The following is a 141373-nucleotide window of genomic DNA, read 5'->3' on the forward strand; positions in this document are numbered from 1 at the left end:
GCAGGAGAGAATGTAATAAGGTTACGGATTGGGTTGTTAAGGCCCACCGCAACAAAAATTTGCCTTTCAACTGGGTTGCTTAATTATCTCCTACCTGTCTTCTAGAATTGCTGTACTTTGAAGGGTGTATCTTGTCCACTCATACTTTTACTTAATGAGAATGCAAATCCTTATTCGACCAAAAAAAAAAAAAAGTACTCTCTCTGCGTACATACATTGGTGAAGTATAGTGCAGGCCCTTTCTCTCGTTTAAAGTTCTTTATACTATTCTCAAGTGGACAAATGACAGCTCTACTTTCTCATAAGAAGCAAACAAGAAGATGAATGAAGAAAACAAGGAAAAAAAAAACAGGCAAAAATCCAGATATCAACACAATTTTCTCATCTTCATTTTCTTCCCAAAGGAATAAGGGTTAGATGTTAACCTTGTGCCTTTGTCCATTTTTCTCTGGTCTTTCCTCAAATTCATCCACAGGAAAAACGATGATTCTTATGTTCTTGTTTGAGCCACTTTAACACATAAAACCAATCAAGTATATAGCATTCTTAACAAATTATTGCCAACCCTCCTTTTAGTTCTTGATCACTGTCTCTCCATCGGTTTTGCTTCCCCCCGGTAATGGAGGGAGCCGAGTCGGGTTGGGGCAAGGTGACGTGCGGGTTGTGGATCCGACGACCCGAGAAGGCGAACTTGGTAGCGTTGGGCAAGCCGGGGAGCAACGACCGCCCTTCTTCGCCATCGTTGATACAGATTCTCTCTTTCGATCCCAAGACTACTTCTCTTGCCTCTCTCCCTCTGGTATCCCAAGATTTCTTCTCTTCAATCATCAAAACTTGTTGAATTTATGACTAGTTTTTGTGCATTATCATTTTGTACACATGTTCATCAGGCAACTCATGAGCTTGGGGCAAGTGAAGGCCATCCCTTGACCATCGCAGCGCACCCAAGCGGCGATGACATCGTGTTCTCCACAAGCTCTGCTGGATGCAAGTAAGTCGACTTCTCCTCCCTAATGTCCGAAAATTGCTTTGTTTCATCTCTAACTATGTGTTCAAGCACGTTGGTTTTATGTTTAAGGATACCATTTCTTCCCATGGTTTTCCTAGAATCTTGGAACTGTATGGTCGAGAATCGAATCTGAAGCTGATAGCCAGAAAGCCACCTCTTCTCCAGGACATTGGCCCTCAGCAATGCCTTGCCTTCAGTAGTGATGGATCCAGACTCGCAGCCGGTGGATTGGTAACTGATCAATCAATCAATCGTGTTTTTTCTCAAGATTTTGTGAGGTAGCATGTTTGTATTCCGATGGTTATTATCACGTGCGAAACTACAGGATGGTCATCTCAGGATCTTCAAGTGGCCGAGCCTCCGTGTCGTGTTGGATGAACCGGCCGAGCGCAGCTCCTATCGGGATCTCGATTTCAGGTTGATAGCAGGTCTATCTTTCCTTTGGAATTTTGGTTGGCCCCTGGGGAGACACATTTTGCGCGGTCTCTGCATAAGACTTACAGTGCTTCTCATTTTTTGCAGCCTAGACTCAGAATTGCTGGCCTCAACCTCCACTGATGGTTGGGTGAGAATATGGAGGGCTGAAGATGGCGTTCTCTTGGCTACCTTGGCTCGTTGTCCGGTAAGGCCAAGTGCAACCGAAACATCCTGGCGTAAGCATGACTTGGAGATTATTCAAGTTCTCATTAGCCATTTGAATTTTTATCCCTGGGCAGGACGAAAGATTTGAGCTCTGTCGATTCTCTCGGGACGGGGCGAGACCCTTCTTGTTCTGCACGGTTCAGAAAGGTTGGTTCATTCTTATGGCCTGCCCTTTCCTCGAAGCTGTGCATACTCGATTAGTTTGATCATTGCATCATCCGGTGCTTTCATATGTCGAATGTCAGGTGACAAGGCCTTGACAGGAGTTTGGAACATAAGCTCATGGGACAGAATCGGTCACAAGACATTGCTTGGGAAGCCGGCCTCAGCTATGTCCATCAGTTTCGATGGAAAATATCTCGCGCTGTAATCACTTGGAACTCGAATTCTCTCTTTCCGACAACAATTCTGTGTTTTTTCGCCTTTTCCTTCTATGCATAAAAGGGATTAATTGTCTGCAACCCTCCAACAACAACTTAGGGGAGGCAGAGATGGTGATTTCTGCGTGGTCGAGTTGAAGAAGATGGAGATATGCCATTGGAGTAAGAGGCTGCACTCCGGTACCAACATCTCGTCGCTGGAATTTTGTCCGACCGAGAGGTAACGACCATCGAGAGCTAGACTATCCTTAAACTTCATACCAATGAAAATTCCACGGACTGGCAATTAGTCCTAATGTTAAGATTCATCAAACTTTAGTATTGTCCACTTTGCCAAGAAACGTTGACAGAGCTTTTGATTTCTTTTGCAGGGTTATATTGAGTACTTCCAGCGAATGCGGAGCATCGGCGACGAAGCTAAATGTACCGGCCGAGTGGAAAGGTAGCTCTCTAAATCGGGCGCACGCGCACGCAAAGACCATTCACGTCACTTATTGTCGAAGCCACGATTTCTCACCATTCACCTTTGTATATGCAGATTGGCAACTCTATGGGATACTTCTAGGATTGTTTCTGGCATCAGCGGTCGCACACTACATATTCTATAAGAACTCTGATTCATTTTGGGACCTCCCCGAGGAGTGAACGACCAGCTAGGCAGGTGATTGAAGCCGTCATGCCCGATCCGTAGTCGAACGGATCGAAAAACAGACACGACATGTTGGAAGACTGCTAAGGATGTAGCAGCAGCTCGGGTTCAAGACGAGAATGTTCTTGTCTCTTCAGTTAGGACTATCGATCTCATTTGCATGAACAAATCTTCAGGAGTGGTCTCTATTTTTCTGCTCTTTTTTTCTTTTTTCCGGTTTCTGCTATTGAAATAAATAGTTTTTCAGTCATCAATTTCTTTTCCATTGTGGTGAAAATGAAATCATGGTAATTAACATTGAGTCTAGGAGGCTAGGACAGGGTTGAGCCCATCTTAATTTGGGCTTAAAAGTGATCTAGGCCCATTCATCTCCTGATCATCTTGTAATTACTGACCCAATATTGCTCTTTCTTCCATAGAGCTAGATAAGAATATACACATTTACATAAGCTCTTCAATTTGCTGATAGTAATCATCACCTAGACAAATCCAAATGGCTAGAATGCCAGCTCAGCAAATTTCTAAACCTATTCTGGGCAACTTAGTGTAACAAATCTAATTAAAGGAATCAAATGGCACTTACTAGATAATAGCGTAAAAGATCGTGTTTTTTGCTCCAATTACGATAGAAGGAATCTCCCTCCAATCAATTACTAATTGGCTGTCACAAACAAAAAAATATCGTTAAATCTCCAGTTCAAGTAAATTTACTCCGATCAATCTCCCGACAAACGAGTTACCGGTATGAACACCACGCACGTTCTCTTTTTATGGATGAAATACCGTATGATTAAGAATAACCTATCAATAAGACGTCTGGTGTGAGAAAGTTTCCCGTAATTAGGGATGGAGCGACATGGCCAAAAGAAATCCCTACAGATACGACGAGATTAGCTTAACTTTGATCAAAGATGGATGGCCACAAGTTGAATTACTACCACAGGAATATGTATGTCCAAATTGATCAAACATGTCTCGAAGTTCAATGGATGTTCCCAGGAGAAAGGAACGACCAAAGAAAGGTGGCCGAGACCAAACATTATAAGTGTGCAAAACCCGACCAGCAATGTGTTAGCTGTCTAGGAAACTCCTCACACAAATCTAAATTAAATTAATTAATTGTTTCGATTCTAACTATAATATTACCACTTTTCCGGAGAGAAAAGAATACAGTAAAATAACCCTAAGCTCCCCCAACATGGCCCCAGCACATGATCTGATCTTTCGCCCTTTACGTAAAGTGCCCTCAGGACACGAATCACGATAACTTGTGACGAAATCTACCTTCCCATCTTTGGATCTGGCAGCTTCCGTGCTGAAAATTAATCAATTATTTTATTAATTACTTGATTAACTAATGATTAATGTGACGTCTTAAGTTGGAAGATAGTAAAAAAAAAAAATTAATAGTCCAGAAGTTTGGACAAAAGGGTTACTGCCTCGACACAAGGAATAAAGTTGCTTTGGTTCGATACGAGATTTGAGGGGGTTTGGAATGTTGTGTGATTAGCTCACGGCCAAAGCATATGTCGACTTAATTTGTTAAGAGAAAAATAATGGTAGTCATGTGCTTAGTTTAATCAATATCCATTTACATAAGCGACTTTGAAATGCAAATATTTATTCGTCGACCAAATGAAAGCAATAGCTAAAAAGGCCAAAAAAATTTTGTAAATTATAAATTCCCTTCACCCGAAAAACCAAGAGCTGCAATTAATAAGCTACTTAATTAATGTAGGATCTCATTAAGCAATGCCATAACGGTATCGTTAAGAAATCAATTATAAACGATGTTTTGTTAACAAGTATCCCCGAGGCACTGATGAGCATACTTAATAAAGCTCCGAAACTAGGATTCTTGTCTCACATCAAGGTTTCCTCTTTCCTCAATGCAGTTCACAGTTTTTTTTTTTGTCGAACCAATTCACAGTTCAACAGGTATTTATTATGCAACAAAAAGCATACACTTAGACTCCGTTTGTTTTGTGAAAAATAACTTCCCGTAAAACGTTTTTCGGATTTTCCGACGTTTGGTTCGCGAAAAATAAACTAGTCTAGGAAAATAATTTCCTCCCATAAAAAAATCACATCAAAAGTGGGAAATTTTTTTTCCTCATCTCTTTCACATAATCTTTCTTTTTAATTATTTTTTCACTTTATTTTTATTTTCCATTCTTTTTGGCGGGTCACTAGCCATAGGCCAAGCCCGGCGTCATCGACATCGATTGAGGCCAAGCGAGCCGTCGTCCGCCTTGATCAAGGCTTGGCCAAGCGTCGCACGCCTAGATTGAGGCTCGGCTAGGCATCGCCGGCCAGCAGCGAGGCTTGAGCTCGCCGGACAAAGAAAAGAGAAAAAAAGGAAAAAGATAAAGATAAAATATTAAAATATTAAAAAATTCAATTTGAAAAAATAAAAATAGAAAAACAAAGAATTATTAAAAGGAGTAACAGAGAAAAATCAAATCCAATTTTTCATACCAAACAACAGAAAATACTTTCAAAATTTTCGTCATATTTTAGCCAAACACCCAAAAATATAATCATTTTCTTGAAAATTCACTTTTCGAAAAATATTTTTAAAAAATAACTTATTTTCTATTAAACAAACGAAACTCTAATGAAAATAAGTATTAATTGTCCATATCACGAGGGTAGCCGGTGCATCCACAAATGTAATTTTTTCCTTACAATTGACAACATATTCTGCTGAAAAAAAAAATGAGGCTCCACGTGTCGAAAGATGGGTGGGACCAGCATGGTAGTCACAAGTGCAAGTTAACGGTTAAAGTAAACATTCATTCCGGCAGGAGACGAGAGGAAAGAAGGTGGATAGACAGGGATCGCCACTTTTCTTGTCTCGTGTCGTCCCATGTACCGGCGGTGAAACCCATGCAAAGGTGGCAAGAACCAGACATTTCACGTGCAAAGATTCATATCTCCCATTTAATAATAATAACAATTATTATAATAATGATGATGACAATCGGGTTTGGTATTTGGTAAACCCGATCCGCACACACCCACTGAGATCTGCTCATTCATTAATTGATTCGCTAGGCGGATTCGGAGGCTCCGACATGGAATCCTATGCTAAAAGTGTTAATCCTCTCCATCTAAAGAGAGAGGGACAGAGATCTTGATCTCCATTTTTCTCATTAATTTGGTTAAAATCTAGTGTTTTCCTACTTCCGAACCTTCTGACGCGAAATAATCGGTCGAATAATTGACCCATTCCGGCTAAACGAAACCAGTTCCGATGTTGAGTTAATTTTGAAAACCCGCCTTTTTTTTTAAACGCAAGATCCAAGTTTAAGGTTCCGTTTGGAAGATATTTCCTTGAAAATGATCGCATGTATCATTCGAAATTAGTTAACTATTGAAAAATGTGTTCGCTTGTCGATAGTAATTGATGTCTAAACATCTTCTTAGATGTTGAAAACATTAGTCGTTTACTTGCTCTTTAAGCTATACAAGCGGTCATTGTTAGAGCAATATTTTTCAAACCATTAATTTACGGCAAAGCACACGGAGTCTTAAAAATGACAAACTGCGTCGAGCAAAGGTTAGTCAAGTAATTGAAGAACTCCGATCGCTCCATTGTTAACTTTACGTAACATTTTTGTGACGCTGTCGTCCGCCAACTAAAAGATTAAGAAATTGTATGAAAGCGCGACTTAGTATTTATACGAATTAACTACCAAGATGATTGGTTGTTGCCTACATCTAAAACATGTGAAGATCTTGCTTAGTGTATTGTCTCCCTCGCGGATCTTGTCACACTAATCTGTAGGAATAAAGACCTATGAAGAGAGTGGTTGAGAGGAAACGATTTGTTTTTTTTTTTTTCTAATTCATTAGAGGCCGTACCTACACCGCGCACATATGATCACTTCCCTCACCTAATCAACTGCCGTTGGATAAACTCACTGTGGATTTTCCACCCAAACTCGAGCGTAGCATCGGACGGTGGAGTAATTACCACAGAGACATCTAGATGTTACTATTAATGGGTAGGTTTTAGTTGGTACAGGTTAATAAAGAACGCATCTATATATTAATGGGTTGGTTTTAGTTGGTACAGGTTACCGCAGAGACATCTATATATAAGCTTCCTAAGAAGACGGGAGCTACGTGCAAAATAATTCGGAAAGTAAAGGTTTTTTTTTTTTTTAAGGCGCCATTTGTTTCGCAAAAAAAAAAAATGAATAATTTAAGAATCGTTTGTACCGTTTAAAATAAATGGTCAAGGAAAAATATTTTCTATTTTAACGATAATTTATGTCTAGACATTTTTGTAAAAGATGAAAATGTTTTTTATTCATTTATTTTTGCAAGTGATATAAGCCATCATTTGCGGGAAATGTTTTCCAAACTATTCATTTTTTGTGAGATAAACGAAGTATGAGGATCCAATTCATTATCAGGAAATAAAAAGTATATTTTCAATTTGAAAATTTTAGGGCATTCGATAGTTACAATTTTTTGCTTGTGAGGTATGATTTATCACAACCCTTCAACATTCATAAATGGTTAATTCATACGTATGCCATAAGCGCAGCTACGAACGGCAATTTGGTCTCTCTCTCTCTCTCTCTCTCTCTCTCTCTCTCTCTCTCTCTCTCTCTCTCTCTCTCTCTCTCTTCAACGAATGGAAGGTGCGAAATATCTTGTGACTCTATAAGGATAGTGAATAAGAATCATTATTACAATTGTGTAGGAAATTCATCACATAATTAATCCCTTGATCAACTTATTACTAAGATGTGTTGATAGTCGAATATATGCTACCTTTTTAGCAACATATATAAGCGCAATTCATTAATTAAACTAGTAATTAAGTGCCCAATGTGGTAATCAACTATTGTTGTAGCATTTCTACCTTGCATGGACCATTTAACCTATTTTAGCTTCATGCCAAGGATATTAAGCATAAACCCACAGCTGCCCAAAACCAATCTTCTCCTTTTGGTTTATTTTTTTTCCCTAGAAGCTTTTTGAACTAATTCTTAAATACCTTTAATTTTATATAGAGAAATGATTATGTGACAGTCCTTAATTTATTGCAAGAATAACAGTTTATTTTTTTCCAAAAAAAATAAATAATTAAAAAAATATTAAGGGGTCTACTCCTTCAAGAATTTATAATCCATAACATGATATTATTCTCACAGTTACCCAAAGCTTATTATGCTAGTAAAACCCTATTAATTATAACATAATAAATGTACGAGAGAGCTAATTCACCTTGTACCCAAATTTCTCTCTCGAAATTTTTACATGAATTCTCTCTCTCTCTCTCTCTCTCTAGATTATTAATTTCAATATTTCCTTACGAATCATATACACTTTGAATGTATAATGTCGATGGGTAAATGCAAATAAACGGAAAAGTGAAACTTAATACAATACCTCCTAGTTTTAATTTTCTTTTCTTTTCTTTTCTTTTCTTTTCAGCTGGTGAGTGAATTCCCAGGTTCCCGAAGCTAAAAAGGCTATAGAAAAACCATGTAACGTCAGATCGCAATCTCGTGATCACGGACGAACCCTAATTGGAAAGAAAATAAAGAAGCTCAAGGGAAAAAAGCTGGAAAGGAAATAAAACCTTTGTTGTATTTACAATTTTTTTTTAATAATAATTATTCTGATCTGAGGAGGTAAGTGAGGGAGGGAGTAGTGATGGTGCCTTAGCAGCAGCAAGCAACCTTCTTTAGGACAACAAATCCACGTCGTCGTCATCATCTCTCTCTCTCTAACCTTGTCCAGCAAGCCTCTCTCTCTCTCTCTAGGGGGAGACTTCTTTTTATACGCAACCTCAGGAATCAAGATCGCACAGTCTCTACCCATGAAGACGTCTCTCTCCCCACCTCCCTCCGCCATGCCTCTAGATCTGGAGCTGCCCAAGATCAGAGTACCCTCTTCCTCGGCCGCCGCCGACGAAGCGTCGTCGAACGGCTGTGACGCGGGTGTGGTCCAGATCGTCGCTGGCGAGGACGGCGCGTGCTGCCGGACCCCGACTTCGAGCGAGCACAGGATCCAGGCCGCCGCCAGCTGCCCGCCGGCGCCACGGAAGCCCCGAGCCGAGCCTTCGCGGCCGCGGAAGAGGAGGCGCGAGTTCTTCGACGCGGCGAACCGGGACGAGGTGGAGGGCTTCTTCCGGAGCTGCGAGCTGGCTCTGCGCTTGAGAGACGGGCCTCGCGGGGCGGCCGTGAAGAGGAGGTACCTGAGTAAGGGCGTTGTGGTCGCAATTCTCTGATCAACTCTTCTTCTTCTTCTTCTTCTTTTCCCCTTCTCTTTCTTTTTCTGTTTTTCTTGGGCAAATTGTCATTATCACTCGCGGATTCCAATTTATTTATACCGAATCATCAAACGTGTAATCTCGTGACCAGATGTTGCTGCATGTAAGTACATAGAGATCTCAATATTGCCAAAATGTTCTTGTTCTTTGCCTTGTTTGGTTCGTGCGATCTTGGTTTTCGCTGTGAAGTTCTGCTGCAGAATGAATCTCCATGCCGATCTTTGCTGCGCTTTTAAGTACGAATTCGCCATTGGCCTCGAGCAAGAAAATCTCACATTTCCAGCTTCATTCCCGCTGAATAACCGGGCTGAAAACAAACATGTACATCGACCGGGAGGAAGAACACGCAAGACAGTTCTTACGAGGCTGTTTTGTTCGAGTGTTCTGTGTTTTTTTTTTTATTTTTATACAGGGTCTATATGCGTACACCCAACAAATATTTTTTGAAATATTTTCTTGCGAGGGGGTTTATTCACAAGATTCATGATGCAAAACCCTAATCTAATCGACCGCACAACGTACCAAGAGCCCACGAAATGGCTTTCTGGAAGCTGCGTCTCACCCAGCTTTGAGATGCCGCAGTTTTCAAAGGCATGTAATTTATGGTGTTTTCACAGCACGGTTGCCACACAAGACACAGTTGCAATGCAGCTACATTTACTATCAAAACCGGACTACTCCAGCTTGAAAGCTTGATTAGGGGACCCAAACACCTAACGTTTTATTTCTGAAATTGACCTGACTCTCCTAAAACTTTTATGTTTGTACGATCACGTCTTAAATATTTGTCTTGACTGTGCAATAGCGAGTCCTTAACCCTTCAATCGGTGGAATCGAATTCTGAAGATCTATTTTTAAATGCAATCGAGTCTTAAATCCATACTAAAAATTACAATTTAAAGCCACAAGACATAGGAAATTTTATGGTGTCACATGGGCAATTTTCGATGCTATGTATATGTATGAACATTACTATTAATCGAGAGAACTTGATTTCACTTTTCTAAAGGGTTAGCAACTTGAATGCACCAATTAAAAAGGTTACAAGCTTAATCTTTTAGGGAAACTTTATCAAAAAAGTTTTAAACCTATTGTGCGGGTGCCAATTCAATCATAAACCTTTTAATTTGGCTAATTTAATCCTATACCTCTTGACTATTTGCCAATATAGTCATTCCAGCTAATTTTGGCCTGAAAATGATAATGTGGATGTCAAATGTCCTATGTGGTACGGCTAGCACCGATGTGGATAGTTATTTGCATTTTTTAAAAAAAAATTTGGGGTTTATAAATTTTTTCAATTTTTTCTTTCTTTTTTTTCCCTTCTTCCTCTACCAATCACGGGGCCTCGTTGATGGCCAAAGATCAGCCATACACGAGGACCGAGGAGGTCCAGCCTCGCCAAAAATTTCATAAAAAAATTTAAAAAATATAAAAAGTTGTCTATAGCACTAGTCGATATCCACGTTAGTGATTTCCGTCCAAAATTAACATAGATGATTTGCATTAGCAAATTATAAAAAGGTTTAGGACTGAATTGACCAATTCGAAAGACTTAAGACCGAAATTGCATCCTTACAATAGGTTTAAGACCTTTTTGGTAATTCTCTCATTTTTTAGACTCCATTTCTTTCAAGAAAAATAAATGATTTGGAAAATATTTTTCTAAAAACGATGATTTCTATTACTTACAAAAAATAAATGAATGGAAATAATTTTCACCGCCAACGAACATATTTGGATATAAATTGTCGTGTACGATAAAAACATTTTTCACCGACTAAGTATTTGAAAAAAAAAATTCTAAATCATTCAGTTTTCTATTGAAATAAATAGAACCTTTAAGTGCACCCATTTCATATTTTGAGACTGAGAGAAGACAAAGAGAGAAGGGAGGGGACCAAAGGTTCATATATCCTGTATCGTGAAAAACGTTTCAGCCTGTAAATTCGATAATCCCAAAACCCAAAATAAAATGGATTTTCTCATATGACTTGAGGACATACACATGAACAATTTACGTGTGAAAATGGCACGTGCGGAGTCATTTTCTTTGCTCCTGTATTGAACCCACCTAATGTTAGGGATACTAAAGACTTTTTTTACATGTTTACAAAAATGAATGACTCCAAATTTCAATTTGTTGTTTGATCGAGTCACTTGTCAAATACACGGGTCCCACTAATCGAAGACACCCAATCAAAACTTTGCACGTCATTTATCAAGCATGATGCATGATGAGAAATGTGAGTAAATCTAGCATTATTCATACATAAGAAGATCTCTAGTAGAGTTGACCTCTTTTACATGGGACTCGCATGGGTCGTAAACAAGAAAATATTGTACTTTCGAATTTCGAATCCTATCAATTCTTTCCCGGCGGTGAATTCAAGGAAAGAAAGAGAACAAAATTTAATATGTCAAAATTTGAAGAAAATAAAAGAAAATAAAATGAAAATGAAACCAAAAAAAAAGAGAGAAAGAAATTGAAATATGGAAGAACCATGACCGACGACCTTCCCTTCCTTTGCACGGCTCTCTCTCCATGTCAATTTCCACCACAAATAAATGTCATATCATCATCGCAACCCTTCCCTCCTGTTTCTTCATTCTCCGATCTCTTCTTCCACCCCTTCCCCCTCAAAATCATGTCCACCGATCTCCAAGCCCTCAACCACCAAACCCTAACCTTACCCTCGATCCACACTCAAAACCCTGATGAGCAATTCTCCGATCCGGTAGCTCGGCCGAGTGGGAACGGCGAGGATGGCAGCGGCGGCGAATTTTGCCGAACGCCGACATCCGAGAAGCACAGGATCCCCGCGGCCCTCCGCTGTCCTCCCGCGCCGAAGAAGCCGAGATTCTCTCGCTCCACCTCGTGCAGGCGGAAGCTGTCCGAGCTGGATTTCTTCGACGTCGTGAACCGCCGTGAGGTCGACACTTTCTTTGAGCTGGCTGCCGCTGCCGCTGCCGCCGGCAGAGTTTCGAAAAGGAGACGCCCCCTTGTGGAATGAAGGATGGCGGTTCGAAATACCGAAATTCATTGGTGAAATGTATCTATCAACGCACTCTGCAAATTTACACGTACCACATTACATAAACATATACGCAGCTCCCATCGCTTGATCCCAACATGTTCTTTCTTTGTTCATTACATCTTGGAAAGAGAAAGAAGGATCAAACATGGTGTGAAATTATTCATTTTTATTTTTATTTTATTTTATTTTATTTTTTGGGGGAGGTTGGAATAATAGATATGGTAGATGAAGTTGGTGGTGGGGAGATTAAGTGAAGAAGATTAAGAGAGTGGGGCTGGATTGCTGGGGAGGATCAATCAAATTATATTTTATTAGACGTTGGTTAAAGATGGTTTGATCTGTAGTCCTCCTTTGACAATTCTGTGTAGTTGAGTGTTAGACACGGCTTTGGGATTGATTCCCACACATTATTATTCTTTTTTAATAAAGTCATTATCAATTTTTATTTTTTATTTTTCCATGTTAGAGAGAGGAGAGAGAGAGAGAGAGAGAGAGAGAGAGACAGCCTTTGAATAAGCCCAAAATAGATGGAATGTGCAGCATCATGTGTACTGCTGGATGTTGTGGGCACGATTTGTCTTCTTCGACAAATTCTGACTTTTAATTATTGTCGCCACGTGGAGCATTACGTTTTTTTTTTTTTGGTCTGAATGTGGAACATTACTTATAAATAATATATATGTTGCAAATTAAATTTTTGACATGAAACCAATTAGACCTCTCCGATCCCCAGACCTTGATCTAATAAAAAAAAATAAGTTCTTCAGCCCACCATTCATTTTTCAGCCTCCAACTTAGTTTGCGGGACTCTACGTGATAATCACTCCACGTCAACGCTACCAAATAGGAAAATCAAAACAATTGTATTTGGACTCATTCCAACTTGTTTAATGCCTCAAGATCTAGAAATATCACATGTCCACCACGACTCACACCACACACAGCTATTTTTACGTCTAAAAAAGAAGCGGAAAAACAACTGAATCTCTCTACAATTATGGCGTGCATCGCGTACTTATACTTTAATCCACTTATTGACTTGAATTTTTGGATCGGATTTTCTAATGCTAAACATAAAAAATATACAAAAAAAAAATCACGAAAAACTTCAAACTGGTAAACATATGATAAATTTACCCACAAACTAAATTTTTTATCACAAAAAAAGAATTGAAAAAAGCTGAACTCTCTACAATTGTAGCGAGCATCGCAGACCTATATTCTCCATCTTAAGTTTTTGGATAGGATTTTCTAATGCCAAACGTAAAAAATACAGAAAAAAAAATTACCAAAAACTCTAAACTGACAAGAATGTGATAAATTTACCCAAAAACTAAATTTTTTACAACAAAAAATGAATCGAAAAAAACTGAATCTCTCTACAATTGTAGTGAGCATCGCATACTTATATTCTCCAACTTAAGTTTTTGGATTGGATTTTCTAATGCTAAACATTGAAAACATACACAAAAAAAATCACCCTCAACTAGTAAACATGTGAAAAATTTACCCCAAACTAATTTTTTACCTCCAAAAATCCCCAAAGCTGGTACTCATATGAAAAATTTGGCCCAATTAGTTTCCATTAATTGGGTTAATACCACAAAAAATTTAAAATTGGTATAACTTGTGACAAGCAGAGGGCAAAAACCCCAAACCGACACATCTGTCAACCGTCACGTGTCATTTAACATAATAATTTGATGGTAGAATTTAACGGAGGTTAAATTTATCCCAAGTTTACCAATTTGGATTTTTTTTTTGTGGCCAAAAAATTAGTTTTGAGTGAATTTATAATAGGTTTCCCAGTTTGGGATTTTTCGTCGTATTAACCCGAAAATAATAAAAAACAACTTGCCCTAAACTTCCATAAAACCCAATTCATATTCCGCAGACCGATGTATATATGCATGGAATTTCCTCTCCTTGTTGGACTAGAGAATAACGTGTACTAGCTTTGGCTTCAATTTCACGTATCTCATCTCTTTTTCAAGTCTTTTAGACCCCAATGGAGAAAGAAAAAAAAGGGGGAGTAGAGTAGCGAACAAGATGGGTTGTAGTAATTAAGCGCACTAAAATCATCGTCTAAGGACCGATTCAACTCTCACGAAAGAGAAGAATATTGAGGCGAGCTTAAGGAATACTCCTCTTAAGCGCATCTTAATTTTGACGGAATAAAGAGCATTCTCATCACCTTCTTCCTCATAAAGCTGTGACTTCCATTACAGTAGAGAGAGAGAGAGAGAGAGAGAATGATGCTTTTGCCGAGAGAGGAGTCATTGTCACGGAAAGCATCCAACATGAAGATCGACGAGATGCGGGTACGAGGAAAACTCCCTTCACACTCCACAAAAAAAGGAGATTAGGGTTCTCCCTTCTTACGTAAGTTATCTGTGGGAGCTTAACGAATACATCTCATTTAGTTTGGTCTTTTTTTTTTTTTTCCCTTCTCAAACTCTGTTAAATTTGCTTTTACATGTTCCTTTCTCCAGACCAGACCCGATCGACCGCTGGGCTGAGCCGGCGCTCGCGTCTAACATGGAATCCAAGCTCACCCGTCACGGAGGAGCGCGCGTTTCCAAGCTAACTTGGCCTTTGATTTAGTGCGTTTTATTTCCGAAACCTGTCTTTTTACCCTTTGTGTGAATGGCTAAGTAGCAATCACCGTATATTTCTTGAATCAACAGATCTCTTGTTCAAATTACAACATTTTTCCATATAGAGGAGGCTTAGGTGCCATGTGGTCCAAATTAAAACGTTTGCTTTCGGCCTAGTCATCCGGCGAGTGAAGTCTTGCTCGGTGCATGTGGACATTACATTTTGCATATCTTGTATTATAAAATAGATAGGAGATCTCAACTTGAGTATCTGCGAATAGAGATATTTTGTAATTTAAGTAACATGTCAGCTTACATCAATAAAGCACGACACACAACATATTCCATATCTTAGTTATTACAAGATATAAGAACACAAGGCCCATCCAAGTTGTAAAGTCGTACGCTATAAAAACGTTATTGGCCATTTTCTTGATTATCTTTAGGTTCCAAGAAAAACGGTATATCTTACAGAAAGGTACGTGGATCCCGCTCGACGCCGAGCCGACGAGTAGGGGTCTCAAAAGGCGGCGTCCCTAGACACAAAGGGCATTTATAGTTTGAGTCAATATTTTTTTCATTGGTAGTTTGGATTTGCGCTCATGAATAACTAATTCTATATATACACTTCTCCCCTTATAATTGAGTAATCTAACGTGTGAATAGCTAATTATAACGGAATCATCTACTGGACGTAGCCCTATTTTAAGGGTGGATCGGGATAAAAACTTGTTTCTCTATTTCTCTTTCTTGCTACGCTTTATTCGTTGTGATTGTGCACGGAATCATAACACAACGTACTACTAAAGCACAGATCGAGAGCTTGGATCCCGACATTATCTCTCATTTTCTTATTTTCGATATTCCTGTTATTCCGTTGCTCCCTCTGAATTTTCTTTTGCTCAATACTCCATCATTCTGTCCGTTTTTCTGTTCCACCGGTTGTCCCGTCAATAAGATCCCATCCCCAACCCCGTCTTCCGCATGCAAGGATCAGCTTGAATGCGAGAGGGAGCGAAAACATCATCGACCCGTTTTCCGGGCGATTTCGATTCTCGGAAAGAAGGAAAGAACCGTTCATCACCTGACGCAAGAGAACTGCGAAATGAAACCCCCTTTTGCCGCATTAGCTGAACAGAACAGATGCGTGACTCCGAGCATCTCTTATGGATCCAACCGTCTTCCCCCCACCCCCGCGGCCGGCGACGTGGCTGCCTGCTTTACTTGCCGAAAGAAACTGAAGAGAATCGAGGGGAAAGTGGGGAGGAGGGGAAAAGTGAAGTTGAAGCCTGTCTTGTCGAATCTGGACTTAGGAATGGATCTACTTTTTGTCTTGTGAAGGTAAGAAGACTGCAAAAAGGTGTTGGGGGGAGGGATCGAACTTCATGTTCCGCGCATTGTTAATGTTAAATACGTGGAAGTAGCCCCTTTTTCCCGTTTCTGATGTTTACATGCCTTAGGGAAAAAGCATGTGCCGCATTTCTGTCGTCTCGTCACTTTCTTGGTTTCCATATCAGCAAAGGAATCTTACAATGTTACTGTTCCACCGGTAAAATGGTTACTTGTCTTGGTTCTCGATGCTTTCCCCGACTTAATCTTCTGATTTTCTTGATTTGGTAATTCGCTTTTAGAGAAAATTCTAAATAAAGACATGAAGTGTCCTCGTTTTCTCAAATGAAAAAGGCCATAACAAATCTCATTTCTAATAAGAGGCCCAAGTGACTATAGTTATTTCAAATAAGGATCCCAACCCCTTTGGCCGCTAAAAAATAAAAAAAAAAAAAAAATTTTTTTTTATGTAATTTTAATTTTATTTAATCTAGATTGAATTTAAATTTTAAATTAAAAAGGAAAAAAAAAAAAAAAAAAACCCCCCCCCCCCTTTCCCCCCCCCCCCCAAAAAAAAAAAAAAAAAAAGGAAAAAAAAGCCGCAACCTTCAATGGGGGTGGTGACTATAGTTATTTCTTGGCAGGGCAAAGGCTGGCGGAGTTTTGCTTTTTTGTGTGTTTTTTCCAAGTTTCTGCCCTTTTTTTTTTTTTTTTTTTCAGCTTGTTTTTCTATGATTTTTTAACCTAATTTAATTAAGATTTGATGTAACGATTAGGATTCAGAACAAAATTGCATCATTTTAGAGCTTTAGTTGACCTGCAAGCTCTCTCCGGCTATTGGGGAGGCGAGGGTTGCCTCGCACAAGTCCTCGTTATCTCTTCCCTCTCTAGGCATCGTTGGAGGTTGGCCATCACCTAAGACTGGCCATCTCAAAAAAGAAAGAAAACAATTGAAAAAGGAAAAAAATAAAGTGAAAAATAAAAAAAGAAGTAAACGACGAAAATGCCATTAAATCTTGGTGCTTTCTTAGGCTCTTATTTCAAATAATGTTCATTTCAAGCCCTTATTTAAAAAAATGAAAGCACTTTTCGTCTTTATTTAGAGTTTTCCCTCGCTCTTGTATTGTTTTTGAGCTGTGCAATTGAATTCATCGGATAACGCGTCACGGCTGGCATGAGGATGAATTGACATGGGATGCTGGTGCAGCACTCGACATCGTCAAATCACAAGTTGCGAGAAATTTTCTGCATTTGGCTGATCCTGGTTTTAGCATGATCGGACAATTGTATTTAAGGCAAAAGCTAGTATATCGAAAATTAAGACATCCTCCAGATTGTTTGCTTAACAATGCCATTGGAGTACTCTCTAAAACCATCAAGGATTTTCGCATGTACAATCAAAATTAATCTCGTGGATGTCCTTTCCATCATGAATAATAATACTAGGAGGTGAAAAACTATGGTTTTGCCCAATTTGATTACGAAGTGAATCGTCAAAAACCGAATGGTATGCTTGGACCCATCCCACTTGTTTAACATTGATTAAGTACCATTCACTTCAGCAGCTAGCAATTGCTTCAACGGATTGAATACATGCTGATCCAGGGCAAAGAATGCAAATTCCGACCCGACAATCTGTTTTTGCGGCGACGACACCGGTTTGGTCAAACCATGAAACAAATCAATTGCCAAAGCAAAAGGTTTGTAAGGGTGAGGGAATTCACTAGCCATCACAGCGTCATAGTTTGCATTATGAACAATTGTATGAGTAAATAACTAACTCGAGATAATCCAGCAATCTCTGAACGAGTAGCTGACTGCCGACTGCAGATTCGTTGACAGAAGTAGCAATCACGGTGTATGATATTACATTTGGCGATACTGATGAGTGATAACTGAAGAGTCCACGCAAGACCGTCTGTTCCTATTCCTGGCAATGCCCTACGATGATTAAGGATCCAAATCTAGCTGCTTCGCTCCCAAATTGAAGGTTGGTCTCTAGAAACGACTTCTCCTCTCCAGTTCATTGCAAAACTGAGATGAGGCCATCGAGGTAATGAAGTCTCTGACCCATGCGACAGTCTCAACTTTGGATGTCCATGTGCAAGCAGGATTCTTTTGATGGCCAAGATGTCTCGAATGCGAATGCCCGAAAGATGATCTTCCTGTAGTCGACAATGCTATTTTCAGATTCGCAAAAGATTTGCTAATCCATTGAGAGATGAATTTGCAGGTCCATGACATTGCTTGAAGGATGGTCTTCCACATGAGATCTGGCCAATCCGCCTCCCATTTCTGATATCTCCCAAGCTTGTTATCCCGTGGAGATGGAGATGAAGCTATAAAAAAAAAAGTCGAACACCATAGAATTTAGCCACAGGCATGAAGTGACAGCATATGTGAAACATTAGCAGGAAAACCGAAAATACTTTCCATCTACCTACCCTTGCACAATGAACAACTACCTTTTCAAGTACGAGGAGGATAGAGCTCCCACAGCGCGACCGTAGAGTCCTCTGATGCAGAGGCCATCAGCTTACAATCAGTTGAGAATGAAACCGCATTACACTGCCAATGCAAGCCACAACTCAGAGGGGGAGAGAGAGACAGAGAGAGAGAGAAATTCTGCAAAGAACATCCTCGAATCTCGATCACCATAAAAATGTGTGAATGCTTGGTGATCCAAAAAAGGGAATAAAAAATGTAAGCTCTTGAATAAAGGACAAAGGAATCAAATACCGTTGCCTGGTGATACTTCAATATCGCCAAGGGACTCCCTTTGCAATAATTGTATATCCGAACTCTGCTTATGAAATAAAATATGAGACGTCATATCAAATGTGGTAGAGAAGAAAACAGGTACCTTCTCAATGCTGGTGGTTTTACAAAAGAGAAAATGGACTCCTCATCCAGAACTCAAGCAGCATAGCATGTGAGTACATATAACCCGTTAATAATGACCACACAAAGAAATCCCACTGCAAGTTTAGATGTCAAACCTGTGATCCCAGCCAGCAGTCGCAGCAATTTTGTCATCTGGTCTTATTGATACGCTGGCAATGCCACCTCGCTCCAAATTAATTCCTGTTTTAGCCACACAGCGTCCCTGAACACACAAAAACAAGTAATTATACCAGAAATAGGACAGAATGGAGAAAAGTAGTCCAGTCACACAATAACAAACATATATAACAAAAACAGAAGAACAGCTGAAAAAGGGCCTGAATAAGTTAATTATGATTAACCTAATAAAATCCCTTCTTGTAATAGGATTTTTACCTGCTATTGAGAGACTTAAGTGTGCAAAATAGTACCCTTCACAAGCCAAAGAAGTACAAAGAAAAGCTTACTGGATTATCAATTCCCACAGATTGCACTCAATTATCTAGTTCAATGTTCACATCTCCACTGATAAACAATTGCCCTCTACTGAACTCTTGTTTTCTATAACAAAGGCTTTTTAGGGCCAACCATAATACAGGCTTTGACCTAAAGCCAAATTTATAATTGCAATTCTCCAAAATGTTTGAAGTTGTCATTTTTCACAGAAAATTGCCTATTTTGTTTGTGAAAACAAGTCTGAGACAATTTCCTCTAGGAATGGAAATTACGTTTACCTGTGTGGACACATATTCCGATAAATTCTCATCTTTGTTTTTTGAGAAAAATGTTCTTCTGAAGTTGCCAGCCCCTAAAACTGGAGAGAGAAGGGGGGTGGGAGTGGGAGGGGGCGTGGTAACTTTATTCCTGAGTTTCTTAAACAAATGTAAATTTAGTAATAACCTCATTTTCAAACTACAAAAAAAAAAAAAAAAAAAAAGAGAATTTCCGCATATCAGACACCCAATTTGCCATTACACAGTGTCAACAACTCTAAATTCAGCTTGTATTGAGGAAATTTTAAAATCCCAGATTTAATAGGAAGCGTAAAAAGTCCCAGAAACCACAGGAAGCCCAATAAAACCTAACAAGATCTTCTCATAGCCCGCACACATCAAAATGTCACTGACCTCAAAAAGCCACTGACCAGGTGAATGCAGCTAAAGAAAATTTGGCAGGACATGACATACGATGAAAACATGCTGGTGACAACATCAAGCATCTCAACGCGTTTTCTTATTGCCAAAACCTAAATGAATAGTTTTTATACAATCTATGAAAATGAGACAGAAGTATAACTAAATAGAAAACAACACTTAGGTAGAAAGAATCATCTTCATAAGGGTAGTTACCAGAGAATGGTCCAAACTGTACCATATGATTTTGTCATCTGCAGCACCAGAGATACCCCCACTGTTTGACTGATCTATGCACAGGCTCAGAACTGCACCATGAACGAAGAATTAACCCAATCTCATTGTAAATGTATTAATGAAATAGAAGCAGAACACATGAACAAAAATGTGTATAGAATCGTCACCAGGCTCTGAATGAAACTTCACAGAAGTCATTGGAATCTGAGGATTACGTATGTCCCACCACAGCATTGATCCATCCTCATAACTGCAAGAAGCATCCTAGAAGCAATGAGGTAAATCGTAGAGGCTTTGGAACCAGAAAAAGAAACTTTTCATTTGACAATCAATGGATAATAAGAAAAAAACCCAAATTTTCAAATTTCTTTTCAATGTTTACAGGGGATGTCAAGCATCTCCATTCTCTACTGCAATTTATCCTTCACCTCGCTCACCCTGATGAAGGGTATAAAAGCACATGATAAACATCAGCGCAAAAGTTCAAGAGAGGATAGTCATACGTCCTATTACACAGCCCACGTTCAAATACTGGACAGACTCGTTAAATAAACTTTTACATTTACAAAACTTGTCAAGATATCCCAAGAAAAATTACAATTACCAGATTTCATAGGCAGTTCATCTCTCATCAAATATTTATTAAAAGAATCAGAAAATTGGTCCAGACAATAACATGGTTATTAGGAAGAATGAGGCATTACCCAGCCAAAACATTGAGGAACCCCTGAGAGCCAGATGGTATAGAGGCTTGAATTGCCATGCACATACCTACCACGAAACAATAAGTTGTACTTCGACTATATTTCGAATCACATGAAAACAGAAGTAACCACAAACTAGTCTACTTACTCTCAGAGTTATAATGAAACTTTTAAGTAGACAAATGAACACTGAATCTTAGAATTCAAGCAACTATATGAAGCAGGACCTAACATAGTATTGCTGCGACGAGGAAGCTACTGACAACATTGCAGGTAAGATGTTCTGGCCAAAAGAAAAAGGTGCCAGCCGATTGGCGAAGTATTTAGCATCTTAATATGTAGCAAACATCAAACATTATGTTCCATAGGAAGTCGGATTCAACAAAAACATAGTTCCCTCATGTGTGAGAGACTGTGTCAAGATTCTAGACCAATTTGAGTAGCACACAATTTCCTAAGAGGAGGAGAGCAGAGAGTATCATAAAAGAACATCCCCCATGTGCTTTTGACAGTGAGATTAGGCGACAGTCAACTTCCAGTTAGTAATAATTATGTCAAATAACTAAGACAGTCAACCGATAATTAAGGTTTCCGGCCAATCAGACAAATACTTCAGCTGTTAATCATTCAAATGATTTCCTCGAGAACTGTACGCCTTCTTTAATACTCGACTTGGATGTGGTAGTAGTAACCCAAAAAAAAGCTTCATGGATGGAAAATAAATACAGATGTATTCCCATGAATATTATCAAATAGCATTTTGTGAACATTCAAGTAAAGTGTACATACACATCAATTGCCAGCTATTCCAAGGAATTCATAATTTAGACAAACTTGGTCAGCAGAAAAATTCAAGAAGCAGTTACACAATACCACAACATGAGCACGCGAGAGTCTCCCAAAGGAAAAGACAGTCGTGGGAATACCTCTTTCTTTAGTTGAGATCCCTTGACAGGCACCAAGATTGTCTGGAGGTAGTTGAACTGACCTTTGATTATTTCTGAGATCCCAAATTTCAACCTTTTCGTTTCACACGAGTAAAAAATCAATAGGAAGAGTGCAATAGGATCGCAGAAATCTGACATAGTTTTCAAAATCAGCAGAAAAGAACCTGCGAAGTCTGCTCCCCTGCTATAGCTATGTAGATGGGTCCTTTAGCACATAAAACCTTTGTCAGCAACCATAGAGGTCAAAGGTAAATCAACTTCATCCTTATTGTAAATTATGTGCAGCCAAAAAGTTATCTATCCCAAATAACTGCTAAACATCCGCAAGAGAAATAAGAAGGGCAACAGACAAAACTATGGGTCCATGCATAGACAACCGTGTGACACTTGGAAAATTACAGTTGCAAGCTCAACTTATCACGATGCATAGAGAATAAATTTAACTCCATTAACGTACTCTCTCTGACTTGCCTTAATTCAGGCACGAACATGATTGTAGTAAATCTATGTATTTCCTGGAAATGTAACTGAACAGACCTTTATAGCCATGGGAACACTCTGCTAGACTTCCCTCAACCCGTCCTCCACTACCATTTCGGGTTTCTGAATCAGAAGTTTCTCCAACTCCCACATCTTGGAAACTTGCAGACTCTTCAGCTGGCCTTACACAAGCAGAAGCCTTCTTCACCAATGAAAGCTTGCAAAAGTTATAACAGTTTGCATTGATAGTCAGCAGGGGATTTCTGCCACAAGAAAAAACATGTAACTTTAACTCTGCATACATTGATGAAGAGAAAAGGAGCACCTGTCTTAGTACACACAAGGACACTAAATATATGCTAAATCTTGCCAGCTAAATGATGTGCCAGTACAAGTCATTGATTCATTGAAGCCCGGGCTCAAAGAAACAGTCTCCATCTAAATGGCTAAAGAAGGTTTGCTACATCACTTAGCAAGCATTTTAGCATAAACTCTCAGTACAAACGGCATTCATCTACACCATCAACTTTCTGAGGCATAACCATCTCCATAATCATTGCCCCTTCATCCAATTCCAATGTGATATTAAGTATATTTTGTCTGCCCTCATGGTAACTCTACTCTCGCACACTAGAACAAGGACCACCTCGACTTAGAATCAGCTAATTACAAGACAAAATCCGGTAACATTTCCACTATGAAAGCATCCATAATGGCTACCCAATACCTGGATAGGCCACCATCTTCAAGGTCCCAGCACTTAACTGTCCCATCCCTTCCTTGGCTACAATCTCAACAAGACAATCATAACCCATCAATCACTTCAAACGACAAAGATACAAAGTTAATGCATCTGCAAAAAGAGAAAGGGAAACCTAAGAATTTTATCAGCTCCAAGCACGGGGCTAGTAGCGATGCAGATGATCCCGTGAGCCGCACTGTGCACCCTGCCATCCATTTACAGAAAACAACTATATACGCTTAAAAACAAAAATTGTAAAAAAAAATTTGCAACTTTTCATCGAAAACTACAAGCAAAGTATTCCCAAAAAAAAAAAGAAAAAAAGGGAACTTTGAGGAAGCAACGACCAAGAAGACGCAACGGTCCGTCGCTGAGAGGTGTCCCAAATCCGCAATTCGCCGTCCGAAGCACTGCGATGTCAAAAGCCCGTGGAGGGTGTAGAACTCGAAAAGTCATTTTTCATGGTGGAGATATGAAAGGAGAACCGGGAAAAAAAGAAACGGGGTTTGAGCGTTACCCAGTGAAGAGCAAGGGGCGAGAGAAGTGGAAGCAAGCGTCCATAACAGAGGCGCGATGACCGCGAAGCACCGCGACGGGGTCGGGGGAGGCCGTTTGCTCATCGAGGGCGGCGGCGGCGAGCTATCGTCGCTGTCGGAAGTAGAATCGACGGCTCTGCTCGGTGAATGATCAGCTTGCTGAGTGAAGGAAACTGTTTACGGGACCGGAGAATTGTTGGAAGAGTAAAAAGGAAAAACCTCGCGTCCGATTATTGGACTACTGATCTTGTTACCAAAAAGAAAAGAACTGATCTTGAGCACAAAACAAAGAAATTACCCAAATTCCAAACAAGGGCTTCAAGTATTCTCATTATTTTCAAATAAGAGATTGAAATTTTTTTTTAAATAAGTGACCTGTTCGATTCAAAGAATGGCTGACTAGGGGTATTTTTGTTATTTTCTATTTTGATTTCTTTTTCTTTTTTTCTTTTGTTTTTTCCTGTTTTCAATTTTTTTTTTCTTTGTTATGTAAGAAATGCATTGTTCATCATCTCTTTTATAGGGACAACCCAGATTTGGCGAGGGCCGAGGGCGCCCTCACCTGTGGCCAAGGTGAGGCCAAGAGAGACAATTTCAACGGTTTTGTCACCGAGTCTCCATGAAAGCGCTTAACAATCCCAAGGAGCCACATTTAGTCAAGAACGTTAGAAGGAAATCGATCATCACCATTGCGGGTGATGAGGACGATGAGCCTCGAGTCTTGCACTGGGTCGCCACTACAAGCCCACGAGGTCACTAGTCCCTAGCTGCGGCAACGCTAAGGTCGTGTGACCTCGACGAGCCTCACAATGAATAGGTCTAGAGCGGTGATGCAACCATCGCCGAGCGTTGACCAAGCAACCATAAGCCTTATTTGCAAATAAGTGCCACAAGCGAAGGGAAAATTTTGTAGAGAAGAGACTTGGGTTGTCACTGTAAAAGAGATGATAAATAGTGCCCTTGGTTGAAGATAATGAACAGTACCTTGGAGAGGGTAAAAATCCAAGGGTCTGGACGAAACAAAGGAAAAAAATAGAAATAGAAAAAAAGAAAAGAAAAAAATGACAAAAATGCCCTTTGTCATGTCCATTTTTGAAACAAAGAGGGCGATTCAGATACTTATTTAAAATAAGTTCCACTTTATACTTTTATTTAAGAAAATAAGAACATTTTAGACCCTTATTTGAAATTTTCCCGAGAAATAGAGTTTAAATGAATAATAAATATTTTTTATTAATTAATTATTTCAATTTATACAAATGAATATTTTAAAAAAAATATTTTTAAATCATTTGTTTTTCAAAAAATGAACAGAACTTAAATGAATCTCCTCATTGGCGTCATTATGAGAAACAAGATTCAAAGAAAATAAACAAAGATTGTAAAATATATTAAAATTTACTAATTTTGCTTAAAGAGTTGCAAATCTGCTACAATCCATGATTTTGCCTCAATATTTGTCACAAGTATAATAATTTTGGCTTGTTTGCGACATGAACAATAATTTGAGATAAATATGGCACGATTGTACCAATTTTTTTTGTAACACAAAAATTAGATTGATATGGATGTAACACAAGTATAACGATTTAAGATTTTATTGGTATAAAACCTAATTTGTTACCACTAAATTATTTTTAAGCAGCCTTACGTTAATTTGTTAAAATAGACAAGGAGAAAAAGTAGCAACATAAAATATTTAAAATAGCAAATATAATACACCTTACTTTCTTAGGTACTCTCTCTTTAAACAAGCATTTTTTTCATTTGTGCAGTCATCTGCACGGACAAAAAATTACCAATTTAGGATTAATTGCAATTATACCAACTATGTACTAAACTTTTTAATTTGACAAACTCAATTTTAAATCTTTTTACAATTTGTCAATTTAGTTCATTCCAACCAATTTAGGTTGAAAACCGCTAATGTGCCATCCTACATAGTATAATTGACATTGACATGGATAATTTTTATAATTTATAATTTTTATTTAATTTTTATTGTTTTTTCTTTTCTTTCCATCCTCTGCTCGATGCTAGGCCTTGGGCGAGGCTCACCCTCACCAAAGGTTGACAAGGGTCAACCTCACCGGATTCCAATGAGATGACCTAAGCCTCATAGGAGCTGGCGAGGTGAGCCTTGCTTGATGTTGGGTAGCTTGGTAAGGTCACCTCACAGAGGCTGATGAAGTCGACCCTCGCCTGCGGTTGTCATTGGCCATCGCCGAGGTCTAGCAACCGGTGGAGGAAGAAAGAGAAAAAAGAAAACGAAAAAAAAAAAAAAATAAAATAAAGAATAAGAAATTGTAAAAAAAATGCAATTTTTTTTTTAATTTGTAAATGTTAATACTGGTCGTGACACATAGTACGGCCAATGTTTACTTTAGTAAATTTTCGTCAAAATTGATCGGAATGACTAAGTTGGCAAATCGTAAAATATTTAGGACTAAATTGGCCAAATTAAAAAGGTTTAGAAATGAATTAATATAAATATAACAAGTTTATAATTTTTTTATTAATTTTTTTCCTTGCATAGATGTTCCCATCCTATCCACTAAACTTTTTGAATGGTGATATTGAGGTTATATATGCGATAAAAACTTCATGGAGAGACGAGAAGAAACATAAAAACAACAGTAAAATATTCGAAAATAACAAGTTTTGAGAAATTTTATTGCTTTACTCATAATGATTAGGAAGCATTTCACGTTATTACAGTCTAGAAATGTGAGGAAGATAGCGTTATTTCATATTGATTAAATGACCTCAAATTGATTTAGAAATTTTTAACATAACGGTCATATTGAATACTAAAAATATTTTTGAGAATTAATCAAAATTTTAGGGATAACATTACTCATTTAATAAAAGAGTGAGCGACCTCATTGAACCAATTCAAATTTTGGAGATGAAATTATATGTTGAGCAAAAGTTTGAAAATTATAAGTATCATCATCGATCGAGATTAAGAGAGGAGCTTGTTCAATTAATGACATAGGACACAGGTCATCGCCGGACATTGTTGGGCTCCTCTAGCCCACATGAAAATTTGGGTTAGATGGGTTTATTGATCTGGGTAGCCAGTTGAAGTTAAAGCTTTTCTAGCCCATTTGGAGGATCGAAGTGCTTCCCCACCTTCGAGCCACGCTTCTCTTGCAACAAAATCTATCCTTTTTCTCTTACAAATCACCCTCGTCCTCGCGTCACGTGCGAAGGAGTGTTGGTGGAAAACCATGTTGTGGAATTGATGTAGTGTGGATCGGTTGATATATCCCTATTAGCTTTTACTCATTGGTTCAATTCACTCGAACTCAAAGCTTTCTCATGATAATTTCCCCGATGGCTATCATAACAAATGGTGATTATTAGGATTAATGTGGTTGTCGGTATGACAATTTTCATCGTGGTTTGTTTGGTAGAATAGAGAACATGGGCGAAAGTAAAGGGCGTGTCTTGTGGCATGGTGACATGGTCCAGATCGACGTTGATGGTCGTTGTGGCGTGTAGCAACAGAGACATTAATTTTAGATTTGTCGACACATGAAATATACCTAAAGTAAGGGAGAGCTCATCTGATATAAGAGCCTCACATGTGAGGAGAGATTGCTTAAATGCACGAGCGAACTATTCAGCGTTTGTTAAATCCCGAATTCTCCTTGGTGTGAAACAATCAAGTTTTGTTGGAAACACACAAATGAGCTCAGATCTGAGATAACACATAACACCAAAAATACTTAACAACTATGCGAGGGACACCTTCGGTGTGAACAAACGAGAATTGGACAAAGTGATGTGCTTGCGAATCCCGGTCGAAGTACAATGCTTATCCACATGTGAATTTGAAGTGCTAGCTTCTAATTAACCCTCTGGAACGAACCCTAATGAACAGCCATTTCTATAACTTTTTATGTTGAGTTTGGCCAAAAAAGTTATCTTTAGGGTCTGGTCCGTCCGTTTGAACATAAGTCGTTTTCGGAAATTATTTTTCGACTTTCCGATATTTAAATGACGGACAAGTAATTGATCTACAGAAAGTGTTGTCCATGGACCGTAAACAACAAGCTTAAATTGAGGGAAAACGAATTTCTCAAATGAAGACTAGTCATTTTCCCTGAAAATGGTTTCCGTAGAAGATATTTTCCTTTATTATGACTTCTCAGCAAAACAAACGTAGCCTAAGGGCCTGTTTGGTAACAATTCTATCACCAAGAACAATTTTTTAGCAGAAATGATTTTTTCTAATTTTGTCTTGGAAACAAATAAGTAGATTTTTTTTCTTTTTATTTTTATTCCAAATATGTTCCCTAGCCACCGATCTGTTTATAGGAGCAGAAAAAATAATTGGCGTCATTAAACAAATTTCTATTCTTTTTCTATTTGTACAAATAAAAGAATAGAAATCAGAAAAACATGAGCGTTACCAAACATGTCATGAGCGTAAACTGAATGCTTAATCCACCAACTCAAGTGGGACATATGTGATTAGGTGAGAACTTGTAATGTAATCAATTTGGACACACATAAGTGGCTTTTTCCATCGTGGAAGCAGGAAATATCTTCATATGTATATATTCCTTTATGTTTTAACCTTGATTTGGCTCTTCGTGGCAGAGGAGTTTGGAGGCAACATCATTGATTAAACTAATACTAAGTAGGAAGATCCAAACACTCTTGTCCTCGAACGTTTGGTTTCAATGACGAGTGAACGAAAGCTGGATCCCAACATCTTGGGGATCTAAGAGGAACTCGCCACGTGGACGCATCGGAAGCCGGTCAAATGGAAAAAATCAGCAAACATGATTTTTGGCCCTTTTGGCACAAAATTAGAATAATTAAATCTCGGGTTAGAGAGATCTGAATAAACCAAATTGGAATATGGGTTGAACCCAAGAAGGAATCAGACCTTTTGGAGGTGACCCTTTCCTTTGCATGAAGACCAGGCAAAAGCTGTGACACCCCAAAATTTCCGTTTCTTCACATCGATCGATCATGTTTAAGCTAAGCCTACTTCGAAGCTTCATGACTTAGTAGAGCTTGAAGAAAAGTTGGCTCAAGGATTCTTTCTACATAGGCGATGAATTTGTCGAAGCGCTTCGCAAAAGTTCAATTAGGGATTTGGTGATTGAGTAGCGTTAGGGCGACCGTTCCCATCATTAATTTGAGCAAGATGTGAACGGGACAATTGACGAGTGAGGAAAAATGCTAAGACATATAGTGGATGAGATGTAGGGGATGGAAGCTTAACTCTCGCTAACGTATGCTAAATCAAATATTGGATTGAGAGAGATTATATGTATACATTATTGTATACATGATGGGCATAGGAGCATGGGGACTAAAGCTGATCATTAGGCAGGCACGGATCGATTGGGCCTTAAGGTCGGGTCTACATTTTTACTCAAGTCCGCCTGTTATAGAAATTTTTATGTACAAATTTTTAATAGATGCGTTTTGACTCCAACCAAAAGTACATTTGATCTATATCATGGCCCGTTTTCAAATAGTGGACTTTGTTCTAATTAAACAACTGGTGACCCAGATACATTTAAGGGGGACGATGTACTAGGAATTATATATGCTACTTATGTTGTTGTTTTGTTGGACGTAGAGAACACGACGAGCGCAAGGAAAGTGGAAAATCTGAACGTGGGAAACAGCTAGCACTCACGTAATCTGTCTTATCTAAAAAGTTTTTGGTATTAATTGTCCTCTTACATCGTTAATTTGAGCAAATGTGGGTGATACAATCCACAAGTGAGGAGAAAAGCTAAACAATATAGTGGATGACATGAGACTTAGGGGATCGAAGTTTATCTCTCTATGTCAAATTAGAATATACTAAATTAGATATTGAATAGAGGGAGATTATATGTATACAATATTGTAATAGATCAAGAGAAGGATATGTGCAATCACTTCCTTTTTGGCATAAGAATACCTCAAATGTCAATATTTATGTACAACGCTCACTTTGATGTCAATATTTTTTTGGGATCACTTAAGTACCAAATCGTAGAAAAAATAATTAATTTAATGCCAACGGGGAGAAATTTCGGCGACCTCATCGGAGTTGACACTTGAAATAATCAATTTTTTTAAAATTTTTACTTAAGTGATCCAAAAATGATCATTTTAGTGTCAAATTGGAGAAAAAACGATTACTTTTGTGCCAACGGCAAGAAATTCCGGCAACCTCACAGAAGTTGGTACTTAAATAATAGTTTTTCAAAAAATTGGCACTTACGTGATAAAAAAAATATTAGCACAAAAATGAGTGTTATAAACACAAAATTAGCCCTTGATGTGTCCTTTTGCCATTTCTTTTTAAAAAAATTACTAAAAAGGTTCTAAAATTATTGTAATTGTACCCATTTAGTGTTGAACTTATTTATTTTTTTTTTTGGCCAATTGAGTCTCCTTATGAATAGTTGGATGTGTATCATGTGACAAGTAAAAATGCTAATGCTTTGCCCTCTAACACCGGTGTTACACCTTTGCAGTCGTTACCGTCGATCGCCACCTCGACTATCGATAAACCCACCATTGATCACCACACGAGTTGACTACCACCACCGTCTCCTTTATCCATCTTTCTCGTCCTCCTCATTCTCTTGCCTCTTTCTATCCTTTCTATCCTCTCCATCTATGTTCGATCTCATTCTCTCTCACACTTACTCCGCCTAATTACTCCATTTAGGTGATGGGCACAGGCAATGGGCATAGGAGCATGGAGACTAGAGCTGATCATTAGGCAGGCACGGATCGGTCGGTCCTCAATGTCGGGTCTATATTTTCTCTCGACTCCGCCTGTTGTAGAAATTTTTATGTACAAATTTGCGACCTAGGTCAGCTTAGCTTGGAGAGAGACGATTATCTAATAGATGCGCTTTGACTCCACCCGAAAATACATTTGATCTTCTTCATAACCCGTTTTTTAAATAGTGGACTTTCTTCTAATTAAACAACTGGTGACCACAGATACATTTAAGGTGGACGATGTCCTAGGAATTATTTATGCTACTTAAGTTGTTGGTGGACGTAGAGAACACGACAGGCGCAAGAAAATTGGAAAAATCTGAACTTGGGAAACAGCTAGCACTCACGTAATCTGTCTTAATCTAAAAGAGTTTCTGGTAGGAATTGTCCTAAAGAAGGCGTTAGCATCCCAGATAATCTCTTTTAATAATATTACGGTTAATAACTTTCAATTATGGCAACATCATGTGACTAAATAAGGACAAGCATTAAAAAAAAAAAAAAAACACAGTAGAGAAACCTAGAGTCACATTGCAAAAAATCCTAAACATAATGCACTTGTGTCGATTTTTCCTTCATAAATTTCAATCATACCACTTGATTCTTAAACTTTTAAAGATTTACCAATATAGTCCATCGGACAAATTTTGGTTGGATATTGCTAACATAGATGTCGGTCGTCCTATATGGCATGATTGGCGCCGACGTAAACAAATTTTACAGTTTCCTAATATTTTTAAATGCTATTTTTTTTTTTTTCATTGTTTGGAGAGGTCGTTGCCCTCACCCAAGCCATTGCAAGATCTAGCAAGGGCCGCGAGGGTTAAGCCCTCGTCAGCCACAATGAAAAGTAAGGAAATAAAAAGAAACTAGAAAATAAAAAATAATTAAAATTTCAAAAAATAAATATTAGAAATTATATTTTTTTTTCAAGTCGATCTTGATCATGTCATGTGGAGCGGCCGGCGTCTATATCAATAGGTCGAGGGCTTTTTCGATGAGTGAGTGAGTGTGTGCGTCTCTCTGTATATACACATATTTAGTGTGCAAAATTAGGAATTTTTTTTTTGTCAAAAAATTTAAGAAAATTTGAGAGTAGAATTGTGCATGAAAAAAGTCAATGCAATGATAGCTCTGGTATAAGCATCTGGTCTATGGAGATGACATAGATTTGTTAGCATCTTTGTTTTGGACTTAGTTTTTTTTTTTTTTTTGGTCGGAATTTTGGTTGGTATGGCCGGTCGAGAGATGACTGTCGTAGCAAAATGAACCACCAACTCTTATTCTATCAGTATCCTTGGACGGCGTTGAAAACATTTTTTTTTTTTTTTTTTTTTTTGCGGGGGAGGTCGGAAGTTGAAAACCTACTTAAAAATGTCCTAACTTGATGGTGACCACAAAATTATCTGCTGGAAAGAAAATAACAATACTAAAATAATAACTTCACATGTGATATAAATAATTTCTTCTGTACGTGCAAGCAAAACAAAAATCAAAATATAGTCAATGCTTCAAATATAAACAAATTATGAATGTAGCAAAATTAAGGGTTAATATCACGAAAAATTCTAAATTGATATACATGTGATAAATTTAACTCAAATCACTTTTTTACCATTAAAAACTCTAAATGGGTACATCTGCGATAAATTTACTTCATTTTTTTTTTTTGGCAACAAAAATCCCAAACCGGTGCATTTGTGACAAATTTACTTCAAACTAAATTTTTTACCACCAAAAACACCGAACCGGTACGCCTGTGACAAATTTACCCTCTGCTAGTTTTTCGTTAAATTTTGCCATTAAATTGTTGAGTTGGATGACGTGTGGCAATTGACGGATATATCAATTTGAGGTTTTTACCTTATGTTTATCATATGTATACCAGTTTGGAATTTTTCATTGTATTAACCCAATTTAATGGAAACTAATGAAGAGTAAATTTGTCACATGTGTATCAATTTAGGGTTTTTGGTGCTCAAAAAATTAATTTGGGCTAAATTTATCACATGTGTATCGCTTTAGGGTTTTCATGACCAAAAAAATAGTTTAGAGTAAATTTGTCACATGTGTCTTGGTTTGGAATTTTTTATGGTAAAAAAAAATAATTTGAGGAAAATTTATTATAGATGTATCAATTTGTGGTTTTTCACGGCATTAACCTTAAAATTAGATATCTCATTGACTTAATGATGAGAACACCTACATTAGATAAAAAGATCCAAAATCTATGGAATGCCTTACTAACCGAATATAATGAGTTAGGATAAGATGCGAGCTAAATAACCGAAATAGCTTGCTGGCATAGACTAAGATATCGAACCTGTTTGTGTGTCCAACATACGCATTTCCTTAAACGCTAAGTTAATTGGAGTTGCAACGACATTTGTTGACATGGTATTTGTCAAGGGAAAATTGTTCAAAAAATCTTAGACTTATTGTACGACGGTCAATTCAGTTCTAAGCTTTTTAATTATGTTAATTGAGTCCTAAACTTTTTGACAATTTGGAAATGTAATTATTTCAATCAATTACCCAAATAATATGTTAGTGGCAAAAAAATTTAGGACAAAAGTGACACAATTGAAATGTTTGGCACTAAATTGACAAATCGTCAAAAAATTTAGGACTAAATCGCCATCGTTAAAATTTTTAAGACAAAATTAGCCGGCATACAATAGGTTTAGGACTTTTGAACAATTAACCCTATTTGTCAACTAGAGTGCTTTTGTACATGATATTTGAGATGATGGACCTTTTTTACCGGGGGGAGAGAAAGCAAAAAATGAAGGAGAATTCAAGTAGATCAAATAAGATCCACCATCCAATGAGTAAAGGGAGAGTTTGCTACAGTGATTCGAGCGGTGAGTGGCCCCTTCAAGAGTTGCGGGTCCTTGTCGCTGCATGAGTGGTAGCTCACGCTCAAAACTCCTCCAACACGAGTCCTAATTGTTGTGCCGCAGCCCCTTTCTCGGGTTAGCTTGCGCGATTTGCACTTCTAATTGCTTTAAGTTGAACCGTATGGCGGGTGGAAAGAAAAAAGACCTCACCTTCTCGTAGATGGTGTTGGTGAGCGGAACTTGAGTCTCCCCTGTTGATCTTCTTTTGCGGATAGAATCGTCAATGAGTGTAAGTAAGCACCCAACCTAAGAAAGGTGCTTGTTGAGAAAAGCTGGCTTTCGAGCCTGGTAACCTGTCATATATTGTGAAAATGAAGCTTACGTTGTGAGAAGAAAATGGTACTTCGCTTCGGATTCAGTATTCTCATTCAATACTTTCTGTTTTGCCAACGATAGGATGCCACCTGAGCACCGTACTGATCACGTTGCTTGCGGCAATGCCCAGACGTCGTATTCTCGAAGCGGCCCGAGAACAGATCCCGTGGTAACGGTGAACGACGGCAATGGACGGACGAGCACGTTTAGCACTCCTGCGATCAATTCGAGCCGATCCTTAGATTCGTTTGCTGACTTTCTATGTTAGAAACACGAGTGTCGTTAGTAGTCCGCCATAGCCACGCAAGTCGTCGGGTGGAGGACACGTGGGCGATCCATGGCCAATCGATTTGGTCTCTCTCTCTCTCTCTCTCTCTGCTTCGTTTGTCAATTGTGTATGCTGAACTGCTAACCGCCTCTTCTTTAAACCGGCATTTGACTTCAGAGGACGAAGGGACACGTGGTAGGACTAGGCTTATCTCAATCCTCATGCATAAAATGAAATACTAGATTCGTTCGGATATTATTATTATTATTATTATTATTATTATTTGTTTCTTTTTTTCACCAAATAATAATAATAATAATAATCGTGCTAAATGCCTTTATGCGAGAGTAGATGAAAGCAAAATGTGCTTAGCAATCACATTTACCAAATATACCATGCCTTGACAACACTTGAGACAATTTCGAATTACTACTAATACTTACGATATCCAGCAAAGTTATATAAATAGAAGCGGACCGAAGCTGAAGTAGCAACTTAGTTAGCAAACTCCGGGGTCAATTGAGTTGATCCCGACCTCATCGGGTTTTCGGTTCAAAAGGGGTGGAAACAATCTATTCAAATCCCGCCTACCGCGGGATCTCAAGAAAACCAAAGCGCATTTCCTTAAATTTTCTAAAGTTTGATTGAATTTGTCTCCTATGAGGTGTGATTTTTCTTGCCATCATCATTAAGGATAATAATACAAAAGACATAGATAACACTTTAATTTTCGAATTGAAAAGACAGACATACTAGAATAAAAAGAGTTTCACTAATGTATCGATCCGGTCCGAGTTGCTCGTTTGAGTCGTGTCGGCATATGAACAATATTCATGCCACAAGACAACCTCGTCACGCCAACATCTGGGGCCAAAATTTATTTATTACATCATATTCAAAGAAGAATGTTATCCTTGACTCTTTTAAAAGAAAGCAAAAAAAAAAAAAAATAAAAAAGGGGGAAAGAAAAAGCAAGCAGTCTCATCAAACCTTATAGGCTAAAGCCACGTGGTCATTGGGGCCATGCACATCATTCCACAATTTGTCCGCCTTCTCTTTTGCCCTACTAAGTCAACTCTCACCTTTTTGCATGGACATGGACAAATTCCATTATTTAAGGTTTTGTTCATTTCGCGAAAATTGAATAATTCAAAAAATAATTTTTTATATTGCTAAAAAATAGTTAGTGAATGAAAAAAATTTTATTATCAACGAGAGTTTATATCTAGCGAAATAAAGAGATCATTTCTAGAAATATATTTTTTAATTTATTTATTTTTCGTGACACAAACGCATTTTTATTTTTATTTGAAAGTTGCTAGCTTGAAAGTCCGGCAGATCTGTCGGTTATTTCTGATAGTACGATCTTCCAATTAATGGGTATTTTATGTAAAACACATGGTAATTATATGTAAATTTATGATTGAGATTGTACAATCTTTAATGCTACCGTGAGGAAAGTATTTTCCTATTTATTTTCTATCCACCAACTTTCTTCCCCTATATATACACGCACCCTCTTCTGAATCTCCGCCATCGAATAACTTATCTCCTCTCTCAACTTATCCACCTATCATTCTCTCCCCCAGACTTCTCTTTTGCTTTGGGGTAGTTTCTGTAAGTATTGTCGCTTGCACTAATGAGTTTAGCAGTGGAGAGTAACAATGGTCATGAGGTGGAAGAGAGCAAGTACCACAGAGGAGTAAGGCACCTTTGTGAGGGAGGTATAGAAAGAGTTCCGAGGAAGTACGTGTTTCCGGTTTCGGAGAGGCCAAGCTTGGACACGGAGAGAAGCAACGTTTGTTATAGCAGCAACCAAACCCTCAAGCTTCCGGTCATCGACTTTGCTCATCTTCAAGGCTCCAACAGACCACAAGTTCTCAAGTGTCTCGCGAATGCTTGCGAAGAATATGGCTTCTTTCAGGTAATATACATGTCGAGCATAGTTCTGAACATTCGAGAAGTGCATATTGTCATTGACGCACAGATTGAGACACTGCACACGCGCGCGCACATACATGTATATGTATGACTATGTAGACAATAATTCAAGGGTTGTTGCAATACTAGTGCCTCGCGAATGCTTGCGAAGAATATGGCTTCTTTCAGGTAATATACATGTCGAGCATAGTTCTGACGTGAAGTGCATATTGTCATTGACGCACAGATTGAGACACTGCACACGCGCGCGCACATACATGTACATGTATGACTATGTAGACAACAATTCCAGGGTTGTTGCAAAACATCATTAGTAGTCAAAAGAAACTAACAAGAACGCCGAGGTTTTTGCTGTTTTTATTTCGCCATACTTAGCTTTGTTAACTCACTGCGCACTAGTCGTGCCATCGATGGCGTTTCAGATACACTGCAATCAACCAAAATCAATTGACATTTCTCCTATCGATGTTAGATCAAACGCACATCAACCGGCAAATGTTTAGTGCTTAATCTTTGACTATGTGGATGCAGCTGGTGAACCATGGGATACCAAGTGAAGTGATCGAGGAAATGGGGAGTGTGGGCAGGAGGTTCTTTGAGCTGCCATATGAGGAGAGGTGCAAGTACATGACCCCAGACATGAGGTCTCCGGTCAGGTATGGCACCAGCTTCAACCAGAACAGAGACCAGTTCTTCTGCTGGAGGGACTTCCTCAAGCTCAGCTGCCACCCCTTGCCACAACATCTCCCCTCCTGGCCCTCCAATCCTACTGACTTGAGGTGATCATCTGTCTCTCGATTTCTACATCCAGCCTGACTCAACGAGCTATACATGTCCTTTTGGTTATAGGCGGGCCTAGACAAAAAGTTAGGCCTGACCTTAAAGCTTGGGCTGGGCATGATTTGTCCAATTTTCATCTCCAGTCAGGATAGCGTCCATCATGTCGGCAGCTGAACTGAGTTTTATGTACAAAAATTTGCAATGAACTACTGAAAATGGATCTTAAAATCCTGTTTCTACAAAGCATATTGAAGCTTGGTTGGTTAACCATGGCCCTTACCAATTATGGAACAGTTCGCTCTAATCAACTCTATCAGTTACGCCGTATTGAAGTGGTTTCCGCAGCAAACTATCGTAATCTACTCATTTTGTTCTACTTTACCTGAACCAATTAGATAGTATCCATAGAATTGCAACAGTTAGTATAATAGTACCAAGTAAATTTTCATCATCCTATCAGCTGATATGTATGTTTTCCATTATCAAGTACGTGAGATCGGCCCTGACGTTTTGATCTCTTAACAGGGAAGTAGCTGCTAACTACTCCATGAAGACCAAATTGTTGTACTTAAAGCTCATGGAAGCCATTCTGGAGAGTCTTGGGGTGAAGGAGACTGCACCGACATCTAGGGAAGATCACGAAAGTGACCGGATGGCAAGAGATTTAGAGAATGGAAGCCAAATCGTCGTGGTGAATTGCTACCCGGCATGCCCTGAACCCGATCTCACGCTCGGCATGCCGCCGCATTCGGACTACGGCATGCTCACGCTCCTCCTTCAGGACGAGTCAGTCCAGGGTCTTCAGGTTCACCATGGAGGGAGATGGGTGACTGTGGAGCCACTCCCCAACTCCTTTGTTGTCAATGTTGGTGACCATCTTGAGGTTGGTTCACTGCCTTCAACCCTCCAAAATAAATTGTCACGTTGTAATCAAACGAGTTTAGGAAACAACATGTCTTTTGTAATTGCAATAGGATTCAATACGTTCCAAACGGTTTAATTGATACTTACAAAGGGTTTCTTGTGGATTGTGGCAGATATTCAGCAATGGGAGATTCAAAAGCGTGCTTCATAGGGTTCTTGTGAACCCTTCGTCGACCCGAATCTCTATTGCTTCACTGCACAGCCTATCCTTCGACAGCACAGTCCGGCCGTCTCCAAAGCTGATTGACGAAGCCAATCCAAGTCACTACAAGGACACCGACTTCGCCAGTTTTCTTCACTACATTTCATCCGTCGGACACAAGGGCAAAAATTTCTTAGACAGCAGGAAATTGACCTGATTATGCAAATTGATCACCTAGGAAATCCTCAGTGATTTTGACAATTTGTAGTTGCAAATCAAGCAAATTATTAGCAGAACATGGGAATTGCATTCCCTTTCTATCGTAAGTTGTGTCACATGTGATGGTAGAAAAGATTATTCTCCAAATCATATGTTGTAAACTTCATGGTTGGCGTCTGGTTGTCGCAAGGTCAATCATCAAGTTGCTGCACACTGGTCCAAATAAAAGTAGAAAACTTAGGAGATAATTGCAGCGCAAATCTTAAAACTTGTCACAATAATGCATTAGGTCCTAGCAAAATGTTGCTTTCCATGCGTTTAATATTTTACAATTTGCAACTTCGTTGCACTTTAATCTGTTCCGTTAACTCCGTCAGTTTTAAGTGGATGGAAAATGCCACGTGATAAGTTTTATTATCTCTTCAATCCTGCGTGACCGTTAATAAGAAAATGCCACGCAGATTTCCTTGCATACACTTCTCTCTCGACAAATATTCATCAAAACCTTATTTCATCTTGCATACCCTCAATCACTTGCTAATACCTGGGCTTTCACAAATCATTTTGGAACTTTTCTGTGAACGCGTGGAGGCAACAATTTGTGACAGCACTAGAGATAATGGTGAATTGGAAGAAAGCAAGGGAGACACCTTTGAGAGAGAGAGAGAGAGAGAGATTTCAAAGGAAATACATGATGCCACATTCAGAGAGGCCAAAAGTGGAAAGAGAGAGAAGTGGTAGGTAGGGTGGCCAAGCTCTCAAGCAGCCACTCGTTTGACTTTGCTCTTCTTCAAGGCTCCAGACAGATCCCAAGTTCTCAAATGCTTGTAAAGAGCATGGCTTTTTCCAGATACATTGCAGAGACCACTTATGTCAAAGGCATAGAGCCCAACCCCGTCTCCTTGTTAAGATTGTTGGGGTGTGGTCCATACTCCTCATCCACAGGAAGACACGTTTACTTCATTGTGTTTGTGCATCTAATTCTAGCAATGATGCCTTACATTCCTCTCATCCTGCCGCTTTGTGCCTAGGGAGGGCAGTTCTCTGTTTGCTGTCGAGTTTGGGTTGTCAATTCATGTCGGGTTGTGTGTTAAACCTGAAAAAGAATCCTATTTTTAGAAATTCATGTCAATTGTCTAGTTTGCCATTTCATAAACGTGTCAAATTGTGTGAAAATACGCCACCTCTACTCGAGCAAATGCGGAGATACATTAGACAAAAACTGCCCCCAGTCTTAAATAATAGTGCTCACTCGCCAATGCATGCATGGCCTCATCTGTAAACTCTGGTCTAGGGTATACACAAGTCATGGTTCTTTCCGAAACATGATTAATTTATGGAGTTAGAAATTCCTAATAAAGTGCCTAGACATTGTCATATACTGGGTGCACATAGCAAAACGAAGTTGCTTCAAGATCATTCTTTATCGGGTATTCGAGTTGAAAAGTATAGTGATCTGCAGAATGCGGTGGATCCTTTTCACTTCTCAGTACAGGGAAACAGCAGTTGATTACTCCAATAAGTTGAAGTCCTTGTCCTTGAACCTCATGGGGGCAATCCTGGAGAGCCTAGGAGTGACGGCAACCCCACCAGGAAAAGGAACTTGACGAAGATGAGGACGACAGTTCAATGGAAGATTTAGAAAATGGTGATTCAGCTCTCGTGGTGAACTGCTATCAGGTTCGCCACAAGCCCAACCTTGCGCTCGGCTTGCCGCCTCACTCGAACTACAGGTTTCTCATGCTTCTTTATCAGGACGAATCCGGTCTAGGTCTTCAGATTCAGCATGAAGGGAGATGGATACCTATGGAACTACCTCCCAATACGTCGCGGTCGACGTTAGTGACCATGTTTGAGGTTGGTATCTTAGTTTCTGTCATGGTTACTGTCACGATGCACTTGTGATTGCTTTATGCATTGTTTTAATGATCAGCCTAGAGAAACTTTAGTCCTAAAACGTCAACAAGGACTCGATTCATGCTGCTTCTTCAACTACTATCGACGTTCCATAAGAGGGAGATTCAACTTCAGAGGGTCCTGTGAATCCTACAATGATCCGAATCTCGATTGCTTCTTTCCGGGGTTTATCATTCGATTGTGTGGATCTCTCATCTCCGCAGCTCATAACCGACGTGAATCCAAGGCGCTACAAGGACACCGACGCAGCCGGTTTCCTTCACTAATGTTTCGTCCGGCGAATACGGGGGCAAGAATTTCCTGAACTTGATTGCACACAAATCTAAGAATCTGAAAACCTGGTAGATGTTTGACACATAGAATTCAGGATTTTCAGTACACAATTTTTTTGGCAAAAGAACACTAAGAGTGTATGGCGCTCACTTTAGTGTCAATATATATTTTTTTTATCATTTAAGTGCCATTTTTTTTAAATGTTTATTTCAAGTGCAACTCGATAAATTTTGCTGAAAATATGACATGGCATCTATGTGACTCACTGGAGTTTCTAAGTCAGCAATCAAAAAAATTCAAAAGTTAAAAAGATAAAGATAAAAATAAAAATAAAAATAAAAAATTGTTGACACCTAATTTTGGTGATCTCATATTGTTGTTGTTATTATTATTATTATTATTATTATTATTATTCGTTAAATAAGAATACGTCTAATTTATTTTTGTCTTATTGCAAAATAGAAAAGTAAAAAAAAATATATATATATATATATATATATATACATAATGAATTTTAAAAGAAAAAGAAGAAAGAAAAAAAAAAGAAATAAAATCAGATCGGACCGTTGGATCCGAGCTCGCGTAGCGAAACCGGATAGTGTGACCGGTTGGGCAATTCTCCTTGTCGTCCATTTTCTTCTCTTTGTCTCTTGGCCCACACTTGATTCATTCGCCCAAGTCTTTTTCTTTCCTCTCCTTCTTATTTCTTCTTGTGCTATTTGCCTTTCTCACGTGTGTTTCTTGCACTAGCCCATTCTCACGTCACTCTCTTTCACTTTATTCACGTCACTTTCTCCTTCACTCATTTCACCACACAAATTCACGGTCACTTTTCACACATCACTCATTGTCATCCGCACAAAAAAACTTGGGGAAGGAGGCAACGTGCATAAAAGGAAGGAGAGAGGGCGGGCCCTCGGTTGGTTCGTTCGGGGACACCAAGAAGAAGGGTGCGTTGGAAAGGGGAGGAAACAGCGAGGCTTTGGAGGTGGTTCGGAGGGTCGAAAGAGGGAGAACACGGCAATCGATCTCCGGGAACTCACCCGCGAACGCGTGACTTCTACGAAAAGGTTGGCGTGCTCTCTTAGGTTTGGTTGTTTCGGAGCTCGCCGGGCCGAGAACTCGATTTCTCGAACCGGCGAGCCTTGGGTTTCGGTGTCGTCTTGGCTACCGTGGATGCTGCTGTTGGCCGTTGGTTCGCTTTAGATTGACCACCCATGTCTGGTTTCAAGTTTCCGGTCCATTTTCTTAGTTCATTACTCGTGCATACCCGTTAGTCTTGATAAATTAGTTTACGGTCCCGGTCTACATTCAACGTGGGTAGTCTTTTGAGTGAATAACGATTCGGAGAGTTTCGGTTGTGCGAGATGGAATAGTTGTGATAATCTTGAGCCTTCGTCGAACCCGTTGTCGGTGGTCTTCGGTTTTACGGAGGATCGTGGTGTTCCGTTGGAGTTTCTTTGTGGGGCGGGCCTGGTTAAGTGGTTCAAGGGCTAGTAGGATTCCGACGCATGAGGAGGCTTGAACCATAAGTGATGGCTTGACGGGAGCTTGAGCGATGTCGATTCGGCGGTCCGTGTCGAGTATGAAGGCCGCCAGTTTAGCGTCGGGCTATTCTTCGGGAGATCGCTAGTGAAAGTCTTTGATTCGCGGAAGATCCTACCGAAGTTGGACTGGTTCAAACGTCACCTCGCGGAGGCTATTGGGGTGCTTTACTCCGTTTAAAAAAAAAAAAAAAGGACTCGTGCGGGCAAATGCGAGATCGACTAAGGCGGCAAGGAAGAGCGAGTTTGGGGCCCGTCTATAGGCGCGGCATCTTGAATGACCTAAGCGTCTTTGGTGAGAAGGCTCGTTGGAGCGTGACCTGCCCGATGGTGTGATGAGCGAGCCCCGACGGGTGCGAGCGACTCGAGCTCGGGCTTAGGCGACACGAGTCCAAACGAAGGCGACGCGAGTCCGAACTTAGGCGACGCGAGTCCGAGCGAAGGCGACGCGAGTTCGAGAAGGCGAGGTGAGCTCGGGTTTAGGCGACGCGAGTCCGAACAATGGCAACGCGAGTCCGAACTTAGGCGACGCGAGTCCGAACGTAGGCGACGCGAGTTCGAACGAAGGCGACGCGAGTCCGAACGAAGGTGACGCGAGGTCCGGAGACGACCGCAAGCTCGAACCAAGTGACAACGCGGGTGGCGACTCGGACCACGGCGTCGGTTTAGTCATGGCCGGAAGCGCAAAGTCGCCGTCCCGGTTGCGTAAAAGAAAAGAAGACGTCCGGCGCAACGAGGAAGATGATTGAATAGTAGCCGAGCAAGCCTTCCCATGTCTATTTTTAGGTCGTTTGGGCTACTTGAGTGGGCTGAGATTGAGTAAAAGAAATGGGAGGTTGGCTGGTGGATTGAAGAAAATGAGATTGGGTTGGCGTGGAGAAAGAAGAGAGGATTGGGTGGCAAAAAAAAATAAAAGAAGAAGAGAGGTTGGGTGCTAAGGAGGAAAATAAAGGAGTCGGGCGGCTGTTTTGTTCAAGAAAGGGGTTGGTCATGGCCCGCGTGGGTTTGTTCGGTTGGGTTGGTGTGAGAAAAAAGAAGTTTGGGTCCATGTTGATTTGGTTCTTGGAAAGTGGGCCGGAAATTTGGGAGCCAGTTGAGTTAAAACAAAGAGAATTGGGCCCCAACCCTTTTGTGTCCTCCGGCCCGGGTTTGGGTCTTCCCGCGAACCGGATCGGGCCCGACGACTGATCAGTCGGTCCGGAACCCGATCCGGGCCCGGTGCCCTTTAATTAAAATAATAATAATAATAATAATAAATAATTAATAAAAAATCAAAAAATAAATAAAAATTCAAAAAATCAGAAAAATTTCAGAAAATTAAAAAATGGTTTCTTTGACCTTTTTACCCCTAATGTGAATTTTAAGCCCGAAATTGGTGTTGATTGAAGGCCGATGCCCGGTTCGGTCTGATAACTGTTGTAATTCGACCTTCGCGTCGAAATTGTTTGTCTAAATATCGCCATCATAGATTTGGTCTGCATGTGCTTATCCCGATCTTTATTTGGCATATTTACTCGATTGAGTGTTTATAACTTTGTCTTTTGAAAATTGCATGTTAATCGCTTTCCTATATGCTAGGTTAAGGATAAATAGGTAATTGCACGAAATGAGAGAAAAACATTATGCATGATCATTTAGTCTTGGTTAGATACCTGGTAAGTTTGGAATGATATGCGGAATGTGTGGTCACCTTAGGAAATATCAATTGGTTAGGTACCGAAAGGGCGCTAATTATCTAGTTAGCGTAAACAAGTCCCCGAACCTAGAAGCTCCGGTTGCGTAGGAATCGAGATAACCCTCCTGCGTCTCGATTGGTTTCTAGCCGACCCCAATAGGCTAGTGGCGACTCTTAATAGCATTTTAATTTGCTAATCAATAAAATGAATCCAATGTCACGCGAGGTAGGACTTGGGAGAGTCCACGCCATTGATCTATGGCAATACCTCTAAACCCGTCGGACCCTCGCGGGAGGCCGAAGGCGGGTCGCGACGACTTGGCGACTCCACTGGGGAAATTAATAGGTTAAAAATCTATGTAGACTTAGGCCGTAATAACCGGTTGATTATTTCCTAACTTGATCACCATTTTTTGTGTTGGTAAAAATCGGGTTAATCTGCTAATTTTGTAATTAGATGTTCTTGCGGGTTGGGAGTCATAAGGGGCGGAGTGATTGTTGACATATTTGTTTTGAGGAGTCGTAGGAATGTATGTTTTCTATATGTATATAGAAGCGATGTTTGATATACCCTGCTATGCATGTTTTTCATACACAACACTTTTTGCACACACATCCAGGGGTCAAACCCTGACTGCGACCCCAGGAAACCCTTAGGAGGTATCGAAATAGATTGGGCCATACGCAGTTGCAAATGGCACAATCATTTCGATCCCGCTCATCACCTCGAAATGTGTGCCCCAACCCGATTATCTTTGTCGGCGTTTTTTGGGGCGGTACATCATTTCGTTGTGGTGGGAGCCTTTAGCCATTAGTCTACCCTACTCTTTATGTGTCGAACCTCATTGTTAGCATACGCATGTCAATGCCATTAACAGGTACCGTTCACCGCCTTGTGAGTTGATTTTAGATTTCCTTGGTCCACTACGAATTTTATTTTTGATAGTTCGCGAAAATCAATTGAATGCCCTACATGGTATAAGTACGTAATTGAAAAATTTTGGCGATCACTTTTTGTAGTGAATTTGAAGAGTAAATTTCAAATGAACAAATCATTTTGTCACAATTTTCATGTCGTTTTTGCAAAAGGATTGTCTGAAGCAATTTTTCAAAATTGATGCCATTTTGTGTGCGTTAAATTTTGAAATTGAATGGGCATCCTATTGATAATCGTGAACGATCTTTTAATGATATATCCTCTTACAATGAAATTGTAGCGAAGTACCGAATGCCTTTAGATTGAGATTGCGGGGCGGTATCGTCGCCTCATTTTCTATAAGAGGCGATATCATTGAAGATCGTTCTCTTTCTAGGAGCTAACATTATTGTCTTTCCCTCGTAGGATATGAATAAAGATCATTCTTTGAGATTCTCTTGACGGACCATGCAAAGATTGTGTCGCAAAGTGATGCCTGAGATGTTAAACCTATGTTCATTCTGTAATTGGGCGGAGAACGTGAAGGCCACACTTCCAAACGAGTCGATGACCTATCATCCGGTTCGGCGGAATGGGAAAGCCTCATTCCTCTTTGTTTTTCAAGCCAAAGTTGGTTAGCGAACGATGCGCCGAAATGGACAAAAAGAACCAATCTGGAGCAACTCCCCGAAAGATGGACCTATTTCGATGATAGTAGAGGATAGCCACTATGGAGGAGCAATCGTGCCCACGTGTGAATAAAAAGGAAGTCGTTCCTAATCTTTCTCATTCTGAATTATATGCTAAATATCGTCCCCTTTTTTGCATGTGCAATAAAACAAACTAAATGTGGACAAGATAGTGATATCATATGATCACCCGCTTGGAGGTGATGAACATGGATTCAAATGTGATGGCTAGCCCTCCTGCTGAGGAAAAGTGGCCTCAACCTCCGAGCCCAAAAAGCCGAAGATGCTCAAACTTGAAAGGATCGCTAGACGGACTCAATGGAGCACCTGGTGTTAAGACCTTTCAGACAAAGGACGAAGGAGGATAAAAATGATATATCTCGTTCTTGTTCTTAGTCCGAACCATTGCGAACGGTTGATCTATTTTGTATTTACCATGTAGGAAGCTCTTAATTAGGAGAAACTGCACAATAGGTCGGGAACATGAATTGTCATGGTCACTCAACTCAAACGAAGAAAGGTTTAACATAAACCAAAGATCGATGGATGACACGATGCGCATCCATCCATGTGGATAATATCAATCCTCCTTGTTAGAAGAGCCTCGACAGGATGTAATCACCCAAGACTGTTTCAAAAGTCAAATGGGGCAATGGATCCGATCATTGAGGCAACCCTGGACGCAAGCGTGACGAGATCATTTGATGCGGGGAAAAGGATGTGTCGTTCCAAATTATCGTTTGAATTCATTTTCAAAATGACGTGTTATACACATTTCCTTGCGATGACAAATGAAAAAGTCGTGACGACGGCCACGATAGTGGAGTTCGAAATGTTTGAGAAATTGGCACCAATCCACAATGAGGTCATTATCTCGTTGATACCACCAAGGAGCCGGAGCAACGAGTCGAGCCGTAGAAGTTTCCTCCTCGGTCCTTAGCTTTCTCCAAGGAAATGACCAATGACGTTTTGATTTCTTGAATCCCAAGAGGAAGATTATGGAGGAGCTGAAGTAGTCCATCCACGGTCCCCACCAAGGGGATCGCGTTGTTCAAGGATAATTGGACCGATGTCATCTCGTTCAAGTTCCTCGGACTTCCCGATTTCAAGATGAAGTATGCGGTTGTCATGCCGCGAACCACGATCCATTGGCAAAAATAATCCAGCATCGATGCCCTCAAGAACGAGGACCTCGGCGACGATCCGACGCAATCGTAGTCTTGCACGGCCAAAGGTCCAAAACCCATCCCGTGTGCTACGACATCTGGAGAGTTTTAGAATGAGGATGCTCGGGGAAGACATTCACCAAAAGCGAAGAGCCTATTCTAGATGCGATGACTCTCGCCAACGAACTGGATCGAAAGAATCATTCGACTTCGGTAGCAAGGTGTATCGTTTCAAACTTAGCTCCATTGAGAATATGAAATGACTTGTTCTATCTCTCAATTTGCGGATAAATGAGTGTGCTCAACCATAGTGACAATGCATCCTACGTGGAAGAGACAATCGAGTGAGCCATCTACTCAAGATAGAAGGGAGTATTTCGCTCCCAAAGTTGAATTCATTCAAATGCAAGCTAACGCATTATTTCGTCACGCGGTGAAAACGAAGAATGGCCCGAGCGATGAGCATAGAAAATCAACCATGACATCTATATGATCGTGATGAAAGCACTTGTGACTCGATTCGTGAGGATGGAGTTTTTCAAATTCGGATAGTGACAGCGAGAATCCAAATGAGATAAAGTTCAAATGGAACTACCATGAGGAGTCGAAACCATCGACAGTAGAGTTGACGGTGGCGGTAAGTTTGGGTAATGCGGACGTGTTAAGAGGCCAAGATCGGGCGGAATTGCAAGAAAACGAAGCCACTAGATTGGTCAATCTTCTCCGAGGAAACTAAGATGCGATCACCCGGTCTTACATCAATACGCCAGGTGAACCCGGGCGAAGTGCTTCGGTAACCAATTTAGATGTGCCTGAAGAAATAGCAATCGAGAAGGATAAAGCCTAATTTGTCCAAGAAGATCGAACGGAGGTGTTGAAGACCTTGAAATTTGATTCCACCGAGATCGTTCACTATACGGTTGAATAGAGGATATCGTCCACATGATAAAGGATGACGTCAAAATTATGTACGCTAGATTCCAATGGTTCTCTTTCGAGAACAAGCCTTTCGGCTATAATAGGTTCGATGAAAGGAACATGATATGAGCAAAACTCCATTCATGACTCCATGCGGGAGCATTTCACTACAAGGCAACCTTTGAGGGCAAAGCATGTCTTTCGGCAAACAAGTGGATTCAAAGAAGCATTTACCCATCAATCAAGTTTGGCGCTAGAATGTCAAAGTCATCCAATCCATTGAAAAGGGCGACAATTAGCGGTCTGCCAACGAGGCAAAATACCGTGAACCCTTTCTCCCAAAGATGGAAAGGGAAAATCTAGACATGAGGGTATCTTTTTCCTCATCGTGTCGAGCGCATGGATACCTTACCAAACAAGTATGGGGAAATCAACTTGGAGGCGGTACCCCAAAAGGCCGTAAAAGGATTTTTGAGTTGTTTTAGGTTGGGAATGACAAAACTCAAGCGAGCTTGAAGAAGGAGAATTGTCAACCGACTCAAAACTAGTACAAGCGTGGCCGTCCGACGTAACATCAAGAGTCGTGTCGTATGAGAGTTGGCGTTTAAATAAAAAGCAAGGCAACTCAAGGACGCCAACGGCCGCGGCTGGTGGCATGGGGAGTGATGATGGTCCGGCGCCCGGGTTCGATCCCGTGGTCGGCATCAATGTATATATTGTATAAAGATTAATAAAAACCTTTTTGCACTTCCCTTATTTTGCGGAAAAAGGCGAAAATACGACCCAAATCAATGTTCCCTCATAATGATGGCTCCAACGGTCTAATTCTCAACAAAGTTTAAAGGAGTTAACTTGGATGGCTGCGGAATCTCGGACAATACTTGAACCTTGGGCGCTATTGATCCATTCAACCATTGCCGCCAAGTGGCAAAGCCGGTAAAGGAAAAGTGCCGAACATCCAAATGGAAAAGTTGACAAAAGGGGAGGTGCAAAGCATCTTAAAAGATGAAATCAAAGCGAAGGGAGATGCGGACATTGGAAAACAAGCCTACGATTAGCGGGGAAACGTGGACACTCGAGTTAACGGGGTTTGCTCAACGCCTTCGCTTAGGACTCGAGATGATACTTCAAAAAAAAAAAAAAAAAATCAGGGCATCCCAAATGATTTTTCATTCCTCAAGCAACTTGAAGAATTATCCAAGAAGCTCGGATGAAGCCATTAGAAGAGCAAACATGAAGAATCGGCTAGTCGACGCGCATTAACACCCGGTGTAGCCAAGCCCAAGACGAATCAACATCCGGTCTGCCTAAGAAGATTCCTTTCCTAACAAAGAAAGTTGGAACTTCAACAACAAGAAGTTAGGTGAGCCAACAAAGATAAAGGGTTGAACTATTCTGTCAACCAAAATAGAGAAGCGAAATCGGTGAGTCCCAACTCATGCGGGTCTTAAACACCGAATTAGACCATGGCAACAAAGGTTGTAGACCCCTTAAACAGAGGCGATCTCTAGTTCATTGGACCATACGAGAAGCTTGTCATCCTTGTAATTGGGACTTCTATCCCTATGCATATGTGGAGATGATTGGAACAACCGGATCCATCACCACCATGTATTAAGGGATGAAGTCGGTTCTCAACAGATAATCGAGAATCTCATCAAAGGCGAGAACGCATCGAAGATATCGTATGTAATGGGATATTCCTCAAAATCGTCCCTTGAGATGATAAAGCTGCGGGATGATGTTAGCAACTCCATTTTCCTTTTATAAGCCACTCATGCATCACGGTGACCTTTGAGGTTAAGCTAAAAAGCATTTCCACTATATGAAAATCCCTAGACGGATGGTAACATCATCGTTTCCAATCTTCAATTCTTGAAAATTCGGGCAATGATATGTTTCCTTCTGTTCATGACAGGGTTATTAGATCGTTTCGCCGCGGGTAGGTCCCTTGAAGAAAAGAAAAAATCGGATGAGAAACTCTCACAAGGAGAGAGCTACAAGCGGAAAGGTAAAAAAGGGGTTTGCTAGAAGAATGGTGAGACGAACTCAAATGAGTGGGGAACCATCAATCCCCAAAAGTGTAGACAAAAGTATAACGTTGTATCGTTCCAAGTTGTCATTTCCAAAAAGGATACTCACTAACGTGATTTCCTTTACGGATTGTAGGATCGGCCTTCCGGCATGGATCGGGTAAGTATCCTTCTCTCTGAAGCCCTCCAAGAAGAAAGGTTCCCTAAATGCCATGCTTCCTGTAAAGTCCTAGATGCAAAATCTAGGCATTCTGGAAAGTCCTAGATGAGGAATCTGGGCATTCTGCCAATTCCTAGGTAAGGACATAGGCGTCTTATTTTGAATGACAATCGGAATGAGAAGTGATCAAATCTAGCATCCAATTTGATCGTGACCCCGTTCGAGCAATTGATCGTTGGAGGGACGGAGTTAGCAAGTTTCTCAATTCATGCGAATCTCAAATGTGGAATTAGATTATGTTCCCTGAAAGGAGGAGATTCCCGGAATATTAGTAATTTGTTGCTTAGGAAAATCGTCATGTAGATTTATCCCCAGCGGGACCATCGTGCAAATTTTCCCTAGGGATTCTGAAGAAGGATGTATATCCTCGGTCTAGAGGGAATACATCTCCAAGAAGCGTCGAGACAAAAAGTTTTGTCATCCTCACAATAATAACTTCTATCTCCATGTATAGGATGTGCTATCATCATCAATCCCCGAAAAGCGGACACAAAGGGATCGGCTGCCGAGTAGATCAAGTAAGTCTCCCTTTCCCAAAGCTTTTGCGGGACGCATGATTTGCTCAAATGTTTCGTCCCTAGCTAGGCCGTAATAAATGTTCAATCCGTAAAGCATTAAAAAAAATAAAAATAAAAATAAAAATCTCATCCTTAGTACAGTTGGAGTTCATGCTTTAGCTCATTCAAAAAAAAAATAAATAAATAAAATAAAGAAAAACATCATCCATGTTCATTGAAGTAGTGCGTCCATTCATGCATACATGCATCTTGCATTGAAATTCCTTGCGGGTTTATCGATGAGATGATTTTTACCAAATAAAGTGGAGGTATTGAGTTTGCCAAGTGAGAGTGCTTAGGATGAAAGGCAAGCCCCACCTAAACACACCCCGATACACTCGAGATTGAGTGAAGTGAGAACAAAATTTGTGTCTTGGGATAGAGGATCCATTCGCAATGTATACATGGGTCGAAGTGATGAAAGGCAATTCCTTCTTTTCCCCATACACAATATATCCCTTGCTAGCCACTTTGAGCTTGAGTAAGGAGAATTTCAAAATACCCTGTCAAGAACCACCCCACACCGGGGCAAATGCAGGAGATCGTTGTTGAAAATCAATTGAAGAAAAGGTAAGAAAGATTTAATTGCCTTCACTTGCATTAACCTTTGTGTGGTAATTTCGGGTGAATCTTTATGGAGGCTCGAAGCGTCCCAAAATGAAGAAGAGCATTTCTTTCTCTACCCAAACACCAATATCCTTTGCTAGCCAAGTTGAGCCTGAAATCATTCATTTCTAAACCGAGTGGTGATCATCTCCCCAAATTGGGGCAAAATATGTGATTTACCGGAAAATTGGCATTAATGTCAAATGTCTCGAAAGTCAGAGCTCATGAAAATAGCAAAGAAGAGAAGAAAAAAAAAGAAAATGGAAAATAAGGGGCTAAAAAAGCAAAGTGCCTAGTAAAAGCAAGGCCAAAGCCCGGAGAGAAAAAGCCAAATGCGAAAAGTATCGAGCTTACCTCGAACGGAAACAAATGCGGAAAATAGAGAAAAACTCTTTTCTTGCCAAGTACAAAAATATAGTGATTGGACTCTCGAGGTAGGTTGTAATCCCAGGATGCTTTCCCGGATGGAGCGAGATTGGTAAAAACACCAAGATGGTCACCAACTCATAAATCCCATGAAAAAAAAAAAAAAAATTCATCGAGCCTATAAGCCTTCCAAAATCGACATTACAACCCATCCAAAGACTCTTCCGATTGGGATATTTCGAGTTTGACATGAAGACTTTGCAAAGAAGCTACCGCTTGAAGGAGTGGAGTCAATCATTTCTTGTCTCATCTTCCGGGTTCTTGACTTGTAAACCCGGTGAAGGTAGTAGTTTCAAATATCTCCCTAGTGTGGCCTCAAAGCGGAGAAGCCCTTTGTGTAAGCCCGTGACCAAGCCAACATTACGGTCCCCGAAAGACCTTTGATTGATCAATAATGTATGCATTGCGAATATGTCCGAAACCTTAGACACGAAAAGAGTGCGAGGTCTCAAGAGTATTTATCCCGGAACCCTCAAATGAGTGATTGGGATCAACGGAATATCCCCGACAAAAATGTGTGAGAAGCCCTTTAGACTAAGGATTTTAGCTTGGCATGCTCAATAAACCCTTTTTATGAAGCAAAATTGTTGTCTTTCCTGAATCAAGGTTTTCACCAAAAAAAAAAAAAAATTTCGGGAATGACGGTTCTCCCATCAATCAATTTTCCCCATCGGATCTAATGGTCGCGTTGTTGTCGAGCCGAGTGAGAAGTCGGCGGTATCGCATTATGCCAAGTAGCTTCCCCGGCGAGTAGACTTAACTCTATCTGCTCATGCATTTAATGACATCTACTCATCATTTCAAATATGTTTCATAAGTTGAGTTATGTAGGGACCCGGCTTGATCAATTCGTTATCCGCGGGTTTGGTGTGAACGAACATATCACATATGTTCATTAGTGTTAGTATTTGTTCGAGCTAACCTTGTTTGGACGGATATGATGCCAAGTGCTTGTGAAGAACCAAGTCATGCGAGTGTAAGTCGCGGTGGCGGAGTCCGTTCACGATATTTTCACTTCATTCGGAAGTTCGATCGACATGCAAGCGCTAAGGTCAAGAGCTTGTCCCATGCAATCCGGAGGCGTACTCCGAGGCCGAAGTGTAAGTTCAACCCCGAGCAGCACTCTCTCTTCATTGAAATTATTATTTGTTGGAGCTAACTTTTTTTGGACGGGTAAGGTGAACTTTAACTTCCCGATGCCTATTCTATAAGCGGGTTTCCTCATTGGTGAGCATGATGCAATGCTAAGCCCACTATGTGACTTTTTCAAAATAGCCTTTTCACGGGTCAAAGACCCGAATTGAGACTTTTTCAATAGCCTTTTCACGGGTTAAAGACCCTGACTGTGACTTTTCAATAGCCTTTTCACGGGTCAAAGACTTAACGTGACTTTTCAATAGCCTTTTCACGAGTCAAAGACTCACCGAGACTTTTCAACGGCCTTTTCACGGGTCAAAGATCTGAGCGTGACTTTTCAATAGTCTTTTCACGGGTCAAAGACTTGAACGTGACTTTTCAATAGCCTTTTTCCGGTCAAAGACCATGAATTGTGACTTCTTCAATAGCCTTTTTGCGGGTCGAATACCGTGAGCGTGACTTTTTCAATCGCCTTTTCACGGGTCGAATACCGTGAGCGTGTCGTTCCTTCGAGGGCCAAGTCCGTATCATTTATACGGTCGTCCAGGTGTGTTTGTTTGAGCTAACCTTGCCGAGCAGTACGGAGAGGCATGAGCCCGGAGCCGGTTCCCGAGCAAGTCCCCTCAAGTCGGTGAGCCTTAAAGCCCGGAGCAAACGCATTACCAAGTGAAGGCCAAGCCTGTATCGTTTATACGGTCGTGCCATTTCCATCGAGGCCAAGCTCGTATCGTTTATACGGTCGTCTCGAGTTTTGTTTGTTTTCGTTAACCTTGCATGCGCAGTACTAAGAAGATTGGAGCCCGGAGCATATTCTCGAGTGAGTCTCCTCATTTTTTGTCCCGATAGTTGCTTTGGCGGTTCTCCCCAAGTCTTGTCGGGTTAGTTTACTAACAAAATTAGGTGTCCTTTCGTCTTGAAATGGAACCTCTTCGAGCTCCCATTCCAAGAGGGGCTTGACACCTAATTTTGGTGATCTCATATTGTTGTTGTTATTATTATTATTATTATTATTATTATTATTATTATTCGTTAAATAAGAATACGTCTAATTTATTTTTGTCTTATTGCAAAATAGAAAAAGTAAAAAAAATTATATATATATATATATATACATAATGAATTTTAAAAGAAAAAAAGAAGGAAAAAAAAAAAAGAAATAAAATCAGATCGGACCGTTGGATCCGAGCTCGCGTAGCGAAACCCGGATAGTGTGACCCGGTTGGGCAATTCTCCTTGTCGATCCATTTTCTTCTCTTTGTCTTTGGCCCACACTTGATTCATTCGGCCCAAGTCTTTTTCTTTCCTCTCCTTCTTATTTCTTCTTGTGCTATTTGCCTTTCTCACGTGTGTTTCTTGCACTAGCCCATTCTCACGTCACTCTCTTTCACTTTATTCACGTCACTTTCTCCTTCACTCATTTCAGCCACACAAATTCACGGTCACTTTTCACACATCACTCATTGTCATCCGCACAAAAAAAACTTGGGGAAGGAGGCAACGTGCATAAAAGGAAGGAGGAGAGAGGGGGCCCTCGGTTGGTTCGTTCGGGGACACCAAGAAGAAGGGGTGCGTTGCGGAAAGGGGAGGAAACAGCGAGGCTTTGGAGGTGGTTCGAGGACGCTCGAAAGAGGGAGAACACGGCAATCGATCTCCGGGAACTCACCCGTGAAGCGTGACTTCGTACGAAAAGGTTGGCGTGCTCTCTTAGGTTTGGTTGCCCGTTTGGTCCTGGGCTCCGGGCCGAGAACTCGATTTCTCGAACCGGCGAGCCTTGGGTTTCGGTGTCGTCTTGGCTACGTGGATCTGCTGTTGAGCCGTTGGTTCGCTTTAGATTGACCACCCATGTCGGTTTCAAGTTTCGGTCCATTTTCTTAGTTCATTACTCGTGCATACCCGTTAGTCTTGATAAATTAGTTTACGGTCCCGGTCTACATTCAAGCGTGGGTAGTCTTTTGAGTGAATAACGATTGGAGAGTTTCGGTTGTGCGAGATGGAATAGCTGTGATAATCTTGAGCCTTCGTCGAACCCGTTGTCGGTGGTCTTCGGTTTTACGGAGGATCGTGGTGTTCCGTTGGAGTTTCTTTGTGGGGCGGGCCTGGTTAAGTGGTTCAAGGGCTAGTAGGATTCCGACGCATGAGGAGGCTTGAACCATAAGTGATGGCTTGACGGGAGCTTGAGCGATGTCGTTCGGCGGTCCGTGTCGAGTATGAAGGCCGCCGGTTTAGCGTCGGGCTATTCTTCGGGAGATCGCTAGTGAAAGTCTTTGATTCGCGGAAGATCCTACCGAGTTGGCTGGTTCAACGTCACCTCGCGGAGGCTATTGGGGTGCTTTACTCCGTTTAAAAAAAAAAAAGGACTCGTGCGGGCAAATGCGAGATCGACTAGCGGCAAGGAAGAGCGAGTTTGGGGCCCGTCTATAGGCGGCGGCATCTTGAACGGACCTAAGCGTCTTTGGTGAGAAGGCTCGTTGGAGCGTGACACCCGAAGTGTGATGAGCGAGCCCCGACGGTGCGAGCGACTCGAGCTCGGGCTTAGGCGACACGAGTCCAAACGAGGCGACGCGAGTCCGAACTTAGGCGACGCGAGTCCGAGCGAAGGCGACGCGAGTTCGAACGAAGGCGAGGTGAGCTCGGGTTTAGGCGACGCGAGTCCGAACAATGGCAACGCGAGTCCGAACTTAGGCGACGCGAGTCCGAGCGTGGCGACGCGAGTTCGACGAGGCGCGCGAGTCCGAACGAAGGTGCGCGAGGTCGAGACGCGCAAGCTCGAACCAAGTGACAACGGGTGGCGACTCGGACCGGCGGCGTCGTTTAGTCATGGCGAGCGCAAAGTGCCGTCCGGTTCGAAAAAGAAAAGAAGACGTCGCGGCGCAACGAGGAAGATGATTGAATAGTAGCGAGCAAGCCTTCCCATGTCTATTTTTTAGGTCGTTTGGGCTACTTGAGTGGGTGAGATTGAGTAAAAGAAATGGGAGGCTGGCTGGTGGATTGAAGAAAATGAGATTGGGTTGGCGTGGAGAAAAGAAGAGAGGATTGTGGCATAAAAAAATAAAAGAAGAAGAGAGGTTGGTGCTAAGGAGGAAAATAAAGGAGTGGGCCGTTTTTTGTTCAAGAAAGGGGCTGGTCTGGCCGCGTGGGTTTGTTCGGTTGGGTTGGTGTGAGAAAAAAAAGAATGCTTGGGTCCATGTTGATTTGGTTCTTTGGAAAGTGGGCCGGAAATTTGGGAGCCGTTGAGTTAAAACAAAGAGAATTGGGCCCAACCCTTTTGTGTCCTCCGGGCCCGGTTTGGGTCTCTCCGCGAACCGGATCGGGCCCGACGACCGATCAGTCGGTCGGAACCCGATCGCCGGTGCCCTTTAATTAAAATAATAATAATAATAATAATAAATAATTAATAAAAAATCAAAAAATAAATAAAAATTCAAAAAATCGGAAAAATTTCGAAAATTAAAAAATGGTTTTTTGACCTTTTTACCCTAATGTGAATTTTAAGCCGAAATTGGTGTTGATTGAAGCCGATGCCCGTTCGGTCGATAAGCGTTGTAATTCGACCTTCGCGTCGAAATTGTTTGTCTAAATATCGCCATCATAGATTTGGTGCATGTGCTTATCCGATCTTTATTTGGCATATTTACCGATTGAGTGTTTATAACTTGTCTTTTGAAAAATTGCCGTTAATCGCTTTCCCTATATGCTAGGTTAAGGATAAATAGGTAATTGCCGAAATGATGGAAAAACATTATGCATGATCATTTAGTCGGTTAGATACCTGGTAAGTTTAGAATGATATGCGAATGTGTGGTCACCTTAGGAAATATCAATTGGTTAGGTACGAAAGGGCGCTAATTATCTAGTTAGCGTAAACAAGTCCCCGAACCTAGAAGCTCTGGTTGCGTAGGAATCGAGATAACCCTCCTGCGTCTCGATTGGTTTCTAGCCGACCCCAATAGGCTAGTGGCGACTCTTAATAGCATTTTAATTTGCTAATCAATAAAATGAATCCAATGTCACGCGAGGTAGGACTTGGGAGAGTCCACGCCATTGATCTATGGCAATACCTCTAAACCCGTCGGACCCTCGCGGGAGGCCGAAGGCGGGTCGCGACAAAAATAAGCTAAAAAAAACTATGTTGCGGCCACTAAGGCTCGGAATCCCTCGCCGCTATCGCCCACCTTGGTGATCCACGACGCCTGGCCGTCACTGGGTGAGATTGAGCCTTGCTCGGATTTGCAATGGCAAGGTCCCGTCGTCCCTAGCGCATCCTCACCTTGTGGGCGGCGACCCCACCGGCCATCCCCCATGCTCGTCGGCCATTGTCGGCGATAGTGGGCAGTGACAGCGAGGGCGAGGGCTTCCAAGCTGATGCGGATGATATTAGTAGTGCATTTCTGGATCGATTGGACAGGTAGAAATCCAATCAAAAAGTGAAACAGTATTGCGACTAGAACCGAGCGGACCGGGTCGACGACGTCGGATAGAGCTCAAATTCGACCGTCTGAAGCTAAACGGCCTCCTGATCAATACTCATGCCTTTGGCTATGACTAACAATGGATTTTGGCAATTCGGCATCGTCTAGACGGAGATTTCTATTTTTTTTTAGCATTTTTTGAATTTTATTTTATTTTAGTGGCACTTTTGTAATTTTTCGTTTTTGATGATTCGAATACTAGTATGGTTAGGATTAGCTTTAACACCCTATAAAATGTGTGTTTATGACATTTTTGGAGATTATTATTATTGATATCAAACTTTTCAAGATTTCTCTCTTAAGCAAGGATTTGCTTGTTATCTTCCTTGAACACTGCGTCACAAGCCCTAGCCCTTGCTACACACACACACATATATATATTAGTTTTTTTAGCTTATTTTTTAGTTTTCTAATTTTTTTTTAACTTTTGAATTGCTGACTTGGAAGCTCCGGTGAGCCACATAAATGCCATGTCATATTTTCGCCGAAACTCACCGGAGTTGGCACTGAAATAACTATTTTTCGAAAAAAATTGGCACTCAAGTGATCTCAAAAAAATAAATATTGGCATCAAAGTGAGCGCCGTACATAAATATTGACTCCTAGTATCCTTTTGCCCTATTCTTTCACTGCTCGTTGCTCCAGACGCCAGCCTGGACGCTACGATCTTTTGCTTTTTGAATCCAACGGTGAAAATCTGTGGAGGCACGATGCCAAGGAGGAGCAATAGACTCCCCACTCTCTTCCGTTATTGCATTTGGTATAGCTCTTTCCTCTGCTTTTGAAACTATTGGCCACGTTTGACCATGAAAATTGTGGAGCGAGATCGGGGAAAAACAACCAAAAAAGTCTTAAAGATATTGCATTGGCAATAATTATGTCCTAAATCTTTCAATTTGACCAATTTCATTCTAAAAATTTTCACATTTGTACTAATTGAGTCTATCTAGCTTTAGGTTGCAAAATTGTTGACGTGAGCATCGACTATCCTACATGGTACGAATGACGCTGATGTGGATATTTTACATAAAATGATTATTTTTTTAAAATTTTCATTCTTTTCTTTTCCATGGCTTGTTTCGGCGAGGGTCGCCCTCGCTACCACAAGCAAGGATCAACCTTGGCCTAGGCCAAGGGGCCTCATCGAGCATCACCTAGGTGAGGGTTGGCCTCGCCGAGCCTCCTCCTCGCCTAGGCAACACTTGGCATGGGCAGCCTCGCGGCGCCAGCCCTGGCCGACATGGAAGGAAAACGAAAGAAAGAAATTATTAAAAATTTTAAAAAAATTATCCACATCGGCGCTAGCCGTGTCACATCAGATGGCCGACATCCACAATAGTAATTTCCGGATTAAATTAGCCGAACCGACACAACTGGTACCAATGTGAAAAAAATTTAGAATTGAATTGATATGAGTTTAGAATTCTTTTTGTACTTTTTGCATCAAAAGTGTAAAACCAAACAAAATGGGCACTTGAGTTCGAGAGAGGTTGCTGTCAGCTGGACAACTTTCGGCCATGTTGAGGTCCCTAGGCTGTTTCATCGTGTCCTATTTTGGCATTTACAAAGGATACAAAGCGTGCTAGGAATTTGATCCGATAACCAGAAAACAATGCACCGCACTTCATTTCTCAGCTTGGTTGGCTAGTAGCTGATTAATAGCAATTTCCTTTCTTTTGTGGTCCTGAAGAAAAGGTGCTTCTCCGGAGAAATCTCTCATTTTCAAGCCTCTTGCTATGGAATATGCAACATGAACACAAAAATTTCATCAGCGGCAGACAAATGTGTTGAATGTTTCGCTTGTAGATTCTTTGTTCTTCCCCCTTCTTCTGGGGAAAACTAATCTGGGTTTATAGAGGAGCCTCTCTCACCTTGTTCAACCATGCATACAGCAAGCCCAGTGACAGCCAATTACCATGTACTTTGTTATATCCTAGTGTTGTTAGTATTGTTTTTTCTTTCGTTTTTTTTTTTTTTGGGGGGGGGGCAAAATGTGAAGAAGGAATTTTGTGCAGCAGCCTCGTGAGAATGAGAGATTGAGAAGCAAGTCAATCGAAACAGATAGATAAAGAATCCTACTACAAGGTTAGTATATAGTGCGGAAAGTGTGATTAAGCGGTTAGATTACGCCAATCGTGACACCGATGCATGAATTCTTTCCCCATTCGCACGTATCCGTGCTCCTATTTAGCCGGAGAGGGACACCAAGAGCAAGCTCTTGCAAAGACTTTTACGCCTGATCTCGTAATTTTTACAAGTACTCCCTATCCCGACTGAAAAAGAAGAAGAGAAAATGGCGAAATAACTAATTGTTCTTTAAAAATCTTGAGCCTTTTGCGCTTTCGGTTTCTTCCTAGGTTATGAAACATAACGATATTTACCATCAGGATGGACATACCAATTCAAAAGTGATTTAGTAATTGTTTCTCAATCAACATATGGTCAAATTCTAGCCACACTAGTATAAAACTGATGGGCACATGGGCCATGTCGGGCTGGAGGATTTACTGGTGAGGGGAAGTGGACTCGGAGAAGTGCAGCTGAGAAGTGACCAACTGACATTCTCTTGAGGCCCCCGTGGACCAACAAGAGTTTTCGGTCCCGGACCAGAACTTCTCACGGTCGAAAGGTTCTTTCGTTAGATGCAAGAAGGAAACTTGTACAGCACAATCTGCAGAGTCAAGAACAAAAAAAAAAAAAAAAACAAAGAGAGAATGAGGGCTGGTATCTGTAGAAGACTACTTCAAACGTTAGTAGTAAGTTATGGTAAGAGAGGATCTTATTTTGTGATTAGATGTTGTCTCGTTCAAATCACGGTGAAAAAATTGTGGGCAACGACGAATAAATGAGGGGAAATTAGAGCATAATGCTGTTTTCTCTCGATTGCGGTCGGAGCATTGAATGCAATTCAATTTACATACTCGCCGATCGAAAAAGGGATTAAAAAAATTGTTGGGTGACCATTAGCCTTCAAATTTTCCCTTAAGCATTGGTTGCAATCCGTATAATATTGTGTCAATCATTTCAAGTTTTTATTTAAAATAAAACCCATTTCAAACCCTTAATTGATAAAATGAGAATATTTCATGTTTTTATTTGAAATTTTTTTTAAAAAGAATTACTATTTTTTTTTTGACATTGCGAATTTTGTTAGAACGAACATCCTGAGACCATGGTGCTAAAACCCATCTGGTCTCAATTGTCATCTGCCCAAACAAAAACAGACTCTCTCTCTCTGTCACACACACACACACACACACACAAAATAGTTAATGAAGCACCCGCGTCGACCATCATAGAGAGAAAAGGGGCAGTCGAGGGCTAACTGCAAGTCCATTTTGGGACCAAGAATGTTCACCCGCACCAAAGAGCAAAGCCCCAAGGAGGAGCAGCAGGAAACGGCAGCCTCTGATTTCCAAGAAGATTTAAGGACTCGTGTAGTGACAAGTGTCGTGTCTCCTGGCCTTATACCGTCCCTTCGAAGATCATCCTTTCCCCCTCCCTCTTCCTCTTCTCACTTCCAACTTTTCTCCCCTCTCTCTCTCTAGCGCAGAACACCCGTGATCACCCATTAAAGGACATCGTTCTCTCTGCAAAGTTCCATCCTTTTTTGAGTAGTCTCTGTTTTCTTGAACTCTGCTGCCATGGCCGTGGCAGAGCTGACCACACCCACTTGCACAAAACAGGGCCTTCGCTCTTCGGAGGTTTTCTACTTATCTGCTGGCACTCCCAGTTTCCGTCGCCTGTCTTTCAGACCTCTCCGGCGAACCCACAGTTCAAGAATCTCTTGCTCAGTCAAGTAAGTTTTATTAGCACTTGCTTCACTAAGTTGCTTCCTTTCACAGTTAACATGTCTTAATTAGACTCTGTTTTCTCTTTTGGGGTTTTTTTTTTTTTTTTGGTACTGAGTTTATGGTGGTTTAATTGTTTTCAGTCAAACTGCTCAAGCTCCAGTAGCAGTGCAAACCAAAGATCCGAAGAGCAATAAGCCTGAGTGCTTCGGTGTCTTTTGCCTCACTTACGATCTCAAGGCTGTATGTTTTTTTGACAGTTTTGTGTAGCTTTCTGTACTTACTTAGTGTATGTGTCATATCATCTTGAGTTTGATTCAATGTTGCTACTTCGTGGTGAACAAGTCCTTGGTTTTTCTGGGCTCTATATTGTATGCTGACAAGCTTGAACGAGAAGGTGATATAGCATTAGAATTGCTTGTTGAAATGTTTGACCGAGGAAAAGGATTGCCCTTGGCCCTTATGGCCGCGTCTGTTACGACAGTATTTGTTTTGGCTGTCATGCATTTAATGTTCTTGATTTTCACTTTGGTCAATCAGTCACTAGATTCTCAATGCTTGATCTCCTTCTCACCCAATTATGATGGTGTCCATGTCTAACGGTATGTTTCCTGGACGTGCGGAAATTCTAAGTAAATATGTTCATGTGAGAAAGTGGATCCTGTTAAAAACAAAATAAACATGAGTCGACTTATTCGAGCATTTCTTGTTTGATACCTCCAAAGTGAATGGATATGTATGTGTGTTTAGTTTGTATTATTATTCTTCTGACTGGTTCACGTACAGTTTCGACTTAATTTATTACTATGTCTCTTGATGGTGGCTCCATCAAATGCCTGTATGGTTGCTCTGCATATAAATTATTTGACTTAGAAGTGAAATAAGCGCTAATCCTAGATTTATGGTTAAGAAGTTCTTTAGATTGGGTTTATGACAAGGATTGGCTGCATGTCGAGTCTGTAATTATTCTATCAAACAACAAAAATAGTTTTTGTAATTGAGCTGGTTTAATGTCATCCGATTTTCAGTTTGAACTTCCAGGGACATTTTTTCCTTCAATAATGTGTTTCATGTTGTTGAATATGGTCACAGGAAGAAGAGACAAAATCTTGGAAGAAACTAATAAATGTTGCAGTATCTGGTGCTGCTGGAATGATTTCTAATCATCTGCTTTTCAAAGTAAGGATCTGTGGCAGTCTCTTGGTAGATATTATTCCCTGTCTGCTCTCGTGATTGATTCTGTTCTGCAGTTGGACCATTTTACAGAGTTCTTATTGATGCTGACATCAAAGGTCCTTTTCTGAAAGAGGGAGAATTTCTGTTTTATTAACTGCATGGGTTTTGCAACATTTTGCCAATTGAAATGCAAATTTGGAACTGTCATATGCATTCCTTAGTTATTGTCAGCAGCAGCTCCTTGGGACAGTATTTCAGTGCATGCCCATCTTTGTTTGTTTCTTTTTCCTTTGCAGAAGTAGTTGGGGACAAATTACATGTTACAATTTTGTAATAGTTGTAATCAGAGGAGCAACACTAACCGAATCCCCACTATATGTGTGCTTGTCTGTGCCAGCGATTTGGCACCTTTTTTTGTTTTTCTAATAGCAGTTCCGATTCCGTGTACTGTTGACACTACTTGTCTCTTCAGTCAACCAAATTGTGTTTGAGGTTTGAATAAACTATACAAAGAGAAATAGTCATCTGATCTTTGGCGGAGAAAGTTCACGAGTTTGTTTGTTTTCTGCTGATTAACTCTGCTGCTACATCTTTTTCCACAATTTAATACACAAGATTTCTCTAAATCTATTTTGGTTCCCGACTTTGGAAGATTGACCCAACTTTTCCTTCTTTTCCAGCTTGCATCAGGTCAGGTTTTTGGTCCTGATCAACCTGTTGCTTTAAAACTTTTGGGTTCAGAAAGGTCATTCCAAGCTCTAGAAGGTATGTGCCCTATATGGAGGGCTACTTCTTGCTTTCAAGTTTCTGGAAAATATTATCATTTTAACCAATGCATGGACTTAAAACCAGTAATATTAGTTTTCGATACATAATTGGAAGCTCCTGATCTTATGAATGTTGGATCAAGCATACTTTAACTAGGTGCCTTGATCTATCTTGCAATTGACTATCTTGAATGTACTTAGTAAGTGCTCTTGCATGTGATGATTGTCTCGATTGCACCATTAAACATTTGTCGGCAAATTGGTACTGATAGAATATTTAAATTTCAAACCACGCCTTCATCTATCAACTTTAGCTTTTAGAATAGTTGGCGATAATCCCACAAAATCTCACATGGTATTAGAGCAAGAGGTCCTAAGTTGAAATCTTTCTAGGTATCATTTTGTCTTCACAATCAAATATGTCCACGCAAAAAGACTAGGCTGAGCGTGAAGGGGAGTGATAGAATATTTAAAAACCATGCCTCCATCTAACAGTTTAAACTTTTAGAGCAGTTGGCAATGGTCCCACAAAATCTCGCAGGTGCCATGTTGTAGTAATTGTCCAATGAATCCATTTTTTGACGCATATAATACAAACATCAGTTTTTGAGAGGAAATTTCATTTGTTTGCAACACTTCCACGGGCGCATGGTGTTGTCCATGTTGAACGCAGATATTTCACATATAACAAAAACATCAGTTTTTGAGAGGAAATTTATATTTGTTTGCGACACTTCCACACACATACTGCGTTGTCTATGTTGAACAGAGTCATTTTGGAACTCCTGGTGGTACTTAACAAGAACTGTATGCATGTGTGCACATTTGTTTGGTCTAATCTGGACGCATATATTAAGGCAGTACAAAATCGCATGACTTACACTGTAGCAACTAGAGGCAGATGACTACATTCGGGCTACCTGTTCATAAGACTCCCTTCATCATCCTCTCTGATTGGCAAGTATAATTTGATATAATCCTAGTGTAAGAAAGGTATCAGTTCCAGAGTTGCTCAATTTATCTATGTATTACACAAGTCTTCGTGTCCTGGCTCACAGTCAAACACAAGTAGCTGTTCTCTCAATCAACCTTCATTTCATTACTACTGAGATAATATGTTAATGCATACAGGAGTTGCTATGGAATTGGAGGATTCCTTGTTCCCATTGTTGAGGGAAGTTCAGATTGGCATCGACCCTTATGAGGTGTTCCAAGATGTGGAATGGGCTCTCCTAATTGGAGCAAAGCCTCGAGGGCCTGGAATGGAACGAGCTGAGTTACTAGACGTAAATGGGCAGATTTTTGCTGAGCAGGTAGCGTAGCAGTATCTTTTGCAGACTGCATATACCCGCTCATGAACGTCTCAAGAAACAATTGGTGGTGCTAATTCTATCTCCTTCACTTATTTTTCAGGGAAAGGCTCTAAATGCTGTTGCCTCGTGTAATGTCAAAGTAATTGTTGTAGGAAACCCCTGCAACACCAAGTAAGATATGGTTTGGTTATACTTCAATTTTGCTCTTTGTTTCTGGCAGCATAAGGAGTGTAGCTCTATCATGGCCCTTAATGGAAGATTCTACTTCATTCTTTTGGCAGTGCATTAATTTGCTTGAAAAATGCTCCTAATATTCCTGCAAAAAACTTCCATGCTTTAACACGTTTGGATGAGAACCGTGCGAAATGCCAGGCAAGATATGCTCATTGAAGTGAAGAATTATACATTTTATTATGTCCTGACAATAGGATCGATTGAAACGAAATGTTGACTTAAATATTGTGCAGCTAGCACTCAAGGCAGGTGTATTCTATGATAAGGTGTCAAATGCAACCATCTGGGGAAACCACTCGACAACTCAGGTTATTACTCAGATTTTGCTCTAGGAAAGTGGAAGTAAAACCATCCCTGTTTCATCTTTGATTGAGAAGAAAAATCCATTGGAATTTCCAGGTGCCGGACTTTCTAAATGCTAGAATCAATGGGCTTCCAGTCAAGGAGGTGATCACAGATCACAAGTGGCTAGAAGAGGAGTTCACTGACAAAGTCCAGAAGGTAAGATCCAAGAAACAGATGAGTCTTATGCATTGTATTGGACAAGTATAATTAGATTTCACCTCTTTTGAGAATTTTGTATCTCACCTTTGATTACTAAAGAGAAGTACGGATTTGATCTGTAGAGAGGTGGGGTGTTGATTAAGAAGTGGGGAAGATCTTCGGCTGCATCAACTGCGGTGTCAATTGCTGATGCCATAAAGTCTCTCGTCACTCCCACGCCTGAGGGTGATTGGTTCTCTTCAGGGGTGAGTATGTCTGTCCTTAATGTTCATGAGTATATTTCTTTCTCTCTTTGAATTTTTTAAAGTTCTTTGGTTTGAATGTATGCAGTTTGGCTTTGCTATTTAATTTTGCTTGGTTTACTGAAGCTGTTGATTCATTCAGAAAGTAGCACTTCCAATATTTTGGAAAGATTACGGTTTGGAGAAAAGTTGGAATGAGGACAATGCATGACAAGAGAGATTAATAGTTCATCCCTATGCCCCTAGATTATGGCTTTTTAGTGTTAAACAACCTTAAATTTTATCGATCCCCCTGCAATGCACCTACTAAGATTTGATCAGTAAGAAGTGACTGCCGAACCCAGTTCTTTGGTTAAGTAGCGTTCGCAGATAGCGTGTTGTGATGTCAGTTATTTGTTTGTCTTATTGTGTATAAATGAATGTGCAGGTGTATACTGATGGAAATCCTTATGGCATTGCTGAGGGCATTGTATTCAGCGTGCCATGCAGATCTAAGGTAAGTAAATCGTTTATTTTCTCGTTCAGTGGTTTCTAAATGCCCGTATAGCGTTGGAATCCTTGATAAGATAATCCTCATTATTTTAGGGAGATGGTGATTATGAGCTTGTGAAGGATGTAATATTCGACGACTACCTCCTCAAGCGAATAACCAAGGTACTCTTTTCTCCATAACAGTTGGCCTGTCAATGTTGCTTGTTGAACGGCACAAAAGTTCCTTCAGTGAATAGAGGTGCCCAAATCTCTGCAGGAAATATGATAAAATATACATGGAACGGACATTTTTAATGTTATGAGATTGAAATCTGGAAACTCTAATTCTTCAAAAAGTATGAATGTCTTCCCTTGTTTTCACGGAAAACAAGGTCTCATCAATGAGGGGCTGTGAATATACTTCTGGATGCCAATTCCTCAAGCATAGAGTTTTGCATGATTGTTAAACTGTAATCAATAGTTAATGAGAAAAGCTCTTGATTTTCATTTGACCTATATGGGTTTGCTATAATTTTCATTTAACTTGAACCGTCATTGTGCAGACTGAAGCAGAGTTACTGGCAGAGAGGCGATGTGTAGCTCACCTGATTGGAGGGGTAGGCATCGGATAGCCACATCGTAAATTTTCGTTCAAAAACCCTTCTTATGGTTTATAATTTACAAATTTCCATCTGTTCTTTCAGGGTGTTGCTTTTTGTGATCTGCCGGAGGACACTATGCTTCCTGGAGAAATGTAATTCCATTCATTCATACCTGGCCTTTTCTTTTCCCTGGAGAATCTGCAAAGAGCTGGTTGTTAACAATAACAAGCTGTCGGGTTCGTTATAAGCATATGTAATTAGACGAAGGTTAATATTCATGCGAAGTATGGAGGAGAGAAGAATGAACTAATTGGGTGGATAGCGTGGCTTCATATTCAAGATTTGCACTAAAAAATTTTGGCGGACAGTGGTGTACTACAGTGTAAGTTAACGCTTGTGCTTTCGAAATTATTTTCTCAGATGCCATGGCTGTGGAATCTTTATGCCTATTGACTCCGTATACTCAGTTGTATCGTTGTACCAATCTGTTGTGACAAACTCATTGAACTTGAGATGGCACGTTTAGCCAATGGGTTGCTTTGCTCCTGTGATTATTATGTTTTTCTTTACCTTTGTTTCAACTTACGGCGACTGATGCTTGATGGAGATTATCATTATCAAAAGAATCACTGACGAGTTATTCATCGCAATTCGAATTGGTCTGTGGAAGTAATCTGTTTGTTCTAGCGAACTCGGTACCTTTCAGTAGTTGGCGTGGGCATATGTCGCCAAATCATTCGTCGGAATGCGGATTGACACTTTGGTGCCAACTCTCTGTTTCTCTTTTCTGTCGTTTTGCACAAGCAGTTGGTGAAGTCCTGATGATAAATCATGGATTTTCTGAAACTCCAAAAGTTTTGGTTGGAAAGAGAACTGGATTTGCAACCCTAATTTCCGAGGATTTCAAATTCTTGCTCGGTCTCGTTAAATTCTTTGTGACGAAAAACATGGAACCAGCCTTTACTGGGACCTCGTAATCGGATCCAACCCTTCGTGCCCATTGTTTTCCTTCTCTGTAAAGCAAGTGAAGTAGAATATACTTACTTCATACTTTCAGACAGAGGATCGACGTAGAATTCATTGACCAACGATGAAAGAAGACATGCTCCAGCCCAAGATGTCACAGCCTTATTCGAGGCTAACGATGTAAATTGTTATGCAGGGACTACTAACAATTTCATGGGGAACCATATTTGTAATTTTGAAGATTTCTTGTACAGAAAACATCAGATAGATTGGGATCTTTTTGGTAACAATTTTCTTTCCTGTCTCAATTCCACTGATGCGACCACGCCAGCATGCCATTAGAAAAATAATCCGCAGCCGGGCCAATTCTTCCAAATTCAAACTCATCTGGCTACTCACGACTTGCTAGTACCACAAATGCAAACTGCTGAATACCTCGAAGACCATAATGAACAAGGCAGGTTCCATCTCTCGGCCAGTTACCGCATTGCCCCAATAAGCAAAATTGTCCGAAGCTGACACTATGAAAGAAGTCACAACGCATGCAGAACATTATGCATTCACCTCCTAAAGGCAAATCAATGATATCATAAAACTTCATAGAAGGTGAGGCAATACTAATGCATCAAACAGCAAGCGGAACGAATAAATGGGAGCTGACATTCAAATTGATCTGATGATTCCAATCCTATCCATGGGCAGTAGCAATACAACAAACGCCACAACAGATACCCGTGACATCGGGGTTCAACATTGTCGGTACAGAGAAAGAAGGGCCAAGCAATAGTTTTGCACTTGACATATAATAAATTAAGCAAAATATGTCAGAGTCCTACACAAAGATAACTGAATAGTATGTTCCTATGTGAGTTTATCAGCTACCTCCATTCCAGTGGCCGAGATTGCCACCTTATCCAGTATCCTACTACCTTGAATAGATAGAGGTACCGACTTTAACGCTGACCGAGAGAAGTATAATCCAAAAGAACAAAAAGAAGCACCAGCTCCATGAAACCACTGAAGGTGTCTTGCGAGAGAGCAGGCCAGAATTGGTAGGGCTGACATCAGCTTGAGACATCCCAAAAGACAGAACGATGTTGAGTTCTCCATTCTTACCGACTGACCAGTCCATTCCACTCCCAACCAAATTCATGTCTCTTATTCTTATCATGCCAGCAGTAACATGAACAGAACTTGAAGGCTGTGCAGCTGAATTGAGATGGAGTGCCACATCTTTCCCCGGGAACTCTGCAGCAAAAGCAGGAGGAGCAGGGAAGCTGCCTAACATTTGACTGGCTGCTTTCATGAGTGGATACTTCACACCTGCAGGAAATAATTCAGATTATGCTCACGCAAATGTGAAAAGCCATTCTTACAGAAATAAACGAAAAATAAAAGAGACAAAAAAGGGGAGATTTCAGATGGTGCTGGGTCATAACAAAGGTCCACTCTTACTTGATTCAGGGTCCTTTGAATCCAAATGTGGCTTTGAAGTTGACGCATAGTCCTTACTGCAAGATTCTGAAGGAAGATTGCCTGCCAGAGGAGCTTCCTCATTTCCTCCATTAATATGCTGCAAGACAAACGATTCAATAGAGTGGCAACTAGAATGCCACAAAAGTGGTACTTCTCCAAAATATGAAGCAGACTCACCTCGGCATGAAGTGTGTGATCAGAAAGTGCATTTTCAGACGGAAGTTGAGAGGATTCATATGGCAAGACATTCTCATCATCTGCATCAAAGAATGTTAGGTAGTCTTCGACAGCAAAATCTGCTGCATCCTCCCCAAGGAGATTAGCAAGGTCATTTGTCTGGAGGTAGAACTCATCTCCTGGAAGGTGATTATCAGCTGCATCTAAGTATGGCCCATCGAGCAAGTAATTGGCATCCACAGGATTGTCATTATCATCTGATTGGCCAATGTATCCCTTCTCAATGGCTTTCATCTCCATCTGGTACTGCTCTGGTAAAACAAAGAACTGCTCATCCAGCTGTTGCGAACCAGCTTGAACTGCATTGGTATCTATCAGAGGCTTTTGCTCATCTTCATTGAAGTCATTTGAGTGCTCAGTGCCCTGGCTTGTCTCACCATGATGGAAGTTCAGAAGAGCTGGAGCATCTCCAGATTCAATTCCAAAATCAATACTCTGAAACACAAAAAATGGTGCAAGAATCAAGGTAATGCAAGTGGACACCCGAATAAAAGCTCTAAGTAAACAAGGGCAAAGAAAGAAGCCAAAATAGTAGTTCTACATATATTATCTCATAAAATGACAGAATAATACTCAGAAGTAACTAAAACATGAGAACATAGAATGATCAGGACCAACCTTCCAAGCCCCAAAAAAAAGAGAAAAGGAGACAGTACAAAAGATGCTAAAGCAAGGACTTAATAATCTCGTGATGTGAGGAGACTTAACAAAGACTAAGCGGATTTTAGAGAACTTCATATTGCCCTGACAGGAAGCCACTTGCTTGGGAAGAATGCACCATACACAAATCTTCTGATTTTCAACCCTCTCATTCTCCTTTCTAGCTATTCCAATCCTGGTTGACACTTGACAGTGCATGAACTTCATTAAAATGGCCAAGATCTGATCTTGATCCTCTGTTTCTCCAGCAAAGAATGATGCATAGCTGCCGCAAAATTAGGATGTACTGCACAGGACAAAATAAATCCTTTCTGCCCGGCAAATGAAATGGACTGCATAAGGTATCCAACAACTGCCTGGATGAAATTATCATGCAACTTATTTTCTTTGGGTCCTGTAAAAGGTGATCACCTAGTGCTTGATGTTGATAGGGCATCTCACTTGTAGAATTTAAAGCTTTCCATATTTCTTTGAGATATTGGGTGGTGGCACCTAGAGACCCAGGCATTACATGAGGTCATGTGAGCGCTATAATTTTAAATAGTTGGCTCTTCCTGAGTCTTTGTTCAGGATGCCCATAATGACTAGTAAAGCAACTTTCTGGGGAGTAGTTTTGAAAATTTCTTCACCTAGAGGGTAGTTCGATTTCTCATGGGGCTCATCACCATTTCCAGAAGAAGAGAGTAGGTCCAGGTCAATCGACACTGCCTACATGAAATTTATTATGTTTTACTATCCCTTGAATGACCAGATCTCCCGACTTTCAGGTCACCTAATTTAAGGAGAACTAGCAAATGAGATGACCCCCTGCCTAGGCAAGAAAAGATATACTGGTACACCATCCTGCTCTTCAACCTTCTGTAAGGAAAATTAATATAAACTTGCACAAAATAGGAGGTCCAATTAAAACTGCTCTTTAACCTTCTGTAAAGAAACTAATATAAACCTGTACAAAATAGGAGATCCAATTCCAACCGACCATCAACCTAACCGCCCTTGGTCATTCATGAGAAGGATCATTCATTGGAGGACTCTGATTTTTTCGTAACAAGAATGTACTATAACTTACTAAAGGAGAGGCACCCCTTTATGAAATCTTTTAAGTAATCTTGCTCACTATTACACTTGCAACACCCGGGCCGCTAAATAAAACACAGCATTCACCCAAAAAAAAAAAAAAAAAAAAAGATGTAAAAATACAAGGTGCTTTTGTAAATATGAAGGATTTTCTATAGCATCAAAGGGAAAAAGAAAAACTCCCTCGATTTCATGTTGGGTCTCCCAAAATTCCCAAGCTATTAATTATCACAAACAACTGATTATCCGAGTACAGCACTAAACAGTATAATCTTGTTACCCGGGATGCAGAAGATATCTCCGCCTTAGACGCATTTGTGTCACCACACCTTTTAAGTTCTTTTGGCACCGGTACACTATTTCAAGGTTAAAATCCTGGATAACTTTTAACATCTACGTTCATATAACAGCTTCAACTACAGATAGCTGATAATCACCAAAGGTAAGATCAGGGAGACATCTATAATTGGAGGCCCATTGTGAATAGATCAAGTCCATGGAAGTTGGTTGCATCTTTTCATAGGTCCATACTCCCTCTCTGATAGTTTCACGAAAAATTGTTCTTTTCCCACTTCAAAATTGTGATTACAAAAACATTCCCTTTAAGACTAAATCTGGACATCCACTAAATTAATTCCTTCTATAGGAGTGTCATTCATTGTAACACTATGGACACCAAATTACTGAAAGAAGTAACACAAGAAAACCGAACCTGATCCAAGTCATCTGCCTCAACATATTCATCATCAACAACCACCATTGGCTCCTGATCAGGAAACAGAGCCACATCATCATCCTCCCACTCCTCCTCAATGAATGGGGCACCATATTGCTCCCCGTTCTTTGGGCCAGGACCACTCTTCTGAAAGATCCTGCACAGCACGAATGCATCCTTTGGGAACCCAAACAATCCCACAAACAGCCAAAAAGAAAAAAGTAAGTGTCAATAGTAATTGGAGGCCAAGAAATAAAACAAAATGCCATCTATTCTTAACAATTTTATAACATAAACTCACTTGTGGAATTCCAGCCTTCTCCAATTCTTCATCGGTAAGCCGATATTCATGCATAACCCAATTTGTGCGCTTTCCACGTGGAGCTCGCCCAATATGATAAACCAAAGTTTTCTTCATTCCAACTGTTCGAGAGTAATGAAAGACTGCCCTGTCCTTCCCTGTTGTCTTCCAGTAACCATTCTCTGTGGCACGATTTGTCTTTGACCCGTTTCCATACTTCTTATCCAGGGCACTAAAGAAGTACCACTCGAGGTCTCTAGTTTTCAAGTTCGACTTATCTGGAAACTCAAAAAGGAAATTAAGATAAGTTTGCTTCGACTGAATACATTAAGAAAATAAATTGGAATAGAAGAGAAGAAATGGCAGTTTTTTCAAACACATGTCCTACCGAATTCAGAATTTAAGGCCTAAATGGACTCATTTCCATTATAATTTCAGACCCTGGCCTTGATAGTAGTCAATTCAATGTGGCTTCGCCACATGGAAGAAAAAAAATTTGTTCACAAGTGATATCATCCGGTGTAACGTTCAACAAGTAATATGGAATATCGATAGCTGCAGCTAACTTGCCTCCTCCATCAAATTTCAGACCTACCTTGCCTCTTGGTGCTTGTTCCAGAAAAACTGGAAGGTGCCGCCATAGAAATAGCTCCGTACTCTCACTCCTCACCACCAAGTCAATACAACCACAATAATTTCAGGGCAAAGAATTGATCATGCATCCCTGCCAAGAACGCATTAGCTTCCATGCTGGCCTCAGGATGTAGAGGATGATTGTCCTCACTATCCGCATTACCAGGGGAGGACACACCAAAAACTGCGAGAGGCTGACGCCACTAGCTAGACTGGTTTCATCTCAGTCATCTTTGCCAGGATAAGAAGTAGAATGACACATACCTAAGATCATTTCACACACTCAGTTGAAATTGAAGGGAGTGCAACAAATTTCACCGTTGGATTTGGGGCTCATAAACAATTGTCAGAGAAAGCAGATTTTTGACTTCCCCGCCCATGAAGGAGCACTCCCGGATCAAAACATGGCTCCTCCATTTCCAACGACAGCGTATTTATAGTAATCATTCGCTTACCAACGCAAATTCCAGTCACGCGAATTCTCGAGAACCTAAATCCTCAACTTGACCTAGCTGAAAGGCAAAATACCCTCCGCGAGTCTTCACAGTCAACCCACAGCAAGTCAATTCACAACATCGTGGACGAAATACGCGCTCTCTTCAACGACGAAGACCAAAATAACCAAACACAAAACGGTGCCAAAAATCCGAGACGAACAAAATCACAAACCACGGACACAAGATCTGCAAAAGAAACCGAGCAGAGGAAGCGAAAATTACCGGGGAGATCCCAGGGCTCGCATTTGTAGACGTCGACCTCGGAGATCGCGTCGAAGCGGAGAGGCTTGCCGGAGACCTTGCGCTTCAGGTAGTACCGGACCAGCTCCTCGTCGGTGGGGTGGAACCGGAACCCCGGAGCGAGCGACTTGGCCGAATCGCGTCCCATGAAGAATCGAATCTTCGGGTTCTTCCGAACTAGGGTTTGTGAGAGAGAGAGAGAGAGAGAGAGAGAGGTTTTGAATGGAAAAGATCGCAGCTTGGTGTTTTGCTTTGGAGGGGGCGAAGTGAAGAGATGAAGAAATTATCCTGAAAGAAAAAGCGATCTTTCTTATTTAATTATATTTTTAATTTAATGATTAATTTTGATAAAGTTTAGATATAAGAAAGAGGGGAGCTGGGAAGTTGCGTGAAGGGAGGGAGACGAGACGGGAGGTGCTATAGTCACCCGCGGGTGGGTCACGGTGCTCGGTGACGTAAACGGTGGTAGGAAGAAGGTTCTGGAACCGGAGTTTGACGTGGGCACTTACGAGGTTCGAGTGGCGTTGACCGCTGACTCCGGAAATCCAACTTGGTGTTGGAATAATTCTTTGCTTTTCTTTTTTTATCTTTGTTGTTAAATTCTCTTTTGATGTTCCGTAGCCTATGTTATTTGTGACTTCTAACAAGAAAAAAAAATCTTACATGCCTCGTGTAATTTGAAATTTTATTTTTGAAATATCTGAAAAAGAAAAAGAGAGAGAGCCGAGGAAGGGGAAGGAGAGCGACTAGGTGGGGGTAGCGGCTTGTGTTGGCGGTTTCCGTCAATCCATAGTGGAGTATTGACGAGATTGATAGTGGCAGCGTCGGTCGATTTCCACCATCGGCTCATGTGCCATCATCGGAATCGAGAGAGAGTTTAGCTCTTGATCCTCATTTGAGGGTCGAGGTACCATGTGAGGCATGACCTTCACTTCAGGTGGTGATGAGAGCAAGCATGCTTGTTCCATTTCACTTTAGCAGGAGACATGACCCCATCCTTAGGGTTGTTAAAATGGCTTAGGGACTAATATTTTAATCCGCATTTCCGAAAGTAAATCATGTATAGATCACCTTAAAATAAATAAACGAGTCACAAATGAATTGTAAAAACAAAGGTCCAAACAAGATGGATTTTATTGATTCTTTCATAAATCCACTTTTCAAACCCATTTTTGTGACCCTTGCTTTCAAAGCCAGCATCACCCTCACATCTTTAAGTTCTGTTCAAGTAGTTAGCAATGAAGACCTAACTGCAGTAAAATTTGCGTTGGTGACAATCGATACTTGAAGCTATCGTGCATGTGTCACGAATCGGGAGTTTTTCAAGCACCTTCACGATCCGTGTGGCCTTAGGAAGTGATTTCTAAGTCAGCCTACACACACTCACACTCACTCGAGGTGAAGTGAACCAAACCGAACCAAACACGCTCGCACAACGTCACAAGACCGAGAGAGAGAGGGAGTGGAGAGAATCCGAGTATGTATTGATGTTCAAATAATTTACAAGCGAGGGGAGGTTCACTATTTATACACACAAAGGGGCAATTCATGGGTAACTCTTCGTCTGCCCCGTGTTCGTCCTATTCTATTTGCGTGCGGTGCATTGGCCTGCCCCAGACTCTTCGTGGATCAGGATTTGCCCGGCACCTTCTCCCATGGACGAATCTGGACATCCCACCAGCTCCAGGGTTGCGCCATTTCGTCTGCCCGACCGTCTTGGGTTATGCTCGGTTGGGTCGGGCTGCCTGTTGTCATTCCCCTCGGCCTGTGGATCGATCCGCTTGGCATGTCACGGCCCATCCTGGTTGGAGGATTTATTGGGCCATGATACATACATGCACCAGCCATCGAACCTTCATGGCCACCCCGAGAGACCTCCTCCTATACTTGGTCTTCCATCTTCCTCGCCTCTCTCTCTTTTGAAGGACCTTTTCGCTCTCCATGTGCTCTTACTAAACCCTCGAAGTGAAGTGAAAGCCCTAGCTCGACTTCACCACCTCCGGTTGGCCCCGCGATCGCTCCATCGAGTAATATCTATGATCCGAGCTTCAAATCGACAAGGTGCAACGACCCTTGGGATGAGATATTTAAGGGATGATTGCATTTCCAGCGGCAAGCTCAACGCTCGCGACCTGATCCAAGTGGCAGTGGATTTATTCTGTTTTTCGAAATTTATTCTTTTCACGTTGTGTTGACTATTACGTAGCATGATTAAGCATGCTAACAATAAAAAAGACTCGAAGGAACTAGATTTGACAATTCAAGGATCAAAGAACCGGGTTACACAATCAACACAAGCTAGAAGACCAAAAATGATAGGGCGGTATCGATACATAACTTTGTAGATCCCGCGGATATAAAAAAAATAAATATATTTACTAAAAGTCCAAAAAAAAAAAAAAAAAAAAAGAGAGAGCTTTCGGATCGCCCCGCTCGAGCAACAAGCGAATCGGCCCACACTCGACTTGCTTCCTCATCCTTTCTTCTTTTCCCTCGGCTTGGCCCAAATGGAGGTTTAGTTTTCTCGGAGAGGGAGAAAAAAAAAGAATATATTTACTAAAAGTCCTAAAACTTATAACGGAAGTGTAATTAAGTCTTAAAATTTGTAAAAAATTGCAATTGAATTTTAAGACTTATCAAATTGATGCAATCGAATTCTTCCGTTAATTTCGTCAAACTTGGCTAACGAAAAATGTTGACGTGATATATATTTTTTCATATTTTCTCTCTTCTACGTAGTGATGACGTAACTAAAACGACATCGTTTTGATTCGAATACGATTTTTAATATATATTTTATTTTATTTAATATAATAAATAAGCTAAAACTTATCATTCGTTTTGTAAGCTTTAATATTAAATTACACTTTCGATAAAATAAATAAATAAATAAAATCAACGTGTCTCGAAAAATCGATTTATTTTCCACAAAGAGGGCCCCACGCACTCCCTCGTCTGTTCCGGCTGACTAGCCGCCTCCATCGCCGCCGTCCGACGACCCTTCAGGCCGGCGACGACCTACTCGTGGCTCCTCGCTTTCCCGATTTGCAGCCATCTCGGGTGAGTTCATTTTTTGGTTCGAGCCACTTCTTCCCGAGAATATCGGCTCGGAGACATTGCGAGACGGTGGGCCACGCTCGATACCCCCACTTGCGAGCTCGCCATCCAATCGCCCTTCCCGAGCCGGCTAGGGACTGCCACGCTCGATACGCCACTTACTGCCCCTGTTCATGTTTGAGCCGGAAGTTAAGGCTCGGTTTCTTCTTCTTTCGTGGTTGTCGGCGTCGACTCTGATGATTTCTTTTATCACATCCATTGCCTGTTATTTGTTGAGTCTCATCCTGGATTCGAGTTCTAAGGAAACGAACAATATCACCCCCACGCATCGCACCGCACCCACCACTTGTTCGACGAAATGCCAACGACAGCCCAAAGCATGGCAGTCTCGTTTTCTGTTTAAACTGAGTGCATTTTTGGCCAGGATGAGATTGATATTTGTTTTTTTGTTAATGATCGAACACACTTTTTCTGCATCAATATGCTTCTCCTCTTGCTGTGTTTATTTTTGCCGTGATTGGGTCTACGGCCGTATACGGCGCAAATGTTTTTTGTTCCATTTTCTGGGTCTGTTCGGCTCGGTTGGGTTGTGGTGGCCGAGGGGAAGGGTCCGGCTTTGTGGTTTGACGGTGTCGCCCGTCGGAGAAGGTTCAATATCGCCGCAGGTAGGGGCTGTTTGGTGGACTGTTGGATGAAATGGGTTAAAATTGTGAGGGCTTCGGCTATAAGCATGGGGGCTTTAGTTCATTTTGGGCTGGAATAAGGCGTGTCGGCTTTAGGTTGTTTCGGGCCGAATAAGGCTGCGATTGGGAACCACTTTCCCAAATGGCTGTGGACACCCAAAGTCCTTTGGGCCGAAGATCAGGTATTTGGTAAATTTTTTGAAAATATCTTTGGTTCAAAGTGAGCATTCACAAGGCTGAAAGCCCGAGGCAGCTTGAAGGTTGCCTTGGCATTTTGGCATTCTCGACAAGCGATAGTATCGGATAAGTAAAAAAAAATTCTTCCAAAACTATCCTCATCTATTTTTTGATTTTTCGATTTTTGTCTTGTCTGTCACTGTTCATCATTTTCTTCGCTTACACCTCGATCGGCATGGTCGTGAGGGGATGGCGACCGGCCAGAAGGGGGCCGGCGTTGTTGTGCAACCCAACGATCGTCGCCCGGGCTCGCACGACCTCCTCGAGGGGCCATGTGACCTAGGGGAGGGCCGCCTAAGGTCGCGCGATCCGCGCGAAACCCAAGCGAAGCTACCCTCGTCGATGGTCGGATCCGGGTCTCCGGCGTAGATTTAGGTCACTGGTGCGAAACCCGGCCTCGTGGCGTCGGATTTGGGTCACCGACGGCCCTCGCCCGGGTTCGCGACCCATGTCGGGGGTCGCTCGACCCCCGGCGGCCCTCGTCGGTGGTTGCCGGGGGTTGCCTTGAGGTTGTTTGACCTTAGATGACGGCCGCCGGCACCAAATTTGGGTCCTCTTTGCTGACTCCGGCGAAGGGTTTCAACTTTTCTTTAATAAAAAATGAAAAAGTGCCTTGCAAGTATAATTTTTCCAAACTCTATTTTACCCAAAGTTGTTTTGTAATTATCTTTTAAGTTACAACTTACCAAACATAATTTGCATTTTGAAAAACTCCTTCAACTTAAAGTCATTTGCATTTTCCTCAAGACTTTCCTCCAAAGTGTTTCTAAATCGGGTGGGTCACGACACGCGACAAATTGGGGGACGACCCGATTTCGTGGCCTAAAGCCTAAAATGCGGAAATAAACTATATTTAAATTGTTTCAATTTTCCGACCAAAAAAGAATTCTCCAATTCGTTTTTTGACCAAAATAAAAAAGTACTCCAATTCTTGGTTTTTTTTTCCCCTATTCTATATAACTTTGTATAGAAAGTCAGATTTTTCTTTTGCCGTGCCTTATCTTTTAACTCTTTTTTCTATCTTTTGGCAGGTACGAGAGTTGTAACCTAATACCTATGAAGTTAACGTCTTTATCAGGGCCGCATGCGTATTAGCTAAAATTAGAGTTTAAAAGTAGGAAATTAAGTACGTTATTGGGCCAATTGAATAATATACATAAACACAAATATGCTTTCTCCTATATTCCTAGTACATATTTATTGTATCACCTTTTTCTATTTAAATTAACTGGATTTGTCCCGGTAATAAAAAATAATTTGTCTGATTTTCGTATTTTTACTTTATATGCTGTTTTTTTTTTTTTAAACCCTGGAGCTAAAGAAAGAACCCTATTTCCCAGCTTAAACCCCAGTTTCCCAAAAATTGCACCTGAATCCGAGCCATTTGTCTGTGAACCGACGCATGGTTTGTGTTCTGCGGTAATCTTCGAATTCGTTTGCATAAAGATTTGGAAGCCATTTTTGTTCGAAATCGATTCGGAGCACTCACCGTCACTACCCAAATCGCGACGTCCTCTTCGGCTGCTGGGTTTGCTTGCTTTCTCCACTTTTTTTTTTTTTCGGTTTTTTGTTGGGGCTTTCTCTATTCTGGGTTTGGGATCTCGAGTGTTTCTTGGCGTCATTTCTCGATAAATTTGCTAACTTTGGTCCGTTTCATTCTCCCGTGCTGTTTTCTGAGCTTAATTTTTTCTCTTTTAAGTTTCTGAGTATTGAGTGGGACTTTCGCCATCTTATACCTTAAGTTGTCAGTAATTCGTTGTTTTTCTAGCATTGGAAGGTATTTCGCGATTTTCGTGATGTTGAATTACTTAATCAGCACGACCATTGTAAAGGATTTGCATTTCTCGGTTTGTAATTTGCTCAAGTTTGTTGGATCTTAATCTGATTCAGTCTTGCAAGACTCCAAAAGCCGACTTTAACGGCCTTGCACGGAAGATTCTGGTGTTAGAAGGAGAGATGACGCTTTCTCGGGCTGTGATGCGATCCTTGAATAATGGCTTAGTGCGACAATTCCATCGTCCCCATTTAGCTAGACCCCTCTCAGTGAATGCAGCGTCAGGTACTTTTGGGTTTTCACTGTCTGGGTGCTGTTCTGAGCTGTTGGAATGGTCCAAGCATTCTTGGGAATGCTCTTTTGTCTGGTTTTGTTTTGAAATTAGAATGTTGTTTGTCGGATTGGTTTGCAGTTCTTCTTTCTTAAGCTTCCTTGTTTTTAAGGGAAATAAGCTTATGCAAAGTGTATACCTTTTACTGTAAATGGTGTAGGTGTGAAATTCAAGATTAGTCTTGTGGGCGAGTCATTTCATTACTTGGTGGGAAGTTTGCTTGTTATAATAAAGTTATCTTTGTTTTCTCCTCTCTGCAGCGGGGTTTGTTTGGGAACATTGTTGACAAATGTTTTTCTAGGGCTGGCTTATAATCAACCATCGATATAATGTATGTTTCAAAATACTCATCATAAGAAAACTATTTGAACGAATTTGTGAAGTAGGTTTGGTTTCCTTTGCAATTCTTTAACATGGGCAATCTTGAGAAAACTTCATATTGTGCCCTGTTCCTTTTATGATACTGGCAACCTGTTGATGTATTGTTCTGCAGGTCATAACAGTGATGACAAACAACGTTCTAATTCGTCCGAGTCTGCTGAGGAATTTGAGCGGCGGATATTTGGTGGCTTTTCTGGAAATGATTCAAAAACTGATTCATTTTTCCAGAAGTTTGACAGAATTGACAGGGCCAGAGTAGGTTCAAGACTGAATGGTGAAGATAGCTCCCGGATGTTTGGTATCCTTTGCAATTCTTTAACTTGGGCAATCTTGAGAAAACTTCATATTGTGCTCTGTTCATTTTATTATACTGCCAACAAGTTGATTTATTGTTCTGCAGGTCATAACAGTGATGACAAACGACGTTCTGCTGATGAATTTGAGGGGCGGATATTTGGTGGCTTTTCTGGAAATGATTCAAAAACTGATTCATTTTTCCAGAAGTTTGACAGAATTGACAGGGCCAGATCAGGTTCAAGACTGAATGGTGAAGATAGCTCCCGGATGTTTGGTATCCTTTGCAATTCTTTAACATGGGCAATCTTGAGAAAACTTCATATCGTGCCCTGTTCATTTTATGATACTGCCAACATGTTGATTTATTGTTCTGCAGGTCATAACAGTGATGACAAACAACGTTCTGCTGATGAATTTGAGGGGCGGATATTTGGTGGCTTTTCTGGAAATGATTCAAAAACTGATTCATTTTTCCAGAAGTTTGACAGAATTGACAGGGCCAGATCAGGTTCAAGACTGAATGGTGAAGATAGCTCCTGGATGTTTGATGGCCTAAAGGATAATTTTAGTACATTATCAGATGGTATGGATGTGAGATTGAAGGAAGAAGCCTTGTACTTTGACTACGATTTGGATGAAACAGAAGCAGATGGCTATTCATTTAGACCCGATGTGAATTTTCCTCCGGGAACAACATACGATATAAAGGTACCATATTGCGATTCCATGCAGTCCAATAAAGCACTTTAAACTCATAAGGCAGTTGAGGGATTCGAAGTTGTGCGATATATTTACCTTTTTCTTATGCTCTCTGATAGGTCAAATTGCAATTTGTTGTAAATAACTTTAATTTTTCAGGGTTACTCTCTGTGGAGGTTTTTCCTATGTGAATCTTCTACATTAATCTGCTTGTGCTGTCCACACCATCCAGACATATGATTTGGGAGGGAACCTATTGCTACTTATGAATTATGTACTTTGTCGGTGTTTGGCATGAAACTAATTGGCCTATAGGTATCTAGGCATGGTTTATGCCATGTTCAGGTGTTCTTGGATTGGGTCATGGTTTTAGCTACGATACTTGTTATCATCACAATCATACTTTTATGCTGTTGTCCTTTATGTAATGTTGCTAACTCTCTCCTGCAATGTTTTGCTTTTCATGTTAGTGTCCTTATGTTCTCTGTGCCTTATCCATCTTTCTTTTAGGATCTCGATCTTAAGAAACCAGGTGTGCGCAAGTTTGCCAAAAGACGACAATTTGAAGTTACTACAGAGGAAGTGCTGAGAAAAGCTGATTTCAGGGTGAGCATCGGGTTGATCGTATCGTTTTGTTTATAATTGTCAAATAATATTCAGTAGATGCTGGACTGACAAACGCTTCTTATGAGCAAGAGGTTCTTTGATCACCGTTAATCATTCATACTCTTCTGCTTGAACCCTTTTTAAGTGCATTTCCTGCTTCAAGTGATATTGTTAACACCTTCAGCATGCTGAAGCTGTTAAATTTGTTGATATTTCTGTGGAGATTGTGTCTCTAGGGGCCATTGACGCCATAACCATTGAATTAGCAAGTAACTCTTGTTACAGGCAATATGTATGTATGGTTATATGTGCTCTACTGACATCTCTCTTCCATTTTTCTCTGCTTGGTTCTGCTTTGCCTGATCTGCCAATGTAAAGAACGGACATTTCCCCCAGAGTGAAGGCCATTATATACCCTATGAGTTAATGTTGTCATCCTATCCTGCTCTATACTAGGACATCACCCACTCATTGCTGCGAGATAAAGGAATTCATCAGTGAAGAATGTTAGGTGTCAAATAATTCTTAGAATTATAATGTGACCGTGTGATAAGGAAAAGAAAAAGAATGACGTGGAGAGTTATTGAGAGGATGACAGATGCCCCCCCCCCTCAAGAGATCTCTTTTCAACTATAGCATAAGATTATTTTAAGGACTACTCCAACACTTTCTCTTTCAAAAAATCTGATTATTTTCACTTTCGCATATTGTTACAACGTCAAAAGAGTTTGAATAGCCATTCCACTCCTTTCTTCCTTCTGATCCATCACTCAAGTTTAGTTCCCTCGGGTCATTTCACTACTGTTCCTGTAATGTAACCCCGTGTATTTATAAGAATAAACCTCCTATTCTGATCAAGAGGTGAATAACATAAGTTTAGGTGTTGCCAGAGGTTATCCCGGTGTCAGCATGAGTTCTCTCGAAGCGCTGTAGTTCGCCAACTGATATAGGGATGACATGGCTTGGGTGAAACTTTTGCATGTTCGGATGGTTTATCATGTTCGGTTGGTATCTTTTTGCTTAGAGGTTCACTTTATCAATATTCACTTTTCTGCAGAATGTGAGATTCCTTGCAAATTTCATAACTGAGGCCGGAATAATTATCAAGAGGAGCTCGGTAAAGTTGGAATGTCATTTATGGAAATTAATTGAGTGCAAATTGATTTTCTTGCTTATTTGCCGTTGGTCCCTTTTTGTAGACTCGCATCCGTGCCAAGGCGCAGAGGAAGGTTGCGAGGGAGATCAAAACTGCTCGAGCTTTCGGCCTCATGCCTTTCACGACGATGGGAACGAAATCCTTCGTCTTTGGAAAAACAATGGAGAATCTTGACGTGGATTACGAGTACGAGGCCTTTGAGGGGATGGGTGGTGACATGAATGAGTGACAGGATGCCGATGCCACCAGGGTTTTTGTGAGGATTGTTCATTTGACTTTTCGATCTCATCCGCGCATGCTCCTTTGACTTCTCTTTCTTCCTGTACTGTCCAATTTTGGGCAGGGTCATAGCATTGAATCAGAGGCGAGCAGAGCCATGTAGAGATTCTGATTTTTGGATGACAAGCTGTGTTGGTGTCGGGACCTTTTTTTGGCCCTGATAAGTGGTACACTAGGCACAAAGAACCAGAGTTACTAGTGAGACTAAACTGACTCTGCTTGTACTGGGACTTTATTTGTGTTCTGCTCGTTAATGATGCATTGTCGTAACGTCTTATTCAGGAAAGAGAATGGGACGTCGGTGGACCTGGCTTTTGTATATTGGCCGGACAATTGCCCCGTTCCAGGCCTCCGGCGGCCCGCCTCCCCCGCAAAGAAGACTTGTTAAATCGAGTCTGGGTTCTTTCTTGCGATGAAAGACACTTGGAATTCTTTTTTGTTCATGTAACTGCCTCGGTATGGTAATGTAATTCAGCTAGTTGACATTTTTCTCCCAGGAAATATCAAAAACTACTCCGTGAAAAACTCTCAACTTTAAATTCAATACCAGCTTTGTCCAGAACTTTTTTTGGTTGGAAAAAGAATTACCAACTTTCACTTTAATCCTAAATTTGTCTTTCTCAAATCCTTCATTCAAAAATCGCCATTGGTTTTTTCAAAATTACCATTATCAGAAAAGTACTGTTATTCCATGTGAATGTGACAATGTTGATGAAGACTTAGGTTCCACTAATGAACCTCTAAGTAGCCTTAATGTTGAAAATTTTAAGGAATTGAGTAGATATTTTTGGATGCACGAGCAGATTCGGGATTAAAGCAAAAGTTGATAATTTTTGGAAAAAGGAAGTTTGGGGCTGGACTTAAAGTTCAATTTTTTTGGGAAATTAGCGGACGTGAAACCAACTTTGGAAATTTAAAGTGGTTTCACTAATGCAAGCAAAAATTAGCCCCAAATATTTTAGACAAATCAACCCAAAACCATACTAATATTAAAGAACAATTTAGCACAAAAACACAACTTTAGAATACTCCACAGAGTTGCCACTAACCATTCATCTTCTCCAACTCATATAGCTGGTAAATAAAGGTTGATTTGATCAATTACCAACACATGGTGGGGAAACGTAAATTGTTTTTAAGTACTCTTTGAGCAAGAATGAGCACGCTGTCCTATTTCAACTGGGAAAATTATCAAAAAAGTTTTAAATCTATTATACTTTTGCCAATTTAATCCTAAACTTTTTGCATTTGTGCTAATTTCATCTTAAACTTTTTTTTGTGCTAATTCAGTTCTTAACCTTTTGAATTTGTGCCAATTTAGTCAATTCGGCCAATTTTGGCCTACTGACACCGATGTGAACAATTTATAGTAATATGTTAATATTTTTTTAAAATTTTTGCTCTTTCCTTCTTCTTTTTTTTTCTTCTTTCTCCAGCCAATTGCCATCGGCAATTAGTCAGAGGCTAGAGTCGGCGTGGTTGACCACACCAGCCTCGGGAAAAGCTTGCCCCTACCGGCCATTAGCGAGGCGTGACCTCACCCAAATCTAGCTTGGGCAACCAACACCAGCAAGGTTGACCTTGCCGGTCCTAGGGAGGAAGAAGAAAGGAAAATAAAAAATAATATCATTTAAAATTAACCATATCAGCACCAGCCGACGTCCACGTTAGCATCGGTTGGCCAATGTTGTTTGGATGGATTGAATTTATCTTAATACAAAAGCTTTATGATTGAATTGGCACAAAAAAGGTTTATAACTTAATTGACACAAATACAAAATGTTTTTGATTGAACTGACAATATTAAAAATTTAGAATTGAATTGGCAAAAGAGCAATAGGCTTAGAAATTTTTTAACAATTTTTCCGGAGCTTTCTTCTTGTTCTACCTTTTCTTTTTATCCATTTATCATTTAATTCATTCCATTTCACTTTAGGTTTTTCTGCAGAATTTCAAAAATGGAGAAGTTTTCATGTCGCGTTATGGAAGGCCTCGTTTAAAGACAAGTAGGTAATTGGATCCCCTTCGTCATCACATGCTCATAAAAATCTAAACACATCATCTTTCTTGGGCCTAATACCCTAAAAAATCTCTAACTTCAACTCTTATCTCAATTTTATCTTTTGTTCCATAAAAAACCTTCAACCTTAGCTCTTGTCTCGATTCTATCCTACATTTTTTTTGTCTCATAAAAAAAGTCAACTTTAGGTCATGTCCTAATTCTATATTAAACTTTTTTTTGTCCCATAAAAATCCTCAACTTTAGATCATGTCCCAATTCTATCATAATTTTTTTTGTTCTATGAAAAACTCACAACTTTAGGTCTTGTTCCAATTCTACCCTAAAATTTTTACGGTGTCATAAAAAAATAAAAATTGTTACTTGAGTCACAAATCTGTCTCCAGTAGCTCATGTCCAAAGTTTCTCGTTGACAATCGAGAAATGAAAAACTCCCAAGCACGAGCTATTTGAGCATCTCGAGTGTGAGCTCTCCGACCGTAAGAAATGAAACATTCCCAAGCACGAAAGATTGAAGACCAATCGCAAAATCACTAAAGGCGATTTTGAGGGAGGGTTAATGGAGGCAGATTTAGGACTCAAGTAAAAGTTGGTGATCTTGAAATGGACATATAGCTGTGATTTTGTATGAGACAAAAAAAAAAATTACGATTGGATTGGTAGTGGACTTAAAGTTGATGATTTTTTATAAGAGAAAAAAAAAGTTTAGGATAGAATTGTGAATAGATATAAAGTTTGGGGGTTTTTTATGAGACAAAAATGACTTAAGATAGAATTAAGATTGTACCTATAGTTTGAAGTTTTTTACGAGACAAAAGGTAGAATTGGAATACAAGCTAAAATTGGAGTTTTTTAGGTTATGAGGCCATCTTTCTTGGAGTAACTTGCAAGATTGGTATCGCTAGATTCGCTAACAGTAACTTTGAAAGATTGGTCATCCTTTTTTTTTTGGGTTAATACCATGGAAAACCCCAAATTGGTACACTTGTGACAAATTTACCCCAAATTATTTTTTTGACCACAAAAAACCCCAAACCGGTACACCCGTGACAAATTTACCCTAAACTGGTACACATGTGACAAATTTACCCTCCGTTAATTTTCATTAAATTTAACTATCAAATTGTTGATTTAGTGACATGTGATAGTTGACGGGTATACTAATATGGGGTTTTAACCCTCTATTTGTTACGGGTTTATCAATTTGAGATAGGCGATCTTCAGATTTGACAGGTACGGTTTCGTGGAAGGCAAAAGCATTAGAGATGAGGTCTTCGAGCCATCGCCTTTCTTTGTAAGATCGAAGACTTGCTTTCCGTATCATTGTTAGCAGGTTATCCCCATGGTCTCCATGGTCGGGATCTTCGCTTTGGCCGCCCCTAAGGCTTACCTATTTATGTCAAATCGTGAACCTCCTTCCTTCAGTAGTCTTTTCTTGTACGATGACACCATCCATAGCGCACGGATGGGTGGAGCACCAAGGGTTGTGTCCTCCCATACCGTAGCGGACCAAAAGCCAAAACAAAGTGACGATTTAACGGGGGGTGAATTTGTCACATGTGTACCAGTTTAGGGTATTTCGTGGTCAAAATAATTAGTTTAGGGTAAATTTGTCACAAATATACCAGTTTAGGGTTTTTGGTGGTAAAAGAAATAGTTTGGGGTAAATTTGTCACATATGTACCAGTTTGGAGTTTTTCGTGGTAAAAAAAATAGTTTGGAGTAAATTTGTCACAGGTGTACCGGTTTAGGGTTTTTCATGGTATTAACCCTTTTTTTTTTCCCATCCTATTTCGTACAATTCTTAAGTTTTTTTTTTTTTTTTGTGTGCACAACAAGATCAAATTTCTCTTGGAATGGCAATTAAGAGCGCATTTGTTTTGCGAAAAGTAAATAATTTGAAAAACATTTTTCCTAAATATGATCACTTACATCGCTTAGAATAATTAGTTAATATTTCCAGTAAGCTTTCAGATACAAATGTCTTCAAATTTCGATGTTTATTTTTTTAAAATTGGATTTATCAATTTATCAGGCTTTCCACCATTCGTCTGTTGATCGTCTATTGATATGCCTGCAATTTCTATATTGTCTCAATTGATCTATTTTATCTTTCCATCTATTTTACATAATATTTCAGAAGCAGCTTTCAGGAAATATCAATTTTTAATAAAATTATTTGATATATGAAACCGATATTTCTGTTCGCATGGCATAGGAAAATATCTTAGCCTTCGTAAAATCATAGAGATTTAGACCGAAAGCAAAGTCATAGAGATTATTAACGTAAGTTATACAACCACATGAAGATGTCATAAGAGTCTTGGTTACTGGATGTATATTCGGGCCTGGATTGGATGTATATTCACATTGGTGCATGTGATCAATATATTCGCTCTCTCAAATTTTTTTCATTTATGTTTGATTCAATAGTTTCATAGTTTGTCTCAAAAGCAAGTCAGAACACTGTACAGCAGAATTATCAATTCTAACATTCGGAGACTTTGATGAAAATTAGGTTGAAATAACTTTGCTTCATGTACCATATTTTCTTTTTGAGTCCATTTTTTCTTTTTACCTCTCACATGTTCTATAACGTAATTTAGTTGAGAAAATTTAGTTTATTATTTTTGGGGTACTTTGAAAATTGGCAAAAATTACAACGAGAGGTGAAGATCACTGAGAGATTTTGATTTCAGAGGAAGTAGCCAATCTGATTTAGAACTTGCGCCCTCACTTCTTTTTCCAAACAATCTTTTGCGTAATCCCTTATCTCATAAGATCATATCTTTTTCAATTATTTATAGAAGTTTTAAATTATGTCGTCTCACGTTAGTATAAGTTACTACATATCTCAAAAGTATGATATTATCATATACTTTACGTATGGAAATTAATACAACAGTTGCACAGTGGCTTCTTTATAGGAGCCTGTGCAATGCACGTGTTTGAAAACGAGTATAAATTAGTATAGGCATCTTTCGATTGTTGAGTACGTTCAACACGATCAAATGGTGGCCGTTTTCTTATCCAAACAAACATGGAAGAAATGTGAATTTACGTAAGTAGGCAATTCCATGATACTTGTGAAACTAATCACAGCTTTGGCTCCACTGCTTATAATGTGTCATGTAGTCCGATTTCAAGTTGTTACTCCATAAAATTAACGCAAAAACAAAATTTATTTCTCAACTTGTAACTTTCTATAACCGCGAAAGTAAATTCCGACATCAACAATTCAAAGCCATATAAATACACTAAATATATTATTAAAACTACTTTTGCAAGTTAAAAGTACTTAATGAAACCTCTCTCTCTCTCTCTCTCTCTATATATATATGTATATATATATATAATATATATATATATATATATACCCACACATGTAATGTATATATATGTATAGTTTATGCTTGCATATCATCAAATTATATGAAGATTTTGCAATTGTATTCTCTATGGGAAAAATGTCAAAAAAGTCCTAGACCTTTTAATTGTACCAATTTAGTCTTAAACCCTTTGTATCTGTGCGAATTGAGTCTAATCCAACCAATTTTAATGGGAAATCGTTGATGTGGATATTAATCGTCTTATATAGCATGACCGCCACCGACATGAACATTTTTTTAGATAATTGTTTGATTTTTTATTTTGGTTTTTTCCTCTTTTTTTTTTTTTATTTTTTTTTTTTTTTTCAATGGACGGTCAGCGAGGGTCGCCGATCAACCCCTATCAACCCCATGCAAGGGCCGGTGACCCTCGTCGGCACTAGGTGGGGTTGTTGCGGCCCTTGCTGTGGACGGCAAGGGCCACGATGTGCTACCTAGATTTGGGACTAGCAAGGGCGCTGCAGCCCTCACTGGCCCTAAGGGAGGGCATTGTGACTCTCACAAGGTCTGGGCGAGGGAGGTGATGCCCTTGTCTGGGGCTCTTGTCAAGGCTGTTATGCCCACGCCAAATTTGGGACAAGCGCAGCCCTCGTGGCCCTAACCGAGGGAATTACGACCCTCTTGGGGTTTGGGTGAGGGAGGTGACACCCTTGTTTGGGGCTCTAGGCAATGCCGTGATGACCAGATCCTGCGAGGGCCGTGACAACCTCATCCAATGCTGGCAAGAGGATGAGGGTCACCAGCAACCCTTGCTAGCCCTCAATAAAATAAAATGTACAGAAAAGAAAAAGAAAAGGAAAAACCTAAAAAACATTAAAAATAAAAATTATTTAAAAGGTCTATGTCCGCGCCGATCGTGCTACGTAGGATTGTCGATGTCCACATCAACGATTGGCACAAATGCTAAAAATATTTAGGACTCAAGTGCCAAAATTCAAGATTCAAGAGTAAATTGACACCAATGCGATAGATTTACAACTTTTTATTGACACTTTTCCCTATTATCTATAATACAATTAACTTCCATATAAATGTCATGCGAAACATAGGCAAGAGCACTAGTTTCCAAAAATGTGCTAGGATCGCTTTTTTTACATCAAGATTTCAACCCCAACTGAGCTGCTTTCGGACAACTTTACCTGATAAATGTCATGCGAAACATAGGCAAGAGCACTAGTTTCTAAAAATTCTACCCTATAAGTCTATAACCGAAATTTTTCTTAGAATAAAAAAGAAAAGCATGGCCGAAAGTATCTACCCATGTAAACAACAAAGCAAAGTGAGAATTCATCTTGAAACTTGATGCACATTGCAATCACGTAACACAGCTCATATCAAAAACTTAAAATCAACAACATGGATCCTCGCTTTTGAAAAACATTTTTTATGAATTAATTATTGCAAATGATATAAGTACTATAAGAGAAGAACATTACAAGTGCCAAAAGTTGTATACGACGCTCACTTTAGTGCTTTTTTTTTTTTTTTGGAATTACTTAAGTGCCAATTTTATGACAAGCGATCACTTAAGTATTAATTCCAATCTGCTTGGTTGGAAATCCAATGTGGCTTTTATTTATTTATTAGTATCCGAAGCCGACATAGCTTGCCGAAGGTCCAGTTAGCATCTAAGGCATAAAACGATGTCGTTTAATGCATTTCCCCAGTTTTTTCTTTTCATTTTGTTTTATGTTTCCTTTTTTGTTCTTCCTTCTTCCTTTGGCCATTGACCGGCCAGGGGCAAGGCCAGCGAGGTCAAAGGTCGGCCTCGCCAGGTTGGCGATCGATCGAGGAAGAAGAATTAAAAAAAAAAAAATCAAGCTGACGTGTCATTTAAAAAAAAAAAAGACATTGAAATGCCATGTCACTTAAAAATTTTAATTACAAGTGCCACGTACTATTTTGGCTGGACTTTTTCATCGGAGGCACTTAATTGATCGTTTTGTTTTTCTGATCTAGCACTTAAGTGAGCTAACAAAAATTTTTGGCACCAAAGTGAGCATCGTGCACAACTTTTGACACTTCTCGTGTCATCTTCTCTAAGTAATAGTTTTTAGGAGAATACTTTTCAAATTAATCATTTCCCGCGAAATGAACAGAGTGTCATAGTTGCACCTTCGCCAGCTCTCGAAACCGAGGTAGGTTTTTACGAATTTTCAATTGGCCGATTATGACTATGTAATAGAAGCGGCAATCGCTTCCCTTGGAGAACCCTCGGACTACTCATAGGCAATTGGATGGATCAACAGCTCTTAAACACGACATCCTTTCATTGATATTTCAAGGACTGGATACTGAATTAAATAATTAAATAAATCGGCATACGTTGTATGTCGTTGGCATTAACAATCATCTGTACGTCTTCTCTCCAAAGAGCTTAACGGGTCAAAGACACCTTGAAAAAGAATCACCGAGCAATACAAATACAATATCGCAAAATCCTAAACAGAAGCGTCTCTTGAAATTTTAGATTGTTCTTAACTTTCAGAATGTTTGTACCGTCATGAACAATGTAGGGAAAATTACTAAATAAATCATAAGCTTATTACAATTGTGCCAATTCATTCCTAAACTTTTTTTTTTGTCAATTGAGTACTAAAACTTTTGTGTTTGTGCTAATTCAGTTGATTTGGCCAACTTTGACTGATTAGTGCTAACGTGGCAATTTTTAATAATATTTTAATAATTCTTTCAAATTACTTATTTATTTATTCTTTTCTCTTTCTTTTTCTTTTTTTTTTCTTCTCCTTCTTTCTCTAGCAAGTCACTGATTTGGAGACCGGCCAGAGCGAGGCCAAGCATCGCTAGTGGCTGGCGAGGTCAACCTGACTAGCTAAAGGAAGAAGGAGAAGTAAAAAAAAAAACAATAAAAAATTTAAAAAATTAAAATATTATTAAAAATTGCCATGTTAATGTCCGACTTTTTTTTTTCCTTTTAGATTGCAATCATAAAAGTACTTAACCTGTCGATTACGTTTGCGGATAAGGCTTAGGAGTTTTTAAGAATTTCTCGCTAGTCTCTACCATTTCATTCTAGAGGACAAGACTATATAAGAGTCAAATCAAGTCTATGGAAATTTTAAGGGAAAGGGGCATTGACTAATGTGGTGTTGTCTTTCTAATTTTTTAGGATCGATCAATTGTTCACCCTCTCATTGGTTTTTCCTCAATTAAACTCCATTATACAGTTGCATGCCACGTTGAAGCCAACTCATTCGACCATTCCCTAGTCCTAGAAAATCTTCGCATGAAACAGTCCCAAACAACTAAAAGAGTTCGTGAAAGAGTCAAACTCTTCTAAAAAGAGATGGGGTAGTTACCAGTGAATATCCTTATCTTGTACGATGAGATAAGTCCCCGTACCGTCTCATGCAAACTAGAGTTCTTTTCACACAAGCAATTTTGTTCCTTTGTAGAGATCATTATCACTTCTCAAACCCTAGTAGCCACATCAAGGAGACACTAATATAAGGTCTCCCTTTTCCAGGACAGTCAGCTCTACCGGCCTCGCATATCATCGGAGGCTAGGAAAACCCATTGTACTACCCGGTGCGGCCATGGCGGCTTCTACCACCCTTTGTGGGCGGAGCGTCTTGTGGTTCATCGTTTGTGCTATTTTCGTGATGAGGGCTGTGCGTTGTGCTGATCACTTCTATGATTGGAACATCGAACTCTACCCGAGCTCCGCCTTCTCATCTCAAGAACAACCGGTGTGTTATTAGTAATCATGTATTGCTTCACATATTGTATTAGGGTTTTGTTTCTTTGAAGAGGATGATGTTTGAGAGTTCAAATTGTGGATGCAGGTTATCACCATCAATGGAATGTTTCCAGGGCCTCTCATAAACATGTCGACGAATGACGTCGCTTACGTGAACGTGTTCAACAATCTCGATGAGCCTTTGCTTTTCACATGGTACATATCTGAAAAAAAATCCATCTTTGCCCATTACATGCTCAACCACATGCACATTCATCTCGAATTTCTTATTTTTGGACGTTTTGATTCGTTCAATTAGATCAAAATATGACAAAAAAGACCATATTTTTAATGGGTTTTCTCCTGTGAATTCCTTCGTTTTCGTCCATAGTAGTTGTATATCCGAAGTATAGCAAAGCTAGGGAAAGAACAGGACATACCTAACATAAAATTCTGGGACTTTGATATAGATTTCTAAGAGAATTTTCTTTGCAGTCGTTGTCTCCATTCAATTTAAAAAAGTGTCAGCCTCTCTTTTTTTCTTTAATTTTCGCATGATATTTCGTTAAAGTAACTTAGCAAAATTATTTATGCTTGCTTTTGTTTGTTTGTTTGTTTTTTTTTTTTTTTGGGGTGGGGGTGAAGGAATGGCCTACAACAGAGGCTGAACTCATGGGAAGATGGAGTCTCGGGCACGAATTGCCCCATCCGACCCGGCACCAATTGGACCTACGTGTTCCAGGCCAAGGACCAGATCGGCACCTTCTTTTACTTCCCCTCCCTCAACTTCCATAAAGCTGCCGGCGGCTTTGGCCCTATCCGCGTCAACAACCGCAAGGTCATCGCCATCCCGTTCCCGACGCCTGAGGCCGAGTACGACCTTCTGATTGGAGATTGGTACAATCAAAGTTACAAGGTACCCATATAAGTCCGGCATCCCCCTAGATAGTTCCTTTCGCCCTCGAATTTTTGGAGAAAAACGAATCAATTCGAACTACTAAATGGGAGATTCACTTACAAGTAAGTCCTCAGACTAATTAAATAACTTCCTTTTGTCGCTTCAATTGCTTGCACGGATCGTCATAAAAGACGATCAGATCATCGTTGAGCGACAAGAAAAACGCTTACGGCGGAAACCCAGATGCACTATTGATGAACGGCAAACTCCCGTATGGATTTGCAGAAAATCCTGAGACATTCAACGTAACCAAAGGTAAAGAGCCAGAAACTCACCAATCTTTAGTAACTTTTTTAGAATTTGACTTCAGTTTGGACCAAAATCTGTTTATTCTGCAGGTAAGACTTACAGGATCAGGGTGTCAAATGTGGGCAATGCACTGAGCTTCAACTTCAGGATCCAAGGGCACAAGATGGCGGTGGTCGAGGCGGAAGGGTCCTACACCGCCCAGATCACCGTCGACTCCCTCGACATCCACGTCGGGCAGTCGTACTCGGTTCTCGTGACGGCAGACCGAGCGGAGGCCGATCACTTCATCGTGGCGACTCCGAAGCTGGTCCATGCGGAGGAGTGCGGCCAGCTGACCGCCTTGGGAGTTCTCCACTATGAGAACTCCACCGCACCCCCAAGCTACCCCATTCCTTCCGGGCCTAATGCATTTGACATTGATTTCTCCATCCACCAAGCCAAGTCTATCAGGTAATGTAAAGCATATTCCTAAACTTGATTAGACCGGCTAATTACTTGATTAATAAAATGAACGAGTTGTCCTTAGTTTGTACCAATTGGCTCCCTTCATTTGATTTTTGGTATGAAATTGACAAGGACTTTACTTTATAACTAGCAAGTCTCCCCAGAAAAGAAGTGATAAGAAGAGGTTTGAATTTTGAATAGTTATAGACAACAAAATTTAAATTGGGATGAGTAAGCTTTAAACTCAAAATTCACGAAAATTAATTTTGGATAAATCTCTCACATTTCAAATTTCGAAAATGAATTTGATAATTTTGAATGAGTAAACTTTAAACTCAAAATTTGAAATGTGAAAGACTTATTAGATGGTTCGAGAGTTTATTCTGATCCTTTTAAATTACAATGATAAATAACCAAAAATTATTATTTTTTGTGAGTTAGTTGTTGAACTCATTTTCTCCAAAATGTAATCGGATAATTTAAATCTCTTTCTAATGTTTTTCACGGGTGGGGCTTCCGCCCTTGAAGGTGGAACATGACCGCGGGTGCCGCGAGGCCCAACCCGCAAGGGACGTTCAACGTCTCCCACGTGACGCCGAATCAGACGTTCGTCCTCCACGGGTCGACGGCCGAGATCGACGGAGCGCCTCGCTACACTGTGAACAACGTGTCATACCACACCCGGAGACCGCCGCTCAAGCTGGCAGACTTCCTGGTGAACGGGTCAGGCGTGTACCAGCTCGACTCCTACCCTGTCGAGTCCGTGAACCCGGCGGCGGAATCGGGCGTCTTCGTCACGACCGGCCTTCACAAGGGTTGGATCGAGCTCGTCTTCGTGAACGGCCTGCATGTCATGGACTCTTGGCACTTGGACGGGTTTGGGTTTTATGTGGTCGGGTATGTAGTTTTTCCTTTTTAGAATTTTCTCCATCAATGATTAGACCAGGAGGATAACGCGCAAAACACAAGTAGAAATTTTACTATTTGGCTGAGGTCGGACCTAGAATCAAGCCTTGATGCATCTCACCGTCAGACGATGCTAAAACCTGATCAATCTCGTAATAACAAATCTACGGAGAAAATGGAAGAGAAACAGGTTGATGCATTGGATTACTCGTCAATTTACAGGTTTGGAGACGGAGACTGGATGCCCAGTTCGCGATCGACGTACAACAGACATGATCCGGTCGTCCGGTCTACGGTTCAGGTTCGTCCTGGACTCTCTCTTCCGGTCTATACGTGCCTATAATCATGTGTTCAAATACATTCTCGTACCGTAGTAACATGCTTCATTCCTAAACTAGGTTTATCCTGGGAAATGGACGGCGGTCTATGCTTACCTTGATAACCCGGGAATGTGGAACTTGAGATCCCAGCACTCGAAGCATTGGTATCTTGGACAAGAGCTCTACGTTAGGGTTTATGATGCCGACCCCAATCCTGCCAAGGAGAGGCCGCCCCCAGAAAACCTCCTCCTATGTGGTTAGTGAGTAATTTCGTCTTATCTAACTTTGGGATTATATTGAATATGTACATTAAGGCCGATCCATAAAATCGATTCATGAAATGGAATTCACAAGGTGAGGTTAATGCTGTTGTAAGCGGGTATTTGAGAGAAAGTCGACTACATTTACTACCCGGATAAAAACCTGATGTGTGGTAAACTTGGTAAATCAACATTGCGTACCGCTTCGTGTATTTCCATCATTTTCTCGTTTCGCGAAAAACGAATGATTTGAAAAACAATTCCCTAAAAATTATCACTTGTATTGCTTACAGAAAATGAATGGACGAAAAATGTTTTCATCACCCACGATACTATTTAGACATAAATTGTTTTTGATATTGAATACGTTTCTTACCGGCTTGATTATTTCAAGCGGCACAAATGACCATTTTTAAGAAAATATTTATCAAATCATTCATTTTTTGCAAAATAGATATGAAGTTTTCAATACCTCCTGGATTGATTATTGATTGTCCATTGTTTGTTCAATTAAGGGAAATTTCAACCCCCATCTCCATCTCCATCTCCATTTCCAGCGCCTACGCCCACAGCCTCACCCCCTAAGGCAGACGGTGCATCCCCTCTTCGCCATACTTGGTAAGTCGAGAGCCCAAAAAAAAGTTAATTTCTGATTTAGTTTGTGCTTATTAAATTCCTCATTCAACTGAGTTTAATTTTCATTCTCTCTCGCTCTCTCTTTCTCTCACAGGTTTCGTGTCATCATGATTCTTATTGCCACAATCATGTAAGAATTTCCGATTGGCGACGGATATTCTTTCAATGATCGAGATGTGAATTATGTACATGAGACATGGAAGAACCACAGAATACTACACAGATTTTAATCTCTCATCTTTCTTTCATTATGTTTAGGTTTATTTGGGTACGATAGATATAATGCATCTCCCCTCTTTCGTAGTTGTGAAAGGAACTATTAACATCATGTGATGTGAATTTCAATATTCATATAAATGACTGTTTGGAAGTCATTTTGCGTGCGTTTTTTATGATGATTTTTACTTAGATACTTTTGATCGGTTGACAAGACCAATATACTAGTTAATTCAAAATAAAGATTATTTAAACTAAGATGGCAAAAGAGGTTGTTTTTCTTCTTGTGATTTTGGTTCAAGCTTCATTGAGAGCATTACGAGAGTAAAATATTGAATGTACACCGATACGTGAGAATACGCCGTTAATCCCCGGGGGAGGTAGATCAGCGGACCATCCGGTCACCACTTGACTAACTATTCAATAGAAAAACTTTATAGCATAGGCCAGCTGAAAAGAAAAAAAAAGACACTTTGATATTTTTTTGGTAGGAGAGAGAGAGAGAGGCTGATTTGGTGGAGAGCACGAAAGAGGAGGAGAGGAGAGAGAATAAGATACCAAGTCATGTGAGAATAAAGTAAGGAGAGAGAAGGGTAGATGTTAGCGGGTTGGGCCACAGGCCTTATAAATTGCTGGAGGAAGATGAGTTTGGGCCGAAGAGAACATCCATTATGGGCCATCTACTTTTGTATATTTGGGGAGTGCAGGGAGGCCCTATATGCTTAAGAAATTGACTGATCATTGCACGCATGGAAAGATTTAATCAGGGGATGGTGGTACTAATTTTGGGTAGAGATGGCAAAACCCGAACTGACCCGAAAAACCGATCGGGCTATGCTCGAATCCCGACCGACCAATGCGATGAGAATAAGACAATCAACAAATCAGTACGCAACTCGAACCGTAGCTAGAATAATCTGAACTCGAATAATATAGGCATTCGAATCCAATTGACCTGAAATCAAAGTAAAATGAGTGGAGGCATGTTGGGCAGGGATTAGCCCCGAAAGGCCATGGCTCGGACCAAGACATTACCAATGACAATGGCGGAGTCGAGCGGGGTGGCCGACGCAGCGTTCAACGAATAACGCAAGAAAATCCTTGCTAAAGAAGAGAAATCTCGAAAAATTCTGTGAATATTATTGATGATGATTCAAAAAACGTGATAAACACCTTTTATAGGGTGTTATCCTAATCCTAGTCCAATTAGGAATCAAAATATCAAAAAACGGAAAATTACAAAAGTGCCACTGAAATAAAATTAAGCCTAAAAAATACTAAAAAAAAATAGGAAAACCCATCTAGACATTCTCGAACCGCCAAAATTCATCGTTAGTCACAACCAAAGGTCGTGAGTATTGATCGGGACGCCTGTTTCGCTTCGACTGCCGAATTTGAGCTCAATCCGACATCATCGACTTGATCCGCTGGTTCTAGCTGCAAGACCGTTTCGCCTTCCGATTAGATTTACGTCGATCCAATCGATCCAGGACCGCACTACTAATGACATCCGCATCGGTGGCTGAGAGGGTGGCGGAAAACAGAGGAGGAGGGAGGGAGGGAGGGATTCTAAAGTTCTAGTTTTTTTTTTTTTTTTTTTTTTAAGGAGAAGGGGTGAAGAGATGCTAGTTGAAAACTTATAACCAAATAGAAGATTTTCCAAAGTGTGGATGAAGATCGCTGTATGGAGACAAGAATTGAGGATGATAATTGAAAATCTTCTTCCCCGAAACAACGCCTCAAGAAATAGTATATGGGAAATAAACCGTTGACTCAAAACTAGGCATGAAGGAACATCTTCAAAGAACAACAACAAGCTTAATGGTTGATTAAAGTAGCTACGTTGACCAGATTAATGTCCGGCTAATGTAGTCACTCTGGCCAGCATGTCTGAAGCTTTAATTTAACAGTTAAAGCAATACTAATTCCATCTTAACTTCATCATAACTTCTCGTGGTATGGATTAGGGGTGAGAACGTAAAATTTACTCGCCCTTGCGGCTTGAGCGATTGGATTGGAAACCATGAGAAGGAAGACGGAGAAGAACCAAAAATAGGGTATTTATTAAACATTCGATAGGGTTTTGCTTGCTGCAGATAAAACGGACAGGAGGACGTGGATTCATAGGTTGAGTACGTTACTGAGTCTTGTAATAACTTTAGTATTTTAGAGAGAGACGCAGAGAGAGAGAAAGAGAGAGAGAGAATCGAAATTAATGAACTTGTTGCTTCGCTTGTCACCGCCACCACTAACCTAAAGTCGTGGCATAGTTTGCGATTTGTTTTCCAGTCTTTTACGTTCACAAGAAAGCGTTCTCTCTCTCTCTCTCTCTCTCTCTCTCTCTCTCTCTAAACAAGGCCTTGCCCATGACGTCTCACTGGAAAAGCAATAGAGGGGAAGAACTTGAGGGCTTGCTTGAGCTACATGCAATTCACATGAATTCAAGGCTTTACAGATCTTGGACTAATTGTTTTGTCGAAGAAGAAGAAGAAGAAGAAGAAGAAGAAGAAGAATTCTTCATGTAAACTTGAAATAATCAGTATACCACTGTACCCGAAAAGGCAAAGAATTGAAAGAATCTGTAATTCCAGAAGAAACTGTGACGATTACATTGAATTTCAAGTTTCGATTTTGAATGCAGAATGTCTGAAAAGAATTTATAAGAACGGGGGAAGAAGGGAAGATGGGATTCTTGAACCTTCCTAGTAGTGACAATCCACCAAAGCCGGGACTGAAAACACGAGCCTCGACTGGTTTTCTTGCTGTTCTTGCTGTTGCTTTTGTTTCTTCGAGGTCAAGGAAAACTGCTTCTCTTTATGTTCATTGTGGTCATCTTCGTCGGGTGCCGGTAGGTTGAGATCCAAATCCAGGGACACGGCGTTGTTCCTAGCCCTTGCCGGTGACTCCTCGGACTCAGAGGCCATTGGGTTTAGAGGCAACCCTATGTTCGTCCCCGCCGGAGTTCGATGCCGCCTCATGTGACCACCTAGGGCTTGGCCAGACGCGAACTCGGCCCCGCAAATTGCGCACTCATGGACCTTTGGGTGCTTATTGCTGAAGTTGCTCCCAAACAACAAGTTCCGACTGCTCAATTGAAGAGAGAGAGCCGATGATGCGACGTTGTGGCCCTTGAATTGTGCCGACTCCTCGTCGTCCGACGACAATGTCCCGAATTGTTGGTGATGCTTATTGTCTTCGGCGGCAGCCTTGTTGGGCTTCTTGTGGCTGGCGCGGTGGCCTCCAAGAGCTTGGAAGGAAGGGAAAGTGCGGCTACAAGTCTTGCACTCATACACATAATAACCAATCTTGTTCCCTGTGCCTGTGGATGCTTCCATGTACCTTTTGCTATTGAATTTGAGGTCACCAACATCTTGGTCCAACATCGCTTGCTTTTGGGGCAATTTAGAATGGCCTTGGGCCAGGAGGATTAGGCAATTGGCCATGTCCTCCTCCTCCTCCAAGGTGCTCATCCCTTCAGCTTCGGCCGAGGATTCTGGAGAGGAATTGTGATTGCTGGTGCCGACGGCGACATGGTGGTCATGTCTGCTGTCATCGTCGTCGCTGGGCGAGCTGGCGATCCCGAAACGGTATGGGGACTGCACTCTCTGCCTCTTGGTCCGCTTGCGCTTGGCGATGCGGCCAGCGTAGTCCTGGGCCCCCGAGAAGGCTTCATCGGCGGCGGCGACTTCCATTGTTGATAGAGAGGGAGAGGGCAAAGGAGGAGGAGGCTTTGAGAAGGGAGTAAAACAAAGAAGACAAACCCCAAAATGGAGGATGGAACACACACAGTCGTTAGTGTAATGCCAATCTTTCTTGATTTCCCAACACTTTGCAAGTTATATATAGAACGAGTTTAATAATGATTAATAGAGAGAGAGAGAGAGAGGCAGAGAGAGAAACCAAGAGACTGGTGTAACTGAAAATATGCAAAACGAGAGAGAGTAAAAATAGTTGGGGAGGGAACGTAAAGTCCGTTTCACACTCTCTTTCTCACACTTTGCCAACGCACTTGATGCAAAAACGACTCCCACCAGTTTTTTTTTTTTTGGCTTCTTCATTCCACCACCACCACCTCATCACAACCACTAACCTCTGCAACTTACCCTTTGAATTTCACTTCAGCTGTCCTAAATTTAGCCCCTTGTACTAAGGGACACCCCCTCAACAGATCGAGAGACACAGACAGACAGAGAAAGAGAGAGAGAAAGAGAGAGAAACTACCGGCCACCAACTCATTCACATTGTCCCATATTCATCTGAGCCTTTGGGTCTCTGCATGTTAGTTAAAAATTTGGTCTTTGTTTTTTTTTTCGTTTTCTGCATTTGTTTGCTGCAAAACTTGCCATGAGCTAACGACCAAGTAAGAGTCTTCGCTGTGTGGGGAACATTTTGTGAGTGCAATTAGCGATGCAGTTAAAACATATTATGCCTGAATTGTCAACGTTTGGGTCTAGAAAAGCCAAGCTAAGCCAAATCTTCCTCTTTGGACAGGAGAGAGAGAGAGAGAGAGAGTGTGTGTGTGTGTCTATGTGTCTGTGTGTGTTCCCCTCGTGACTGTTTGTAACAATGCTACGCGCTGGCCATTTTCCATGTTGCTGTCCACAGTTGCTCACACGTCTTGATCAACCCAACATCCTTAAAAAAACAAAATGGCACCCCAAAAACAAGAGAGAGAGAGAAAGAGAGAGCACACTAAAAAACATGTCCCAAAAATCACACACTTGCTAAAAGGGTTACCGGAACTCTTGAAATGGGACGAACGGGTGATTCGTTCCGAATCACGGGGTGATGCGAGCGTTAAATTCTCATGTCTCGTAGAGCGAAAACTAGTAGGATGACCGAGATTTTGAGATTAGCGGCTTTCGTGGGTATAAAGAGAAGTTAAAGTTTATTTAATATCATAGGTATGAACCGTACATGGTTTCTTTGTCATGATTAACAGTGACTGTACAATTAATACGGTTAATGAAATGGATCTACAATGAATATTTTGAGAGAGAGAGAGAGAGAGAGAGAGAGAGGGAGAGGGGAAAGTGCATGACTTTGCCTCAACGATTGTGTGTGTGTGTGTGTGTGAGAGAGAGAGAGAGAGAGAGAGGGAGAGAGAGAGGGGAGAATGATTGGAGTGCAAGCCTGGAAGCACGGAATCCGCGGTGCACCTCCCTCCACTCCTTTTCTAATGCTTTTCCTTTCTTCACTACCCCCTCAGATTTGTGTTGTTGCCATGCTTTCCATGAACTTTCCAAGTCTTTTCAGAATATAATTTTTTCGTCTTTATTTTTAGCACCCCCCCAACCTTTCCCCTTTTCATGACAACGTCATGGAGGTGAATAATTGCTTAAAAGAATTCAAAAAAAAAAAAAGTTACATGTTGAAGGTTGAAGAGAGAATCATATAGTTTCTTCCTAGTTTTCCAAACATACACATACATAATTTAGATAGTTTAGTGAAACAACTAGATTTCTCTTCTGTGTACTTAGTATCCAATTTACTAATTGCAGGGACTACATCATGAAAGTATGCCAAGCGCAGTTGCGCGAGCTTGTAACCCGAGTGGGGGCATTCTAAACATATTACATTGGTACTAATTAAGTCATAAACCTATCAATTGGATCAATTTAATCCTAATTTTTTTGTATTTGTGGCAATATAGTCCATCCGATTAATTTTGATTGGAAATCGCTGGGATGAATTTCGACTGTCCTAGCGACACTAATGTGGACAAATGTTATAATGTTTAAATGTACTTTTTTTTTGAAATTTTTAATATTGAATTTTTTACTTTTTTATAGCTCTGGTAGGTGAGGATCGCGACATGCCCTCAACGGACACTCGCGAGGGCCTCAATGCCCCCTTAAGATCTAGGTGACGGCGTCGGGGCACTCCCCCCGAGCAAGCGAGAGTGTCGCGGCCCTTGCTGGCAAACAAGTGATGGGGTCAGCCCTCTCTCGTGGCCGGTGAGGGCCAGCGACCCTTGCCTGGTCCCAAAATTGTAAAAAAGAAAAAAAAAAGTATATTAAAAGTACATAAAGAATATAATAGTAACATTTGCCCACGTCAATGCTGATTGTGCCACGTAGAATGGCCATTGTCCATGCCATTGATTTTTAGCCAAAATGAGTCGGATGGACTACATTGGCATAATGCAAAAAGTTTAAAACTAAATTGATCCAATTGAAAAGTTTAGGATGTTTTGAATTGGTATCAATACAATACATTTATGAAGGTGTAACGCATAATTTACAATTCAATCATTGTTTAGGCTTTATTGCTTCTAGGGATGAAATTCTCAGACGCACATAAACTTCAATTAAACACGCATGTCAAAATTGACTTTTACTTAAATTGCTATATAAGACGAAGTGACATGTCGACGTGAAATTAAAACCAAGAAATTGAATTTAACCATTGGAGCGTTGATAAAGATATGGGTAGCCTTCCATCATTGACTCAAACTCCTTCACACAAATAAGAAATCCTGACTTTCGGTGTAGTTTTCCTATATTGCTAATATATCACGGATTGAGAACCTATAAATTTATGGGCTAATTTTATATCTTAAACGTATACTTGAACGGCCGAGATTTATTTCTTATTTTTCTTTTCTTTTCTCTCTTTCATTTTTTTTTTTTGCTCATGGGCTCTATTTATTTCTCGAATAATAAATGATTTGAAAATTATTTTCCTAAAAACGATCACTTGTATCGCTTAAATTAATTAGCCAATGTAAATTGCTCCATTATCGACCACAGTCTATATCTAAATATTTTCACAGACAATGAAATTTTTTTTCGTTCATTCATTTTTGTAAGCAATACAAGCGATCGTTTCTAGTCCAAATAATTCATTTTTCGCAAAACAAATGAAGCCTAGATCTTAGATTCTTCCCCTAAGCCTATTACTCGTATTCTGGATGTGAAAGCTCTACGGCCCTTTTATCCTTCGACGGGGAAGATATTCTTTGTGGGAGGGTACTGGGAACAAGTATTTCTTTGTTCAATTCAATGCGTGAGGTGATCAATGTGGTAGATAATCAAGAGCTTGACAGTATATTGTCTGTTATTTAGAAGTGGAAGACACCCTCGCAAATTGGGAGGAAACCCATGTTGCTTGAGATGTGAGTCTCTTGTTGAAACAACATTGTGAGTCTCAACGAGTTTGTCTTGAAGGTTGAATTTAATGGTAATGGGTGATCGAATTTTCATTATGCTTGTAGCATAACTTTTGGCATGACTGTGGGTTTTTTGGCACTGGAGAAGCATGTCAGATTTTCAGGACAATTTTATTTTCCCTTTGAATTTGGTACAAGTATTTTGGCCACACATGAAGGAAATAATCAAGGCTTCGTCTGTGAATGACTTAACGTTAAGTGGATTACGCACTTGTCCGATTTTGGTTGGTTGGGATCTTCCACCTTCATGGTGGATTACCCAATACGATTGAGGCTTCTAAAGGCAATCCAAGACTTGCATATGCAGGAGGATTATTCATAAAAGAACGGGTTTGTTAATTTTATTGGGAGTGTGGTTCATATTCTCCATCGATAGGAAAGCATGGGGTCCCGCTCATATTTTTTCATTAGTAGTTTGGGCTTGTAATTGAGTAATGTAACGAAAAGTGCAATGTACTAATTATAGTGGAATCCTTTACTAGATGTAACTCTAGTTTAAGGGTGAACTAGGATAACCTTTTGTCGATTTCTCTTTCTCGCTTTATGCTTTACTTCGATTTGGTTATGCACTGAATCCTAACAGGTGTTATCGAGCTCGTGGTATCAACAAGTCTGGATTCAACAATCACATATGAGAGATACGAGTTATTGCTGCTCCGATCCATAGATTGGTATGTGAGGAAAAAATTATTGGGGTTATCCCATATTGGTTGTGGAAGAGACTAGTGGTCGATTTATAAGTATAAGGAAAAGTTTCACTCTTTGAGCTAGATTTTAGAATGAGAGAGGTTCAAGACCACCCAACACGGGTATCCGAGCTAGTCGCTTGCGAACAGGTTGTTTCTACAGAAGCGACTATACAACCTTCAAATGAGTGAATGTGATTCTTTTTATACACACTTAAATGAGTTTAATACTATCTATGGGTAGCTTGCATCTATTGATCTTAATCCATTGATAATGCAACGAATTGAGTTCTTTTCGTAAGAGAAAGGAGTAGTGAGCTGTCCAAATCCACATTTAGAAGCAGGAATAAGTTTAGAGGAAAATCTAAAAGCCGAGATCAATCCAAAATAAAGTGTTAGAAGTGCGAAAAAACTAGACACTTGAAGATGAATTGCAGAAGCAAAATTGTGAGTCCAGAGAAATGAGATGAGGCATCATCTTCTAATACAAAGAAGGATGATGACGACAGCGCGAAAAACATGTATCTCGTCCGCAACTCAGGTTAACTGCAGTGCATGGATAATGGATCTTGGAGCGTCTTTCCACACGATGCTTCATAGAGATTGGTTCTACTGTTATGAGCCACATCAAGGAGGTATAGTGTGGATGAGAGATTATACGATGCTTGATATTGTCGGTCACGAAAAAATGAAGCTGAAGATGAAAGATGAGACAATCAAGAATCTTTAGGATGTGATGCATATTCCTAGCCTTACAAGGAGTCTTATTTCTGTGGGAACAATTTCAAATGTTGGCATTATTTTCACCAGCGACAAGTATTCATGCAAGTTAACCCTTGGATCTATGATGATTGCTAGAGGCGAATAGTATGGAAAACTGTGGAAGTTATTGAGAAGCATAGTGATCAATGGTGAGAACTACATCTTGGAGTAAGTGGAAGAAAATCCTGCGATGCTATGGTCATATCGATGAGAAAGGGCTAGTGACCTTTATTTCAAAGAAGATGGTGGATGGAATCCCAAGCTGTTCTATGTATTTCGGATTTTGTGACATTGTCTATATGAGAAATAAAATCAGGTATCTTTGAATTCGTAGGAGGAAAAGCGAAAGGAATTTTGGATTTGATCCACAATGACGTGTTCGATCTTACACCTAGCATCATTTGAAAAATCAAGGTATTATGTTTCTTTTACTGATGATTTTTTTTTCCAGATATTTGTGGATATATTTCTTGTGGAGGAACGATCGTATGCTTGAAAAATTTCATGAGTTGAAAACTTTAGTGGAAAATCAATTTGATAGAAAAATCAACGTTTTTCTGATCGACACCGGAGGAGAATTCTGTTCAGTGAAATTTAATTAATTGTGTACGACAAGTGGCATTGCAAGGAAAAGAACAACGCCTTGTTCACCTCAGCAGAACGGGGTAGCGTAAAGGGTTAATTGGTCTCTCATGGAGAAGGCAAGAAGTATGCTAAGAGGTGCGGGCTTAGGAGCTGAATTTTGAGCGGGAGTGGCTACTGTGTGTTATCTAAAGAACATGTCTCTCACATCAGCTTTGAAGGATCAAACATCGTTTGAGGCACTATTCGGGAAGAAGCCGGACATATCCCATATTAGAGTATTTGGCTGCAAAGTGTTTGTGCATGTGCTAAAGAAAAAAGAGGAACAAGCTTGAGAGTAAATCCGAGAAGTGCATCATCATTAGGTAGAAGGATGTTATTAAAAGGTATAAGTTGTGGAATTCTGTTACTAAACGTATTATTTATAGTATGGATGTGATATTTAGAGAATCTTTGATAAATCAGATTGTTTCATAGGCTCCTAAAGAACCACAAACAGTGGAGTTAGGTGTTGGTTTGAAGGAAGAGACAGAGGCTACATAAGCTGGAATAGAAAATTTAGATTCTGAAGATGATGAGCCCGATGTAGAGGATAATATAGTAGATTCTGATACTAAGTTTGAAGTTGAAGCACCCCCCGAACCGATCTTAAGAAGGTCCACATGGCTAACAAGAACATGTTTATCAGTAATGAAAATTGTGCCATGATTGTTACAGGTGATGATCCAAATACTATTAAGGAAACAAGAAGGGCGGAACATGCCAAACAATGATATGAAAGATTAGATGGACTCATTAGAATAAAACGGAACATGGAGTTTGGTAAAACTACCTACTGATTGAAAGACAATTTGTTGCAAGTGGGTGTTCAAGAAGAAGATATCTACAGATGGAGAGATAAAACAATATAAAGCTCGCTTGGTTGTGAAGGGGTACTCGTAGATAGAGGGAGTCGATTATGGTGAGATTTTTCTTCTATTGCAAAGTTAAATTCCGTAAAACTTGTCTTATCCGTAGCAGCTACATGTAATCTGGAGGAAGAGTAGCTTAATGTGAAAACAACATATGAAGGAGGAGGATATTTACATGAAACGACCAAAGGGTTTGACGTTAAAGAAAAATAAGATTTTGTTTGTAAAATAAACAAGTCTTTGTATGGCCTGAAGCAATCTTCAAGAATGTGGTACCGGAAGTTTGATTCAAGTTTGGCTTTGTCCATTGCTATGCTAATCATTTTGTCAATGTAAAGAGGTTATATGATAATTTTGTTATCTTATCCTTATATGTTGATGATATGCTGCTAGTTGAGAACAACATGAGAATGATTAGCATTGTGAAAGGGCTATTGGCAAAACAATTTGAGATGAAAGATTTAGGCCCAACAAATTTCATCTTGGGCATGTAGATAAGAAGTGGGCGTTAGAATGGGAAGTTGTGGCTAAGTTCGAAGAAATATGTTGAAAGTATGTTGAAAAAGTTCAACATGACAAACTGTAAACCAATGAAGACCCCATGTCCGCAAATTTCAAGTTATCAATGCTCTAATGTCCCAAGACTAAAGAAGAAGTTGAAGGGATAGCAGTAATTCCATAAACGAATGCAGTTGGGAGCTTAATGTATGCAATTGTGTGTACTCATCTAGATATGCTCAAGTAGTGAGCGTATTGAGCAAATATATGTTCAATTCGAGGAAAGAGCATTGGATGATAGCAAAGAGGGTGCTTCGTTATCTTCGCGCTAATATGATTTTGAGTTATGTTATGAAGGCATGAAAAGCTCAAAGGGACTGCATGCATTACAATTGAAGTATTTTGTGAATGCTGATTGGGGATGTGACATTGATAGCAAGAGTTCGACCAACGAATATGTTATTTCCTTATTCGGCAGAGCTATAAGTTGGATGAGCAAAAGACAAAGCAAAATTGCTTTATTTCATGCTGAGGCAGAATACATGGCTCTTACTCACGCGGCTAAGGAATTGATCTGGATGCGTAGATTGTGTAAAGAGCTTGGTTTTAATAAGAAGGAGTGAAGATTGTGTGTGATAACCAGAGTGCTATATTCTTGACCAAGAATTCTGGATTTCATGCAAGTACAAAATACATCGACATATAATATCATTTTATCTGAGATAAAGTGGAGTATAAAGTTGTAGTGCTGGAGAAAATTGATACACTAGTGAATAGTGCAGATTTTTTGACCTAGGCAATGAGTGCAGAAAAGTTTGAATGGGATACAACCGTGTTGGGTTTGAAGTAGCATGTGAAGTATTCATCAAGTGAGAGAATATTAGGGTGTGGTTCATACTCCCCATCATGAAAGCATGGCGAGGTTCTTAAGGGGGCAGTGCCCTTGAATACTAGATGGCTTTTATAGTTTGAGCCCATATTTTTTTTGTTAGTAGTTTGGGTTTAGGCTCGTGAATAGCTACTGCTATATATATTCTTTTTCGCTTATAACTGAATGATGTAACGAGAGGTGCTAATTATAGTGGAATGTTCTGCTGAACGTAGCCCTAATTTAAAGGTGAACCAGGATATACCTTGTGTTGATTTCTCTTTCTTGCTTTACACTTTACTTCACTGTGGTTATGCGTCAAATCCTAATAGATTTTGCCACCACCTTTGGAATCAATTTCGCGACCGAACTTGATTTTCACAAAGATTGCCTCTAAGGCCATCACCGATCTTGTTACTCTAGAGCTCATGGTTGATCAAGTTATCCCCGCTTTACTTAATAATATCAAAAGACTATTAAGCTCTCACTTTGAATTCATAGTGAAACATAACTTTCTGGTAAAAAATCATCCTGCCTAGTGGCTTGCTAACTTTCGACCAAAAAAAAGTGGCTTGCTAACTTTGGAATCAACAAACATTGGGATACTAGGTTCCTTTCGCTGCCAAATGCTGTATTAAGGATGATGGATTCAAATTGTCAATTATTATTATTTTTTTTTGGTGTTCGGCTATAGTTTTTTTTCACCCCTAAAAGGAAAAGAAAAGTTGGGGGAAATTTTTTTTTTTTTTTTTGAAATAATACCCCTTTTCTTCCTCTGTTAAGTTGTACAAATTAAGCTATGTAAACCATATGACTCCATGTGTTTATGCAGGTGGGAAACCCTAGCTCCTCCCAATTGCATCAACCTACCGATTTGCTTGGCTAGCGAGTAGGATTGCAATCGCAGAGACCCTTCCCAATGACTACAATCCTTGACTTGACTAATCAGAAGTTTTTGGGAACATATTCCTCCAGCTATAATATATTAAAATCCAATGAAGAGAATTAATATGTACAAGCATATCATGTTCGCTCTATTCTCTTGTCTGGATCAATGAAAGGTCTGCCCACGTAATTTCGGACGACTAGGCTAATAATTTCATGTTCTTGTGTAATTCTGACTGAAATCTGCTATTAGAAAAGCCCTAATTTGTGAGTTGTTCTTCCCAACAAAACGATTATTTTCTGTAGATAAGGAAACAAGATGGGTACAAGAATCTAACATGTTAAAACGTGGTGTCAATTACGAGGGGTACCGTGCTTATACGGATCATGGTAATAGTTAGACAAACATAATTTCTAAAAAAAATGCCACATTCATGGTAAAAAAGTGAAAAAAAGAAGGGATCATAAGTGAAAAGAAATTTAACTTTGTCTAAAGCTTTGACCTAAGATATCTGATTTAGAGAAGATATGTGGTGCTTCATACCTTGGGCCCAGCATGATGCATGCAAAATCAATAATTGTTGCTTTACCTTATATATATAAATTTATATGTATATGGAAGCTGCTAGCCCGACAGTTGGACAATATTGTCAATTATGCATGACAACACGATTTTTCAATTAATGAGCATTTTATACAAAACACATGGTGATGGTGTATAGATCTACGGATGAGATTGTACCGTTCCCGACAAGATTGTCAGGGAAACATTTCCCTATGTATATTGTATACTTCAAAATGATTAATTGCAAAAGAGGAAGGAAGTCCACGGATGACGAGTTCTTGGCGTGAAGAATAGAGATTGAAGGGGATGGTGGGAGGCACGTAATGCGGCTCGAGAAGGAAACGCCGCTTCGTTGAGGCCGCTTATTTTGAGGGAAGCAAAGCATCTTTTTCTTGCTCAACATCATGGAAACCTCTACTCCACCATTATATCAGCCACAATACATGGAAGATCACATACCTTTCTATTTATTTTTGTACTTGTTCACTATTTTTTATAGCATTAGGTGTGCGAACTTTTTGGCTTTTCAAGATGTGGACAAATCGTTTAGACCACTTGGATCAGGCGACACTCGTTTACTAGATAGCTGGCATGGCCCCCGAATTCACATCAAGCAGACGACGATGCCGTATACCCACTTACTGTTCGAAGGCGTTTTCCATAAATTTCATAATTGTGATCTAAATGAATCGATTATGTCGAAAAAAATCAAGTAGGGCAAAGTTATTAAGCACAGATTCAGAAGGAGCGCTCATAATTCGCCGCTTCGTGTACTTATTTACTTACTCATTTGTTTTCTTAAGAACTCACTCATTTGGATTTGCCAAGTGACCTAGAGTGTGATGAGAAGAGCGAGGGCTACAGAGTTTCAAGAAAGCTGCTGGCAACTCACAAGATACATACTTTAGTATACTTTAGGCCCCCCCATTATACTATTTCTACTTCACAAGTCATCCATGAGAGAGAGAGAGAGAGAGAGAGAGAGAGAGAGAGGAGTAGCTTCGGTGCCACTCAAGAGAACATGGTCAGTGCAAGTAGTAAGCAACTTCAGCCCCCAATATAATAATCCACAAGCCAGAATGGACCAAATAATTCATGGACTTACATTTATGTTAGCTCCAACCCCCTTCAAGTCAACCTTTCCACACAATTTGCTCCGTACACTGCCGGTAACAGAGAAGAGACAGGGAGCGAGACGATGTTCCTTGCAAGATTTATCTAGCGGGCGTGAATCTCTTTCTTGTGATGATGGGCATCTTGACATGCACAAAACCTTTCGTGTCGCGATCTTTCAAATCATTTAACGATCGACCTCGGTGACGACCGCTCAAGTCATTCTTGGCTATCAACACTACAAAATAATCGAAGCTTGTGAGCTGGTGAGAAACCCCAGAACGATCTAACAATCTCGGAACTTGTCCATGACCCCCTTCAATGGATCTTGTTCGCGCATGATTGCATAAGTGCCAAGCCACGAAATTCCATAGGACATTAGTAACAAAAAAATAAAATAAAAATGAAGTTATCTAATCATTGGGATTGGTTAGGAGTCAAACGTGCAGAAGTCTTTCTTTGTTATATTTCGTTTTCCCGTAGTTCTAAAGAAATGGAAACCACTAGCGACATGTACACTGGCAGTGGCTGATCATTTCACAAGATCCTTGCAGGCTTGCAGCAACTAAATCACTTGTGTCGACTTTTTAATAGAACCGAAAGAATTATCAAAAAAGTCATATATCTATTATAATTTTTTTAATTTTTTTGCCTATTGAGTCCTAAATCTTTTTACCTTTATGCTAATTCAGTCCATCCGGCTAATTTTGATCGAAAATTGCTAACGTTGAATTTTGCGTATTCTTTCTCCTTTTTCCCTTTTCTTTCTCTTTCTTCTATTTTTTTTCCTTCCTTCTTCCTCCAGTCGGTCGCCGAGTCCGACAGCAAGCCAGAGTCAAGGGCCGGTAGCGACCGCTTCACGCTAGCACCGGTCGTGTTACGTCGGCGATTTCTGACCAAAATTGGCTGGATGAACTGAATTGGTAAAACAAAATTATTGAGGATTGAATTGGCATAATTGCAATAAGTTTTAAAAAATTTTGGTAGCTTTATTGAATAGGATGAGGCAAAATACAATCAAGTACTACTCGCGAAATGCAGAAATTTTTTTTAGAGTGCTTTGACGTAGTGAGCGACAATGTTGCTACTAAGCGACATCCAATCTCGATCTGACATGGGTTCTGGCATCATTATATGGATCCATAATCAATGTATACCAAAGCCCAGAAATAGACTGGTCTTACTACCAAAGGCCCAAAGGATCGCCGCCACTTTCATTCCTCGTTAAGCCTTTGCAATTTCTCCTGCCCTTTATTTTTGTTTGGCGTGCTGGGCTCTGCAAGAGGTTTTCTCTCCCTTTTATGTTGTCCTAAGTAATTGGAATGAAAAGTATGACCATCTTAATACCTCTTCGAGCACCTTACTAAATCGATGACCATCTTAATACCTCTTCGAGCACCTTACTAAATCAATTTCTCCATCTTTTTGCCAAGAAATCAGAATTCTCGTGAAAAGTATCTCATTGGGATAAAATGATCCTCGGCCTCGCAATACCATATACTTATCGAGTAGTGCTGCCTATGTACAATATGTTCATGCTTCTTTCATTTCCTCTAAGGCCAATCAGTTTTCTTTACTCCAACGAATACTTTGTTTTGGCATTTACTAGTCTATGATTCTAATCACAATTGGAGGAACGTGATCGAAGATATTCCTTCCAATTTTACAGGAAGGTGCCCCCGGGCCGCCGCCCTTCTTGTTGTCTCCGTCTCATGAACAAGGTAAAACGCTAGCGGAATTTCGAATGAGTCTCGTGCCGGGATTGTCTACGTCGATGGTGTTGTGTACCTGGCCCTTGAACACTTGTTGTATTCACCTACTAAGCCAATCCCATGGCGTTACATATGGTTATTATGTTGATTGTGTTGTGTGGCATAGAAAGCCAACTAAGATGAGGCTGGCGCTAGGCACGCGAGCATTACTGTTTGGTTATGGATAAAACGAAATTGAGTGGTTATTTACAAAGTAAGTGGTTCTGAGAGATCTATTGTATTTTTAATCTGTAAAGGAGTATTTTAGGATGTCAAAGTTACATGAAAGTAACTTCCTTCCATACTAAAATAAATACACACAATAGTAAACAAATCTCAATTCTAATTGTTACGGATAAATTCCATACAAAACCAGTTCATAATATTATTTAGATAAATCACAGTCACGGATTGTTAAACACGGAGCAAAATTGTCATTAGAAGTAGTTAAGATAATATTGTCATGGACATAATTGTGTGTTACTGAAAGTAGTCAAGATGATGACATGCAACAAGTCACTAGTGTAAACTGCAATTATAACTTTAAGCAATGCCCTAAGATCATCACATATAGATATGAGAATAACAATTCATAAAGTAGAAGAATTAAAGCACCTTGCTTAGGACCTATTGTTCTTGATGCGGAATTGCGATGAACCGATACTCAAGAGTTCTCTTATATGAATCCCTTTAAACACCGGCTTCAATAAGACGGTCTCTCACGTAACGTTTCTTACTACTCTTTATGTGAAGTTATGTGAATATTAGGGTTTAGAGGATGAACTTGAGTTTTATTTATGGAGTTTTTAACATATCCCCTCATTATATATAAGGTTTAACTCAGCCAATACTATCCAAACCCATATCCAACTAGGATTAGGAAATCTTATATCTTTCTTTTATTAGACCAATAATTAATTACAATAACAATTAATAAAGCCCATATAAAATATAATCTAACAACTAGCACTTATAAGATCTTGTAACAATCCGAATGCTCTTTTTCATAATTATATCAAATCTTCAATCATTTGTACTTTTCCGAGGCGCTTTTTTCTTGCGCTATCCTTTACTCTCGCAATGTGCCTGAGGTGATAAGAAAGAGAACTCTGGGTTGGAACCACCTGTCCAGTCAATCGAGGGGCCGATGAATTTCTCTGTTCAGGAATTGGAGTTCACCTGTTCAATCTCAATGACCACCAGCAAATCTAGATTATGATCACCTATTTAGGTCAAAGGTTCGGACTTAATTAGATTGTTAGGCTTGAAGGGTGTTTCATAGATCTCATATAGGTGTTCGCGCCTTTCGACCATAAAAACCAATAAAAAGAAGCTTATGACTAAATGCTGAAATTATTGGCTTGCTTAGGATCTGTTTGTTTTCATGATAAAGAAAAATATTTTAATGAAAATCATTTTCAAGGAAAATAGTCAGGTTTTATCTATTTGGTAATTTAAGGAAAGTGAGTTTCTTCTTATTAAAAGGGGAAGTCGTCTTCCTCCAATCTAATTTTATTGTTTTCAATTCATGAGAAATCCTTTCCGCAGATCGATTAATATTTTGTTATCTAAGCACCGAAAAGTTAGAAAACAATTTTCCGAAAATACTTTTCCCTCTAACAAGTGGACTCTTAATCTCACTTCAAATGCTTTGTTAGTTTTTCTATTGTGTTTTGTCATGGATGTTAATTTCTTCTAGGCCAGTCTGACATTTGGTGCGCTCTGGCCAACCTCGACAACAGATTGCAAGCAAGCAGATATTGTTATGAATGAAACGAAGAAAATTAAAAATACTATAAGAAGTATAGGGTGCTATTACTGATTACAATAATGTGATGTCCTTATCGAAAAGTATTGGAAAATTACGGATGTTGACATATAATATAATCTTATGAGCATATGCTCATGTCATACTCAGATATATGGCCGCGAGGAAATTTAACTTCTCTAGAGCTTTGGCATATGTTATGTTATTTCAAGAAAGGGAGAACTTATTTAGGCTCCATTTGTTTCGTGGAAAATAATTTCTCCGAAAGCGTTTTTTGAAGTTTTCGGCGTTTGGTTCGCAAAAAATAAGCTAGTCTCGAATAGCATTTTTTTCCCATGAAAAAAACTCCTTTAAAAATGGGGAAAATGTTTTCTCTTTTTGAGAAGAGGAAAAAAAAATTCCTCATCTTTCCTTCCTCCTCTCTTTCACATATTCTTTCTTTTTAATTATTTTTTATTTTCTTTTCAATTTTTAATATTTTTTTTCAAATTCGATTTTTTTTTTAATTTTTTATCTAAAAATTACTTTTTAGTTTTTAACTATTTTCTTTATTTTTTCTTGTTTAATTTCTTATTCATCCGGTCGCCGGCCATGACGAAGGCCGATGATTGGCCACAAGCGAGGGTCAATCTCACCTCGGCCTTGTTGGAGGCCAACGAGCTCAAGCCGAGCCTCACTTGCTTGAGGTCGAGTATTGCCGAGCCAAGCCGAGCCGGATCTAGCGAGGCTTGCCTCGGCCGGCAAGTGAAGCCTTGGTGTCGATGGCCTGCACTATGGCCGACGACCGACTAAACAAGATATTAAACCAGAAAAAAAGGAAAATAAAAAAAATTAAAGAAAGTAATTAAATTGTAAAATAATAAAAATTTATTTTTTATTCAAAAAATAAAAATAATTAAAAATTTCTAATTATATAATAATTTTTTTTAGGAAAATCAATTCCCTGCCAAATGACAAAAATCATTTTTCAGTTTATTTTTAAGTCTCAGTCAAATACCGGAAAATATAATCATTTATATTGTGCGATCTATGTTCTTTTTTCGATGCTGTACGTCAACTTTTGCACTGAGTGTTATGTGAATTCAAATGAAACATACTATATTTCTCTCTTTAAGTTTTTTTCAAAGTCGGAATTGTGTAAGTTGTTTGGATCTACACTAAAATTTTCTTCTGTTCTCACCTGGATTTTTGCCGGCAAGCCAAACATGCATTTTTGCAAAAGAAATGTTAAAAGCAATCAACGAAAACAAATGAAGCTGCGGCCTCGAACCTATCCATTAAGTTCGCCCTCTTCAGTCTTCACTCTCCAGCCCGGTCCGACCACCTCGCTCCAGTCCAGTCCGTTAGGCCCACTCCGCTCTATTAAATTTGCATCATTTTGTTCGTCACCAATTCCAAATTTATTAGCGTGATTCTTCTTTCCTCTTCGCGGTGGCGGCACTACTACTTTTAGTGTGTGAAGACATCACTCTTAAATCTTGCCACAAAATAAGGTACACGAAAGTGCCATCTTATATACAGAAAAAAGGACCTGGTTATTTATAGAAAAAATGACATTATTCATCTACGGATAGAGATTTTTGAATTGACAGTGTAAAAAAATAGTTTAGTGCGTTCCTTAGAGATAATAGTATAATTATGGAATGACTCTTGATTCGTACATTGCGACACGATTCGATTTAATTCAATTCAAAGTGTAAACAATATGTATCCATTAGGCGAATCTTGAAAAGTATTCGGAAAAATTTCAAATAAGGACCCAAAATGAGGCCGTTTTCTCAAATAAGGACCCGAAATTGATAGTGTCCCAAATAAGGACCTGAAGTGGCTAAACTAGTCTCAAATAAGAACCTGAGCTTGTCCGCTGGCCAAATATTCACCTGTGATGAGTGTGTGACAATTCTGATGCCCGGAATATGGGCAATTTTGCCCAAGAAAAAATCTCGGTAAAAACTAAGGAGCCCTAAAAAAAAAAAAAAAATACAACTTCTTCACGTTCTTCTTCTAGCTTCTTCTTCCCTCTCGATTGGAGCACCCATTCTCTATCACTACGAAGTTGGAGAACAAATTTCTCTGTTCATGGAGCACGATCCTTGACACCTGAGTTTCAAATGTACGTGCTCTCTCTCTCGCTCTCTTGGTTCGGTCCTAGAAGTTTGATTCGAATTGTGTTCGAGATGTGGGTACTCGAGGTGGGCAATTCGGGATTGATGAAGATGCTACTTACTTTGGACTATTGGAATCTGATAGATGATGTGAATATTAGGTTTTGTAGAATATTCGAGGTTAGATGTTGGTGTAAGCCTCAGATATTGGATAACAAGAGTGCTTCCTGTGATGTTAAGAACCCTGGCAACAATTTGAATGTAACGGGACTGTCCCTCAGATCACAAAGAGGGAACTGAAAAGCATTTCGCGAGCGCGGAAAAAGTGTACCCAAGTTGAATCTTGATATGTATTATGTAAAACTCTTTTCCTCTTTGTTTGTTGATGTGTGGGTGGTGGTGCATCTTGTGGTTGACCCATGGACAAGGGAATCTTGTGGTTTTGGGTTTGTAACTATGTCAACCATTGAGGAGGCTGAGCGTTGCATCAAGTATTTAGATCGATCTATGCTTGAAGGTCGTCTAATCACTGTTAAAAAGGTATGCCCTACGTTTCTCTTTTCTTTCTGCCTATTGAATTTAGATATCTTGCTTGTGTCATTTAGTTATTGCTACATCATGAACGCGTGACTATGTGTATTACTTTCTTGACTTTGTTTCCTTGCTTGTCTTGGTAACTGACAGTTTAGTTTTGTGATGACAGGCAGGAGAAGGAGGGGAAGAACTCCAACTCCAGAAAGGTATCTGCGATCATGACTATAGATGTGCATTATTTCTTTGGCATACAGATGAATGACGGCTCATCTTTTGTCCATTTTTTTTCTTTCTTATCTTTGCAGGAAGTTGATGGTTCCAGAGTTGAAAAGGCAATTGGTGGCGTGGGATGGAACAACATAAAAAAGCAAAAGGAGTACTTGTTTTAGTTTGTAACTGTAGTTAAATAAATCTGTCGCTAAAAGTACTCTACTGTTTATTGTAACTGTGCTGTTCTATGATGCATTTGTAGCTAGAACTGAGCTTCTTGGCTCATTTTCTGGATCACTCGGTACGTTGTTCACTTACCCATATTGACAAATGGAAGTTCACATTCATAAAATGTGCTTATTGTATATGAAATCGAAGTTCGCATTCATTGAACTGAGCTTCTTGGCTGCTGATATGCAATGTAAAATACGGGTGATTATGGCGGGAGTACATTAGAAATTGGAGTTCGCATTCATAAATGTGCTTATTGTGTCAAATGGCGCCGATTTATCCACCAGTATCATTATGCAACTCGGCTTAAGGTTTTCAAATCAATTGTCGATCGAAATTTAAAGAGGGACATGAGTTGTGAATCACAAAACTGGAGAGCTTCTTGCACTTCACAAATTCCCATTACCGTTAGAGACCATTAATATATGCTATGCTTAAAACAACTGCGTGATTGAAGAGGGATATGTTACATCACGTATGAAATCAAAGCTAAAATTGCGACAGATGAAATGAACTTAATGCTTCATCAATTGATTATACATGACTCATCACCACAGCAGAAATTAACTTATCTGTCCGTTAAGATCCATACAGTGTCCTTTTTAGTTTCAAATAGGGAGGATCATGATAGTCTTTCTTGACAGCGAAATTCATATAGACATCACGACTTCTTCCTCACCATCGATTTAGTACTATAGTTACAACAGATGATTCCTCCCACAGTTTTTGTACTTCATCGATTGTAGAAAATTGCTTTGCATACTCCTCGACATTGTGGCGAAGTTTGGCAATCTCTAATGAAAGAGGGAAGACTACATTGTGGCCAGGAAGTCCTTCAACTTTGATCCTGTTAGACAAAATTTTCCAGCATATAACATTGAATAGACAATAGAATAAGTTAAAGAAAGAATGCACGAACCAAAAAGAGGAAGCAGTAGAGAAAAAGCATTAAGTATGCTTGATTAAGAGTAGGGGTACCTAAGGTAAATGAAATTCATAAGTAGTTAACACAAAAACCCCAAACCTGAAAGCACAATATTGTCCATAAGAAGCCTCTACCCATTTTAATGCCCCAAGAACCATGGCAGACACATCTACTGAAACAATGTTTTTGTTGGCAACAATATGAACAAATTCTATTACCTTTTCATAGAAAGGAGAGATTTTGAACTTTATAGTCTTTCTCAGTAGAGTCTGCGCAGGATGTACTTAGTAGAAGATATACCAAAGAAATGGCCCAAATGCATTTCTTGATTTCTTTTATGAGTATGATTTTCAGACCTCTTATTCTACCGGCCTACCATCCTTATAACATAATCTCTAAATTCACCAAAACCATCAAAACGCATGTTAAAAAATCCTTGCAGATGTATCCCAATCTTAACATTAAACAAGACACGGTTTATAGTCTCCAAGACTTCCATCATTTATCTAGCGGTGCGATCAGTTGGCAAAACACTTTTCAATTGTTCCTGTATGGATCACTTCATAAATAACAAGCAAATCCGATTGCCCTTTTCCCAAGCAACAAAATACGCCCTCTAGGATTCTAAAATGTTCTCAATGAGATCAGCCAGCTAAACCTTAGAAAGAGCAATGTAAACATCTACCAGTTCCGTCCTAAACAGAAAATCATTTACCTATTTCTTAATGATTGAATTAGTATGAACATCAATCCTAATGGAGTTGCATATTACAAATAAGGTAACTAATTTAAACAAGTAATGTATATATTTAGCATCATGTGACTGTTATTTAACTCGAAACCGTATAAGTACACATGTTGAGGGTTACATGCATCATCATGTAATCACCTTTAGGCAAAATACCTAACATGTAGCTGTAGAATCTCCACATAACAACAACCTTGAGAACATATTCTAATATACATGAATCACTACCTTTGAGTGTATGAACCACTAGGAATTAGTCACTCATCAATCTTATACCGTACATGTGACCCTCCAGGAACAAATAATGTGTAACTTGAGATTGAATAAGAACATATCCTAAGAGTTACATGCATCATCATGTAATCACTTTCGGGCAGAATACATGACATACAGTTGTATACTCTCAACATGACAACGGCCATGAGAATATGTAACAACCTTCGCAAACTCACCAACTTTAGGTGTACGAACCACTATGATCGGATAATTCTCACGCACATGTTGTACATGCATCTCTCCATGAATCAATACACAATCATCTTCTTTGGAAGTATGACCATGCATTAGAACATGAGACATCTTACCACAATACGAGACTGATATTTCTCAAACCCAATCAAGTATGCCATTTTGATGATCACTACCCACTTGAATCCTTAAAAATCTCTTATACCAAGGATATAAACTTTATGCCTCACATCTATTATATAAATGTAATCCTAGACTTGATTATAGGGGCAATTTGTCCCTAAAATTACATGTGATGCTAATTACATTGCTCCACTCATTGACACATATCAATGAATTAGCTCTAGACATTCGGTATGTGATCATAAACATGTGAGTTCACATTCTTATTTCCAAAATCATATGAAAATACAAGAAAAATGCTCAAAATACCATTGAATATGCACGTACATAAGGTTCCATATGCATTTTTTATTCATAAAAGTCTCAAACATGTCATATGAATATACCACAATGTAGAGCAAGACCATACAAATCCAATGCCGCCAACCACGTTCCAATCGGTGACCGGGCGCACCCTCACGCATCGCTTAAAGTCTTTGGGCATAAGTCCCATGGGCGGCAAATGTGGGACACGTGTGGGGCCGTGCCAAATTGGGTTGGGCCGGTTCAATGGGTAAAGTCAACCCGATCAACGATCAATGGTTAGAAGTCAACGGATCGGTTCTTGGGTCGGGTCCAAGTCAACCCGCATAACGGGTCGGTTGATGATGGTGTAATGCTGACGTCATCATGACGTTAGAATAATAGTCAACGACACATCAATAAACGTGTTGTTCGCCATACAAGAGAGTGGCTCCCATGTGCAATCGCGCCTTTAGCGCGTGTGGGAGCGTGCATTGCTGTTCAACGGCCTTTGGCGATAGGCGACCACCCAAAATGCTCGTATGGGCGAGACCTATCCAATTATGTATTCAAAGCTAAATTTCACCGAACAAAAACACACAAAAAAGTGCCAAAAATGCAACGTTCGTCGACGATCGTTGCACGCCGACTCCAATACAGAGCATGGGGGCGCGCCTTCCCCGGAGGCCTGCTACCACTCGTTTTTCTCGTACCGACAAGACGAATCCAAATATGCAATCAAACATAATTTTCATCGAACGAAACTAACGAAAACATGCCAGGACAAAATGCGTTTCGGTTCTTGGTTAAGCGGCTCTTGTTAGGAACCATCATCGATCCTCCCGCTTTGATATCAAGTATGAAGGGATCGGCCCTCGATCCTTCCGCTCCGATACCAATATTGCCAAGACCCGTCCATAATCCTAGGCTTTGATACCAACCTTATTGGGGGCCCAGCCTTACCCCATGCTCTAACCACATCTGTTTTAATCTTTACTACATAGTGATAGGGCGCAGGCAAAAGACCGTAATGAAAGACAAGTGCATGGAAAACAATGAATTGGCAGGCACGACGCCTAAAGGTATGATTTTACTTGTAGGTTTCTTATACCCGATAAACACACGGCCCACAAGCAATAAACTTGAGAAAACAAGGAAGGGCTATCCATGGGAAATTAGGGAAGCAAATGAGGGAGGAGAGAGAAGAGAAGGGGTTATATAGGGGTGAGGCGGTGGGTAAGTCGGTGGTGGAACCTTCGCGCTCGAATCGCGAACGAATTCCACTCCGGATTGATTTACTTAAAACAATCAAAACCACTGTGCCCGATACCACAACTAGTCCACCGCGCTTAATTTTATTAACCCCAAATCACCATTTCACTTGTTAATTCAAATGGGTAAGTCCACGAATGTGGCATGCCCAATAATCGTCTAACCGGAATCAGAAACACTACACGTATAGGGGAGAAGAATACGTGCACCTTGATTATAATCCGTCGAAATTGAATGTGAAACGGCGACAAATCCGAAACGCAAGTTCTTCCCCTCTAGCCCCTCTTGGAGCACTAGCCAATGAGACAACCATCCTTTAATTGAAAAGGTACATTCTAAATTCTGACAGTGAAGGCTAGAGGGGGACTTGAGCCTTTATACATAGTTTCTGGCATGGACCTTCTCATTATGAATCGAGCCTAACTTGGCCCACACTAAGCTAGCCATATTAAACCGATTAAGAATCTTTATATTTTACCTTATCATACCAATTCCCTTAATCGGTAAATATCATTTTCAATTAATGTAAGCTCTCATAGAAAAAATCTTACAAGATATTGTTATGTACTTTTTCATCGTCACGTTCAAATAAATTGATTTAGATTAATGAGGGCCTGCATGGCAACGATTTTGTTCTCTAATTCTGTTCCCTGGAACAAAATCAATTTATGATTCTCTGATTCTGTTCCCTAGCTTACCTCATGGGATTAAAAATGAATTAAAATTTTGCATGAAACACGTTTAGAAAACACTCAACTTTGGTGTCGAAAAGGCGTCAATGGAAACACTAATGTAACAAAGTCCGGAGACCCTAGATTTTTCTTGTTGCATAGAATCAAACGGTTTCTCCCGACGTTTTGATAAGATTCCCGATCTACCTTCCTTAAAGACAGATGGTGATTCCATTTGCATGTACACATACACATGCCATCGATGACACTAAGATCAAATTTGATATTCCTTCATTGTGATTTGGTATATGCCTGCAAAGACCCAAGCTAATCCGAAATCACACACTAACTCAACATGGTCCATTTTTTTAAAGCTTAAAATAACTCGTTATGACACGACAACTAGATGGAATAATACGAAAAAATATTATATGCAATGTGTTATATAAGATAATCAATATGAATTAATCTTCAATTAATTCAAAATGTATGATGAAGTATCACAAATCACAAAGTAATTGCGTTATTATTTTACTTAAATGACAAAAATTGTGAAGAGAAATTATTTTGGGAAACAAAAATTTTGTGCAGTTACCAAACGCTTTTCTGTTCTAGGAATAGAAATTTTGTACGATTACCAAACGCATTCTGATTTTTTAAAAAACTCATCCAAAGAACGGAATCAGAAAAAATAATTCTAATCAGAATCACTTTTTTGAATCAGAATCGTTGCCATCCAAGCCCTTATTCATCTGTCAAGGACATCAAAACCGGATTATCTAAGATTTTCTCCATTCTATTTATTTATTTCCATCATATCTCTCTTCCATTCCAGGGTTTTTTTCCAAAATAAATTTTTTTAAAATAAATATTTATAAAATTATTTTTTAAAAATAAGTATTTACTGATTTGGGCCTCGCTCGGCGGGTGAATTGCCGAGCGAGGCCCGCTCGGCAGTTGGGCTGCCGAGCAAGGCGGAAATTCGGCCCAATTCTTTTTTTTTTTTAATTTCGTATTTTTTTTAATTATTGATACTTAGAATATTTATTTTATTTATACTTTTTTTTCTTGTGAAGCTTATATTTATAACATTATTAGCAATAATTAATGTAAATATTTATTAAGATATATAATTAATAAATAATGTTGTGATATAATGTAATATAGCCGTAGGAATATGTTGGAAACCGCAGTAATAGGTAGATGGGAAACCGTAGCAAAAGAGATAAAAACCACATGGAAAGATTAAAAACCGCAGCGAAAGAGTGGAAACGAGTAAAGAAAGGGCAAAACTTTGGAAGAGCATATCTCATCGCTCGGGCGTCCGTTTGAGACGAATTTTTTTTTGTTTCACGTAATTTTTCGAGACGAGCGATGAGATATGCTCTTCCAAAGTTTTTCCCTTTCTTTACTCGTTTCCACTATTTCGCTGCGGTTTTTAATCTTTCCATGCGGTTTTTAACTCTTTTGCTGCGGTTTCCCGAAAATACTAAAAAATAGGAAAACCCATCTAGACGATCTCGAATTGCAAAAATCCATCGTTCATCACCGCCAACGGCGGTGAATATTGATTAGGACGCCGTTTCGCTTCAACCGACCAAATTTGAGCCTGATCCAATATCGTCGACCCGATCCGACGGTTCTTGACACATCACCGTTTCGCTTTCCGATTGGATTTCTATCTATCCAATAGATGAATATATCATGAAAATCTCTTTTTTTTTCATTTATCTTATTAATTTTATTTTATGAATATTTTAAATTAATTACATAATTTCAACATTATTTATTAATTATAGATCTTAATAAATTTTTACATTAATTATTGCTAATTATGTTATAAAGATAAGCTTCACAAGAAAAAAATTATAAATAAAATAAATATAAACATGTTAAAAAAATACGAAATAAACTAAATATTATAAATATAAATAATTAAAACACTTAAAAAAATGAAATTAAAAAAAAAAAGAAAAAGCCCCGCTCAGCAGCCTGCACCGGGCCCAACAGGGCTTGCTTGGCAGCTGGGCTGCCGAGCAAGCCTCGCTCGGCAACTCACCCGCCGAGCGAGGCCCAAATCAATAAATAATTATTTTTAAAAAATAATTTTCTAAATATTTATTTTAAAAAAATTAAATTGGAAAAAAACCCTTCCATTCCACGGCAACTGCGACCTGTCCCGCGACAACGACCAAGTTTCTTGAGCACCTTTGCTTACTTAAATAATTAAAATCCCCTCTTTCCTTCTTTTCTTTTCTTTGTCTTTTCCACTCGAAGTGCCACCCATTTTCAATTTTTTCTTCTTTCCCGGAATTGCGCGAGGCTTCTTTAAGAGGCATTCCTTTTGTCCTTGATAATCTGATTATGGGTTCAAACTTATGAATTAATGTGATTGGGGATGGCTATCAAAAAGGTTTTAAACCAACTACACAGATGTCAATTTGGTACGGATGTCAACTTAGCCATAAACAGCCAATTTACTCATAACCGTTTCGATGATTTACTGACGTAATCCTTCCAGCTAATTTTGACCGGAAATCGATGACGTGGATGGAACTGTCCTACGTGGCATGACCGACGCGGATGTGAACAGTTTCTGCAATTTTTAAAAAGAATATGAATCTTTATATTTTTCTTTTCTTTTCATTTCAATTTCATTGTGACGAGCAAGGGCCGCTGAAAAGAAAAAATAAATATATAAATTTTAACACAAGTAAGTGTTGGCCGTGCCACGTAGGATGATTAATATCAACCCCAGCGGTTTTTGGTAAAAATTGATTGAAATGACTACATTGGTAAATTGTCAAAATGTTTAAGACTAAATTAACCAAATTGATAGGCTTAGAACTAAATTGATATCCACACACTAGGGTTAGGACTTTTTAGAAATTTTATCCTTATAATTGATTGACACCAATAACATATAAATTTGACAAGCAAGTTCGCGATTTTATTCGAGCACCCATGTAAATCCATCCCTTATGTAATTATATGGAAAACTCAATTTGTTGAGAAGTTAAGGTAAATGGACCATGTGGGATATAGTCTCAATTTAAACCAAGTTTTTTGGGAGAAATGTCAAGCAGAAATTTCATATTAAGATGATCAGAGTTCTAAACGTTGGCATTGGAGCTTGTTTTGAGACTGAACTCCATGGAAAAATATTATTAACAACCGCTTTGCTGAGGACTAATTCAACCGCAAATTCATTTTTTTTACTTGAATAATTTTTTTTACAGTCGGAAAGTCCAAATCCAAAGCACCGTCAAAATTGATATATATATATATATATATATATATATAGAGACCAATATATATATACATACTCGCTCTCACACACAATTGTATCTCATGCAAAAAATAAGTAATTTAATTAAGATGAATCGTCATTAAATACGTCGGACGTTGGATAAAATCGTAATTCGAAAGATATCGATATAATAATGAAGCGATTCCTAACGTGTCTAGTACTTTCTTAACATAAATTATAGATGTCTTATATTACGGTACTTTGGATTTATTTTTATTTTTTTTACCCTAATAGACCAAATCTTTGTTAGTTTTCTATAAATGTTAGTGTTTGTCGGGCATGATGAGTTGTTCTTGGTGAGGGTGACGGTTTTGTGGTACTCCATTTTTTGGCCGACAGCGACAATAGGTGGCGCAATCGAGCTGGATTTGATGTTATTTTATTAATGATGTTTTGCTTTTGTTCCTCGTGGCAATCTGCAAGAAAAATAAAAAATACAGGGTGCCAATGGTAATTACAAGAACCTCATGTCCTTATTACAAAGCTTCGGTGAAATTAATGTTTAAACAACACTTTAATCCTATGAGCATATGTTCTGTCACATTCACACATGGTCAAAAACAAGGGCAATTCGCCCGTAAACATCTAGGCCCCTCGGAATAAATCCAGTTCATGCGATAATGGCTTTTTTGTTTTTTATTTCATGCTAATTATTGTTATTTTTCTATCAGAAAAGATCATTATCGATATCTATCACCTTGGAGAATAGTGCTAGTTCTTCGCTTTCTTTTAGGTGCCATTTGTTTCGAGCAGAATAAGTAATAAGAAAAGTATTTTCTTAATTATGACGAAATTTCTATCACTTCGGAAAACAATCCAAGGGACGAGATTTTAATTATCAAAGAAATTTGTGTCTGCGTACTTTTCCTCGGTAGAAAAATATTTTTTGTTTCCAAAACGATGAGTTTTGAATCCTGATTGCTTTAAAGTACAAGGAGAGATTATTTGAATATTGCATCATATTCAAAAAATAAGTCGCCAAAGAAAAAATGAATTAGGGATGAGCAGTTCCAGATTCTTTACGGGTTCTACCTAGAGCCTGGAACCTACCGGTAGGAACAAGTTCCTCATTTTTTGAAACTTGAAATCTATCCGTCATACCCTGAAACTCGGAACCTACTCTGTTACAAGTTTTAGGGTCGGCTCCATGGTACCCGAGAACTTTCCAATTTCTTTTCTTTTTTCATTTTTAGTTAAAAAAAATGAGAGTGAACGCTACAACCACTAAGGAGAAGTAGAGGTGAGCGGTTTCGGGTTCCATGCATATTACATTTAGAACTTGAAACCAACCCATTAGAACATATTCCTCATTTTTTGAAACCTGGAACCTAAAAATTTATTTGGCTCCAAATTATACACTTATCATCGGATGCCATATAACATTATAGGATCGTGCGGAAATATATACCAATAAAAACACAAAAATTTATTTCATAATCCAAGGTTCAAGTTCCAGGTTCTAGGTAATGGAACCTGGAGTTGGAACAGATTCCTCAAGTTTTTAAATGCGGAACTTACCTTACATACCTTAAAATCTGGAACCGGACCGGTTCACACAAGTTCCGGTTTCAGGTTTCTGATTTTATCCTGGAACCATGCTCATCCCTAAAATGAATCAATCCTCACAAGGCCTTTGATTATCTACATTGAATCATAGCATGCCTCGTCTACAATACATCAGTATGAAAGTTTCGGGCAGCCGCTGAGCGATTGATGGTTGCAAGTGAGTAAGGTTCTTGAAATTCTGGGTCGTTAACGAAAATCCTGCAGTAAACAAACTCGGTAGATCATATTTATTGTCACGTAACTCCGATTTTTGGGACTTAAATTCTTGGTCATGTTAATTAATCTAACCAGAGACGAGGTAGAGATACAAAGAGAAGCGATTGCATTTTATTGATACAGATGAAGATGACACTGAAAACTCCTGTTACATAACAAGGATGGTGCTAAAGAAGATTACTTTCAAATGCTTTAGTTAACCCTGCTAGAGCTACAACTTGAAAGTAAGTGTGATTCTGATGTGAAGCGGACTCTTGGCCATACGACGCCGGAGCGAGAATCATTTCATTCTCTCTATAATTTTTTTTTTTGGGGGTTTCTCAAGGCGGACAAAGAATAATTAGCTGTTAAAAAAAGCCGAAAGGTGTCGGCGAGTAAAAGAATACCATCGGGCGGCGGTCTCGATCAGCAATCGTGTTCCGGTTCAGCATAAAACTCAGTGAAGTACAGAGAAGCCATGGAGGAGAGGATCCCAGGAGGCATTGGCAGCACCCGGGAAGTTGTTTTCATAGTGAAGCATCTGCTGCACGGTGGGCCAAGCACATTCCATGCCCATTTGATGATCATTTTGAGACATTGGCATACTCACGGAGCTCACTTTCCAGCTCCTACTTGCCGACAATTCGGCAGAGCATTGATCCGTGTAGGGTGCGCTGATGCTTGTCCCGGCAGCCTCGGAAATCGGCCATACCTGTGGCGTGAAGATGGTGTCGCTGACGGTGCCATGATCGAATATGCTGTTTTCCAGGACCGGGTTCGTGTTGGTGTCCCAGGGCACTTCGAAGGATGGCTCGCCAGACCACATAGCAGTGCTCGTGATCGTCGCACTTTGGCCGGGGTACTGAAATTGGATCTGCTGGGCATGAACTGGCAGGACCTCATGCCGCTCTTGATGGTCGTAGCTAGTGACGCGTCCAGGATTTTGTCGCTCGGTCTGGAGGGATGCCGAGTTGCTGGGATTACCCTGTGCGGCATTGGCGGCCCTATTAGAGGCAGGAGCGCTCGGGGCGGACGAGACTCGGGGCTTGCTCGTACTGGTCCTCCGAGATGAGTCCGCCACGACTCTAGGCTGGGTGGGGCAGTTGGTCAGGGGTGGAAGCATGTTCGGCGACTTCCCATCAAACAGCCTCGCTTTTAATGCGCCCACAAGCCCTTCCGCCTCATTCCCATTCCCACACATCTCGTCGAACGAGAACGGTACCAAGTTATCCGTGATGCAGCTGCCTCTGCTGCCGTTCCCATCACTCGAGTTTGGCTCGGACTCGGGCAGGTCGAAGTTGGTCCGAGCGTTGGCCCCACGCAAGGCCCTGGCAGCCTCATCATAGGCCCGTGCCGCATCCTCAGCTGTGTCGAAAGTCCCTAGCCAAAGCCTAACCTTTTGCAACGAGTCTTTGATCTCCGCCACCCACCTCCCTGAGGGCCTCTGCCTCACTCCTACGAACTTATGGTGGCCTCGGGACGAGGACTTCTTCCCGCCCCGGAAAGTTTCTCCTGGCATGACCTTTTTTTCCTCGGTCAATCGGAAACGATCCTTCTTCTTTTTTTCAGAATCAAACTAGCCCGATTTTGAGGGTGGTTGAGTTTTATAGAGGCATTCAAGAATCTAGCATCTGCAGGACCTGAGAAATGGACAAGGAGGAACTGGCCAAGGTCTATGCATAGGATTGATTGTGACATTACCATTGCAGGCTAACGTTGTTCATATCGACCCAAAAACTAGAATTCAATAGTATGGCGATCACAACGTAAGCACTCAGGAACTTCTATACATAAGCAGACAGAATTTGGCTATTCTTTAATAATAATTTGTACGTGTGGACTGGGCACTTGGGCAGTACATATCCCAATGGTGAGACACTCGATTTCTCTTTGTGGATTACCTATTCAAAGGAAACTATTTCTGTACCCATCAAACCGAGACAACCTACGTGACGAAATTTTTTGCATTGACAATACCTGCGCTGCAAGGTGACAACTAGATTTGCACATACATGTCGGTTTTATTTCCGCAATACGCACGGCACATTATGATGGTTATAACTTGGATTAGAGCCCGTTCGGAGTGAAATTTCTGCTTCTGAACCTTGATTAGCTGAATCTGCCGCGACTAGGTGAAATCAACAGAACGGTGACATAACAGAGCAAATTCAACAAGTCAATATGTTTGCCTTCATTTGGGGCGAGTGCATACTTGTTACTTTGGTAATTCACGGTTCAAACACGAACATGGTTGAGGTAAGAAGATTGGGTCATGAATTAGGCCATGAAGGCATCAGTTTGTAAAGTCTCTTGGCTCGGCCACAATTTCGAATTTGTTAGAACTTATCGAATTGAATCATCCTATCGTTCCGATTCATATTAAAAATTTCAGGAACAAGTATTTCCAGGTTGGGTTTGCTAGGGGCCACCAATTTTAGACTAAGCTCCTAATTTAACATATGCATTAGGTATAGAATCCTAGTGATAACCCGAATTCAGGATTTCTGATGAGAGAGAAGATCAAGCAGATAAAATACCGAGGACGCTGTCCGTCCTTCAGTCATTTGACAAATTTGGTTAAATCCTAAAGGACAATATCGCATTGTGCGAGGAGCCGTTTTCAATATGTTAAAAACTACAACACTGCAAGAGAATATGGTTGATCGATACTCGAGTATAATAGCAATTACCACTTCATTTTTTCTCACAAAATGCTGACTTTTCCATGAAAATCTAAGCCTCATTTTGTTCAGAGCGATGAAGTAAGGGCTTAGTTCGCCTCTCTTTCAAACCCCATAGCTATTTTCTTGTTCATCAGTCAGTCCTATTGTACTGAGCATCTTAAACCACAGAATTACCTCCATACCTCAGGTCCACTGAAAGAAATTTCCGGGATGTACTCAAAGAATATATAACCTAAGAAGAAATCTTCTCCTCAACACTCAATTTTTATACAGGACTCAATCTGATGATTTCAGAAGCAAAGGAAACTAGGGATTGAATATCTAGCCGCCATATAGATGAGAAACAAAAGTAGATGACCACAGAACCCACTTAAAGACTATTCAAAGCACCGATCAAAACAATAATTTTCACAGAATAAGAAATTTCTTCACATGGAAACGTGAAAGGGCGACTAGCATTGGTAATTCCCTAAGCATTACTATAGGAGTTCTATCCAATTTGAGCGATGAGTACTGCCTAGAAAGGTGTTGCATGGTTCTATCCAATTTGAGCGATGAGTACTGCCTAGAAAGGCGTGCCCATGCAACCCACCGCAATGCACATCAACTGTGGTATGGCCATTTGCATTACTCAAGTTCATGTCTACTTTAGCAATTTGCAGGTTCATAGAAAACAACCTGATATTTTGGCAAAACAGTAATATAGGGAGTGGACACAGTTTGGGCATCATCATTATCCCAAACAACTCATGCTTACAAATAGAAAATCAAAATATCAACAGATTAACCAAGGAGCAATTGGTATTTGAACCTTGGACCAAGGCTTCTTCATACTATTTGGGCATGAACAATGCAGCTTGTACCACTTGGCCAACTACCTGAGTAACAAGTTTCATAAACTAGACATAAAATTGGGTAAATGTCGTCCTTTGTCACTGAGATATTGTGAAGTTTGCAATTAGATCACTAAATGTTGATTCTAATCACTCAATGCACTAGAGTTTCAGTTGAGAACCAAAGCAAGCAGCACATTCAATTGAGCAGCAGAAATGACAAAAGGCTAACAACAGAAACAACATAACATTTCAAACATTTCCACTGTTCCCATAACGTAATATTTTCTAGACATTTGTCCACCTTCGCTAGAAATAACATTCACTGCAAAGTAGTACTTACCAAAATATTAACAAACGCTGGCAAGTTATGCGTCCCAAAAGGTTTAGGAAGTCCCACACTTAAAAGCATCAGCCATTCCATCCTGAAGACGGACCACGATTACATTATCTTCCGCCAGCAAATTGATCTCAATTACCACCTTGGCTGCCTCCCCTCCCCCTTCTCCTACCTGACCATCCTTGGGCCCCATCATATGGTCTCGACCTCTCCCAACTACTCCCACCTGCATCATCCATTTTCTCTCACCATCCTTTCTTCCAACCACCGGAACCCTCTCCTCCACCGGAACTCCCAGTTTTCTTCCAACCATCACCACTGGTGTCACTTCCCTGCCCAGCCCGGGAGGACCCACCGCCTTGTTTCCCCCATGAAGAATCTCCACTTTCTTTATTTGAAGAGCCTCCATTTTTGTTCCAAGACCCACCATCACCATCATCTTTTTTTCCGGACCAACTCTTATTCCAACCACCAGAGCCTTCTCCACCGGAACTCCCAGTTTTCTTCCAACCATCGCCATTGCTTCCACTTCCCTGCCCAGCCCAGGACGACGCACCGCCTTGTTTCCCCCATGAAGAATCTCCACTTTCTTTATTTGAAGAGCCTCCATTTTTGTTCCAAGACCCACCATCACCATCATCTCTTTTTCCAGACCAACTCTTATTCCAACCACCAGAGCCTTCTCCACCACAATTCCCAGTTTTCTTCCAACCATCACCATTGCTTCCACTTCCCTGCCCAGCCCAGGAGGACCCACCGCCTTGTTTCCCCCATGAAGAATCTCCACTTTCTTTATTTGAAGAGCCCCCATTTTTGTTCCAAGACCCACCATCAGCATCATCTCTTTTTCCAGACCAACTCTTATTCCAACCACCAGATCCTTCTCCACCGTAACTCCCAGTTTTCTTCCAACCATCACCATTGTTTCCACTTTCCTTCCCAGCCCAGGAGGACTGACCGCCTTGTTTGCCCCGTGAAGAGTCTCCACTTTCTTTCTTCCAAGAGCCTCCATCTTTATTCCATGACCCTCCGCCAGGGTCATCTTTGTTTCCCGACCATCCCTTCTTCCAGCCACCATACCCTTCTCCACCGGAATTCTCAGCTTTCTTCCAACCATCACCATTGTTTCCACTTCCCTGCCCAGCCCAGGAGGACACACCACCTTGTTTCCCCCATCCCGATTCTCCACTTTCTTTCCCAAAAGAGCCACCATTTTTATTCCATGACCCACCATCAGAATCATATTTGTTTCCAGACCATCCCTTGTTACCAGACCCTTCTCCCCCAACAGAATAGTCAGTTCTCTTACAACCATCAACATCTTTCCCACTTCTCAAACCACTCCAAGAAGAGCCTCCATCTTGTTTACCACAGGAAGAATCTTTATCTTGTTTATTCCAAGAGCCTCCGCTTTTGTTCCATGACCCTCCGGCGGCATCGGAAGCCTTTGGATTGCTCCACTGGTCCATCTCCTGGCCAGTAGATCCACCTTTATTCAATGCATCTGCACCAGAATCTGCATTGCCAGTGTCACAAGATTCCTCAGAGTTTTTCCTGCTGCTCTCAGCATCACTTGTGAATTTGTTCTTTCCCCATGGTGTGGCACTGGGAGAAGATTTATTGAGGTTTCCAGTCTTATCATCCCACTTGTCATCCCCAGCTCTTGAAGTATCTCCTGCTTGTTCACTCCCTGAAAAGTGTTCACCTTGTTTGTTCCATGAAGACCCTCTAGAAGAAATCTTTGGCTTGTTCCAGCTGTCAGTTTGATCGTTGCCACCAAATTTATCTTTGCTCCATCCACCAGTTCCTGAATCCCCCTTCTCTTTCTCCCAGGAGTCCTTGGGTTTAGCCCAGTCGCCCTTTGAACTTTTGTTGTTCCCCCAGGAAGATGCGAAATCAGCTTTCGGGTCCAGATCGCCAGAGTTACCTCCAGCATCATTCCAAGATCCTCTAACTGGTTTACTCCAGGAAGATCCTTCATCTTGTCTATTCCAAGATTCTCCATCAGCACCAAAAGATTTGGGTTTGTTCCAACTGCCTCTTTGATTGCGGCTCTCATATCCACCTTGACCCCCGATCCCAGAAGAATCCAATTTTCCTTTGCCCCAGGATCCCTCTGAGCTTCCCCAACCCCTGCCTGAACCTTTTTCTTTAACCCAAGATTCAGCACCATCACCTGTAGAGCAAATATTACAAACTTCCCGAGCAATACCAAGCCAACTGATTTTTGAAATAATAAATGACGAGGAAAGTCTATAGCAAAAAGAAACCAGATGGAGGCATATTGAAAATAAGCAGTGGTTCACCTGACATTAGAAACTAGTAAAGATTGAAGGTGCAAAGATCTTCAATCTCTACAACAAATTACGATTATTAAAGAAATGTAAATGTTCCTGAGTGTATCTATTCTCAATGTTCCCAAATTTATTACCAAAATGCTCATCCATGAAGTTTGCTCTTTAATTATCCAATGAAAATTTAAGGATGTGTATCCAACAACATTACATTACACAATATAATATGTATAATAACATTTTTATTACTAACCTATTTGAGTATACAAAGAGACATGGTAATATACCGCGGTCAAAATAGCGGCATGTGGAGCACATAAATGATGACAATTTATAAGACAGGATAATCTTGCGAAATATGATCAAGCCACTAAATAAACAGGTAGAAAGATATCCCCCAAAAACTGACTTTGATTTAACCAAGCAAAAATTAATCGATAATACTTAAGCGTCCAGATTTCAAGAAAAATAAGAAATCAATTTTAAAAGTTTTGGCAGCTGATTGCATCTATTGTTTCTTCAACTTCAATACACTCGACCAAACTTCAGTTGTTCTATGCAATCCTCAACTAAACTTTCTTCTTTCTCTTTAATTTCGCAGTATCATTAGGAAAGTAGTGTCTGGTGTTTTGGCTGTTCACAGAGTTAAACTCATGATTCTCCATATACCTACGTACTGTAAAAAGTCCCCCATCAAGGTTCTATAACCTATAACAAAAAAGTACTCCAATTAGCAGTACATGGACCATCTACAGGGGCTAAGAGTATTTGCAGCAGACCTTCATTTTTCCATCCACATGACGAATCCTGACCGTACGATCTTCCCCTTCCAAAACGACCACCACCTCGTTGGCCACCTCTTCCTCTTCTCCCACCTGATCCACGACCCCCATCAAATGTTTTCTGCCTCTCCCATGAGTCTTGATTATTCGAATCATCTTTCTTTTCCTTCCCCCAATCTCTGCGCCCTTGATCTCCACCAACAGTTTGAGGTGTACTCCATCTGTCACTTCGGTCCTCACTTCCTTGATTGTTCCATGAAGACCCTCCAGTTTGCTTACCCCAAGAAGAACTTCCATCTCCTTTTCCCCAAGAACCTCCATCTTCTTTATGTGCGTCAGCTTGCTTACTCCATGATGAAACCACCTCTGCTTTATTGCAAGAGATTCCAAGATCCTTGGTCCAAGAAGAACCTCCAAGCTGTTTACATTCATCAGCTAACCTATCCAATGAAGAACCACCATCTTGTACACCCCAAGAAGAATTCTTGCTCTCTCTCTCCCAAGAACCTCCATCTCTTTTGGACTCACCTTGTGACTCAGTCCAAGAAAGTCCTTTGCTTGTTTTATCCCAAGAACTGTCAGTTTGTTTGCCCCATGTAGAAGAGCCATCTTTCTCATTACCACCATCTAATTTGCTCCATGAAGAAACTCCATCTTGTTTCTTCCATGAAGAAACCCCTTCATCTCTCTGTAGTGATGAGCCCTCACCAGTAGCATTCCAAGAATTTCCATCTGTTCTTTTCCGAGAACCTCCGGCTTGTTTGCCCCAACTATCACTCGAATCCTTATTCTCTTCTCCAAAAGCTGCAGCATCACTAGAGGAATCAAGACGACTTTTCGTCTCAAGGTTGGCACCACCCCAACTTTGCGAATCTTTTGAAGGGTCTTCCGCTTTTCCCAATGATGAACTGGCATCTCGATTATTCCAATTATTCCAAGAAGAACCTCCACCAGTGCTGGATGCATTTGGTTTGTTCCAACCGCCTTCATCCCAACCAACAGCATTATCCTCCTTCCCCCTGGCCCGGGATTCATCCGAATCCTTCCATGCACTTTTGTTGGCAACATCCCTATCGTTTTCATTCCCAGCTCCAAGTGTTGCTTTGCCCCAATTGCCTGCATCATTTTTAGAAGATTCTGCAGCATCTCCAGTTTGTTGCGCTCCTTTACCCCAGCCACCTGATGAACTGCCACCAAAACTACCTTTTGTGCTAGCTTTGTTCCACATGTCATCACCTTTTTCCCACCCAACTATTTGATCATTATTAGAGGCCACGTTATTATCAGATGCAGCTTTACCCCAGGTGGAGTGCTGCTCTGGAGCCACTTTTCTCTCCCATCCATTGTCCTCTACATCTGCCACATCTACATAATTGTACACAAAGGGATATAAGATGGTTCAAACATGACAACAAATAGATAAAACAAAGATCAATCGCATGAAAACACTCCTGACCCTTTTTGGAATCAAAACCTGCAGAGCTGGATGGATCTGCAGAATTATGTTCTGTCGGAACCTGGATAGCCAGAACAATTTTTTCACGATACTTCAGATATTTGCATTAAGAAAAAGGAATGGAAAATAGTAAATATAAAGTAACAAGAGCCAGTTTACTAACCGAAAATCCTGAGGCAGAAAAACTAGGCCAGGAACTCCTAGAATAAAGAAGAGGCAATGAAGGATTGTCACAACTACCATTATGTGATTAAGGCAAGAAACGATCTCCATCTTTGTATAGAAATAGAGCATATAAGATATGAACAACTAATAGACAAACTTCCACTGGTAAAATAGCCATGCAACCACATGCAATGCCTCCAGTAACAACCTGATTCTGGATTAAGACCAGGACTTAGGTATTTGATACAACAAAACTTGCACCTATTCTTTGAGATCACTTAGGCAACTAGACTTTGTCTGAGCTCTAAATTTCCTATGATGGATAGCGAAGTTATAAATATTGCACTCAGATCGAGAGGTACAGAATCCGATAATCTAATCATATAGCTGATGTTCAGCAACCAAAGAACATTCAGGAGAGTACTAGTAGCATAAAAAACCAAGAACTGAGTGAAAGATTCCAAGCAAAATCATATCAAAGGCATGCAGTCACAATGTCGTGATTATATTACCACTGACAAACTAGTGAACAAGTAAAGTAGATCTTAGAGGCCACTCTTTGGCTATATGACCAGGCATGTGACTATAGTTCACTTTGTCCACGGAAACATAAAAATCCATGCTGAAGACAATTTCAAGCACAAGAGGAAGCAACGGAAGTTCTAAATTGCAGGGCACATTTCTTGCAAATGTTGGCTTATCTGTTTTCATTTTTGGTTTGAATATGCACCAAATAATTAGCAACATAAACCATGCGAGTACCCCGTAGCAGATGACCCTCCAGCATTCCAGCCATCGCCACCTGCTGAAGCTCCAGCTCCACCTATCCAATCTACATATATCAAAGAACACGAAATCTTTTATGACACCTCATTTCAATCATTAGGAGCATCTCTTTTATCAGTTGTCCAAAAAACTAAACCAATAAGAAATTTAGAAAGGAAACACATCAAAGCTATCTGTTCAAAGCAGAGCACTAGAGAACAAAGACCAGAGAAAGTTTTCAAACCAGATGAATCAGGATACGCAAATAGAACCTCCTAACACAATGATTCAAAGATGTGATTTGGCAAAACAATACCAGAAAAACGAACATTTGTTATATGAACAGTACCAATTTGGCAATCTAAGACATTCACCTGTAGAACATCCCTCACTTCCAAAAAGATCAAATGGTTTTGAGGTACTGGAGTCAGGCTCCACCCTATATAAACCCGCAGAAGTTACATAAGAGCAAAGTATAGGTGCATCTCAGAGTTCGGGAATTACTCACAGATCATGGAATAAATAAGAAGTACCCGTTCGATATAGCAGTGCTCCTTCCACGAAGCTCAGCAAGATGCTCTGATTTAACTACAGCGATAAGAGGGTATGTGAAAGTGTCACCATGCTGACTGACCTAATCAGAAGAAAAGTTCAAAATGATATGCAAACCTGTAAGAACTTTTTGTTGAGAGTCAAGCTTCACTGTGATGTCAGAACGCCTTATAGCTATGACACGGCAAAGATATCCCTTCAAAGGGCCAACCCTGATTCTCAATGTTTGCCCAACCGAGAATGGTCCTTCTTTATCACCTCGAGTAACTTCACAAAGCTGTCAATTACCCAACCACATGAAATGTATGGACAGTTACACTAAGTAGTTAGTTACTTACATTCGTTGCTTTCCCTTGCTTGCCAGGACTTCTTAGGTGACAAAGGGGATTTGGGAGAAGATGGTGAATCATCAAATCCAAAAAAACCTGATTCGGCACCCTGAAAGTGGGAGAGTTTAAAACAGAGAAAAGGAAGGAGAAAACCTCATGTATCAGAAAGGAGCCAAACAAAGACACTCAGAACCTTCAAATTTTCAAGAGATTGCAGAAAAAGAGAACCTTTTCAGAGCGTGCATTAACTGGAGCTTTTATTTTCTCACAACATTGAGCTTTGCAACAGGTATAACCTCCATTTTCCTCCTCATTCTCATTGTATAGAAAGACAATCCCTCGGTAGATTTGCTTGACAATCCCTTCCTTATCCTGCAACAGGATGTATCAGAATGCCAAGGTTGAAGTCTCTGCACACGTTAATCAAGAGTATAATTAGTTAGCCTGCAACTGTGTAGCAATTGCCACCAACCTTTGATGGACCTTCTAGCACCCGAACTGAGTCGTTAACTGAAATGGCATTCTTGTGCTGATCAAAGGCTGTAAACTTTCCCTCGAAGGGTCCAAATTTTATATCATGAACACCCACATTCAATATTTCATTTCCCTCTGAGCCCTCTTGAAGGATCTGGAACAATGATAAAACAGTAACGGGGAAATAAGAACTAACAACTCTACATATAAGATTTAAAAGGTGCATCTATAAAATAAGACGAAAAAAAAAAAAAGTTTACCTTGTAACTATCGTCTTTGTCAAAGCCAACAATAAGACCAAAGTCTTTTCGCCTACAAGCGCATTGGATGCAAGTATTCAAATTACATTTGGAGAAAAGGAGCAATAGGTGCAACGCAAAGTAAATCCAAGTGATATGCATAATGACCAATTATCACAAAGACTCACCCACAACTGACAAGTTCATACAGTTCGTACTTCTTTGCAGAATTGGAGCTTGCTGAGCCATCTCCTTTTTCACCTCCTTTATCACGCTCTACCGTCCGCTTTCTCTTTTTATCGCCATAAAGCTGCGAAAGCCATTCTACATCTCCAGATTCATTATTCTCAGAAGGCTGAAACTTCAGTAATTCCTCTTCTGAAGGCATGACACTCCAAAAGCTTAATGCTTCGAATGACATTCTTTTGTATAAATATCCATCGTTAAGCATCAAGCCATCAAGAACCTCAAAATGTTTGCCAGTGTCACGATCGCGCCGATACTCAATTATAGGACGAAACTCCCTATGCATGAGATGGAAAGATACATGTCATGAACCAGAGTTGCTAAACTCTATTGACTAAGATATCTATCTTACACTTACTCGAGTTCACTTGAGCTGATTAATCTGGGTGCTGGTACAGCTGTTCTCTTAATAGAAACGCCCCCACCCTGGGAAAACGAAAATATGCTGATCATAAATCATGATTACAAACTCCTGAGATAGATCATAATGCCATGAGACTTCACAAAGCAGTAGATACTTTGTGCTTCAAACAGCCTCCACTAAAACTTTCAAGTAAAGCCAGCCATTAGTGGCCGGAATTCTTATAATCAGTAACAAGACAAAGCATAATGTCTATAGGAATAAAATGAAGAATTTATAAAAATGCTTCTTCACGTATGATGAGGACAAAAGAACTTGAGATGTCATGCTGTTCTGAAACAAGGCAACTGAGTACAAAAAAAAAAAAAAAAAAACCCAAAGAAATGGCACAACACAATCACAAAGCCATGTCAAGTTACACAATTCAGGATCCAATAGCTGATTGTGAATTAACAGAGAAAAAGATATCTATAGAAGCAATGTCAGAACTAAGTTAAGTAATTACAAATTTCTCAGCCATCGCCTGTAAGTCGATTCTGGGGATCAACTTCACTGTTGCCCTTCTTCGCTCATCATTTACAGCAACAACCTAAAAAAACAACAGTTCTGAAGAATAATTAATATGTAAATTCGACTACTAACACCAAGCTAACCCCCTGAAATCATACCTGTGCAACGTCCCCCTTGTATTTACCATTCTTCACACGGGCCCACATGCCCACAGAGACTTCACTGCGCTTGCTTCTCACAGAAAGCAAGTGGGAAACTTCGTTTCTTGGAACTGGCGCTATTCGACTAGTATAGATACTACAGAGGCCCCTACATGACTGGTATAAGAATGAAACAACCATATCATTGACATAAATAAACCTTTGAAAATGAAATAAAATAAGTACCAACGACTTCTTCTAAATAGGTCCATTAATCAAAAAAGTAGACAGAGATCCATTTATGAAAAAAAGTAGAAGAAGATTATAAGCATTTTTGTGTACTAACGTCCATAAACAAACCAGTTACCTCAATAACATCAGACTGACGGTCTGCTTCGACGTAAATGTAACCTTTCACATGGTCAATAGCAAATGCAGATATAATCTGAATCTTGTTACCCAGTTCTTTTAAGTCGACATACTTCTGCATAAGACAAAAGGCTGAATTTCTCTCTCGACCAACCTGAAACATTTAGTCAATGGGAGAAAACCTATTACGCAGGAAGAAGATGAAAAGAAACCGAAACCAGAGAAGGTTGAAAATTTTGGCTTTATGTCACAGAATAAAAGAAAATAAATATCTACCGTGCATTTAACTTTCCAGACCATTGGATCCTTAACAGAAGGCATACTAGAACCTCCATGAATTGAGTCCTTGGCATCATATTCATCAGCAAATCTAACTAGCGCCGAACCATCTCTGTAACGTGCTTCCAAAATTTTATCAAATTCCTCCTCGAACTGCTCTTCTTTGGGGAAAACAGGAAGGTTAGGCGCCTTAAATGCATCATTCTTGAGATTTTGCACAGCATCAACTTCTTCCATAAAACCTGTATCAATTAATAAACAGCATAATGGACAAATATAAAGATTAAGTCGTTTTATAACTCAGCATTACACCTCAAGAGGCTTTAAGCTTGCAAACTGCCCATGCGCAATTCAACACTGAGTCATGCTTCCAACTTAACATAAAATTGTCACTACTTCCTAAGGACCATAACTAGTCTTCACTGTTGAATACCACGAGATTATCCAGAGACTAGTCAGTTCTCCACCAAATTTAAGATGACGGTAGTTCTTTGTTCAAAGCTTGCAAGCCATTTACAACCCTCATCGCCCTTCTTACATCACCTTACATCATAAAATACCCAGCGAAACTATGTGATCGCAACAACACCACACTCACCAGCGTTGCCAAAGATGATGCAATTCAACTCTGAGCCATTGGAGAAGAATATAATGAAGAAAGAAACTTCCGACCCCAAAACCTTTGACAGGGCGACTAAAAAAAGGCATGCAAACAGTGGTCATGATTCCCAGTTGCAAGTGATTCAAACAGAACTTGCATTGAGCGTCAACAACCAGCAAACCACGCGTCCCCCAAAAAAGTTGAAAGAAATCAAAATTGGAAAACCTCAAAGCCCTCCCCTTCCCCTGAAACCCTAGATCTTGACCGTTCCACCATATCCAACCTCTTAACCTCAAGTTTCCAGAAATTACAGGACACAAGCTCAACATTATTAACCATCGCCACATTTTAAAACTAGGAACCCGCGACATTTTTTAGCGCGCACACACGCAACCCCGCGGACAGAAATAAAAACACAGTGAGAAGAATAAAACATAATAAACCCCATCTATTCACCACAATTTCCCCCAAAACCCTCCCAGAAACTCGACCACGCCGAAACACGGAAAGGCAAAACCGAAATGTAGACCCAAATGTGGGCGTCGCAGGCCGAGAGAGCCACAAACCTTCATCGTCGAAAATGCTGTCGTCGCTGGCGTCGCCACCGCCGGCCTCGTCGGCGGCCTCCTCGAAGAACTGGAGGACGCCGCGGTTCCTCCGCTTACGGCCACCGCCGGTCTTGTCGTCGTCGACCTTCCGTTTGCCGGACGATCCTTTCCCGGCGACTTCCTTGCCCTTCCTCGCCATTTTCCAGGGACACACGCACGCTACCGGACGCTCTCAGACTGACATGGACAGGGAGAGACGGAGAGGGCTTTTTGATTTTGTGAGGAAGCTTGAAGGACTCCTAGAGAGAGAGAGAGAGAGAGAGAGAGAGTGGCACGTGGCACTGTAAAATAGAAACGAATCGCGTTTAGATTGGACGTCAGGGAAAATCTTCACTGTTTAAATTTTACCAAATTGTACGACCAAGAAAATAAATTCCCGAATTGAACGCCAAATTTAACGAATTCCGTTAACTTAAGTAGATGGAAAGACGACATTAAACGTAATTATATATTCGAGGAACTAAATTGATCATTTCCAAAAACAATTCGAGGGCGACATTTCGCGTTAGCCGAAAGTTCGTGGGTCATATTGGACAAATTAAAAGTTAAAAGATAATATTACACATTAATCGAAAGTTGAGGTACCATTTGTCAAAGGTTCAGGAACTGTTTACGTAATTATCCCCTTTTTGCGAATAGAAATATTCTATCATTCATTTTTGTGGCGATACACAATGTTGTACTTAACTACCAAGACACCTCGCAATGTTTTTAGGGCTTATTTGGCAACATTCTAATTCTTTGATCTTATTGCCCGAAACCAAGAAAGATGATAAAGTAACTTAAATGATTTTAATTCTCAAAATTTCTGACTCTATTCTCAAGAATATATTTGGAGCAGAAATAAGAATAAAAAAAATTGATTCTTTCTTTTAAAATCACTTTTGAGAAACAAGAAATTTGTTGCTGGTCTGCCGCTACTCCCGTTGCTCGACTAGCTTAGCCGCCTTCATCGCACGATTCCAATGAGTTTCGTTTCATCGTCCATTCCCTCGTTGCCTCGTCGTCTCTAGATCTCGCTCAAGGTGGCCCTCGTCGGCCCCGAGCGAGGGCCGGACTCGAGCGAGTTTCGCCCTTGCCGATCTTGGATTTGTCTTGAAAAAGAAGGGGAAAGACGATGGGGGTGGCAGTGCTTCAATTCCGATTGCCTCTCTCCCTCTCCTTCTCCAAGATGAGAGCCGATTAGGGCGTCGGGTCTGGCGATTCTTGGGTCGAAAGGGCTCTCCTTTTCAATCGAGACTCCTCGACCCCAATTTCCAAGCATTCATATTCACCCTCGACCAAGTATATGGGAACGTCACAACGCAAGACATTGATGAGGGCATCAAAAGTGTCCTGCTACGCTCTAGATTGATGCTTTAGGTTTCTGAAATTCTTTTCTCATTTGTCACTTACGCCGGACCCATCCCCGTTCCTAATTCTGCAGTCATTTCGTTGAAGAATATGAACTGACGCTAAAGGAAAATGGGGTAGCATTTGAATTTGGTGGTCTGACTGAGTCCATTGGTCTTCTTCGGTTTTTCCCCTCCTGTTTTTCGGTTCACAAAGCCAACTCACGGTGCTCGGAGAAAGGGAGGAGTCTTATCATTGTGGATGCAATTATCCAAGCGCCAAGCAGATCAGCCTCATCATATTTATATATGGAAGCAGCACGTACATGAAAACACATGACCTAAGTTTTCATAGAAAACGCCAGTTGGTAGGAAGATGAGCAGACATAGAACAGATGAAAAGCAAATGAAAAATAATAGGTCCGCAAAACATGCTAAGTTGTCGCCGCTGGAACATCCTACATGAAGATATGCGGGACTTAGAGCCTAAACAAGACTGAAAGCAGGATAGCCAGAGCGCACTCCTGAGTGTTCAATAGCGCTCAAATGAAGATGGGCGCCCTCCTCCCCGGCTTGGGCGGTCATAAGGACCCGCCCTACTTCGGTAGCTTCGATCCTCATTACGCGCCGGCCCTCCACTTCCATACCTATCACCACCTCCTCGTGGGCCAGCATCCCTGTCATAGCCTCTATCTTTGTTGAAACCGTTCTGAGCATAGCGATCTGAACCACCATATCTGTCGCTGGCAAAGCGATCACCAGATGGGTACCTGAATGATTAGCAGAACACAGCTCAACTACAAAGTGATGCAACCACAGCTTGTCTTATTTGAATGTTATCCAGACAAAGAAGAGATCTTATCTTTGGTATCTAGGGAGATATACCTACATAAAGGGAGATAAACCTACATAATACATATAGA

General features: G+C 40.2%; 13 protein-coding genes across 19 annotated transcripts in view; 7 read left to right on the plus strand and 6 right to left on the minus strand.

The window, feature by feature from the left end:
• The first annotated feature begins 619 nt into the window (after positions 1 to 619).
• Positions 620 to 2803, plus strand: LOC115755287 (SEC12-like protein 1). Its single transcript, XM_030694609.2, has 10 exons — positions 620 to 799; positions 891 to 991; positions 1108 to 1240; positions 1335 to 1426; positions 1532 to 1631; positions 1726 to 1798; positions 1897 to 2017; positions 2132 to 2251; positions 2403 to 2473; positions 2570 to 2803. The coding sequence occupies exons 1-10, from the start codon at positions 620 to 622 to the stop codon at positions 2674 to 2676; spliced, it is 1098 nt and encodes a 365-aa protein (XP_030550469.1). The 3' UTR covers positions 2677 to 2803.
• An 8820-nt stretch (positions 2804 to 11623) lies between these two features.
• Positions 11624 to 11989, plus strand: LOC115755288 (cyclin-dependent protein kinase inhibitor SMR3-like). Its single transcript, XM_030694610.2, has one exon. It carries the CDS (start codon positions 11624 to 11626, stop codon positions 11987 to 11989), a length of 366 nt encoding a protein of 121 aa, XP_030550470.2.
• A 5628-nt stretch (positions 11990 to 17617) lies between these two features.
• On the minus strand, positions 17618 to 23685 carry LOC115755308 (protein DECREASED SIZE EXCLUSION LIMIT 1). The gene is given in 15 exon segments (XM_030694643.2): positions 17618 to 18278; positions 18384 to 18507; positions 18679 to 18742; positions 18939 to 19045; positions 20172 to 20263; positions 20360 to 20442; positions 20897 to 20963; positions 21823 to 21916; positions 22008 to 22048; positions 22381 to 22586; positions 23051 to 23107; positions 23199 to 23270; positions 23413 to 23475; positions 23583 to 23664; positions 23667 to 23685. Coding segments are annotated over 14 exon segments (1146 nt in total). The 3' UTR covers positions 17618 to 18278; positions 18384 to 18408.
• Positions 23686 to 35393: 11708 nt separating this feature from the next.
• Positions 35394 to 38024, plus strand: LOC115755289 (probable 2-oxoglutarate-dependent dioxygenase SLC1). The gene is made up of 4 exons (XM_048283310.1): positions 35394 to 35764; positions 36313 to 36560; positions 37087 to 37444; positions 37599 to 38024. Exons 1-4 carry the CDS (start codon positions 35480 to 35482, stop codon positions 37842 to 37844), a joined length of 1137 nt encoding a protein of 378 aa, XP_048139267.1. The 5' UTR covers positions 35394 to 35479; the 3' UTR covers positions 37845 to 38024.
• Positions 38025 to 39309: 1285 nt separating this feature from the next.
• On the plus strand, positions 39310 to 39751 carry LOC115755290 (probable 2-oxoglutarate-dependent dioxygenase SLC1). Its single transcript, XM_030694612.1, has 2 exons — positions 39310 to 39426; positions 39527 to 39751. The coding sequence occupies exons 1-2, from the start codon at positions 39310 to 39312 to the stop codon at positions 39749 to 39751; spliced, it is 342 nt and encodes a 113-aa protein (XP_030550472.1).
• LOC115755282 (malate dehydrogenase [NADP], chloroplastic) lies at positions 39560 to 66022 on the plus strand. Of its 2 annotated transcripts, XM_048283308.1 has the most exons (16): positions 45782 to 45792; positions 51907 to 51916; positions 59927 to 60191; positions 60327 to 60426; positions 61276 to 61362; positions 62040 to 62124; positions 63258 to 63439; positions 63540 to 63610; positions 63721 to 63811; positions 63907 to 63981; positions 64073 to 64174; positions 64300 to 64422; positions 64847 to 64915; positions 65005 to 65073; positions 65454 to 65507; positions 65595 to 66022. In XM_048283308.1, the coding sequence occupies exons 3-16, from the start codon at positions 60037 to 60039 to the stop codon at positions 65646 to 65648; spliced, it is 1317 nt and encodes a 438-aa protein (XP_048139265.1). In that variant the 5' UTR covers positions 45782 to 45792; positions 51907 to 51916; positions 59927 to 60036; the 3' UTR covers positions 65649 to 66022. The 2 variants fall into 2 exon arrangements, with proteins under 2 accessions (XP_048139266.1, XP_048139265.1); XM_048283309.1 differs by lacking the exons at positions 45782 to 45792; positions 51907 to 51916 and adding an exon at positions 39560 to 39567 and having other exon boundaries at positions 59956 to 60191.
• A 1075-nt stretch (positions 66023 to 67097) lies between these two features.
• On the minus strand, positions 67098 to 72585 carry LOC115755281 (NAC domain-containing protein 78). 2 transcript variants are annotated; one of them, XM_030694595.2, is made up of 6 exons: positions 72277 to 72585; positions 70925 to 71202; positions 70621 to 70800; positions 68112 to 68606; positions 67914 to 68031; positions 67098 to 67781 (listed from the first exon to the last, which is right to left on the minus strand). In XM_030694595.2, the coding sequence occupies exons 1-6, from the start codon at positions 72440 to 72442 to the stop codon at positions 67384 to 67386; spliced, it is 1635 nt and encodes a 544-aa protein (XP_030550455.2). In that variant the 5' UTR covers positions 72443 to 72585; the 3' UTR covers positions 67098 to 67383. The 2 variants fall into 2 exon arrangements, with proteins under 2 accessions (XP_030550455.2, XP_030550457.2); XM_030694597.2 differs by lacking the exon at positions 72277 to 72585 and adding an exon at positions 71520 to 72237.
• Positions 72586 to 75225: 2640 nt separating this feature from the next.
• Positions 75226 to 81883, plus strand: LOC115755305. The gene is made up of 8 exons (XM_048284183.1): positions 75226 to 75352; positions 78142 to 78330; positions 78870 to 79031; positions 79158 to 79328; positions 79431 to 79762; positions 80264 to 80359; positions 81417 to 81476; positions 81559 to 81883. Exons 2-8 carry the CDS (start codon positions 78228 to 78230, stop codon positions 81742 to 81744), a joined length of 1110 nt encoding a protein of 369 aa, XP_048140140.1. The 5' UTR covers positions 75226 to 75352; positions 78142 to 78227; the 3' UTR covers positions 81745 to 81883.
• An 8902-nt stretch (positions 81884 to 90785) lies between these two features.
• LOC115755291 (monocopper oxidase-like protein SKU5) lies at positions 90786 to 94041 on the plus strand. The gene is made up of 8 exons (XM_030694613.2): positions 90786 to 90913; positions 91010 to 91119; positions 91549 to 91819; positions 91993 to 92116; positions 92200 to 92560; positions 93083 to 93451; positions 93683 to 93761; positions 93859 to 94041. The coding sequence occupies exons 1-8, from the start codon at positions 90827 to 90829 to the stop codon at positions 94039 to 94041; spliced, it is 1584 nt and encodes a 527-aa protein (XP_030550473.2). The 5' UTR covers positions 90786 to 90826.
• Positions 94042 to 97441: 3400 nt separating this feature from the next.
• On the minus strand, positions 97442 to 98750 carry LOC115755304 (zinc finger protein ZAT5-like). Its single transcript, XM_030694636.2, has one exon. It carries the CDS (start codon positions 98582 to 98584, stop codon positions 97595 to 97597), a length of 990 nt encoding a protein of 329 aa, XP_030550496.1. The 5' UTR covers positions 98585 to 98750; the 3' UTR covers positions 97442 to 97594.
• A 26799-nt stretch (positions 98751 to 125549) lies between these two features.
• LOC125316334 (dehydration-responsive element-binding protein 2F-like) lies at positions 125550 to 126611 on the minus strand. The gene has a single exon (XM_048284365.1). The coding sequence runs from the start codon at positions 126609 to 126611 to the stop codon at positions 125550 to 125552; it is 1062 nt and encodes a 353-aa protein (XP_048140322.1).
• A 2493-nt stretch (positions 126612 to 129104) lies between these two features.
• On the minus strand, positions 129105 to 139349 carry LOC115755284 (protein RNA-directed DNA methylation 3). Of its 3 annotated transcripts, XM_048284004.1 has the most exons (20): positions 139078 to 139348; positions 137908 to 138152; positions 137630 to 137785; positions 137281 to 137439; positions 137118 to 137201; positions 136610 to 136677; positions 136194 to 136529; positions 136027 to 136078; positions 135765 to 135920; positions 135521 to 135664; positions 135302 to 135401; positions 135081 to 135230; positions 134945 to 134999; positions 134786 to 134850; positions 134409 to 134478; positions 133645 to 133681; positions 133482 to 133542; positions 132023 to 133381; positions 129509 to 131125; positions 129105 to 129307 (listed from the first exon to the last, which is right to left on the minus strand). In XM_048284004.1, exons 1-20 carry the CDS (start codon positions 139256 to 139258, stop codon positions 129195 to 129197), a joined length of 5208 nt encoding a protein of 1735 aa, XP_048139961.1. In that variant the 5' UTR covers positions 139259 to 139348; the 3' UTR covers positions 129105 to 129194. The 3 variants fall into 3 exon arrangements, with proteins under 3 accessions (XP_048139961.1, XP_048139960.1, XP_048139959.1); XM_048284003.1 differs by having other exon boundaries at positions 129105 to 131125; positions 132023 to 133375; positions 139078 to 139349; XM_048284002.1 differs by having other exon boundaries at positions 129105 to 131125; positions 139078 to 139349.
• A 1381-nt stretch (positions 139350 to 140730) lies between these two features.
• Positions 140731 to 141373, minus strand: part of LOC115755286 (glycine-rich RNA-binding protein RZ1C) — a 6114-nt gene continuing 5471 nt past the window's right edge. For all 3 annotated transcript variants that reach the window (XM_030694607.2, XM_048284005.1, XM_030694608.2), the window contains one exon: positions 140731 to 141220. In XM_030694607.2, coding sequence (XP_030550467.1) covers positions 140983 to 141220 — 238 coding nt within the window. In that variant the 3' untranslated portion in view covers positions 140731 to 140982. The remainder of the gene's footprint in view (positions 141221 to 141373) is intronic.

This window comes from Rhodamnia argentea, chromosome 8, assembly GCF_020921035.1.
Source record: "Rhodamnia argentea isolate NSW1041297 chromosome 8, ASM2092103v1, whole genome shotgun sequence".
Classification (NCBI taxonomy): Eukaryota; Viridiplantae; Streptophyta; class Magnoliopsida; order Myrtales; family Myrtaceae; genus Rhodamnia; species Rhodamnia argentea.

Excerpts from the sequence above, each read along its gene's own strand:
- LOC115755289 (XM_048283310.1), top strand. The coding sequence starts at position 35,480 with ATGAGTTTAGCAGTGGAGAGTAACAATGGTCATGAGGTGGAAGAGAGC. Across the intron at positions 36,561-37,086 it reads TCCAATCCTACTGACTTGAG|GGAAGTAGCTGCTAACTACT; the intron begins GTGATCATCTGT and ends ATCTCTTAACAG. Across the intron at positions 37,445-37,598 it reads ATGTTGGTGACCATCTTGAG|ATATTCAGCAATGGGAGATT; the intron begins GTTGGTTCACTG and ends GGATTGTGGCAG.
- LOC115755282 (XM_048283309.1), top strand. The coding sequence starts at position 60,037 with ATGGCCGTGGCAGAGCTGACCACACCCACTTGCACAAAACAGGGCCTT. Across the intron at positions 63,440-63,539 it reads GGCAGATTTTTGCTGAGCAG|GGAAAGGCTCTAAATGCTGT; the intron begins GTAGCGTAGCAG and ends CTTATTTTTCAG. Across the intron at positions 65,074-65,453 it reads TCCTCAAGCGAATAACCAAG|ACTGAAGCAGAGTTACTGGC; the intron begins GTACTCTTTTCT and ends GTCATTGTGCAG.
- LOC115755291 (XM_030694613.2), top strand. The coding sequence starts at position 90,827 with ATGAGGGCTGTGCGTTGTGCTGATCACTTCTATGATTGGAACATCGAA. Across the intron at positions 92,561-93,082 it reads CACCAAGCCAAGTCTATCAG|GTGGAACATGACCGCGGGTG; the intron begins GTAATGTAAAGC and ends CCGCCCTTGAAG. Across the intron at positions 93,452-93,682 it reads TTTGGGTTTTATGTGGTCGG|GTTTGGAGACGGAGACTGGA; the intron begins GTATGTAGTTTT and ends GTCAATTTACAG.
- LOC115755284 (XM_048284002.1), bottom strand. The coding sequence starts at position 139,258 with ATGGCGAGGAAGGGCAAGGAAGTCGCCGGGAAAGGATCGTCCGGCAAA. Across the intron at positions 133,682-134,408 it reads GGAGGGTCATCTGCTACGGG|GAGTTCCTGGCCTAGTTTTT; the intron begins GTACTCGCATGG and ends TCTTTATTCTAG. Across the intron at positions 133,543-133,644 it reads TTTCTGCCTCAGGATTTTCG|GTTCCGACAGAACATAATTC; the intron begins GTTAGTAAACTG and ends CTGGCTATCCAG.
- LOC115755281 (XM_030694595.2), bottom strand. The coding sequence starts at position 72,442 with ATGGGACGCGATTCGGCCAAGTCGCTCGCTCCGGGGTTCCGGTTCCAC. Across the intron at positions 70,801-70,924 it reads AGAAGGCTGGAATTCCACAA|GATGCATTCGTGCTGTGCAG; the intron begins GTGAGTTTATGT and ends GGGTTCCCAAAG. Across the intron at positions 68,032-68,111 it reads ATCACACACTTCATGCCGAG|CATATTAATGGAGGAAATGA; the intron begins GTGAGTCTGCTT and ends TTTGTCTTGCAG.
- LOC115755304 (XM_030694636.2), bottom strand. The coding sequence starts at position 98,584 with ATGGAAGTCGCCGCCGCCGATGAAGCCTTCTCGGGGGCCCAGGACTAC.
- LOC115755290 (XM_030694612.1), top strand. The coding sequence starts at position 39,310 with ATGCGGTGGATCCTTTTCACTTCTCAGTACAGGGAAACAGCAGTTGAT. Across the intron at positions 39,427-39,526 it reads TGGAGAGCCTAGGAGTGACG|GTTCGCCACAAGCCCAACCT; the intron begins GCAACCCCACCA and ends AACTGCTATCAG.
- LOC115755288 (XM_030694610.2), top strand. The coding sequence starts at position 11,624 with ATGTCCACCGATCTCCAAGCCCTCAACCACCAAACCCTAACCTTACCC.
- LOC115755305 (XM_048284183.1), top strand. The coding sequence starts at position 78,228 with ATGACGCTTTCTCGGGCTGTGATGCGATCCTTGAATAATGGCTTAGTG. Across the intron at positions 78,331-78,869 it reads CTCAGTGAATGCAGCGTCAG|GTCATAACAGTGATGACAAA; the intron begins GTACTTTTGGGT and ends ATTGTTCTGCAG. Across the intron at positions 80,360-81,416 it reads TGAGAAAAGCTGATTTCAGG|AATGTGAGATTCCTTGCAAA; the intron begins GTGAGCATCGGG and ends ACTTTTCTGCAG.
- LOC125316334 (XM_048284365.1), bottom strand. The coding sequence starts at position 126,611 with ATGCCAGGAGAAACTTTCCGGGGCGGGAAGAAGTCCTCGTCCCGAGGC.
- LOC115755287 (XM_030694609.2), top strand. The coding sequence starts at position 620 with ATGGAGGGAGCCGAGTCGGGTTGGGGCAAGGTGACGTGCGGGTTGTGG. Across the intron at positions 992-1,107 it reads ACAAGCTCTGCTGGATGCAA|AATCTTGGAACTGTATGGTC; the intron begins GTAAGTCGACTT and ends TGGTTTTCCTAG. Across the intron at positions 1,241-1,334 it reads GACTCGCAGCCGGTGGATTG|GATGGTCATCTCAGGATCTT; the intron begins GTAACTGATCAA and ends GCGAAACTACAG.